This window comes from Halichoerus grypus, chromosome 5, assembly GCF_964656455.1.
Source record: "Halichoerus grypus chromosome 5, mHalGry1.hap1.1, whole genome shotgun sequence".
Classification (NCBI taxonomy): Eukaryota; Metazoa; Chordata; class Mammalia; order Carnivora; family Phocidae; genus Halichoerus; species Halichoerus grypus.
The window spans coordinates 154515581-154637476 of NC_135716.1; the positions used below are offsets into that span (position 1 = coordinate 154515581).

Here is a 121896-nt window from a genome sequence, read left to right on the forward strand (position 1 = left end):
AGTGAGGAGGGCCCTGCTGAGGCTTGGCAGGGATGCTGGAGAGAGAGGTGGACTCAGGCCCTATTTGGGCGGGGGGGGGGGGGAAGTAAGTGAGGAGAGGTGGAGATGCTTCCACATGCACCATAGCCTCTCACTGAGGTCACATCACTGGAAGGGTCAGGTGAGAGAAATGTTAAGGAATAACCAGGACTGTGACCACTTCGACGTGTGCAGTGAGGAAGAGACTGAGGATGACTTCTAGGCTTCTAACTTGGGAGAGAAAAAAATTGCAGTACCTTCTGCTCAAACAAGATACTCTGAAATAGCAGCAGGTGGGGGAGAGGTGCAAGATGCCCCCAGTTTTCCAACTGGTGAGTTTAAGGTATCCATGTGTTGTCCAGGGGAAGAGAGCTGGGCGGTGGTTGGGGTGTGGGTCTGGGGCCGGTGATTTGAGACCCGGTGGCCTTCAGGGGCAGCTCATGCTACAGGACCAGATGCAACTGCCCAAGGAATGTGCCAGGTGAGGAGTGGGGGCAGGGCCGTTTTATCAGGGGGGCACTATGAGCCCTGAGTCCACCACCCCTGAACTTCCCAAACATCTAAGACAATATGAGAAGCCTGGAAAAACAAACAACTAGCTTATTAACAAACACAACTAGCTTATTAACAACAAACCAAAACACAAACAGCAAAACGAAACACAAAACCCTACAAAATATAATTTTTTCGAAAGCAGAATTTTAAAAAGCCTTTCAAACTTTTGACAAAAATACTATTTAATCGCGGTATGTGTGCATTTTAATATATTAAAGTATTTGATGGGATGCGGCGCGAGACCTTCCGCACCGCCCGCCGAGTCAGAGTCCCGAAATCTAGGGAGGGGGGCGAGGTCAGAGAAGGCGTCTCCTACTGTGCTCCATCCCGCATCCCCGCCCTGCACCCCCACGGCCCACCCTTCCCGGGGGGCGCCCACCCTGTCCCCTACCTCCGCCCCGGGGCGCCCCTCACCCTTGCGGAGGGGATTCACGTGATACTGTGTGTAGAGTTTCTGGGTTCGAAGCTCTTTGAGGTATAATTCCCGCAGGATCTGGTTCTGATGGACCTCATCTGGGATCACCTTCTCCTTTTGGCGTCCGGCCATGGCTTTGGCGGTGCCCGGTGCGGTCCTGCTCCTTCTCACTGCCCTCCGGACGCTGGCCCGGCTGGGGGGAGGGCGGACAGGGCGGAGCGCCGTCTCCAGGCAACGGCGTCCCACGCTGTCTCCCAGCAACAGCGTCCCGGATTACAGCCTCCCTTCGACCCCCTCCGGGCCGCCCATCCCACCCCCACTTCCAGAACCTTAGTTCTTACCCCGCTTCCTTCCGAAGCCCGAAGCTCAAAGCCGGAAGCCCGAAGCCCGAAGCCCGACGACTCACCTTCCCCAGCCTCAAGATCCTCGTTACTAGGATGGCCGCTGCATACGGCCAGGAGAGGGCACACGTCCAGCAGCAGACCCAGGAGGTAATGGACTGGATTGGACCTCACCTTGGACAGTCATTTCCTGAGAAAGATTTGGGAAGGAGTCAGAAACCTCTCCCATTTTATTTTATTTTATTTTTTATCTCTCCCTCTGATTTCATCTTTTTTAAATTATTTTTTTTAATTTTATTTTATTATGTTATGTTAATCACCATACATTACATCATTAGTTTTTGATGTAGTGTTCCATGATTCATTGTTTGTGTATAACACCCAGTGCTCCATGCAGAACGTGCCCTCTTTAATACCCATCACCAGGCTAACCCATCCCCCCACCCCCTCCCCTCTAGAACCCTCAGTTTGTTTCTCAGAGTCCGTAGTCTCTCATGGTTCGTCTCCCCCTCCAATTTCCACCCCTCCTTCATTTTTTCCCTTCTTACTTTTTTTTTTTTTTAACATATAATGTATTATTTGTTTCAGCGGTACAGGTCTGTGATTCATCGGTCTTACACAATTCACAGCATTCACCATAGCACATACCCTCCCCAATGTCTATCACCCAGCCACCCCATCCCTCCCACCCGCCCCCACTCCAGCAACCCTCAGTTTCTTTCCTGAGATTAAGAATTCCTCATATCAGTGAGATCATATGATACATGTCTTTCTCTGATTGACTTATTTCGCTTAGCATAATACCCTCTAGTTCTGTCCGCTTTGTTGCAAATGGCAAGATTTTGGGTTTTTTTGATGGCTGCATAATATTCCATTGTATATATATACCGCATCTTCTTTATCCATTCATCTGTTGATGGACATCTTAGCTCTTTCCATAGTTTGGCTATTGTGGACATTGCTGCTATAAACATTGGGGTGCACCTACCCCTTCGGATCACTACATTTGTATCTTTGGGGTAAATACCCATTAGTGCAATTGCTGGGTCATAGAGTAGCTCTATTTTCAACTTTTTGAGGAACCTCCATACTGTTTTCCAGAGTGGCTGCACCAGCTTGCATTCCCACCAACAGTGTAGGAGGGATCCCCTTTATCTGCATCCTCGCCAACATCTGTCGTTTCCTGACTTGTTAATTTTAGCCATTCTGACTGGTATGAGGTGGTATCTCATTAAGGTTTTGATTTGGATTTCCCTGATGCAGAGGGATGTTGAACACTTTTTCATGTGTCTGTTGGCCATTTGGAGGTCTTCTTTGGAAAAATATCTGTTCATGTCTTCTGCCCATTTCTTGATTGGATTATTTGTTCTTTGGATGTTGAGTTTGATAAGTTCTTTATACATTTTGGATACTAGCTCTTTATCTGATATGTCATTTGCAAATATCTTCTCCCATTCTGTCCGTTGTCTTTTGGTTTTGTTGACTGTTTCCTTTGCTGTGCAAAAGCTTTTTATCTTGATGAAGTCCCAATAGTTCATTTTTGCCCTTGCTTCCCTTGCCTTTGGCGATGTTTCTAGGAAGAAGTTGCTGCGGCTGAGGTCGAAGAGGTTGCTGCCTGTGTTCTCCTCTAGGATTTTGATGAAACTCCTGCCTCACATTTAGGTTTTTCATCCATTTTGAGTCTCTTTTTGTGGGTGGTGTAAGGAAATGGTCCAGTTTCATTCTTCTGCATGTGACTGTCCAATTTTCCCAACACCGTTTGTTGAAGAGACTGTCTTTTTTCCATTGGACATTCTTTCCTGCTTTGTCGAAGATTCGTTGACCATAGAGTTGAGGGTCCATTTCTGGGCTCTCTATTCTGTTCCATTGATCTATGTGTCTGTTTTTGTGCCAGTACCATACTGTCTTGATGATTATAGCTTTGTAATAGAGCTGGAAGTCTGGAATTGTGATGCCACCAGCTTTGCTTTTCTTTTTCAACATTTCTCTGGCTATTCAGGGTCTTTTCTGGTTCCATACAAATTTTAGGATGATTTGTTCCATTTCTTTGAAAAAAGTTGGTGGTATTTTAATAGGGATTGCATTAAATGTGTAGATTGCTCTAGGTAGCATTGACATCTTCCCAGTATTTTTTCTTCCAATCCATGAGTATGGGATGTTTTTCCATTTCTTTGTGTCTTCCTCAATTTCTTTCATGAGTATTCTATAGTTTTCTGAGTACAGATTCTTTGCCTCTTTGGTTAGATTTATTCCTAGGTATCTTATGGTTTTGGGTGCAATTGTAAATGGGATCAACTCCTTAATTTCTCTTTCTTCTGTCTCACTGTTGGTGTATAGAAATGCCACTGATTTCTGTGCATTGATTTTATATCCTGCCACTTGACTGAATTCCTGTATGAGTTCTAGCAGTTTAGGGGTGGAGTCTTTTGGGTTTCCCACATAAAGTATCATATCATCTGCAAAGAGTGAGAGTTTCACTTCTTCCTTGCCGATTTGGATGCCTTTCATTTCTTTTTGTTGTCTGATTGCTGTGGCTGGGACTTCTAGTACTATGTTGAATAGCATTGGTGATAGTGAAACCTCTCCTATTTTAAAGCAGATGACTAGAATCGAAACTCTCAATGTTCCTCTCATAAAACAGAGGAGGTTTCAAATCTGACAAGTTATTCTGGCCCTTATCACCTGTGGGATAATATAGACAGAAGAACCTCTTTCCTAATATAAGTAACTTGGGGACTTTGGTAAAATACACATAGCATAAAATTTACCATGAGAAGTATTTTTAAGGATACAATTCAGTAGTGTTAAGTATATTCACATTGTGTGAAACCAATTTCCAGAATTTTTTGATATTCATTAAACAACTTCCCATGGCCCCCCTCCCCCATAGCCTCTGGCAACTACCGGTTTACCTTCTCTATGAATTTGACCACTCTAGATACCTCATATAATACAGTTTGACTCCAAAGTCCGTGCTCTTTTCCACTACGTACTTCATTGATTCATCTATCTGTTCATTCATTCAGGACACAGCATAGTCGAGGATGTGTGTAGGTCTGGGACAGGCCTGAACCCAGCTAGCCACTTAATGCTTCCTTGTTTTAGCTCCTACTGCTCCTTCTCCTTGGCCTGGAAGGCTCTTTTCCCTGTGTCTGTCTGGGGAACACCCATTTATAAGGAGCTCACATACACGTGAGCTTCTTTCAAAAAGCTGCTGGACTCTATAGCCTCTAGTTCGACTTTTCTCTGCAGCGTGCTCTACTCCAAATCTATAGTTACTGGAATACTTTACTAAAATTCTTTGTTTATATGTAAATTACTTGAGAACAAGAAATATATCGGGTCCATCTCTGCATGACCAGTACCTGGCAGAGTATGGACAGATATGGGTGTTTGGTAAATGTTTGCTGGCTGATTGGATGTCCGCTCAGTTAGTACTGTGATTTTCTCCTGCTTACATCATTACATAAACCCTTACATGACTCAGAAACGCAAACAGATTTTATCACGCCAGGACTGAGCTAGAGAAGCACCTTTGTTACTTATTGTGAGCCATACCTGGGTCCCTTTTTCTAGCACGGCTCAAACAGCCTCTGAAGTCTTCACTATCTTCCTAAACCTAAATAGAAATGAACCATCATTCTGCTTAGGAGCCACCTTGTTAGCTCTGGGACAACTAGCAAAGGCTGTGTTGGTCCCCTAACTGACCTTTCTTCAGCCTGGGCCCAGTGGTCCAGCAACCGTCCCTCCATACAGGTCTAGGGTTAGGAGGAGGCTCAGAAGGAAGGGAGGTGGGTGTCACTGCAGCCTCATCTTCTCTCCACTCCAGCCCCACATTATTATGTTTCCCAGGTGCCCTCACATGGGTTTTGAACATCACAGCCCAGCCCAGGAGAGGCCAACCCAGTGACTCTCTGGGGCTAGCTTCTGCTTACCTGGGGGACATTCCAGGTCATCAGTGTGCTTCTAAACTCTGAGACTCTGTATTGAAAAAACCGTAGAGTTGAAAAACATGATGGCCTGGTCCTCCAGCTTCTCAGCCAGTGTCTGGGGTTGCAGATTTTTCTTGAAATCTGCGTTACCTCTCAATTGGAGCAGTTGCTGAGACTCAGCTAACAGGGAAATCAACTAGAAAAATGTAATAGAAAATACCATTCACATTAACAACAAACACCTATCTAGGAATTAACAAAGGATGCATGAAAATTTTATGGAGAAAAAAATTAAAACTATCCATATCATACAAAAGGTCTTAACTAATAAGGAGATCAGCATTGTATGCTGGTGAGCCCCTGTGCAGAACTTAGAGCCACAAACTAGATGCGCGACAGCAGTGAGGGTGGGTCTTAAAACAGCGGTGATTGAAAAAACTATAAAAGCCTAAGGTTTATAATATAATACTCTTCCCTAAAACTACAAACAGACCAACTCTATATGGTTCAAGATCGATTCTGCATGGTACAGAGTGAGTGTCTATTTGGGTAAGGAGATCGGAGAGGCAAAACACAAAGTAAAAAAATAAAACAAGATTTTTCCTTCTGGGCTTGCCCTCCTGCTGCAGACATTTCAGTGCAGGGCCTGGGTATCGAGCACTGCTGGACTGTTATTCCTTGAGAGAAGGGAGACGAAGGAGATGAGCCCTACAGTTGTTCCGGATTTCTGCCTGGAGACACTTTTTGAAATATGCATGGACGGGGAACCCGAGCTAAGCAGCTGATACCTCCTGGTTGAGGCGGCTGAAAATTTGTGGAGCCCCAAGAATTGGAGGGAGGGGTGGGAGAGAGAGCGAGAGAGCACCAGAAATGTGCATGGAAACCCCTCGAGTCTTGCCTGATACTATGAAGGGAAAAACTCGGTGAAGGAATGACTTGGGAAGCTGTGAGCTGAGCAACACCCAGAATTCATACAGGGCTGAGAGAAAGGTGAGTTCTGACCAGACAAGATAGAGAGTCCTCGTTGAAGGAGTTCGGTTGAGGCCCCCAAATTTTACACCTTAGTAATAGGACTAAGCGAACCTTAGAGAAAAGGTTGCTCCAGCCTTTCCTTAATGAAGCTTCAAAACAAGGCTCGGAAGGTATCAGATGGATCCACAAGTGGCCAATTGGCCTCCCGGAAAAATTTCCAACACCTTTTAAAGAAAGACAACAAAATCCAGCACTCAACAATGTAACATTCACAAAGGACAGCCTCAACTGAAAACTATTAGAAAAGCAGACAGTTGGAGAAGTAGGGAAATGTGACCCATTGCCAGGATAAAAAGCAATGTAGAAGTTTGAAAACTTAGGGGCGCCTGGGTGGCTCAATCGGTTAAGCGTCTGCCTTCGGCTCAAGTCATGATCCCAGAGTCCTGGGATCGAGCCCCAAGTCAGGCTCCCTGCTCGGCCAGGAGCCTGCTTCTCCCTCTCCTTCTGCCCCCCTCCCCCCCCCTTATGATCTCTCTCTCTCTGTGTCAAATAAATAAATAAAATCTTTAAAAAAAAAAAAGAAGTTTGAAAACTTAGATGAAATGGGTAACTTCTGTGAAGGCATAGATTTCCAGAACTGACAAAAAAAAGAAAAAAAAAAAGAAGAAATAGAAAATCTGCATATCTTTATATCTATTTTTTAAAATTCAATTTGTAATTGAAAAACTTCCCACAATATACCCTCAGAGGCCCAGATGGCTTCTCTGGTCAATCTGTCAAACATATAATGAAGAAGATACCACTCCTACCCAAACTCTTTCGGAAAACAGGAGTGGAAGAAACATTTCCCAACTCATTTTTTTTTTTGGTTATTTTTATTTTTTAATTTAAAAAAAAAGTTTTTTAGAAGTAAGCTCTAGACCCACCAATATGGGGGCTCAAACTCATGACCCTGAGATCAAGAGTCACATGCTCTGCTGACTGAGCCAGCCAGGTGCCCCATTTCCTAACTCATTCTGAGGTCAACATTACATCAACTCTAAAACCAGACAAATGATTACAAAAAAGAAAACTAAAGATAAATAACCCTCATGAACATATATGTAAAAATCCTTAACTAAGTATTAGAAAATTATATCCGGCAATATATAAAAAGATTAGTATACCGTAGCCAAATGGGGTTTGTCCAAGAGATGTAAGGTTGGGTTGGCATTTGGAAATATCAATTCACCATATTAACAAATAAAGAGAAAGACCATATGATCTTCTCTACGTTTGGCAGATGGGGAGGGAAGGTAGAAGGGGAGAGCTGCTGGGTCCTTTGTGGGAGCCCCCTGCACCCTCTGCCTGACACTACAACCAGTGAGACCTCACAGTTACAAGTTAGGGATTCTTGATAAGCACTCATGTTTAAAAATCGTAACAGAGGGCGCCTGGGTGGCTCAGTTCGTTAAGCGACTGCCTTCGGCTCAGGTCATGATCCTGGAGTCCCAGGATCGAGTCCCACATCGGGCTCCCTGCTCAGCAGGGAGTCTGCTTCTCCCTCTGACCCTCCTCCCTCTCATGCTCTCTGTCTCTCATTCTCTCCCTCGCAAATAAATAAAATCTTAAAAAAAAAAAAAAATCGTAACAGAAACTTTTTATCGCAAAACATCACACATACACAAAAAAGGGCTTTCCTACAGAATGGGTAGCTCATACTGATTTACCACAAGAACATACGTGTAACCATCACAGAGGCAGACACTAGAACACTAACAGCACCCCAAGAGGTCTCTCTCATACCCCCACCCAAACCCTGCCTTTCCCTTTCTCCTCAAAGGTAACCCCTATCCTGACTCTTAACACCATAGATCACTTTGCCCATTTTTTTCACTTTATGTAAATGGAATCAGACAATACGCATGCTTTTGTGTTTGACTTCTTTTACTCAACATTATGTTTGTGAAATTCATCTATGCTGTTGTGTGTGGTTGTAGTTTCATTCCTGTGTACTGTTCACTTTTGTGACTATAACACTTTGTTTATTCATTTTACTACTAATGGACACTGGTCTGTTTCAATATGGACTATTACAAATCATGCTGTATGCACATTTTTTGTAGATGTCTCTTGGTGCCCATGTACAAACATTTTGTTGGCTATATGCTTGAGAGTGCATCTCATTATGGTTTTGATCTGTATTTTTCTATTGACTAATGAAGTTGGCCAACTTTTTTTGTATGCTTATTGGTCATTTGGATATCCTCTTTTGTGAAGTTCCTGTTACAAATCTTTTTCTATTTTTCTTTTGTATTGTTTGTCTTCTCTTTATCAATTTGTTGGAGCTCTTTATATATTATTGATATAATAAGCCCTTTGGGAGCTGTATGTCCTGCAAATTTATTTTCCCACTGTATGGTTTGCCCCTTAATGGTATTGTTTTGATAACTTAAAAGAGACTTTATAGTATCTTCTTCAAATTTAAATGTGGTCAAATATATCAGTTTTTCCCTTTATGATTAGTGCTTTCTAAATGACACTGAAGACATTTTTTCTAATTGATGTCATGACGATATTTTCTTGTATTACCTTCAAATCAGTACTGCCCAATAAAAATATGAAGCAAGCCACACAAACAATTTAAAATTTTCTAGTATCTAATCAAAAGAGCAAAAAGAAACAGATTCAGTTAATTTAAAAGATGTTTTATTTAATCCCATATGTCTAAATTATCATTTCAACATTTCAGTATAAATGCTGTTGAGATATTTCGTTGTTTTTTCATACTGTGTTTAAAATCCAGTGCAAATTTTATACTGAAGAGCACATCTCAAGTGCTCAGTAGCCATGCGTGACCGGAGCAATTCTACACGATTTGTTTTTACTCTTTACAGTTAGATGTATGTTTTACTTGAAGCTGAGTGTAGTTATGAGTTTTGAATTGCTATGTAGTTTTGAGTGTAGTTATGTGCTAGGAATCTAGCTTAATTTTTTTCCGTCAGAGTATCCAATGGACCAAGAACCAATTTATTGAAAAGACAGCCCATCCCCATGGTTCTGCTATAATACTTTTGTCTTAAGTCAAGTATCCACCTATGTGGGGACCTGTGTCTGGACCCTTCTATGCCACTTGTCTATTTGTCTATGCTGGCACTACTGCTATACTATCTTAATTACTATAATTTTTGTGACAAGTCCTGCTATCTGGTAGGAAAATTGTTCCCACCAGTTCTTAAGAGAGTCTTGGCTATTCTTGGCCCTTTTGCCTGTCCACCCAAATTATAATGAGCTTGTCAAGTTTCCTAAAAATATCTGTTAGGATTTTGATTGCGATTCCACTGAATCTATGTATCGGTTTGAGGAGAGCACTTTTTAAAAAAAAGTATATCATCTGTTCATCTGATGCTATCATCTGAGTAGGACCTGGATGTGTCCTTGCCTCCTAGGCTCAGCTACCTGCCATTTTCTGGGGTACAGAAGTTCAACCTTCAGAGCTTTGATGAGAACATAATGGAAAGCCCCCTATCTTCTTGCAAGAGGCATTTCTCAAAGGCAGAAAGTCCCTGGTAAGTTTCTACAATTCTAGGATGCAGAAAAATAGAGTCTTGGAGGAACCAGACCAAAAACCTTGAATCCCCATATGTCTATAATAGGGGCCTTCTGCTCTGTGTGTGAGCTCTTAGGGGTCACCCATTCTTGCACTCACTTTAATCCAGGGAAGATCAATAGGACTTACTTGCCTAGAGATCAGATTAGATGTTTTCCACTCACTCTTCTCTACTTTGTGTCACTGGTCTTGCTGTTTGCTCTGTGGTCACAGACCAAGTTCCATGGAGAAGCCAGTTATAACTGTAGAAGCTCATTCAGGCTGGCTAATTGGGAAAGAGAGGAAAGAAACAGATTCTCTAGAAAAAGGATCTTGTTAAAGGTGTCTCTGGTATCTGAAGGGGATTTACAAGGATGAAGACAAAATATAGATAATAGATAACCAGGTTACGGCTGAAAACACCATCATGGATAAGGGGTCCTGTAAGTAACAGAGCTTACCTTCCAACCTGAATGTTGGTTGGCATTCTCTTGAATTCCCAATGCTCACCAGGTCAGGCTCCTGGAGATCCACAGTTCTGGCAATTCTGGATGGCATCAGAACTGTCCCACTCACAGGGAAATAATGTCTCCAGGATAAGATTTGTGAATCACAGAGGTCTGGTTGGGGTTGGCTGGAATGTTGGTGAGGACCAGACTCCACAGATCTAGAAAGAAGGGCTGGAAGGGGGAGTAGGAGCAAAGACAAAGGAGCAATAGGAAAGAGAAGCGAGATGAACAGAGTGGCAAATGGATGGTCTGGAAGGAACAGAGGAAGATTTAGACAGGGAAACCCGTAAGGTAGGGTGGCAAGAAGGGATAGCTCTAGTCAGAGGAGGGAAAGAGGTAGGGCAGTAAGCTGAGAGAGGTAGACGGCGCTGGGGAGCAGTCTGAGAGCCACAAGTGTTAGACAGGAGAGGAAGGTGGGTTGGAAAGTGAGAGCATGAGGGGACAGAGTGGGCAGGTGGAGTCTGGGGCTGAGATGAGGAAGTCTGGGGCAGCTTTCTTATCATTTTTCCAAATGGCATTTCTCTAGTTACTCATCTTGGCAAAAAGGAGTAACTGGACATAAGCTCAGACCTACCCCAGCATTTATCTCCCACACCAGCCCTCGCATCATCCCATGGCTGAATGCCCATTATGAAATATGTGTGCCCTTCCATTCTGGGCAGTCAGCCGGCCTGCCAGCCAGGGAAATGGCGCCAGGTGCTAGGTTGGAGAGTGATCACAGGAAATAGCAAAGAGAAGAAATGGGGCTGTAATATTAGTCCTTATTCCTTGGGATAACATGTAGTTTTGCCCCTCACTAGGCAAAGATTGATCAAAGGGCTGTGATACAGTTAGAGGCTTGGGACCAAGAGAATGGATCTGAAGCAGGTGTGGGCAAAGTGGGGAGAGCTCCGTGCCTCCAGCTATTTAACTTACTACATTTTCCAAAGCCTTTTACATCATTTATGTAACTCCATGAATATAAGGTGATCAGAGATATTATGTCCATTTTACCAATAAGGATACTGTAGGCCAGACAGGGAACTAGATAGGCAGGCAGTGGGTGACATAAGGGCTTAGGGGGCATGCAGGAGGGTGCACAAGATGGCACAGAGCACTGTCAGCATGACCCTCTCCCATGTTTCTGGACAGGATCTGGTAGGAACAGGACTTTACAGTGTAGCTTTCTTCTTTGGTCCCTGGGGTCCCTTGGTTTGTTGCCTGACCCTTACCTGGAGGCAGAAATAGGACAAAAACCAGTAAGTCCTGAGTACCAAGTAACTAGATTTGGACTTCCTTGCTCACTATCTGAGATGCCCATCTGCATGTCAGGTGATTTAGGAGACTACTGTACCCTTCCCCTTGTCTGATGTAGCAGTTATCTCTGCTTATCATTCTTGGTTTCTTTGACCATCACCCAAATCTCTCCTGTGCTCTTAACACCATAATATTCTGACTTTTCTTCCTTAGCCCAACACCCATATCCTTGTGTACTTCACAAAACTGTTGTATTCTTTGGAAGTCCAGCTACATGACCGGAAAACTTCCTGTTTCCTTAGACTGTTCCTCTATTTCCTGTCCCTTTTATCTCCTGGCTTTAACTGTAACCTGGATTCTCCTTGAAGACATTGCTCCTCTTGCGTATGTCTCAGATAGGGTCTGTTCCTCCCAAACTCTACAGTTCTTCAGGGTGTGGATGTGCCATTAGCATCACCTCAAGTACTTACCTCTCTTTATTTTTTACATCTGGACATTACATTTTTTACAACTGACTCCTCCAAACCATTATTCCTCTCTTCTAATTAGAAAATCTCAATAAATAAATAAATAAGTAAATAAAATCTCTTGCTCCTTAGAAGTTTTGCTACTCACCATTTCCCTGGCACTGTCAACTTCAAGGCACTGTCACCTTCAGATCTCCTGGATACTCTTTTTTTTTCTATGAAAACTTTGCACTTGTCTCAAAGTCTTAGTCTTGAGTCCATCGTCTTTTTTTTTTTTTTTTTTTTTTTAAGATTTTACTTATTTGAGAGAGAGAGAGTGAGCAAGGGAGAACACAAGCGGGGGGAGGGGCAGAGGGAGAGGGAAAAGCAGACTCCCTGCTCAGCGTGGAGTCTGACGTGGTGCTCGATCCCAGAACCCTGGGATCATGACCTGAGCAGAAGGCAGATGTTCAACCAACTAAGCCACCCAGGTGCCCCTTGAGTCCATCATCTTGAGTGACTTCAGTGTCCAACTAGATGATCCCATTCAATGTTCTGGCTCCTCCTTTCTTTGATTTCTTTACCAATAATGTCCACCACCTACATCCTACTTCAGTTGCTTATGGCCTTACCTGGTCTTTTCCATTACCCAAGAATTATCCTACTTCTGAAATCATGTATTCAGACATTCCATTTTCTGACCACTACTTCCTGAACTTACAGTGTAATCATTCATTTGTTTCCACTTCACTGGGGCCTATAACCACTGACTCTTACTTGCTTCTTATAAATTCTGATTCCCCTGTTATCTTTATTTCTCTCCTTACACACTTCAGAATCTATGATTCATAATTTCAATGATTTTCTTACCATAGTTCTAAACTCTCTTGCCATATCTTTTTATTGTGCTTTCCTGGGGGGAAAAAGCCCAATCTGGGTAATTCCAACAGTTTGGCTTCCTTGTGTTGTTGAATGCTGCTGGAAAAAAATTTTCATACAACCTGGAAGATTGATACTAAATAATACCCATAATATTCAATACCTATGAGAATGTTCATGGTGATATTGTTTATTAGAGTAAAAGAAAAATGGAAACAACTTCAATGCTTATAAATAAGGACTTAGGTAAATTATGGTGCAGCCACACCATAGAATATGAAAAGGAAATGTCCAGATGTAAAAAATAAAGAGAGGTAAGTACTTGAGGTGATGCTAATGGCAGTCCAGGATGGTGTGGGGTGTGGATTATTGAATTTGTTAACTGCGAGGGGCTTGGGTTTTGCTGCTTATCTAGATGGAACTAAAACAACTATCTATCATCACAAAGAAATGGCAAGGTCTCTGATTGGGATCCGAATTAAAAAAAAAAAGTTTCTCTTGAGATATTGAAATCCTGTTCCTACCTCTTGCCCTGGTTTTGAGTCCAAAATGTGAACTATGTAGAAACCCAAAGCCACAAATTAAACTGGTTTCAGGTCAATCTTACCTCTGAGGTGTTAGATACAAAATTTATCACTTTGTAGGAACACTGCCATAGCCCAAGCCACAAGGAAAGCCCCACTGAAGATGAGTTCACAATCCAAAATTACAAAACACATGAGCAAACAGTTCACATGAGGAATGGTCAGCAGAAATAACAAAGGGCATAGTTACACAAACACTTCACCAATAATTTCATGTAATTAAAGGCATAAAATAAGGACTTGATCTTCTAAAATAAAATGCAAGATACTAAAGAACAGATGGCAAAACAAACAAACAAATAATAGAACCAACCCCAGAATGAAAAAATATAGTCATTGAGTGAAACTGTGAACATTAAAGATAAAGAGATCTTAAAAGCAGTAAGAGAGAATAGACAGGTTATCCATAAAGGAATTAAACTCAAAGCAGAAATCTTAAACAATGAAAAACAGAAGACAGTGCAATGTTATTTTCTAAGTGCCAAGAGGAAATAACTATTAATCTAGACTTTTATACCCAGCCAAATTATCATTCAAGACTGAGTGCTAAATAAAGACATGTCCATCATTTAAGACCAAGTGCTGAATAAAGAGAATTTACCACAAATAAACTCTTATTTAAGAAAAAACAAAACAAAACAAAACAAAGGATAAGAAATTTTGATCCCAGGAAGTAGGAGATGCAAGAAGTAAGGCCAGCGCAGGGGACCACGAACTAGGATTGGTAAGTAGGAAGCCTTCCACTAGTGACTGCAAAACTTGTTGCAGCGTGCTTGCAGATTGCTGGCCGTCCCCCTGGATGTAGGAGTTAGAAGAGCAGAAGCACACTAGAAACAGAAAGGAAAGCCCCTTCCTCCTGGGTGAACCTCTTGGTGTCATCTACTGACACTGTTTAACATTACAACCTGTCAGCCGGTAAAGGAGAAATGTCTCAGGGTCCAGGTCCAGGAGCACACAATGCGGAGTGAGTTTGAGCCAACAGGCAATACACTGGTAACTGGCATGGCAATGAAGGAACAAAGAAACTGGTAAACATAGGCAAATCTAAACAAGCACCATGTGACTAAAATAAGAATAGCAGAAACAAATTTGGGAGATGCAGAGGAATTGTGGCAGGCTGGTCTAGGGGTGCTCCTAACTGTACACGCTGAGGGTCTGCTGCACCCCGGCTCTCCCTCAAAGCTGTTGATTTTAGTGGTGAGGATGTTCTGGGAGGGGCCCAAGAAAGCCATCCTGGTAACAGGACCTTCACCACAAGTGAAGCAAAACCAGAGAGATCTCCAAGGAGAAATGGACAAATCCGCAATCATTTTTTGAAATCTCAATACTCTTTTCTCAATCATCAGAAAGACAAATAGATGCAAAATCCAGATATATAGCAGACTTCAACAACATTAGCAAACAACTTGAGCTAATTGACATTTATAAAACACTCCATCCGACAACAGCAGAATAAATATTTCTTTCAAGCACATAGGGGATATTTGACCAATACAGTGTATATTCTGGGCTAGTAAACAAGTCTCAGTAAACTGAAAAGTATTCAAGTCATAGAGAGTGTGTCCTCTGGCCACAGTGAAATTAAATTAGGAATCAGTAACAAAGATTTCTAGAGAATCTACAAATATCTGGAAACTAAATAACAGACTTCTAAATGACCCATGGACCGGAGAAGAAATAAACAAGGAAAATTAGAAGTATTTTGAACTGGCTGAAAATGAAAACACAACATACCAACATTTTCTCTTTTATGGAGAAAATTTTCAGGGCACTATCAGTAGAAGCAATGAGAACAGATACTGGCCAGAAAAATCAGACGACCAGCATACTCAGTGACACCAATTTTAGCAATCACTCCTAAGGAATCAGTCCAAGAATGAAGAATTCTGCATGTGTAAAGATGTTCATTTCAGTATTGTTTATAAAAGAAAGTTTTGTCAAACTGTGTATGTTATCATGCATTCACCTGAGATATATTGGATGTGGCACAACTCAGAGCAATGCATGGGATATAACATGAAGTGGGAAAAAAAGCAATTTACAAAAGGACCAGCATACAATGAATACAGATTTATTAAAAAACCCTGTACTTGGTAAGATAATGGAAAAAAGAAAACCACGAAAAAGAAGATGCCATTGATTTTAGAGAAGTGGGATTATGGCTGATTCCTATTCTTTATCTTCCCAACTTTCAGCAATGCAGTCATAACATGATGTTGACTGGGGCTTTTCCTGTTACATCAAAAGTTTGGCTAAAGTTCCACTTTCTCAAAGAGCCTCAATGAGTTGCTAGACATAAAGCAGTCCTGTGACCATCACCCATCATCATGCACCGGTAGACTATATGGAAAGACTTGAAACATGAAAGGGAGATTCATTACATAGGAGAGTACATGTAGGCTTTGTGCTAGGGGAGAGTAATGTACGAGGGGAGTGGGTACTCCCTGGCCCCTCACGGATCATGTGGGGAAAGCTCTAAGAGAATGGTCAGAGGGGCCACAGAGAGAGATCTATGCTGAGCTGTAGCAACTCTAGGCCTCCTCCCTACCCTGGCCCCAGACTGCAGTCGGACAGGTGCACCATGAGCGACTGGGAGATTGACATGGGTCCCTGGAGTTTGGAGGATGAGTGAGACTGGTGCCACCTTCCCACCTGGGGAGTACTTAAGGCAAGAGGCAGACCAGAGAGGCCCCTAAAGGCAGGAAGAGGAGCTGGCAGCAGTAATGCCTGCACTGCCATTTGCAAGGATATGTGTGTTTACCACGGGCCAGTTGGATGCTGCATGTACATCCTGCCAGTTAAGGTAATGCTATAAAACTTGACCTTGCTCCTTGGTCTCTGCCTTTGTGGATGTTATACTCTGAGGGACAAGCAGATAGTAATCAAAGAATCATACACATAAATATAAATCTAGTTGTTAGAAGTACTAACGTGGAAGGTACATGGCGTTACAAGAACACTTAACAGGGACATTAGTCTAGTTAGAGAGGTCTGGGAAAGTTTCCTCAAGGAATTGATGTATGAGATCCCAAAGTAGGAGTTAACTAGAGGAACTTTAGGGGGAGGGTTGAGGGCATTTCCAGGGGGAGAGAACAACATACACCAACTTCCTAACACCAGCAGGAGCATGGCGCATGCAAGCAACAGAAGGAAGGCCAGTTAGGCAGAAAGTGAGGGGGAGCATGTGGAGAGGTGCAGAACCAAACCGTGGGCCTTGGAATTCGTTCTTTAGCTTAAGAGCCCTGGAAAGTTATTAAACTATTTACAGCTGGGGACGATCTTCCAAGACTCATATTTTGAATAGATCGTTCTGGCTACAGTGTGGAGAACAAAACATCAGGTGAATATGTGCAGGTGTAGACCTCTTTCATTAATTTTCCCTGGAATATAGTGGGGCATTTTGATCTTCAGAGTATTTCTTTTGAGATTCAGAAAGGTTTCTGATATTATACTTTCGGATATTGCCTCTGATCCATTTAGTGTTTTCTTCTTTAGAAATTCTTTAATGCAGTGGATCTTTGCAACTCACCTTCATTCTGTAATCATCGTAATTTTGTTTCTTTCCCCCTGTATTCTGTGAATATTTACATTTTTGTGCAAGGTCCATCGTTCCATTTACTGTTTCCAGTTCAGGCTATATTTGACTACTGTGTTCAATTCATTTTATTGGACTTAATGCCTTCTTATCTCAGTCTGTTATCTTCACGTGGCCTGCTTCGTCCTCTTGTACTTGACTGAAATCACAGAACAGCTATTTTACAATATTTCTCTTTTCTTCTTTTTTCAAATAAAGGCGTATTCTCTGAAGTTCCAGGATGCTGCTCTCTTCTCACGAGCTGCAGATACCCTAACACAGCGCTGGCCTCCTGGGAAGCATAAAGCGTCAAGAACTCATGGAACTCATGGAACTCATGGCGTTGACGGACTGATGGACTGGTGGAGCTAGTGAGGGTGGAGCGTGATAACGGGATGATGATGATACCGATGTTGGTGGTGGAGAGATGCTGAGTTGGGTGATAATACTGAGGGCAGTAATGCACTAGGGAAAGGGTGATAATTTGGGAGCGATGGCAAATAAATGCAAGGTGAACGCTAGCAGGGTGATGTGGTTGTGGTGATGTAAAGTCTGATGGACGTGACAGGTGATGGTGGTGGTGAAGGTGAAGGTGCAAGCACATGCTGGTGTACATACTTGGGGTAAAGTCGGGTAAAAGAAAGCAAGTTTCTTCAGAGGCCCCTGAGGGACACTGGGTCACTTGTGATCTTCCTGAGTAGCTGCTGCCGTTCGCCCAGCTGTCTAACAAGCTGAAGTTCTTAATGATGCTCCTTCCATATTCTTAGACACAGAATTTAACAAGCCCCCCCAGGACTTCTCACTTCAGAGCAACTCCGCTGTGGCTTAGTTGGGCCATAGCCAGCCAGGACCTCTTGGGGTAAAGGGACCCAGGAGTGGCTCCCAGTAACTGGGGAACAAACTTGGAGACTCACAGCAGGGGTGGGGGGAGGAAGAAGAGTGATCAAGACGTTTACTTCTGGCTTAATTGAGCTGAGAAAAGTGTAGCTCTGTATAACCGACAGTTCTTGTATCCTCCTGGGAAGCGTCAAGCTAATGCAGAGCTGGCAGGGAATTCTCAGTAGCTCAAAGCCTGGGGCCGGGGATGACGCTTGGGAAGCCACATGCACGGTCCCAAGGCGGGATCCAGATTCAGCTGGTGGATGCTGCCTGAGAAGTTTTTCTCCGCCTTGAGCTAGCTTTGACGCGTAAGTCAGTCACCGAGTATCAGCGCTATTAGGAGCCTCGAAGCTGACAGTGATGGCCCAATTACACCAGAAACCCCAAAGGTGCTTTTACTGCCATTCGTAACTTCCCTTTATTTTTCTCTAGTTATACAAATGACCATTAATACAGTTATTATAAACATTGAACCAATACAGATAAGAAAAAGTCCCCTTTGATTCTCTCTTCAAGGCTAGTCCCCTTAAATCTGCAAAAATCAAAACACACAGTAAAGATATAGTCTTAATAATTTTATTATAATAATTTTGACAATTTTGGTGAACTGGATAAGTGAACTAAAAGATGCATTAAAGGAATAAAGAATATATGACCACATGCATAGTTGCAGAAAAAAAAACATTTACTAAAAACTCTAATACTTCTTCTCTCTCAGCTTTATGGAAGTGTGACTGACAAACATTGTATAGGTTTAAAGGGTACCATGTGATGTTCTGATAATATGCATACATTGTAAAATGATTACCACAGTCGAGCTGGTTCAATCAAGTGCTTCTAGTTTCTTAAGGTGAATGAGATGATTTGAGATCTTTCTTATTTTTATTTTTATTTATTTATTTATTTATTTTAAAAGATTTTATTTATTTATTTGACAGAGAGAGACACGAGAGAGGGAACACAAGCAGGGGGAGTGGGAGAGGGAGAAGCAGGCTTCCCGCTGAGCAGGGAGCCCGATGCGGGGCTCGATCCCAGGACCCTGGGATCATGACCTGAATCGAAGGCAGCCGCTTAACGACTAAGCCACCCAGGGCCCCAGATTTTTCTTATTTTTAAATAAGCACTGGGTTTTTTTTGTCTTTTTTTTTTTTTTTTGCATTCTATGAATTTTGGCATGTTGTGTTTTTGTGTTCATTCATGTCAAATATCTTCTCCTTTCCCCTGTGATTTCCCCTGTGACTTCTCCATGACCTATTGGTTATTTAAGAGCATGTTATTGAATTTCCACATATTGAAACTGAATCCCAGTAGTATACAAAAACTTCACACCTCTGTGCCTTCGTTCCCTCCTCAGAGCCCTCACAGGGCATGCAGGACTCCCAAGAACAACAATGGGGAGTGAATGTAACAAGAGGGCAGACAGGGTCAAGTAGTCATGGCTGCATTCCTGAGGGAGGTGGACCTGAAATTTAGGGCAGACTTGAAGACCTAAGGGGAGAAGATCTTCATAAGGTGCAAATGAAGGAGAATAATAAATGTACAGATGACTTAATTGTATACCAGGCACAGTCTTAAAAGCTTTATACTTGTTAACTCATTTTGTCTTCCCTACCATCTTCCCTATGAAGCACGTTCTAGTTTACTGATAAAAGGCCTGGAGGCCTGGAAAGGTTTTTGAAACTTGCCCAAAGTCACAGCTGGTAACTGTGAAACCAGGGATCCAACCCATGCATTCTGGCGCTAACCCAGAGGAAATATAGAGCCCGGGAGGGTGTGGACCTCTGGGGAACAGTCAGGGCTTGGTCAGGGGGTTCACTGTACCTGGCCTTGAGTCCCAGGTGTTGGAGTTTAGACTTGATGCTCAGTTCCTGGGGATTTCAAAGGCACAGGGAGTTCATTGGAAGTCATCGGATTTGTCCCCCTGGGAACCAGGGCCCCCAGGAGCACAGTTTCAAAGGAGAGCTCCTCAGACCCGGGACCCATCCCTCATACAGAACCCAACAACAGGTAAAGAGTGGTGGGAGTGGGGACAGTGGCCCGTGGCTTGGGTGTCTTCTCCTCTGAGTCATCCCTTCTTTGCCTGCTCTGGTTCACTCTACCGTCTACAAATCTGCACATCTGCAAGTTCCTTCACGCCTGGGCTGCTTGCTCTGTCCTTTCCTTTGTCTGCTTCTTCTTCCCCAACTCTCTGACTTGCTCTCCATCCAACTACCTTTCTTTTCCCTCTTTGTCTCTATCTGACTTAGTGTGCACATCTCCCTTAAGACATCTGGCCTTCAGTTGCCAATGAAGAGAAGGGACTGCTGCTGGGGAGGCTGAGGCAGCCGGGCTCTCCCATGTCCCTGTCCTAATCAGGGGGACCCTTGGAAGTGGGTAAGACAAGGGATGCAGATGGAAGGTGGGGAAGGTTGATAGGACAGCACTAGGATATGGGAGAGAAGGAGGGGGTTGCTGCAAGGAGATCTCAGGGAGGCAGGGATTTGGACCACCTTGGGACCTGCTCTAAAAATCTCTTATTGAGGAGGAGGGAGCAAGGCAGATGCCTCCCGCCAAGATACCTATAGTTCAGAGGATGCTCTCTGTCATAGTTGCCAGGAAGTATGGGGCTGAGTGTGTCTCTGGAGCTTATCCCCCATTCGCATTCCCTCTGTTTCTCTTCTATGCATCCAGTGCTCTTTCCCACATACATTCTGCATCAGTAGAATGAGCAGACAAAGGCCATGGTTCTTCCTGTTGTGCCTGAAGAGAAGAAAGGACTTAAGGAAAGAGCCGTGGAACATGGAGACCCAGTGGGAGAGGGTCAGAGGGACAGAACAAGGCAAGACACGGAAGGGGAATGAGGCGGGAGCCGGAGGAGAAGACAGGCCCAGGTCTGTCTGCGGTGCTGGGAAGGGGGGGTGGGGGGTGGGGGTGGAGGTGGGGGGTGGGTGTTGGGGGGGAGCCACAGGAGGGCTGCCCCGGGCCTCTGCACCCGCCAGAGCCAGCGGAGGCCAGGCAGGCAAGGAAAGGGATGGAGGCCATAGGGCAGGGGCGTGAAGAGAGGAGCCTCACCACAGGCTCCTGCAGAGGCCCAGAGAGCAATCCCCGGAGGAGTCAAGAGGGCACGAGGCCGAGCGAGCCGCAGACCCAGTCAGAACAGAAGAGCCAGAGCTGCCGGCAGCAGGGGGAGGAGAGACACAGAAACTTGGAGGCAGAGAAGCAGGGCAGTAGCTGAAACAGAGCCAGAAGAGACCGATGGACAGGGAGGGAAAGCAAGAAAGAGAAAGGCAGAGACAGGCAGCTGTGCGCCCACTCACACGGACAAGAGGAGAGAGACGCGCGGCCGGTGAGCAGGACTGCAGCCCACACTGGGCTCCGCCTCGACCTCCCTGCAAGGCTCGCTTGTCCCCAGCATGGTCGGGGCCGTTGCTGTCCTGAGCTAATAACACTGCAGGGAAGGGGGTTGTGGGCAGGGCTCCCTCAGGCTCTGGGGGCCACTCCGAGTGGCATGTGGCCCCAGGGCCCTAGTCAGGACAGTCCCTGTAGCCCCTGGCCCAGGCTCCTGCTGAGGAGCCTCACTCCCCAAGGACCTCAGGTCGTGCCCTCCTGGAGGCCTACGTCCAGCGTGGGGAGATGAAGCTCCGCTGGGGGTGGCATTGCCGACAATGGGGAGGGGGTGTGCGGGGCTCCGACAGGGCGCTGAGGGCAGGTCTTTTCTCAGCTCTTCCTCCTTCCCCAGGGGAAAAAAAAAATGAGGCAACATGGGAGGTCTAGGATGAAGGTCAAGAAATTGTCCTCTCCCCTGCCAAGTGGTGTCCCCAGGGCTGTTTCACCCATTAGGTACTGCAGGCAAAGTGTCTAGGGTCCTTGGGCTTTCATAATCTACAGACACGTAGGAGACCCTAAAGAAAAGCTGGAAAATAGGGATCTCACAAAATAAAAATTAGTAAATATTAATATTTAAATGACTTTTAAAATAACATTTTATCAGCGTGAATCCATTCAACTTTTTCATGGTTATATAGTGATATATTAATTATGCCTAATGTGGGACATGGGTACACTTCCCTGTGTCTTATACAGGACCATACCCATGGAGGTCTTAAACTGCCCAGTGGCTCTCAGGTCTCAGCCCTTTGAGTGTATGTTCTGGCATTTCAGATCACTTGCAAGAAGCTTTCCTCTTGGTGGAGAGAAGAGCAAGAGAGAAAGGGTCAGAACTGTAGCAAAAAAGACTAAAGACAGGTAACAGGAAGAACTTACACCCTGCAGTTTTGAAGTAGCAGCAAAGACCTTGGAGCCCCCTCTTTTGGTGTTTCTAGCCAAAGGGTGGGCAGGAGATCAGTTCTGCCTGGAGGGCAAAAGAAAGGCCAGGCTCCATCCTTTCTGGGCATGAGAAGGCAGTTGCTCACAAATGGCCCAAGGGGCTGGCATAGCATTTGGAACTTGGCCCAATATGGCCCCCAGGAGCCAGACTGGGGTTTGGCTTCGTTACATACGTATGATTTAGTTGGGAGCTCCATGAGGGAGAAGCCACTGTGAGCTGAGCCCCAGAATCTGGTTTCTGGGACAGGAGGCCTCCTCAGGCTGGGCCACTTGGTTCATACCAGCCTGCCTCATGGATGCCAGAGGGTGTGTGAAGCCAGGGCTGGGAGCCCTGGAGCCACACTGTACCCTGTATTCCCCAATGAAGTCCCCTCCCTCTCCAACTGTTGCCACATTGAGGGCTGCGTCCTTCCTCCCCAGTGACAGGGTCTCTCTCCTGTTTCCTGCTCTCCTGAGTCCGACTCCCACTGGGAATCCCCTGCAGCACTGACCAGGCCTCAGAGGCCTCTTGCTCTTGTTGAGGCGAGCTCAGGATTTGGTGGTGTCTATGGCCAGGTAAGCTGACTTCAGCTTCCTCTGCGACCCTCGGGGCTGAAGGCCTTTGCCTGCCCCACAGGGAAGCTCCCACCCTGAGATCTCCTCACACTTCTTGAGGGCAGTTTCTTTTCTGGCATTTCCTTGGCCCCGCCTGGAACACCCTCTCCCTGGCTGCCCACCCCAAGCACTCAGGACTGTAGGTGTGTGACCCACTTCCTTCCTCATGTGGCCGGGTGACGATGCCAACACCAAATCCCAATGTAGGTTTGCCTCCCATACCACCAAGCAGATCTCCCATACCAGTCGGTGTCCTACAATTCACCTGAATTCTAACACAATCCGCCTGGAGATAGGGTCGGATCCCACAGGTAAAGGGCTCAGTCCTACAAGACTGTCCCCCACTCTCCCACTTCACATGCCAACCGGAAGTCCAAGCTGTCATCTGTGCATCTGACCATTCCTTGGGTTCAGTTAATTTGCTAAATGGCTTATGGAACTCAGAGAAATATTTACTTACTAGAAGTCCGGTTTGTTGTAAAAGGATGTAACTCAGGCGTAGCCAGATGGCAGAGACCCACAGGGCGAGGTATGTGGGAGGGGGCATGGGGCGTCCCAGCACATCCAGGTGGTCACCAACTCAGAGGCTCTCTGAATCCATCCTTTTAGGGTTTTATGGAGGCTTTATTACATAGGTATGATTGATTAAATCACTGGCCATTGGTGACTGAACTCCATCTCCAGCCCCTCTCATCTTCCCAGAGGTTGAGGGTGGGACTGAAACTTCTCTAATCCATGGTTGGCTCCACTGGCGATCCAAAAGTCACCTCACTGACACAACAGAAGACAACAAAAGAGCCTTTATGGCTCTCATTACTTAGGAAATTCCAAGGTTCTTAGGAGCTCTGTGCCAGGAACCAGAAGACTAAATATATATCCCTTATTATAAATCACAATATCACCCAGGCTCCGTAGGCAATACACACAGCTGCTAAAGTCATTTTTCTTCAGCTCTGACTTGGTTCCTCCCGGGCTCAAGAACCTTCAAAGGTTCTCATCTGTGGAAAAAGTTATGCAAGACGACCAACTGTTCTTTCCTGTCTGATCTCCATACATGTGCCTTCCAGGTAGGCAGCTCTCTAAGAGAGCCCCCAGTGATTGCTACCTCCTGGTAATCACATGTCTGTGCAATCCCCAGCACTTGAGGATGGGTGGGACTTGGCATTTTCCTTTGAATGAACAAAACAGGGCAAAAGCGATGAGATATTACTTCTGAGATTTGGTAATAAAAGACTGACTTCTATGTTGCTTGAATTCTCTCTCACGGACTCTTCTCAATTTCTTGCTCTGATGAAGTAAGTTGGCTTGTCGTGAGCTGCCCTATGGAGAAGTCCATGTGGCAAGGAGCAGAGGGTGGTCGCTGGCCAACAGACAACAGGGAGCTGAGGCCATTAGAGCAACAGCCAATGAGGAACAGTCATGAGACTCCGTGATGGTAGCTGCTGGCCCAAGATTCAGCAGAGCAAGAGGACTCCCATAGAGCTGACTAAGACAATGAAGTGTTTGTTTGGATCATTGTTGCTATTGCTTTTAATGTTCTGGGTTTTTTGGATATATGAGAAAACCCTTTCTCTTCCCCCTCGAGCTGTCTCTAACACTCAATTTAGTAGATGTAGGTTTTTTGAACTGCAGTGAAACATTTTTAACTGATACCTGATTTTTACTAGCTCACCAGAATTCAGACACTTAAATTAGTCTCTTTACTTATTAGCCTACATTCAATAATTATGTCTTCTATTTAATCAGGATATACTTGGTCAAATTGATTGTTTAACAAAGATTATATTTAAGAGTTATTACCTTTTAATCGGGCATGCTGAGATGATACTATTTAGTAGCAAGGGTTGAGTTGACTTTACTTGTGAATTCAATCTCTATAAAGCTCTCTCAGAAAAACTGACCTGGGATCTGGCTTATAAGGTCCCAACCTTATAGATGGTAAGAAATATCACCCACTGGCCAGGAGGAAACTTAAATAAATGTTGGAGCCTTGATAGGAGGGGAATGCACTGAAATTTATAGATACTATGGGTAAAATATGAAAGACAGACTGTCTTGGGATTGGTTTTCCAACTTCAGCATAATGAATAATGAAGCATTTAGAAAGTCCAATTTGAGATTCCATATGGAAACTTCCAGGCAGAAGTTAATTCTGTGGCTTTAGAAGTGGCTCAATACTGCGTGTCTCTAGATTTGCAAAGCAAACTAGAGACAGTCCATATGACTAACATTCCTACAACACTGATACAGTGAGGCCAGACATAATGAGACCAGTTTTTTTTAAATCAAGAATAATTTTTGAAGATTATTTAAGATCACAAGGGTGGGTGTTGTAAGAAAAAAAAATCGTCTAAGACTCGCAGGAGGCCAACAGGGATTTCTTGGTGCCCTCTTGGTACAGTGTTAGATGTTATCTAGCAGACCTTCTGAGGATTATCTGACTTTATAAGGCTGTATTATTTTAATTGACTTTCTATGGCCTTGGGTATTTTATAACTCTGCAGGTGTAACTGTTAAGTTCTAGAAAACTGGTAGCAAGACAAAAGATTTCTGCCTGAATGTCTTCTCTCAGTTCATTGCTTGTTTTCTTTATTGCAAACGTAGTACATGTTTATTCTTAAATTCTAGAACACCGATGCAAACAAAAAGAAAATGAAAATTATCCATTACCTTAGACTTGGAGATAATTACTGTTAACATTTCAGCATCTATATTTTAGGGTTTAAAAGATTTTTAAGTGTTTTTATTAATACTTTAAAAGAACTATGATACAATTATTAAACTACTATGGGTTTTCATGATTTCGTAAGTGTTTTAAGCACTCTATTTGTTGGTCAGATTCTCACTTGAGTTTATTTATTATTATTTAAGGAAGAAACCTGGAGGAATGGATGTATTCCTGGAAACTTATAAACTACCAAGACTGAAACAGGAAGAGGTGGAACATCTGAACAGACCAATAACCAGTAAGGAAATTGAAGCAGTAATCAAAAACCTCCCAAAAAACAAAGGCCAGGGCCACATGGCTTCCCAGGGGAATTCTACCAAACACTCTCTTTTCACCTGACACTTGGCCATGGTGTATTCACCTTTCAAAATATATTTTTGGGTTGCATTTGTTAAAATTTTGTGAACAGGGGTGTCTGGGGGGCTCAGTCAGTTGAGTGTCTGCCTTCAGCTCAGGTCATGATCCCAGAGTTCCTGGGATCAAGCCCCAAGTCAGGCTCCCTGCTTAGTGGGGAGTCTGCCTCTCCCTCCCCCTCTGCTCCTCCCTCCCCCTTGTGCTCTCTCTCTCTCAAATAAAGCAAATCTTGAAAAAAAAGTTTTGTGAAGAATTTTTGCATCTGTGCTCATGAGGGATGTGGGTCTATAGTTTTCTTGTAATATTTGTGTTTGGCTTTCATATCAGGTTGATGCTCGCCTTACCTTGAGTTGCCAACTATTCCCTCCTCTTGTATTTTCTAGAAGAGTTAGTGCAGACTTGGAATTATTCCTTCCTTAAAGCACTGGTAGACTTCACAAGTGAATCCATCTAGGTCTGGAGTTTTCTTTGTGAAAAGGTTTTAATGCCACAATCAGTGTTTAAAATAGGTCTGTGGTTATCAGCTCTCCTATTTCTTTTCAAATGAGCTTTGGTTCGTTAATGTCTTTCAGTGAATTTGTCCATTTTATGTAAGTTATCTAATTTATTGGAATAAAGTTGTTCATAATATCTATGAAATCCCTTTAGTATCTATGGAATCTATACTGATGTTACTTTTCTTATTCCTGGCATTGGAAATCTGTGTTGTATCTTCTTTTTCCTGACCAGTCTGGCTAGACTATTATAAATATTATTCATCTTCTCAAAAGAAAAAAAAAACACCTCAATCACTATGAGATTTCTTAGCTTTTATCATCATACTAGCAAGTTTACTAGTCTTTGTAATTCCACCTAGTGCTTTTTTCATCTAACATAATTTTCATATCTAAAAGTTACATTTCTATCTTTCACATTTCTCCTTAATATGCTCAGTTTTTCCTGTAGCTTCTTAAACATATGGAATATAGATATAATTTTTTAATGTCTGTGCCTACTTATTCCATCATCTGTGTTGTTTCTCAGTTGGTTTTAACTGGGTGAAGTTTCTCATGATGGGTCGTATCTTCTCAGTTCATTGCATTCCTGGTAACTTTTCACTGGATGCCAGGCATTTTGAATCTTACTTTACTGAGTGTCAGATATTTTTGAATTCCTGATAAATATTCTTAGGCTGTTTTTCTAGAATGTAGTTAAGTTACTTGTAAACAGTTTGACTCTCTTGAATTTGGCTTTTAAGTTTTGTTGGGCAAGACGAGAACAGCATTTAGTCCAGCTAGTGAGAACAGGAAACATCTCCGGCCCTGAGCGAGCTCCGAGAATTGTTCCATCTAACCCTTCCTCTTGTCTTCCCTCTTCCCCATCCTGGTGCTTTCTTCACACACATCCACTCATCAGTGCTCATCTGAGACTTGCATGACCTCCAGAGCTCTCTTTTCCCCAGTACTCTGCTCTGTGAACTCCAGCAACCTTGGCCTGTGTCTTACTCAGTTTGGGCAGCTATAACTGAGTACCGTAGACTGGGTGGCTTAAACAACAAACATTTACTCTTCATAGTTCTGGAGGCTGAAATTCCAAGATCAGGGTGCCAGCATGGTCAGGTTCTTGGTGAGAGCCCTCTTGCTGGTGTATAGATGACTGTCTTCTCGTTGCATCCTCACGTGGTGGAGAGAAAATATCTCTTGTCTCTTCCTCTTTTATAAGGGCATTAATCTCATCATGAGAGCTCCACCCTCATCACCTAGTTACTTCCCAAAGGCTCCACCTCCAAATACTATCCCATTAGGGGTTAGGATTTCAACATATGATCCTTGAGGGGACCCAAACATTCAGTTCATGGCAGTCACCTAGATTCTCAACTCTGTCTCTTCCGCCCCGGGAAACCACTAGCCTCCTCTGTGTCCTCACTTCCTGTGGCAGCCTGGTCACTTTGTGAGCAGTAAGCTGGGACAACCACAAGGCTCAATTCATTGGTTTCTCATCTCTCACAAATCACTGTCTTTTGTTGCCTGATGTCCAGTATCTTGGAAAACATTATTCCATGCAATTTGTCTAGGTTTTTAGTTATTACAGATGGGATAATAATTCTGGTCTCTGTTACTTCATCCTGATTGGGAACAAAAGTCTGAAACTGGTGTCTTTCTATTTTGTAACTGTAATTCAACCCGATAAATTTCTTGTGCCAGGAAATCAATACATTGTGGTGATATCCAATATGGCATCATTTGTAATAGAAGAAAAATGGGATTAAAACTACACATCCAACAATAGGTGAACAAATGCTTGACAATAATGGTTATAAAGAATATGTGAGTAGATGGTGACAAGGCTATCAAATAATATTAAGTGTTTTAAAAGGCAGGTACTTAATCCATTAGGATTTGCATACAAAACTCAGAAAACCCAGCGAACAGTGGTTTAGATATACAAGAATCAATTTTATTTTCTTCACCTAACAAGAAGTCTTGAGGTAGGGAGCTACTTGTATTTTGCAGCTGGATAATGTTAGTGAGAGAACCCCTGTGATTCTCTGAGCTTTTTCCTTATGGTCTCAAGATGACTTGCCCAACTGCAGACATGATATTTGTATTCATGGGATTTTGGGAGAAAGGGCTGTATGACTGTCATTCTATCCCTTTTGTTAGGAAAAGAAGTTTTTTCACAAAAGCTCCTCAGCTGAGTTTCCCTGGGTCTCACCAGACAGAACCAAATTTTGTGACTGCCCTCGCTGAAAAGGATTCTGGGAAAGGAAGAAATGGCACTATAATTTGGGCTTGGACCATTCATGAGGTATTGACTGACTCAAACAAATGTTGTCAGCAAGAATATAGTTCTATCAGCAAAGAAGGGGGAAATGGACAGTCAACCAAGTAGTATCTGTCACAATGAAATTGTATGTAAAGTGTGATTTGAGATGAGAGAGAAACATCTGGAAGCCATAAGTGAAATTTTCTCTGTAGTATGGAAGGAACTTTTTCTTCTCTCTTCTATTTTCTTCTTTCTACCTTTCTCTGTTTATGAATTTTCTCTGATGAACATGGGTTACTTTCGTAACTCAGAAAACAGGGATGATTCCATTAGGGATTGTCCTGGATATAAAGGAATCCACAGTGGAATGTCCTCTTGACTGAGAACAGGATTCTTTATTTCTCACTCAGCTTCTACCATCTTGTAGCTCACATGGAGACCTCAGAAACAACTTTGGACTGTGAGAAAGGCTGGGGTCCAAATTGGGGAATCAGAAAAGCTGAGGGCAGACCCCATCCCCAGACTAGAGACTTGGGTGGTCCTGGCTTGTCATCCTCCCCCACCCTCAAGCAGAGTGTGCTAGAGGCACCTAAATTGGGATCTCAGCTGCCTCCAACAGCTGCTTGATTTTGAATAAGTCATTTTGCCTCTCTGAACTTTAGTATCTTCATTGATAGAGTGGAAAGAACTTGCTTCTTGGAGGATTACATGAAATGATACCTGTGAAATGCTGGGCACATAGAAGGTACTTAATAAATGCTGGCCCCTTTCCCCTTTTCCTTCCCTATCCCCCGGAGACTGTGTATCTGGCAGAAGCCCCTGAAGAGCCTGCTATCCCCAAAAGTGCTGCTCTAGGGTCTAGAGTGAATTAGCCAACCACCTTCCATTCCACATGTGACTCTGTCCTTCCCCCCACCCCAAGATGACTCATGGCTCCCTGCCTCTGGTCTGCCTTGTGTCTGATCACGACACTGGGTTCAGCATTGGTTAGGAGCACAGCCTGTGGTCAGACAAAACTACGTGCAGAATCCCAGCTCCACACAGACTCCTGAATGCTCTGAGTTTCCATTTCTATATTTCTAAAGTGGTGATAATAATGCTGCAAAGATATAAAGCGTCTGGCCCATAATGACTACACACATACATAAAAACCCAAACAAAACCCAATAGCAAGTATTATTATGATCTAGGGAGCACAGCTGCATTTTACAGAGAGGCAGCTGAGGCTCTGGGAAGCTATGTGGCTTGGCTAGGTCACAGTGACCACATCTGTCTGACTACAAATCCCTGGGTCTTCACCAGTGCACCAGTTTCTTCCCCAGAGGCTGTTCACTGGAGCCCTTAGGTGCTGAGCAGAAGGGCGGGGTGCTCCCTGTGCTGTCATTGTGAAGGCTCTGCTGGGGGTGCTGCCTGGCATTAGAGATGCTGGGTAGGGCAGGGTTCCAGCTTGGGGAAAATGGGCTGCTCAGAGCATCAGGGCTTATCAAGAGCAAGGAAGGCAGCCCAGACAACCCCACAGACCCTCATAAGGAAAGGTAGGGCAGGTAAAGGCTAATGCATTGTAATGCAGACTGGGGATTCTGGCGGGGGGTGGGGTGGTGGTAAGAAGCAGGAGGGTGGAGGGGCAAAGAGGTATTTTAGAGAACACAACCTTGATGTCAGAAGTACTTGCTTTTAGTTCAGTACAAGAAAAGATTATGTGAAGGGCAGTCAAGGCTACCTAAGCTGCCTTGCGAGATAGTGAGCCTCCTGTCCTTGGGAGTATGTGAACAGGAGTTGGAGTATCCTTTGCCAGGGAGGCTGCAGAGAAAATGCATGTCCTGGCAGGGATTAGAGTCTCCAAGATTGCTTCCAGTTCCAAAGTTTGGTGAATCACCCACCACCTAAACACAGGATCTCAGCTGGACTGGGATTTCCCTTCTTGGCTGGGAGGGGAGGACCAGGGTTGGGAGTGCTATGGGCAACGTCTTACTCTGAAGGCAGCATCTGCCTGCGGTGCTTGGGGAGGATATATGTTTCTGGCATCCATTCTCCGTGTGCTCTGGCAAGAGGGGGTGAATGAAGATGGAAGCCTCCCCAGCCCAGCTGCCAGGGGCCCCTGAGGCCAGGCTCCAGGTTCCTCTCTGACCTGCAGATTCTGTCTTCACTTTCCATCCCTTTCCAGTCTAGTCATACTCTTTCCTGTCTTCGTGGTCCTCTGTCTCCTTGTCTGTCCATCTGTGTACACAGATCCTTCCTGGTCTGCTTCTGGGGCTCTGGTCTATGCCCTAGTCCATCTTTGCTGCCCTCAGATGGGGAACAGACCCCTCCTTACACCTGCTCTGTCTTTGGTCTCCCAGCATTCTCTGGATCCCACCAGGCTCCCGAGGCTCATTCCACCCCAGGCCCTCAGAGAACACCCTGGTTACGCTTGTGCCCCACAAGCAGTGCTCTCCTGGAGGCTTCCAGGGGTTGCTGGATGCAGCAGCAGGAGGATGTGTGGGGAAGGGCCAGCCGGCATTGCCTGCCTGGCCTCTGACCTCCCATCAGGGGGCGCATTCCCCTCGTGCACCTTGCTGGGAGGACAGAGACCATGGAGAGGACAGCAGAGGGGATACATGGGCTCAGACAGGGCCACCATATGGCTGTGTCACTGTGTGCAGAGCAGGCAGCAGCAGCCTTAGGAGCATGGCTGGCCTCATTGCCTCCCTGCATCTGCTTGGCCTGGAGGGCTGCCTGCCCCAGCTTCACTCCCCCTGCTTTTTGACCATGATTCCTGCTCTTCCTGTTCCCTTTCATTTCAGCTTCTACCCTGGAGGAGGCAGAAAACGAGAGAGCAAGTGAGAGAGTACGTGATGGGGAGATAACAGGCGGACCTGTTTCCAGGTGGGTCAGTCCAACTCCATTCTTGTCCGAGATGCTCAGAGAGGCAGCATCACCTGGTGGTTATGAGCCCAGGCTCTGGAGTCAGCTACAGCTGTGACCCTGGGCAAGTTGTGTCTCCGCTCTCCCCACCAGTAGCAGGGGAACGGCAATAACGCCCACTTGCAGGGTGGGTACACGCAGGGCTCTTGCTCAGCTTGCGCACATTCTGGTACAGCTTTTCCTGTTTCCTATGGCAGGTATGTGTTCTGATCAGAGGGTGCCCATATGTATTATTAAATCCTTCAACTATCACCCCAATTACAATGCACGTAAAGCATGTGTTACAGTGTCTGGCCCATAGCGAGTTGCTAAAACAACAACAATAATATTTTATTATATTAAATTATTAAGTAGTAATAATTATTACTTTAATTATTAAATTATTATAGTATTTAAAAGTGTTTTTGTTTTATTATTATTATTTATTGGCTAGAGAAATGACGGAGATTTGTAACCCTTGGTGCCAGCTCTCTCAATCTTTTTCCCTCAACCTACTTGTGCCCTGATTTTTCCCAAGGGACTCATGATTTCCAGACACAGATACTTTTCTCCAGATCTCTGATAAACTGAAAAGGAAAGTGTAGGGACAGAGACAATGTCTGTAATCTCTTCTTTCTCTCTTTTTTTTTTTCTGGTTCCCAGGGTCTCTCAGTCTGTAGATCATTCAGCAAGCAGTTACTGGGGCTCATTATGTGCCAGGCTCAGTATTAAGTAATGAGGGTACAGTGGGAAACCGTAACATTGTGCATGGTGAAGCTGAGCTGCTAGTAGGCTGTGTCTGACCTGCAGAATCCCAGTTTGGTTGGGCTCACCTTGAGCTAACACAGAGGCCAAGTTGCTGAGCAGCTGGTAGCCAGGAGTTCTGGGTCCTAGTCTGAACTCTGGGACAAGCTCCCACTGTGACCTGGGATCTGTCTCCTTCCTATGTCTCCTCTCTGCACATGGCATATTGGGTCACTGGGATGCTTTCTGTTTCAGCCCTTGCAGTGGTCAAAGATCCCTCCAAAGTGTCAGCCCACCAACCTGCCTTGGAGCCTGGTGACCAAAACTGAGTCTGACTTTAAGGAGTGAAGCCAGGGTATTGGTCTAACTCTCTTAGGCTTTTTTCCTGTAGACGAGGGAGCTGCTGAAGATGGAAAGAGTGGCCCAGTAGGAGTTTTGTTTTAGAAAGAGCACTCTGGAAGCTAGTGCAGAGAATAGGCTGGGTAAGGACCCAGCTGGAGCACGGAGATGAAACCAGGTGAGAGAGAGAGGCCAAGTGTCTGACCCAGACAGTGGCAGTGAGATTAGAGAGGGACAGGTGGGTGTGAAAGGCATTTTGAAGGTGGCAGCAATAAAACTTGGAGTCAGATAGGATGTGGGGGGATGGGAAAGGAGCTGAGGAGATTTTCCCAAGTTTATGATTGGTATGACTTTGTTCACCTTAGAGATACCATCAATTAATCTGTGTGTGTGTCTGTGTGCACGTGTGCACGCATGGGCACATCTATACCCATATATCATATAGTTAAATTAAGCTCAACACAAAATTCTTTGCCCTCATATTTGCCTTTCCCCCTAAGAATCAAAAACAGAAAACATTTCAGTAAATTGAGGACTCATATTAGTTGAGTTCTGGTTAGCTATGGTTTTGCTACACATGGAAAACCTTATTGTTGCTACAGAATGAAAGATATTCTATTTCTCCTATATACTCCATCTCTGAGCCTCAGTTTCTCATCTGTGAGGTGGGGACAATGATCCCTATCCTACACATCTCAGAGTCATCATGAGGCTCAACGAGAGAATGAATGTCAAGGTATATTGTAAGCTACATCTCAAAAGCCAAGCTCATCATAGTAGATAATAATGTCTCCCTTTGTTTTCCCTCACGTGGGGCTTCTGGTTATAATCCCTGAGAGTCAGGCAATTTTTTTCCCAGGGAAAAAAAAATGCTTTACCCTCAAGAGAGTTAGGGGAAGGATGATGGGGAACCAGGGGTTCAGCGAGCCTGAGTTTCTGACCCAAGATCCTGGTTATGGAACAGAATCCTTGGGCACACTTTGCTGGTTTATAGACCGCTTGTTCCAGTTGCCCTCAGCCTCCCTGAATGGATCAACCACGTTAAACACTCATTTAACATAAGACTATTCAAGAGTCAGTCCATCCATCGGCTGTGTGTAAAAAATTAAAAGTAGAAATGGCAGCACATTTTCCCACTCTTGGAGTATTCCCACTTTGGGTCCTTGGGAAACTTCCTCTCAGGAAGAATGTGGCTTGCAAGGTAGATATTTTTATTTCTATCTTATAGGTGAGGAAACTGAGGCTTAGGAAGTAAGCTAGCAGCCCAAGGTCACATAGCAAGTAAAGCCAGAGTTAGGATTGAAGCAGAACACACTGTCGTCTCTAAACCCCATGCTCTTCCCCCCGCTGGGGAGAGAAGGTGACTTAAAAAGACCCTTCAGTGAAAGGTAGGGATTTAATTAAAAATAGTTATTTTCCAGCTATCTGACTATTGGATAGCTATTGGATAATGTCTCTGAAGGTTCTGGAACAGTTCCTAGCATATGGGAGGTTCAGAGTGTATGCAGTCCTTTGGCCAAAGTCAAGAAATCATCTGATGTGTTCAATGTAGACACAGGTTCTTGTGCAGATTCATTCATGATGCTCCAAAGGAGAACAAGCAGATTGGAGAACAAGTAGGTTGGGTCAGATAAATTGGTACCAGGAGAAGGAAAATACTGACAGCATCAAGATTGCTCCCATTCCCTAAGTACCAATGATGCACATGACATCTCTTCGGTGAAACTGTCCTTTCCCTGTTCTCCATGAAGAAGCTGAGGTTCAGGGAGGTTAAGTTGAGAAAGAACTGAGAGTCAGTAAGAAGCTAAAAGAAAGAATGAAATACTGGCCGTTATGGGGAAAAGCAACAGAGAGTGGGCATCTGGGAGAGTGAAAATTGATTACAGGTGGGGTACTTCTCAGGAAGTTTGCTTGCATAGCTCAGACCTGAATCTCAGTCCTCTGTGTGGAAAACCACCCAGAAATACAGTTAACATTCACTATGCACCTATCCCATGGTTGGCCTTCTGTGTGATGCTCTTCATGCCAAAACATCATTCCTTGATATCATATATCATAGATATAGTATTCTTACAGCAAACTTGTAGCTCAAAGACAATTATTCTTATTTTGTACTCAAGGGAGTAGTCTCAAAGGGGTACATGGGTGGGGTAAAGGGCTTGCTCAAGGTCATTCACTCAGTAAATTATAGAGCCAGCACTTAGAACTCAGTGTTCCTTCTAATACACCATGGCCTGAGAGGGGACCCGCGGGTAGCAGAGAGATGGCCCGGCCTGAGTGGAAAATAAATTAAGGTCTTCAAAAGGACAAAGTAAGTTCTCTCACCGTAATTTGCCAAATTGCACAGAGGCTGTATGCCAATATTTATCTCTAAATGCCTGGCTGCCTTACTAAGAAGAAGGGGATGCTAAGGGGAAGTAAAGATCAGATAGCCCAATGCTTTCATTTTATACCTGAGGAATCTGAGGCTGAAATGGGTAGTTACCGGTGGGTCAGAGACAGAGCCTGGACCAGATGTGGAAGCCCTTTCCTCTTCACAGATTTCTTGAGAGTAGTGGCAGTGGCCAAGAGCAGGTAAAATGGGCTGTCATGTTGAGGGGGATCATGGTGTCTCATCATAACTGGACAATGACCGCTGCTACTCCAACCACATCAGAAACCCTCACCCTGGTGCATAGCTTGGCTAGTCTTCTGTCTGAATCGGTTCTTTTCTTTTTCTTTTAGAAGTAGAACAGGATGCAAGAGCCTAACCAGTCCTCTGTGACTGAATTCATCCTTCTGGGCTTTTCCTTTAACTCCAGGACAACTCCTCTGCTCTTCTCAGCCTTCCTGATGACCTACCTGTTGATTATTCTGGGCAACAGCTTAATCACCATCCTCATCTGCCTGAACTCACACCTCCACACACCCATGTACTTCTTTATTGGCATCCTTTCCATGTTGGATCTGGGCTATACCACAACAACTGTGCCCCAGATGTTGGTACATCTAGCCAGCCAGAAGAAGACCATCTCTTTTGCCAGCTGTGTGGCCCAAATGTACATTTTCTTGGTGCTAGGCATCACCGAGTCATGGCTCTTCGCCATGATGTCTATAGACAGGTATGTGGCCATCTGCCACCCACTCAGGTACAAGGTCATCATGAGCCCATGGCTATGTGGGGTAATGGTCACTTTCTGTGGACTCTGGGGTGTCATCTCTGCTCTTACCTACACTGTCTTTGCCATGCGTCTGCCATACTGTGGCCCCAACAAGATCAACCACTTCTTCTGTGAAGTCCCTGCAGTCTTAAAGCTGGCTTGTGCAGACACCTCAGTCAATGACTGGGTAGACTTCATTCTTGGCTTTAGTGTCATCCTGGTCCCACTCTCCCTTATCCTTGTCATTTATGTCAACATCTTCATTGCCATCTCGAGGATCCGTTCAGCCCAGGGGCGACTGAAGGCCTTCTCCACCTGTGCCTCCCATATCACTGTGGTCACCGTGTTCTGTGTGCCAGCCATGGTCATGTATATGAAGCCTAGCTCTGAAGCCTCCCCAGAGGATGACAAAAAGTTGGCCCTGTTCTATAATGTCATCTCTGCTTTCCTCAACCCCATCATCTACAGCCTGCGGAACAAGGACGTGAAGAGGGCTTTCCTCAAGGCGGCAGGCTGGGGCAAGGCCCCAGAATGAGACCCTGGAAGGATAGCTGGGGGACAGAGAAACAAGACTCATGATGCACAATCAATGCTCCAAACACTCATTCCCATGACCCATCAGCACCAGGACACTCACAGCCCCCCAGCCCCAAATGTCAACTCTACACAGCCCTTGGGGGACAGCCCATGATTTAATTGACAGACTGGTCATCATGAAATATCTTGTAGACACGTCAGTCTTTCAGCTTTCTTTTGTTTTAGAGTCTCAGGAGGTAACCAAAGAAGAGGTGTGTGAGCCATTAAAGTCTTTTATTGAGACAAAAGGAATGGGCTTTGGGGTATGACTTGTGGCTGAATCTTGAGAAAGGTTCATTCTTCTCTGGAAACCACACACATGGTGTTAGGTTAGCTGGAGGGAAGGGCGAGGGCACTGACATTGGAGGATTCCTGGCCCTGGGAGGAGAAATGAGTGAACATCAATGCAGTGACTTAGGGGTGTGGTGTGCTTGCTTTGGACACACAGATTGGAGACAAGCTGGGATGGCTGGAGGCCAGCTGTGATCAGCCACACTGACCTCCCCATAAGATCCGTCTCAGGTCACTCTGTTCCACCTTCTCTCCTTCCAAGTAAATTGGCCTCTCTGCCTCAAATGTGCCACACTCTTTTCCATTTCAGGGCTTCCACATATGGTCTTTGTTCTCTCCTCACCCTTAATCCCACCCCACCCCACCTCCATCCTACCCCGTTATGACATTGACTTCTGTTCATCGCCCAGGTCTTGGCTTAAACTGCAGCTCCTCAAAGAAGCCTTTTCTTGAGCTCCCAGAGTGAGCCTTCCAAAGCACCCTGTGCCTCTCTCTCATAATAAAGGCATGTGGTTCAACATCTGAGTTCTCTGCTGGATAGCAACTTCCATGAAGCGGGACCCTGATTGTTCAGTTGACCCCTAGGATCCAGCCCCATGCTGCCCACATTCCGGCTTTCAACAGATATTTTGAGTGAAGGGATAGACACTTCACAGGAAAGGCCAGAGAGGGCAGATGAAGCCAGTAAATGGGAGAGTTGATGAATTAGGACCAGCAAGATGTAGGAAATCATGGCAGGTACAAAAAGGGGAGGAGATAAAAAGGATTAAATGTTGTTCAGTTATAATCATATGGAAAAAAGTTTGCTTTTTATTATTAATAAACATGAATTGAATAAGTGGGATAACATTTTTCACCTATCAAACTAGCAAAATTTAGAAAAATGGTGATAATGCTAGGAAGGATGCAATGAGACTGACACCCACACGTATTGCTGGAAAGAATACCCTTGGTCTTACCTTTCTAGAGCAGTGCCCTCCGCATAGTAGGCACTCAATAAATCTGTTATATGAAGAGTATAATACTAATAATTATGGCTCTATTTATTAAACACTTACGTACCAACACAGTTGCTAAAATTTTACATATATTAATTCATTTAATAAAAACACCAATAATTAGAAAGCATGTAACAATATGTATCATGAACCTTTACAATATTTATATGGGTCCAGAAATTTCACTTCTAGGACTTTGTCTTAAGAACGAAATCAGAAATGCAGACCAAGTTTTATGTACAAATATGTTCATCAGAGAGTTATTAGAAGCAGCTATAAATATGATATATCAACTTTATTAAATGCTATACAATCAATACTGTGTATCATGTTTTGAAGCAACATTTAATTACATTGAAAAGTATGATATAGGGGCGCCTGGGTGGCTCAGTCGTTAAGCATCTGCCTTCGGCTCAGGTCACGATCCCAGAGTCCTGGGATCGAGTCCCACATCGGGCTCCCTGCTCCGCGGGAAGCTTGCTTCTCCCTCTGCCGCTCCCTGCCACTCTGCCTGCTTGTGATTCCTCTCTCTCTCTCTGTGTCAAATAAATAAATAAAATCCTTAAAAAAAAAAAAAAAGAAAAAAAGAAAAGTATGATATAATGTTAGGTAGGAAAAAAATCAAGATATAAAGTTATGTATATAAAATTAATCCAAGTTTTATAAAATATTCATACATTCATTTTTATTTTATTTTTTAAAAGATTTTATTTATTTATTTGACACAGAGAGAGAGAGCACAAGTAGGGGGAGTGGGAGAGGGAGAAGCAGGCTCCCGCTGAGCAGGGAGCCTGATAGGGGCTCGATCCCAGGACCCTGGGATCATGACCTGAGCTGAAGGCAGTCGCTTAACCAACTGAGCCACCCAGGCGCCCCATACATTCATTTTTAAAAGCCTGAATGGATACATGTTAACATGTTAACATGGAATATCTCCAGGTAGTAAGATAATGTGATTTTTATTTTATTTCTTATTTTCTCTACTTTCTAAAATTTCTAAAATTCAGTATATATTGTCTTTATAGGAGAAAGAAATTAAGATTACTTGAGAAATACTTGTCCTGTCAGAGAAAAGAAAGTTAGTCATGATGATGGCGTCAAATGTTCATTGATGCTTACTGTCTGGTGCCCAAATGCTAGGTCCTATGGGTGCAGGCATGATAAGCTAAGCCCCAGTCTAGTGGTGAGAGACAAGTACAAGACAAGGATGCTATAAGGTACTAACTGTGCTGCTGGAAACATGTTCAAAACTCTGAGGGAGTGATGAAGAGGTGCTAGGCTTCACAGATGAGGCCATATTTCTGCTGGGGGCTGGCAGCATGAGTAGAAGCTTGATACATGAAGAAGAGAGCAGGGAGCAGGGGTGGAGGGATCCCAGACAGAGGAGACAGGTTGTTGAAAGCCTAGAGACATGGCGCCTATGGAGAATGGGAAGGATGGCTGGGACACAGGCCCAGTCAGGGCAGAGCAGATATGACAGATAGGGCCTGCCATGCAGTGGTAAAGAACTTCAGGTTTTCCCCTGCTCTAGATGACTATATTTACCAAGGACTGTTACCTGGAACTCTGGTCCTGTGAAACAGTCTGCGATGAAAAGATTTCTTGCCCATATAGCCTCAGAAACACTGATGTCTTCATGCTTCACAGGGCACAGGTTAGGAGGTTAAAGACTCTGAGAAGACTAATAGTAATAAACCAATAGATAAATGAACAATTAATAACAAAGAAAACACTGGGGTGCCTGGTTGGCTCAGTCGGTTAAGTGCCCAACTCTTGATTTTGGCTGGGGTCATGATCTCAGCCCTGCCTCGGGTTCCACACTTAACACGGAGTCTGCTTGTCCCTCTCCCTCTGTTCCTCCCCCCCATCACCCCCTCTCACGCTGTCTCTCCCTAATAAATGAATGAATGAATACATAAATAAATAAATAAATAAGTAGAGTGTTAAGAAAAAAAAAAACAAGGAAAACACCTATGCTAATTCTTTTAACACAATATTTACCAAACTTTTTGAATCACAGAACTTTTTCTTCCTAAAGAAACTAGAATTTTCTAAAAATGTACTTTGAGAAGTGCTATTGTATGAATGGGTGGATTTGAGGAGGGAAATACAGAAAAATGTAAAGTAATTAAAATATGCCTCAAATGTCACCCCTCAGAGTTAACTATTCTTAATATCTTTGTGTATTGCTTTATGTATCTATGTGCCATTTGTCACAATTGAGATCATATACAAACATTGTTCTATAGCTTTTCATCATGACCTATATGTCTCTTACACAGATATTTTCCATAATTTTATCTTATTGTGCTTCAGTTTCTGTATTTTCTTTTGACCTAATTTCCAGTTTACTAATTTTTCTATCCAGCTGGGTCTAGACTGCTGTGAAACCCAGGAATGAATTTTTAATTACAATCATATTTTTAATTCTAAAATTTTCATTTTATTCTTTTTTAGTTTCCAAGTCTCTGCTGAAATTCTCCATCTTATTTAATCACAGTTATTTTTAAGTCTGTGTCTGATATACTCCAAGATCTAGATATCCTATAGGTCCATTTCTTATTGCCTCTGTTTTTCTCTTAATTTTGAATGAGTTCTTACCTTTTTGTTTGGTAATTTTTTATTGCATTCCAGACACTAAGTATAAAAAACCTTGTAGAGATAATTTGAGGCTCTGGATGATTCTGTATCCCTTCAGAGTGGATTTACTTTTTGCTCTGGAAGGCAGTCTGGGCAATGGAAAATCACCTTAAGTTATTCAGGGGTTGAGCTGACTCAAAGCTGAGCTTCAGTATTTGTATTTATTGGTATATTTCTGGCTGACTTTTACTCACAGTCCCCTGGGAGTCCCAAACTGAAAGTCTGTGATGTTTGCCAGGGCCCTCCTCCTTAGACTACCTTAAGTCCAATTTTTGTCCTTCCATTCCCTGAGCTCATCTTCTCGATCTCAGTGTGGCCTATTTTTTTCACAGAATATCATGAGCATTCCCCTATGACATGACTAGCACTGAAAATGGTTGCATTAGAGTGGATGACCAACCATCCTCCTATTTTTGCTCTATTTTTCTAAGGTGGGGTATAATGATCATCCCTGTATGTACATCCTTTTATTTTCTTTTCAGTGAATATCTTAGTCAGTTTGGGCTGGAATAAGTTTCTTTTTTTTTTTTTTTTAAGATTTTATTTATTTATTTGAGAGAGAGAGAATGAGAGAGAACACATGAGAGGGGATAGGGTCAGAGGGCAAAGCAGACTCCCTGCCGAGCAGGGAGCCCGATGCGGGACTCGATCCAGGGACTCCAGGATCATGACCTGAGCCGAAGGCAGTCGCTTAACCAACTGAGCCACCCAGGCGCCCTGGAATAAGTTTCCACTTGTCTTTTCTTCTAGGAATTTTATGGTTTCAGGTCTTATGTTCAAAACTTTGACCCATTTTGAGCCTTTTCATTTTTTAATTTTTTTTTTAATTTAAATTCCAGTTAGTTGGCATACAGTGTAATATTAGTTTCAGATGTACAATATAGTGATTCAATACTTAGTACAACATCCAGTGCTCATCTGGTGCACTCCTTAACCCCCAATCACCTATTTCACCCATCCCCTCACCCACTTCCTTCCCCTCTGGTGACCATCAGTTTGCTCTCTGAAGTTGAGTCTGTTTCTTGGTTTGCCTCTCTCTCTTTTTTCTCATCTTTAACGGTATTTTTGATAAATGAAAGTTTTTAATTTTGCTGAAATCCAGTTTATTAATTTTATTTTGTGACACAGTTTTTTGTCCATAATTTAATTTATTTAATGCATATAGAAATATTCAGACTTTCTGTTTCTTCTCATGCCCATTTTGGTAAGCTGTATTTTTCAAGGAATTTGTCCATTTTATCTAGTTGTTGAATTTATTGGCATAAAGTTGGTCAGAACATATCCTTATTACTCTTCGTATCTGCGAGACCTGTTTGATATCTCCTCTTTGCTCCTGATAGTGATAATTTGTGTTTTCTTTTTTTTCTTCATCAACTAACTAGAGATCTATCAATTTTATTGAACGTTTCTTTTTTTTTAAGATTTTATTTATTTATTTGACAAAGAGAGACACAGCGAGAGAGGGAACACAAGCAGGGGGAGTAGGAGAGGGAGAGGCAGGCTTCCCGCAGAGCAGGGAGCCTGATGCGGGGCTCGATCCCAGGACCCTGGGATCATGACCTGAGCCGAAGGCAGACGCTTAACGACTGAGCCACCCAGGCGCCCCTTTATTGAACATTTCAAAGAATTATCTTTTGGTTTCATTGATTTTCTTAATAGTTTGTCCACTTCTATCTCATTTTTTTTTTTCAATTTATTTAGGTGGAACCTGCAATTTTTTTAAAAAAGACTTTTCATTTTTTTTTTCTAACATAAGTACTTAAAGCTATAAATTTTCTAAGAATTGCTTTAGCTGCAGCCACAGATTTTACTATGTTGTTTTTTCATTATCAGTCAGTTCAAAATATTTTCTTATTTCCTTTGTGATTTCTTCCTTGATACATGAGTTATTTAGAGATGTGTTTTTTAACTTCCAATATTCGGGGGTTTTCTAGGTATATTCTTTTTTTGATTTCTAGTTTAATTCCATTGTGTTCAAATAGCATACTCTGTAAGATTTCAATATTTTGAAATTTTATGGCCCAATATAAGGTCTATATTGGTGAACATTCCATATGCCTTTTAAATGAATGCTGTTTGGGGCTATAATGATTAATAAATGACAATTAGATTAAGAGGGTTGACACTGTTGTTCAGATCTACATCCTTATGATTTTTTGTCTAATTGTTCCATCAAATACTATGACAAGAGTATTACAATTGCCACAGTATTACAATTGTAATTGCGATTACAATTATGAAGTAGCCTGATTTTCACTTTAATTCTGTCATTTTTTGCTTCATGTATTAGGCACATGCACATTTATGATTGTGCATTTAAGATGCATGTGTATTACACTGTGTGGAAGTTTTATCTCACTAATATTTAAAATAATCTTAATAGGACTCAGGGCCAAAAAGAGTGACACATAAAAGAGAGCCTATGAAAAAAATTATTTGGAAAAAGACTGAAATAGAAATGAACTGATCTATAGCTTGCTTCAATTTGGTTTTTCAAGATTTTCCCCAGCCCATTATGAGAACTAATACCAAGATCTAAGAATGATTGCATTGATGTGAGTTTGGATATAGCCAGAGTTATAACATCAAAGCCTTCAACTGACGTGAAGCAGTCTTTTCTGGTGTGGCACAGTATGCTTCAGCTTAGAAGACTTGACTCTAGATGATCTTCTCTGTGGTATTCAGCTCCATTTGATGCTTCTTGCTTAAAATTTTATCATCTCCTTGGCTCCCAGGCAAATGTTACGGAACTGAATGAGTAGTTCCTTAGAGGCCAACCTAACCCTGGGCAGGCAAGCTGAGGTCCCCTCATGGAGCGGACAGAGGTGTAAATGGCTCTGAAAATGAACTGTCTGTGATGTTGAACATTTTTCATGTGTCTGTTGGCCATTTGTATGTCTTCTTTGGAGAAATGTCTGTTCATGTCTTCTGCCCATTTCTTGACTGGATTTTTTGGTTTTTGGGTGTTGAGTTTGATAAGTTCTTTATAGATTTTGGATACTAGTCCTTTATCTGCTAAGACACTTTCAAATACCTTCTCCCATTCCGTAGGTTCCCTTTTAGTTTTGTTGACTATTTCCTTTGCTGTGCAAAAGCTTTTTATTTTGATGAAGTCCCAGTAGTTCATTTTTGCTTTTGTTTCTCTTGCCTTTTGGAGACATATCTAGCAAGAAGTTGCTGTGGCTGAGGTCAAAGAGGTTGATGCCTCTGTTCTTCTCTAGGATTTTGATGGTTTCCTGTCTCACTTTTAGATATTTCATCCATTTTGAGTTTATTTTTGTGTATGGTATAAGAAAGTGGTCCAGTTTCATTCTTCTGCATCTCCAGTTTTCCCAACACCATTTGTTGAAGAGACTGTCTTTTTTCCATTGGATATTCTTTTCTGCTTTTTCAAAGATTAATTGACCATAGAGTTGAGGGTCCATTTCTGGGTTCTTTATTCTGTTGCATTGATCCATGTGTCTATTTTTGTGCTAGTACCATACTGTCTTGATGATGACAGCTTTGTAATAGATCTTGAAGTCCAGAATTGTGATGCCTCCAGCTTTGGTTTTCTTTTTCAACGTTACTTTGGCTGTTCAGGGTCTTTTTTGGTTCCATACAAACTTTAGGATTGTTTGTTCCAGCTCTATGAAAAATGCTGATGGTATTTTGAGAGGGATTGCATTGAATGTGTGATTGTTTTAGATAGCATAGACATTTTAACAATATTTGTTCTTCCAGTCCATGAGCATGGAATGTTTCTCCATTTCTTTGCGTCTTCCTCAACTTTTTTTCATAAGTGTTCTATAGTTTTCAGAGTACAGATCCTTTACCTCTTTGGTTAGATTTATTCCTAGGTAGCTTATGGTTTTTGGTGCAACTCTAAATGGGATTGATTCCTTCATTTTTCTTTCTTCTGCATTGTTAGTGTATAGAAATGCAACTGACTTCTGTGCATTGATTTTATATCCTGTGACTTTGCTGAATTCCTGTATCAGTTCTAGTAATTTTTGGGTGGAGTCTTTTGGGTTTTCTACATAGAGTATCATGTTGTCTGCGAAGAATGAAAGTTTGATATCTTCTTTGCCAATTTGAATGCCTTTTATTTGTTTTTGTTGTCTGATTGCTGAGGCTAGGATTTCCAGTACTATGTTGGACAACAGTAATGAGAGTGGACATCCCTGTCATGTTCCTGACCTTAGGGGGAAAGCTCTGTTTTTCCCTGTTGAGGATGATATTCACTGTGGGTTTTTCATATATGACTTTTATGATATTGAAGTATGTTCCTTCTATTCCTACACTGTGTAGAGTTTTTATCAAGAAAGGATGCTGTATTTTGTCAAATGCTTTTTCAATAAATGGCGTCATCATCCACGCAACAGCCCAAAGCAACTGATGTTCCACATCCAGTTAGTCGCTGCTAAATCCCTTTGGTTCTCTTCAATCTGTCTCCTTCTTTTCATCCTTACTATTCCTGGCCAATAAAGTCTAATAATCTCTCAGGTGGACTCTTTTAATGGACTCCAACTAGTCTTCCTCCTTCCAGTCTTATTAGCCAAACTGGCTATTAACCTTTCAAAAACACTAATCTGACTACTTAATGGTATGCTGGTAAATATTTAACAACCAGTTCTCTGGAGAAAGTAAAAAGCTCTGATTTGTTGTGTTTGCCAATTTCTTTGGTGTAAATATTTCCACCATGACCAATTTCATGCTACCAGTGTGATATCACTGAACACAGAGTTGGAAAGAAGTGAGCACAATTGGCTTTCATGAGCCACTGAGTCAGCTCCAGAATGCCACTAAACCATGTCACTTTCTTTATTAATAAATTTCAATGGATCTTTGATGCCCTCAGGTTATACTATAAACTCTTCAGGCTGGTCTACAAGACTCCATGATCTGGTCCTGATCATTTCTCGACTCATCTCCCTCATCTCTCCATTCCTACCCAGCCCACCTTGCTCAAATACCCACTTTGTGCTTTAATCAGTGGAGACAAAGATGGGAAGAGATTTTCCTGCACCCAGAAAGGAGAGCTAAAAGTGAGTGGATAAGGCATAGAAATACGAAGAGGCAAGTTCAAGTGTGCAATCAGCTCAGCCTTCAGTGGGACACACCAATCACTGGACAGGTGAGACAACATTACCTAATGAGATCAAAATACCTGACTCCTAGTCCTAGTTGTCTATGTGACTTTCCACAGTTAGTTCTGGACACTGTGTCTCAGTTTCCCCACATCTAAAATGTGGATTTGGGAAGGCAATACTTAAGAGCTTTCCAGTTTAGGGCACCTGGGTGGCTCAGTCAATTAAGCGTCTGCCTTTGGCTCAGGTCATGATCTCAGGGTCCTGGGATCAAGCCCCGCATCGGGCTCCCTGCTCAGCAGGGAGTCTACTTCTCCCTCTACCCCTCCCCCCTACTCGTGATCTCTCTCTCTCTCTCTCAAATAAATAAATAAAATCTTTTTAGGAAAAAAGAGCTTTCCAGTTTAGACATTCTTTTTCTATCGAAGACCTAAATAAAGTTCAAATAAGACCAGCAGAGCAGCTAGAACTTGAGTCCTGATGTGGGCTTCCTAGCTGCACTCACGTAGGGGCCCCAATTATGGAGGCCTGAGTTAAAGTACCAATTTCCACACCCCTCCTGTAATTCTAGTTCCCCCAAATCTTAGGTGTCCTTTGGAACACATATAGCCCTTCTCTGTATCCTGATTGCTCACTCCGTGCTGACCCTTCCTGTGAGTAATGGGATCCCCCAGGATTGGAAGACTCCTGAGGTGACACTGGGATCTATTTGGCTACACCTTTGGGACTCCTTGATCCCTGATACCCATGGGCCTCCTTAAAACACCAACCAGGTATTTCCCAGGGAGTTCCTGAGATGCCGCAGCTTCTGGAGAGTGGCTAAAATAGGACCCTCTTATAGACTAGTATATGATACTGGAGCTGTCCAAGGCAGTGGTGGGACATGAGTGTGAAGGAGTGTGTACTAAATTTGGGATCAGAGTGGGAGGATAGTTAAAGGGTGAGAAGGACAAGACTAGGAGCCTGGGAAGGCTACTCCCACCAGATCCCTGCCAGCCAGAGCTCTGGGACAGGACAGTCATCTGCAGGTAGTACAGAAGCAGCAGAGCCCAGTGACACGAGGTCCTTGGCGAAAGACCCATCTGGGTTGTGTCCTTTAATACTGTGCAACATCGGGACAGTTACTCTCTCTGAGTCTCAATTTCCTTTTTTCCTAATAATTCAGAATTTTTGAAAAAGCCTTATTGTGAGAGTGAACTAATATAGCAGTAATAGCTACACTTTTTTCGAGCGCTAACTACTCTGCAGGCACAGTGTTAAGCAACTTTACATGTAATATTTCAATTAATCACTAGAACAATTCTTTGAGACGAATGTATTATTATTACCGGTTTCTAGAAGAGGACATAGACACACAAAGTTTAGATAACTTTCCCAAGGTCATTCTTCTAATTACCCATGGAGTCAGGATTAGAACTTGAGTCTGATTCTAGTGCCATGCTCTTAACAAGTATCCTATCTTGGATGTAAAGTAACTGGTCTGTGGTAAGTGTTCGGTGAAAATAGGATCCATCCCTGCCTCATCCCCCGCTTTAATGCCATTTCAAGTGGCATAGACTAAGACTGTCAAAGAAGCACATTTGAGGAGGATAATACCAAGGAGTGTTCATGCGTTATTGATTTCATTTCTCCTATTTTCCATTTAACTTTGTGCATTTCAGCTAACAAATTGCCAAGAAGAGGATTTTGGTTGTATTGGGAGTGGGTATCCTGGGTGGAAGTCCTTAGAGAAGAAGACCTGGATAGTAGTTTTGAAAGAGAAAGTGATGGAGAAACCATTGGGCTGAGAGTCCATCCTTGCAACAAACTCTTAAACCATTGGCATAACTTCACAAAGTCATTAATCCAATGTTTATTAACCCCTACTCATTCCCTGTGCTAAGAACTGGAGATAGAAAGGTAAGACATGGTTCTCCAATTAAGGAATTCCACAAACCAGTGTGTGTACCAGCCCATGTCTGGGGAGTAACAGAAGCACATTAAAGGTGTTATCATAGCCCAGAAGTATGGTGAGAATCACAGGAGAAGCTTGGTGGGAATCACAGAACAATTCCCTGATTAGGATTTTACCAAGAGGAGAAAACAGAGAAGAGCATTTCAACTGGGCAGTCATTTGATGATAGTAGCAGCAATAATAACAGATGTTTACTGCTGTAGTGTTACATATACCTAAGATAACACTTAATCTTCACAAAAACCTTCAAGGTAGATGTTATTCTCCCAATTTTACAAATGATGAAATGCTAACATTTTTTAAAAAGATTTTATTTTAAGTAATCTCTACATGGGGCTTGAACTCACAACCCTGAGATTAAGAGTCGCATGTTCTACCAACTGAGCCAGCCAGGCGCCCCTTACAAATGATGAAATGAAGGTTTAGTGAGGTAAATGACTCTCATGGTTGTGCTGTTGTGGCACAGTTGGATTCAAATCTAATTTTCTTTGACCCCAGAGCCTCTCCTGCCTCCTTGGTACACACCGCCTCATGGAAAACAGCTTTGTGAAAGGACCTGGAATATTTGGAGGATGGTGAACTAGTTGGTTTGTCTTCAGCTGGAGTCAGCAAACCCTGCCTGTAAAGGGCCAGTAAATATTTTAGGCTTTGTGGGACACATATGGTCTTTATCACAGCTTCTCCACTCTTGTCATAGGCAAAAGCAGCCACAGACATCAATGAATAATTTTCTTCAACCATGCTAAAATGCAAAACCCATTCCTAGCTGGAGGGCCATATAAAAGCATGAAGATTGAGCAGAAGCACAGGAAGTAAAGGTAGGATGCCAGTAGGTAAGGATCAGATTCTAAAGGGAATTGAGCACCGTGCTAAGGACTTTGGGCATTAGTTCCTAGATAACAGGAGTCCTCAAAGGACTTTCAAGCAGGGCAATAGCATGGTCAGCTCTGCCTTTTTGAACAGTCTCTCTGGCAGTGTGTAAGATGGGATGGATGGAAGAAAGACTAGAACAGGAAAGATCTGGGAAGACGTTTTTGTTCTTCTTTAGTGGAAATACTCTTCCGGGACATTTCTTGTCCACACTCTGTCTTGGATCTTGTGTAGTCCTCTTGTGATTTACATACAGCTGCTACTTAACAATTTTTTAAGTACTCCCTATTTCCCTCATTTGATTCTTAGAACATTCTCTCAAAGGAGACAAGAATAAAGTATTTTCAACAGGAAAACATAAAGATTTAAAGCAGGCTTTATAATAATGTTCTTCCTTTAGCTTCTAGCCTGCTCTTTTTCTTAGGCTCTCCCTTTTCCTTCCTGAATAGAGCCTATGTGGGGCTTGCTCAGAAGGCGGGAGAGTAACCCCTCCTGGGTACCAAGCATAGTATACCATGCATATTTCTGCAAAAATAAGCCATAAAACCTTTAAATTATCCTTTAAATGTTCACACTCCAATTGACTAATACTGCATTCCCACGTTCTTTCAGGCTTCCTTGGTTTTCATCAGTACCATATTACTTTGTTTTGACTCTAGATTGTGTTATGAGGTTGGATGCATAGTGAAAAGTCACCCCTAAAATCATAGATTCTCTGAATCTTGGTGTCACTGAGCTTTAGAACCTTAGGATATTTGTGGTAAAAGGGACTTTTAAAGTTGTACATTCTGACTTCACTTCCAAAGCAGTGATAGTGTCCCTGAATGATACAGACTTATAACTTATGCTTGAACACTTCTGAAAATGGTGAGCTTGTCATTTCACTCTCCCACTACCAGCAGAATATTTCATTATCAGGCAGATTAATCACTAGAGGTTTTGGATTTTTTTTTTTTTTTTTGTAAATTGCGCTTAAAGCTTGTCCCCTCACACCCCGCCCCACAACTTTCACTAATCATTTCTAATTTTTTGCTCTGAGAACACACAGCACACATTTCCACCTTTTTCTGTAGACAACTTTTGAAGTCTTTGGTGAGGTCTCTCTGGTTCCTCATAAGTCCCCAAGCTAAGCATTCTCAGTATCTCCCACTCTTCCCTAAATAGCATGGTTTCACAGGTCCTTTACTGAAAAACTCTTTTCTAGTGCTTTCATGGGTCCTTTACTGAAAAGCTCTTTTCTCTGTGTAGACAAGCTCTAGTTTGTCATTTTCCCTTTTAAATTGCAGGTCCGAAAATTAAAAACTGCTCTGCACAGCCCTTGGACTCTACCTAATTAATAGCAGGTATTGACTTTGTGGCCTTGTGGGATGACTGTAGATGATATCTGTAGATGGTCTGGTCCAGTTCTTATTTAGAAAAATGTCGAGAGCTATATAAGTCCAAAGAAATACCCAAAATGAGCTCAGAACAATGGCTAGCTTTATAGGACGCAAAGGTCAGCACTAAATATAGTTCCACCATAAGTAGCACCAGTGGCTTGCCTCAAGGCCCTGCTCAGATCCAGTCTATCCATTTATCCAACATTTATAATGCCTACTACATGCCAGGCACTGTTCTAAAATCTGATGGTACACAATAAATCAGGAAGATAAAAATCCCTGCATTCTTGTGAGAGAAACTGTTAAAATTATATTGTACATTAGAAGATGCTAACTACTATGAAGAAAGATAAAACAGGAGATGGGAATAGGGAGTGTGGGACATTTTAGTTTTAAGCAGGATCGTCAGAAAAACTCAAGTCTTCCCTGAGAAGATTGAGAAAATACTTGAAGGAGATGAGGGGGAAAGAGAATTTCTAGCAGTGAGAACAGTAAGTGCAAAGGCTCTGAGGTAGGAATATGCCTTGAATGAGGAGCAACAAAAGGCTGGATGGCTGGACAGACAGAGTGAGAGGTGGGAGGTAGGAGATGGAGCCAAGGAGGTGATGGGGGCCTTGGTTTTTCTTCTGGGCATTACCTGAAGCCACTGGAAAGTTTGAGAGGAGGATTTACATAATGTTTAAATGATCTGACTTTCACTTTAATAAGATCACTCTAGTTACTGTGCTGAGAATAGACTGTAGGGGAAGAGAGTGGATTCCCTGGAACTGGTTACAGGATATTGCAATATTCCCGGCAAGAGAAGATGATGATCTGGATCAGAGTAGTAATGGTGTAGATGAGGAGAAGTGATCTTTTTGGGGGATACATATTTTAAAGAGAACTGGCAATATTGCTGATGTATTACATGGGAGAAAGAGAAAAGTTAGAAAGTCTTTGAGTTGCTTTTTAAAAAACTCTTAGCCACATTAAAGGATGGAATTGCTGTGATTGAGCTTGAGCCGTGAGAGGAGCAAGCTTATAGGGGATCTGAAGTTTGACTTTAGAAAATGTTTATTTTAACATTTCTATTAGATATCCAAATGAAGATGGATGGCAAGTAGGCAATTGGATAGATAAATTAAGAGAAGACATCTAGGATGGAGATATAGTTCAGATTTTTCAGCATACACCAGTATTTAAAGCCTTAGGTTGTATCTGCAATCAGAGTGAGGATTTATATTCAAATCCCGCTAGCCCCCATTCTATTGCATCGTCTCTCTAACATGAGTATCAATGTTATTATTCTCACCCCTCTGAGCCTGAGTCCTGTCTATGACTTTATATGGCATTATTTTAAACCAAATTGACACTCTCAGCCTTTTCACTACCAGTACAATGACCCAGATATTGAAATCCTGATCCAAGGTTTTAGGGTTCTCTGTGAAAAGACCTGACCATCTGCAATGCTATGCAATATGCACTTTCTGCCCTCTACAAGTGTGATTACACAGGTCGGTTTTCTCTCACAATGTCACCTAAAGTGGGCTTATTTTGTGCTTGGTAACTGCTAAACCCTGCATGAAAGCTAATGGTGTGAGAAACACATTTCAGCTTAATATGGTGGGAAGAGCATAGGACTTGAAAGTTTGAGTCCTACTCTCTGTCTGACCTTGGATGGCTGATTTTTTGAAATGAGAATAGTGATACTGACCTCTGTGGGTTGTGTTGATAATCTAGTGAAATCACATTTATTAGAACATTTTTATAGAGTGCCATTTTATAAATGACCCTTTCCTTCTTTTGAGTCTGGAAAATGTGTACACCCCGCTGTCCATGTTCTGTTGCAGCCATTTAGGGGCTAGCACAAGGATTAAGAGAGTAGGACTGGTCAGTGACATGTTCTGTCACCCAGGTTTGCCCAGGTGGGATCAAAGATTGAGCCCGGGTCCAACTGGAATCTCACCTGCCACCTGACTCTCTCCTGGGAGCAATGTGGCTGTGAAGGAGTCCTTACTAGTTTTTAAGAAAAGCTTCCAGACACACAGACACCTAATTCCCAAGTAAATATGCTTCATTTTCTTGAGAAATGCCAGGGGCACAGACGTTTTCTCTAGGTTTCAGTTGCTGAGTCTCTGCCCATATTTACCTGCCAACTTGTTCTTTATAATTGTAATCACTGCAGGTAGGCCTGGAAGGTGGGGATATAAAAGGAGATAAAAGTTTTAGGGGAAAGATTCCTCTTCCCCAAAAAGGTTATTTGAAACTTTCCTTTTTCCTGAAAACTTATGGTATGTGGGTTTTCAAAGGTATAGCACCAGAGAGGAAGAAGGCAAAGAGAAGCAGCTAAGGGTTTTATTTGTTTCACATGTACACTGTCCTTTGCAACACCTATTAGCCTTGATATTTGAAAGAATGACTTTGAGAACTATAGAAACCTCTACAACTTTTTGGTTTACTGTAAAACTTTTTTTTTTTCTAGCCTCCATACTTTGGTTTAGTGTGTGTGTGTGTGTGTGTGTGTGTGTGTGTGTGTGTGTGTGTGTTCTTCAAAATAAGACTTCTGCTGGTATAATTCCTTCCACAGCACCCTTGGAATTTTATCACAGCTAGTTAGTTAGACAAACCAATACATATTTATAGAATCCCTACTAAGTGCCTGCAGCAACAGTTGGCCAATTGGAACAGAATGTTCCCTAGGCATGGAAGTGCATACTTGGTTTGATTGTTTAGCTCTGAGATGCCTTTGGTCCCTGCATCTGTGGATCTCATGTGGTGTCCTCTCATTGAGACTGCAAGGGATTCAGGAATATGTTCTCTTCTTTCCTCAGAAGGAAGGCCATGTGTAGCTGAGGCTGGAGAAACGACAGCTCTGTAACTGAGTTTATCCTCCTGGGCTTCTCCAGAAATCCCAGGACCAACTGGATTCTTTTCTTCCTCTTCCTCTTTCTTTACTTATTTACAGTCCTGGGCAATGGGCTCATTGTTACCCTGATCAGAGTAGATGTCCACCTACACACCCCATGTACTTCTTCCTCAGCATCCTCTCTGTACTGGATCTCAGCTATGCCACTACCACAGTGCCCCAGATGTTGGTCCATCTAATAAGCAAGAAAAAGACCATATCTTATATTGGGTGTGTGGTCCAGAATACATGTTCCTGACCTTAGGCATCACTGAGACTTGGATTTTTGCAGCCATGGCCTATGATATGTTGCCATATGCTATCCACTCCATTATGGGGTCAAGATGGGCCACTCTGTGTGTAGTCCTGGCAGTCAGCTCTGCCCTTTGTGGTCTCACCCGTGCCCTTGTCTACACAGTCTTTGCAGTGAATCTGCCCTACTGTGGCCCCAATGAAATCAATCACTTCTTTTGTGAAATTCCTGCTGTCTTAAAGTTGGCCTGTGCAGATACATCCCTCAATGACCAAGTGGACTTTATCTTGGGTTTCATCTTGCTCCTGATCCCATTATCTCTCATCCTGACCTCATATGTTCACATCTTCATGGCTGTTCTAAAGATTCGCTCCACACAGGGATGAATCAAAGCCTTCTCCACCTGTGCCTCACACATCACTGTGGTCACTATGTTCTGTATTCCATGCATGGTCATGTATATGAAGCCTGGCTCTGAAGCCTCCCCAGAGGATGACAAGAAGTTGGCCCTGTTCTACAATGTCATTTCTGCCTTTCTGAATCCCATCATTTATAGCCTCCGGAACAAAGATGTGAAGAGGGCTTTCCTCAAGTTAATTGGAATGAGTGAGGACGGTCAATAGGCCATGGACTAGGACTGCCTACAGTGCCCTGATCTCTGATCTCTGTCTGTCCCACCCTGATCTCTGTCTGCTCCATCCACACTTCCACTGAAGTCATTGGACTGGATGAGGAGCCCAGGGTGAGGAAAATATCTAGAAAAAAACCACTTTTGCATTAACTTGGACACTGGAAATATTAGGAAAGGACTCAGGGAGAACTGTGTTCAAAGCTTAAATACATCATTGGCCTTCTGCAGCTTTGGAAGAGTCACCTTACTTCTCTGAGATGTAATTTCCACATGTAAAATGTTTTTCATGATACTCATTGTGCTTAAGTAATAATAACTGACTTTATTGATCACTTTGCATATAATGTCACTGTCTGAGTGCTTTATATGCACTTATTATTTTAATTCTTATAACAACTCCAGAGATAGGTATTATTATCTTCATCATACAGATAAAGAAACTGAAGCGCAAGAAGATTAGGAAAGTTGCTAAATGCCACCCAGCTAAAAAGTAACACAACTGAGATTTGAACCCAGGTAGTATGGTTCCAGAGCCCAGACTCTTATCTATTATATTATGCTATTTCTTGAATTGTTAATAGAGATTTTTGAGGCTCAGCTGAGATAATGGATGGGATGGTATTGAGGAAAATGTACACTTATGATTATCATTCTATGTCATAACTACAGGGTAAGACCCATGAAGTCTAGAGCTCTACTGGATACTTTAGATCTTCCTCACCAGCATTCCATAGCCTAAGTAAATAGCATTGTGCTGTCGAGCATTAACTTCTCAATACATATTTGTTGAATGATTTTTCCCAGCCCCACCTCTGTCCTTGGTCTGTAATCTCTCCAATTTTTCTTTTTTTTTTTTTATTTTTTTAATTTTTTATTGTTATGTTAATCCCCATACATTACATCATTAGTTTTAGATATAGTGTTCCATGATTCATTGTTTGTGCATAACACCCAGTGCTCCATGCAGAACGTGCCCTCCTCAATACCCATCACCAGGCTAACCCATCCTCCCACCCCCCTCCCCTCTAGAACCCTCAGTTTGTTTTTCAGAGTCCATCGTCTCTCATGGTTCTTCTCCCCCTCCGATTTCCCCCCCTTCCTTCTTCCCCTCCTGCTACATTCTTCTTCTTCTTTTTTTCTTTCTTAACATATATTGCATTATTTGTTTCAGAGGTACAGATCTGAGATTCAACAGTCTTGCACAATTCACAGCGCTTACCAGAGCACATACCCTCCCCAGTGTCCATCACCCAGTCATCCCATCCCTCCCACCCCACCCCCCACTCCAGCAACCCTCAGTTTGTTTCCTGAGATTAAGAATTCCTCATATCAGTGAGGTCATATGATACATGTCTTTCTCTGTTTGACTTATTTCGCTCAGCATAATACCCTCCAGTTCCATCCACGTCGTTGCAAATGGCAAGATCTCATTCCTTTTGATGGCTGCATAATATTCCATTGTATATATATACCACATCTTCTTTATCCATTCATCTGTTGATGGACATCTTGGCTCTTTCCACATTTTGGCTATTGTGGACATTGCTGCTATAAACATTGGGGTGCACGTACCCTTTCGGGTCCCTACTTTTGTATCTTTGGGGTAAATACCCAGGAGTGCAATTGCTGGATCATATGGTAGCTCTATTTTCAACTTTTTGAGGAACCTCCATACTGTTTTCCAGAGTGGCTGCACCAGCTTGCATTCCCACCAACAGTGTAGGAGGGTTCCCCTTTCTCCGCATCCCCGCCAACATCTGTCATTTCCTGACTTGTTAATTTTAGCCATTCTGACTGGTGTGAGGTGGTATCTCATTGAGGTTTTGATTTGGATTTCCCTGATGCCGAGCGATATTGAACACTTTTTCATGTGTCTGTTGGCTGTTTGGATGTCTTCTTTGGAAAAATGTCTGTTCATGTCTTCTGCCCATTTCTTGATTGGATTCTTTGTTCTTTTGGTGTTGAGTTTGATGAGTTCTTTATAGATTTTGGATACTAGCCCTTTATCTGATATGTCATTTGCAAATATCTTCTCCCATTCTGTCCGTTGTCTTTTGGTTTTGTTGACTGTTTCCTTTGCTGTGCAAAAGCTTTTTATCTTGATGAAGTCCCAATAGTTCATTTTTGCCCTTGCTTCCCTTGCCTTTGGCGATGTTTCTAGGAAGAAGTTGCTGCGGCTGAGGTCGAAGAGGTTGCTGCCTGTGTTCTCCTTTAGGATTTTGATGGACTCCTGTCTCACATTGAGGTCTTTCAACCATTTGGAGTCTATTTTTGTGTGTGGTGTAAGGAAATGGTCCAGTTTCATTCTTCTGCATGTGGCTGTCCAGTTTTCCCAACACCATTTGTTGAAGAGACTGTCTTTTTTCCATTGGACATTCTTTCCTGCTTTGTCAAAGATTAGTTGACCATATAGTTGAGGGTCCATTTCTGGGCTCTCTGTTCTGTTCCATTGATCTATGTGTCTGTTTTTGTGCCAGTACCATACTGTCTTGATGATGACAGCTTTGTAGTAGAGCTGCAAGTCCGGAATTGTGATGCCGCCAGCTTTGCTTTTCTTTTTCAACATTCCTCTGGCTATGCGGGGTCTTTTCTGGTTCCATACAAATTTTAGGATTATTTGTTCCATTTCTTTGAAAAAAGTGAATGGTATTTTGATGGGGATTGCATTGAATGTGTAGATTGCTCTTGGTAGGATTGACATCTTCACAATATTTGTTCTTCCAATCCATGAGCACGGAACGTTTTTCCATTTCTTTGTGTCTTCCTCAATTTCTTTCATGAGTATTTTATAGTTTTCTGAGTACAGATCCTTTGCCTCTTTGGTTAGATTTATTCCTAGGTATCTTATGGTTTTGGGTGCAATTGTAAATGGGATCGACTCCTTAATTTCTCTTTCTTCTGACTTGTTGTTGGTGTATAGGAATGCCACTGACTTCTGTGCATTGATTTTATATCCTGCCACTTTACTGAATTCCTGTATGAGTTCTAGCAGTTTTGGGGTGGAGTCTTTGGGATTTTCCACATAAAGTATCATATCATCTGCAAGGAGTGAGAGTTTGACTTCTTCTTTGCCAATTTGGATGCCTTTGATTTCTTTTTGTTGTCTGATTGCTGTGGCTAGGACTTCCAATACTATGTTGAATAGCAGTGGTGATAGTGGACATCCCTGCCGCGTTCCTGACCTTAGGGGGAAAGCTCTCAGTTTTTCCCCATTGAGAATGATATTCGCTGTAGGTTTTTCATAGATGGCTTTTATGATATTGAGGTATGTACCCTCTATCCCTATACTCTGAAGAGTTTTGATCAAGAAAGGATGCTGTACTTTGTCAAATGCTTTTTCTGCATCTATTGAGAGGATCATATGATTTTTGTTCTTTCTTTTGTTAATGTATTGTATCACGTTGATTGATTTGCGGATGTTGAACCAACCTTGCAGCCCAGGGATAAATCCGACTTGGTGGTGGTGAATAATCCTTTTAATGTACTGTTGGATCCTATTGGCTAGTATTTTGGTGAGAATTTTTGCATCCATGTTCATCAGGGATATTGGTCTGTAATTCTCCTTTTTAATCCCTCCATTTTTCTCTATTACAGTAACTACTTGTTTCCTGAGACAACTGTAACTTCATTTCTCAGTAACTGAGCTTAATTTCCATTTTGAGCTATCATTCCAGTGGTGGGAGAAATAATATTCATCTTCTTGGGGTTTCTATCTCCCTCTCCCTGACTCCAAGTTCTGGAGAGCTTACAAAGTGCTGGGGTATGCAGTGGTGGATGGAAGTAGGGTGAGAAGCAGTCTGGTCCTCTATGTCTGACACCCATAGAGAGAACCTCATTCCTATGAGGTCATCAGCCCTTCAGGGTCACTGTGGCATTGGGTTTGGCATTGTAATTTTATGACTGTAAATCTCTCCACATATCTGTTTCAGTTTCCCCAAGGCTGGCCATAATGGATGTTCAAGAAATACTGGAACAGCATCGACTCATCCTTGAGGCCTTTGGGCCACCAATGAGGTCTGAAAGGAAGCTGGATGTTCATGCTAACTCTGAGGCCCCATGCCAGGATTCTTAGCTTCATATGTCATTTTGATCCCTTGAAAGAATGAGAGTCACTGCTATGTGTGCTGCCTACTGTGGTTTACAAAGGACAACACACATGCAGCGACTTTTACTCCTCTATGCTCTCCTTACTCGTTTTATGGTTCAGAGAGGATTCTCAAGTTTATTGCACTTGAGTTTCAATTATTCCACCTACTGTGGCATAGAATTTTAGAAATACAGAGGTCTTGGATACCATTACATTTAAGATGATCATTTTATAGATGAATAAATTAAGATTCAGAGAAAGAAAATGAATTGCCCAAAGTCATAAAACAAGTTACAACGTTGGGATTAGAACCCAGGTCACTTAATGTCAGGTTCTGTGTCCTTCTGTAACACAATGCACATTGGTTCTATGCACCAAGTCAGGTCTGTGAGCCACTTGGTTCCAGTGGCTTAATTTTTAATGTTGGCTACATATATTCACTGTTTACATGTACCACTTTGATTGCCTAAATCATCTTGGCCCTCTACTGTGTCCATGTACCATGTCACTTACAATTACCATGTTTCATGTTCGTTACATGTATCCTATTCATTCCAGTGCCATTATGGTAGATTATATTATCACCTCCATTATTGCTGCTTTCACTATAGAAGAATTATATATCCATACCCACTGCCATGTGACATGTGTTACTTTTCTGTGGGAAGAAAATACTTCCTGCCCTTTTGCTATGGGGCTTGACCATGTGACTTGCTTTGGCCAGTAGGATATCAGCAAAGAGATGTGTGTCACTTCTGAGCAGAAGCTTTAAGAGTCATCATGTGTCTTTCTCTTTGTCATAAGAATGGGATATTCCAGATAGAGCCTCCTTTTTCAGATTGGATCCAAGAATCCAATGGCAGAAGGCCATAGTCCACTTACAACTTTCATGGAAAATGAGCAATAAATGAGCTTCTGCTGTTGTAAGCCAGGAAGATTATGGAATTGTTTGTCACTGCACCACAATGTAGCAAGTTCAGCAAGACAGCCATGTTGGTTTCATGTACCACATTTGTTCCCCTGACCAGGGGCTATATTGGTTCCAATGCACCATATTGTTTGCATACATTATAAATGCTGTCCTTTTCCTTAGCATTGGACACTCTACCTCAGGCTTCTCCTGTCTTCCAATTCACCAGGCCACCCTACCCCACCCCATCACTTTGAGAAAAGCCCCCTTGATGTCCTTGTTCCTCAGACTGTAGACCACAGGGTTGAAGAAGGCAGTGAAGACATTATAAAAGAGTGAGATCTGCTTGTCCCGCTCAGGAGAATAGCTGGAGTTGGGCCTCATGTAGATGTACGCGGCTGGAGCATAGAAGAGTGTGACCACAGTCAGGTGGGAAGCACCAGTGGAGAAAGCCTTGCAGCAGCCCTGAGTGGACTTGATCTTGAGAATGATCTGGCCAGTACGGATGTAGGAAGCCAGAATGAGGGATAACAACCATGAAGACACTGATGACCAGGTCCACCATCTCAATGAGGTTGATATCCATGCAAGCCAAGCTTTGTACTGAGAGGCCTTCACAGAAGTAGTGGTTGACCACATTGGGCCCACAGTATGGCAGCCTTATGGTGAGGAATGTATGGATCAGAGAGAAGAAGAAACCACAGGCCCAGGTCCCAGCTGTCAGCTGTGTGCAGAGGTCCCAGCTGAGGATGACAGTATAACGCAGTGGGTGGCAGATGGCCACATATTGGTCATAAGCCATAACTACGAAGAAAATACACTCAGTTAGGCCCAGGGCACCAAACACATATATCTGCAGCCAACAGCCAGCGAAGGAGATGGTCTGAGAGTGAGGGAGGAGATGCACTAACATCTGGGGCATGGTGGTGGTGACACAGTTCATATCTAGCAGGGAGAGGATGCAGAGGAAGAAGTACATGGGCGTGAGGAGCTGCATGTCCAGGCAGATCAGGGTGATGATGAGCGCATTGCCCAGGACTGAGCTCAGGTAAAGGAGAAGGAAGGCAATGGAGAGGACTCTGTTGGATGTGGGGTCACTGGGGAAGCCAAGCAGAATTAATTCAGAAACCCAGCTTTGGTTCTGCCCTGGAGCCATCCACATGGTGAGGCCTATAAGAGAACCACACTCATTTAAATCCGAAGTATGGTAGTCCAGCAAGAATGTCGGCCCTGGAGGCAGGGATTTTAATTCTGACCTCCATTACTCTACTCTCTTGAACAAGTTACTTAACATCTCTGAACCTCAGTCTCCTCATCTGTAAAATGTAGCTAGTAATACTCCTCTCAGGGTTTTTATGAGGAGTAGAGGCAATATATATGAAGCATCTGACATATGCCTTAAAAGAATAAATAATGGCAAAGTGCTCATATGCAATCACCTTCGGTGGACAGATTGGTTGCCCATGTCTAGTGACAATCAATGTACACCACATCAGCTCCAGCCCTCAAACCTTTAGAGGTGGAGTTCGCCTCTGCCTTAAAGATCCTTTGTCTAGAAGTGCTGCTCCAAGCCTCTCCTCACTCTGCAAACCTTTCTCCTTTGCCGGCTGTCAATGTGAGGTTTTGTCAATAGAGGGCGCTAGAGGGGCATTGTGATGTGCTAACCCCAGGAAGGCACTTAGGTTGGGGCAGCAGTCCTTCCTCAGTCACTCAGCTTGAGAGCCAGCGGGCTGGTGCTTGGAAGGGCCTGTAGCACTCACCTCAACTGACCTCAGTGGACCAACTATAGTCACACACTCAGGCCACACTTTCTCCACCCAGTGGCCACTTCTATGCAAACTCTGGCCTGTCCCGACCAGCAGCTGACAGGTATCCCTGTGGTAGGCACACCCTCTTTGAAAAAGTCTGAATTCAGTCTTTTTTTCTTTCTTTTTTTTTTTGGCAGAGGTGGGGGAGTGCCAGGAGCAGGGGAGGGAGAGAGATAGGTTCTAAATCCTCAGTCCCTTCAATATGTCCTCTCTTTCAGCCATGAGGTAGTAGCTGCTTTTTTTTTTTTTTCCTTGCTACTTCTGGATCTCTTTCAACCTTTTTGGTAGTTACCCACCTTTTACCTGTCAATGATTTTTTTTTTTTAAGATTTTTATTTATTTATTTGACAGAAAGAGATCCAGCGAGGGAGGGAACACAAGCAGGGGGAGTGCGAGAGGGAGAAGCAGGCCTCCGGCAGAGCAGGGAGCCCGATGTGGGGCTCAATCCCATAACCTGAGCCAAAGGCAGACGCTTAATGACTGAGCCACCCAGGTGCCCCTCAATGATTCTTTATATTAAATTTTCCCTGTTCACATCATCACTGGTGTGTTGTTTCCTGACAGCATCCTGACTGGTATGGATGCTAACTCTATGGCAAGTAATTTTGATAAATAGAATGTGACATAGTTACAAGCTATCTATCCATAAAGTATTATTAACTACAAAAGTAAGAAGTATTAGCTATCAGTGGAGAAACTGGACAATATCTTAAATGAGCGATTACAGTTAACATCACCAGTAAGGAGCAGATAGACACAGTGTGTCTCCATATCTGAAATCCTAACAATATAGTATCTATATATTATTTCAGCTCCAAATGCAAAACCTGAATCTAATCATGAGGAAACATCAAAGAAACCTAAATTGAGGGATACTCTATAAAAATACCTAGCTTTTAATCTTCAAAAATATCTTTATCATGAAAGACAAAGAGAGGCTGAGAATCGGGGTGCCTGGACGGTTCAGGCGGTTAAGCGCCCAACTCTTAGGCTCAGGTCATGATCGCAGGGTCATGGGATCAAGCCCCGAGTCCCACTCGGCGCTGAGCGGGGAGCCTGCTTAAGCTCTCTCTCTCCCTCTGCCTCTCCCCTCACTCATCCCCCTGACCCACGCAAGTGCTCTTTCTCTCTCTCTTTAAAAAAAAAAGAAAGAAAGAAAGGAGAGAGAGAAAGAAAGAAAGAAAAGAAAAGAAAGAAAGAAAAGCTGAGAATCAATAATAGATGGAAGAATACTGAAAAACAAAGCATAACAATTAATGCAATATGTAATTCTGGAAGGGAGGAATGGCAAAAAATCAGTGACAACTGATAAAATTGGAATATGAATTAGATTAGATAAATGTGTCAATGTTAAATTTCCTGAATTTAACAGCTACTATATAAGAGAATATTCCTCTATTCTCAGGAACTATTCACTGAAGTATTAAGGGGTAAAGGAATGTGATGTCTGCAAATTACTCTCAAAGCATTCTGGAAAACATAACATTAACATGACAAATTATTAAAAATTAATAAATCTGGGTATGGGGCATATGGGATTTTTTGTAGTATTCTTTCAGCCTTCCTATAAATTTGAAATTATTTCAAAAAAGTTTTTTAAAAATTAAAAAAAATTTAAATGTGAAATAACTTTTTCAGACGAACAAAAAGTAAGATTATGTGAAGGGCAGACGAACCATGAGAGACTGGACTCTGAGAAACAAACAGAGTTCTAGAGGGGAGAGGGGTGGGCGGATGAGTTAGCCTGGTGATGGGTATTAAAGAGGGCACATATTGAATGGAGCTGGGTGTTATACGCAAACAATGAATCATGGAACACTACATCAAAAACTAATGATGTAATGTATGATGATTAACATAAAATAATAAAAAAAAGATTATGTGAAGGGAGTTCTTCAGGCAGAAAGAAAGTGATAGAAACATGAAAATGCAAAAAAGAGGGACAAGTCCCTCAAGGAAAAGATAAATATGTGGGTAAATATAAATTTAAAATGAATGAAAAACAATAATAAAGTCTTGTGGAATTAAAAAAATGAAAGACAAAGATCATGACAATAACACAAGAAATGGAGGGGGTAAATAAAGTCAGAGTTTTCTAAATATTTAGTGTAATTGGAAAAGTGGTAAAACTAATTATTTGCATTAGACTTTGATAAGTCAAGATTTATGTTGTAATCTCTAAAATCATTAAAAGAATAAATAATGCATTACTAACAACCTAAAGTAGTAGAAAATGGACCAAAAAAATGTTTACTAATCCAAAATAATGCTCTTTTGAGAGAGGAAAAAATCAAACAGAAAACAGGTAGGCCAAATAGAAAATAAGTAGAAAGATGGTAAATGTGAACTTAAGCATTTAAGCAATTACTTTAAATGCAAAAGGACTAAATATTTTAATAAAAGGCGTATTTTCAAATTGAGTTTAAAAAAACCCTACATATTGCTTACAAGAAAAGCACCTTAATCACTTTCCAATATTTCAGTGTATTAAATCAATGCACACCTTAAACTTACACAACGTTATGTCAATTATATCTCAATAAAACTGGGGTGGAGGAGAGGAACACATCTTAAGGACACAGGCCCACTAGGAAAAAAGAACGGAAGAAAATATACCATGCAGATACTAACCAAAAAGACATGTAGCTTCATGAAACATTTATCAAAATTGAGCATCTGCTGCATCAGAAATGTAAGATCCAGGGGCGCCTGGGTGGCTCATTCAGTTAAGCATCTGCCTTCAGCTCAGGTCATGATCCCGGGATCCTAGGATCGAGTCCTGTATGGGGCTCCCTGCTCAGCAGGGAGCCTGTTTCTCCCTCTGCCTGCAACTCCCCCTGCTTGTGCTCACGCGCTCTCTCTCTCTGTCAAATAAATAAATAAAATCTTAAAATAAAAAAAAAAAAAAGAAATGTAAGATCCAAAAATCCAAAGGATGGAAGTCATTTAGAGTATATTCTCTGATTACCATGAAATTGGCTAAAAATCTATTTCAAAATAAATACAATAGGAAGCACTGTTTTTCCCCTCCTGAAAATCCTTTCAGGGTTCCCCATGCCCCATCGCTTTAGACAGATGCACAGAGCCCTTCCTGAAAGATCTGCCCCCTGCAGACTTCTTCAGCCTCAGGACCAACCCTCTCCCCACCTCATCTCCTTCCATACAAGCCTAGTCTCCATACAGGTATGCTCAATTTCCTGTATGTGTCTACCTCTGTCGCACCTTCACACCTTTGCTGAGGTCTTCAGCATGGAGGAGCACCATCTGCCCACCTGCTGCATCCTGCCACCCACACACTCTCTGTTGCACATCCAACTCTTATTCATTCCTACATTAGGTCTCAGCTTTAGTGTCATCCCACCAAGAAGCCTCCATTGACCTACACCACCATCTCCCACTCCCAAACCTCGAATAGATGCTGCCTTTATTTCTCCCAGGCCCCCTGTGCTTACCAGCAAGTTATAATCCTAGCAATCCTAGAGGGTTCTGATATGTGGTTTGAGATCTAGTATCTCAGGAAAACTTTCTCCCTCTCCTGTTAACTTAATTCCCACTAACTGAGTTGGAATACCTGTAATAAAGTATGGATATGTGGGTGAATTTATAACCTCCCTTTCAATAATAATAATAATAGATAATAGACAATATTTAACTAATTTCTTTGTGCCAGGCATTGTTACACTACCTCATCTTCACAACAGCTCACTGAGGTAAGTATAATGACCTCCATTTTACAGAGGGAAAAATAAAGGCACAGAGAGAGAAGTGATTCAATCCAAGTAGCTTGGTTTGTGTGGTGGACCTGGGGTTTGAATGGAGGCAATGTGGCTTCAGAGCCAACCCTTAATTATTAACTTCACTTGCTTCCAGCAAACAGGCTCTAAGTGGGAAGGGTAAAGAATGCATCCCCATCTACACACAAATTTGATCTTGAGATTTGGCAGGAGCTACTGTGGAATCATAGCCTATAAGTTTCAGCCAACCACCTGACAAGACCGGATCAGAATCCTACAAAGGCAAAGGGCTAAAGTGGCAGCCACAAGCTCTCTCTCGTGATAAATCTCCCTCCATCTGCTCCCATCGTATGGGGATGAGGAGCCATGGGATTGGTTAGAAGCAGAGGGAATCCATGGAAGAGGACTTGGGAAAGTATTGCCATTCTGTAACTTAGTAAATCTTTGTAAAAGCCTCTCGAGTCACACTTGATTTCCATGGGATGGGGGACATCGTTTAGTTTCAAAAAAAAAAAAAACAAATCTTCTAAGATTCTGTCAGCCCAGCAGTTTCTGTCTTAATAGACAATACCCAAGCCAGCCTCGCGAGAACATGGAGGTGGGTCCTAGTCATCATGGTGACCCCTGTCATCATTGAAGCCTTCTCCCCAAGACAACCATCATTATCCTTTCCTGGATATCTCTCAGCTAGACTTGAAGATCTTTGAGCTCAGGAAATTATGTTATTCATTTCTCTGTTTCTAGCCCTCAGAACATGGCTTGACACAGGGGAACTATGAATAAATATTTATTAAATTAATAAGTGAAAGAAAGAAGGGGGTCTAGGAAGAAGGAAGTAATGGGAGGGGATTGAGGTGTGAAGTGGTGAGGAAAGAACACTAGGAAATAAGGTAGCAGGGCCAGAGGGACGTTGGTGGGGAGGTCCAGAGAGGACTCAGGGCTTCTTCTGATCTCCAGCCCCTATACATGCCTGGATCCTGCCCACAGCCCCAAGCCCAGTGACCATCTCACCCCTCAGAGAGTCACAGAAACAAGTCACAGAGAGGCTGTCACTTGAACTTGAGGAAGAGAGATTGACTTAATGGGAACACACCTGGGCAGTTGAGTCCAGTGTCCCTAGTCTCCAGAAAGGCATGAGATTTCTGAGAGGTTGGAGTCTGAACCCCCTGCCATCTCTCCATTGTGCAGCTGTCTGCGCCTGGCCAGGCCAGCTCTGGCTCCTAAAGGCCTTTCCTGCCTGGTCCTGGGGCACAGACAGAGGGAGCTTTGGCTATCCCAGGCTCCCCTCAGTGATCCAAGCTGCTGAGGCTTTATGGACCTGCCTCCTCACCAGGCTGTCCTAGGAGAGCTGAAGAAGGGCCATCCCTCTGCCTCCTGCTGCCTCCATCCCTGTCCCTGGTGAGGGTGCCAAATGGTATTCTCTGATGTTGTTAACAAGAACGCTACAAGGAAGAGGCCTTTGTGGACAGAGTGCAGCAAACAACACCCACGTTGGGGCAGGGGGGAGGGTAGTGACCTGCCTATTTCCTATTCCAGCCTTCTGGGGGATATGATCAGCCCAGGGGAGAAGGGGTTGGACCTGGTCACCTTGAAGAAATGTTGAGAACTTCATGAAGGCCTCATTCTGATTCGCCTCTTACTTCCCCTGTTCCCCCAACTTGTCGATTAGACCATGTTTGAGTCATACCTCTATTGCTTACTGAACCACTTGGGACAAATCACAATCCTCCCCTCATTCCCCACCAGTCCAATACCTTGGACAAGTGACTCAGCCTCTCTGATGATAATTATAGAGTTGACCGTGAAGCACCTACCCTATACCAGGTCTTGAGCCAATCCTGGCAAACAGTAACTGGAAAGTAAATGGAGCAGCCCCATATTGCATATAAGGAAGTTGAGGTCCCTCGGAGTAAGGAATTTGCCCAAGGGCTCACATCTTCTAAGAATAGAACCGGAACTCAAAGCAGGATCTATCAGGTTCTAGGGCCTGTTCTCTTAAATTTGCTGTTAGCCTGCTTCAGCATTCTCCTCTGTAAAATGATAATAATTTCTTAATATCCCCAACCTTCTACAGTGGCTGGGAGAATTAATGAGATAATGTGTTGAAAGCCCGGGCACAAGTCCTGGCCATGCCTCCATGCCTTGGAGTTCTTGCACCTGCCTTCCGTCTGGGCCTCCATTCCCCAGCTATTCAGAATGAGGAAGTCAGGCTCTGACCTCGCTCCCCCCTCCGCCATCAGCCACAAGCCACAGAACCCATGTGAATTTTCAGAAATGTCATAAGATGGTTATTAAACAAAACCATTATTAAAGTTGATCTATGTAAACAGCGATTAAGTAAATTACACTAACACAAATGACAATGGACCTTGAGGCTATTATGCGAAGTGAAATAAATCAGACAAAGACAAATACCGTATGATCTCACTTATTTGTGGAACATAAAAACATCAAACTCAGAAACAAGGATGGTTGCCAGGGCCTGAGGGGTGGGGGAGATGGAGAGGTTGGTCAAGAGGTACAAACTTTCAGTTATGAGTAAGTTCATGTGGCTATGGTTAGCACTACCGTATTGCATGCTTGGAAGTTTCTATGAGAGTAGAGCTATAATGTTCTCATGGCAACAAGATGGTAATTACATGAGGTGAGGATGTGTTAACTAACTTTATTGCAGTAAACATTTTGCAATATGTACCGGTATCAAATAATCACGTCTGTATATCTTAGACTTACACAGTGTTACATGTCAATTATAGCCCAATAATTTGGGGCAAAAATCAGCTTACAAAATGAAAAAAAAAAAAAGGTCAAAAAACGCTCAAAACTCTTCATACCTTAATTATTCTACATTTTATTGTTCTCCATGTTCTAGAAGTTGTTTGCACCTACTGGATCTGTATGAAGGAAATACTCTATAATGAGGTAATTCTGTGCATCTCTTCCCACCTCTGGGTGCAGTGACACCATGTTTTTAGCTTGAAATTGGCCATGATGGGTTATTAACACCATAGAAGTCAGCAAACGATACAAATCAGAACCCCTCCCTCCCTTCCAGGAATGATTATTAAACATGTACCAACACACCACTGCTTCTAGTCCTGAGTCCTAAGAATCTAGATACCTCAGGATAATCTAATGCTGGAGGCATCCCACTCTGCTATTGGTGGGTCTCAGCAGAGCCCTCGACGAGCAGCCTCATCCAGGAGAGGCACAGCCCAGCAGCTCCAGTCCTTCTCAGCCCGATAGAGGCTCTCAGAAAACCTGGCAGAGCCCTTGGCCCTTCCTCCCCTCTGTCTGGACCTTTGTCAGCCTCCCCAGAAACTTCAGCAGGACCACCCATGGTCGAGGCTTCTGGTGCGGACCGTGTAGCAGCCAGCACTGTCATTTGGCTGTTCGGGAAGCAGAAACACCTGCTAGGCCCCACTGGAAGCAAAGGCCAAAATTACTCCAAGCCTAGTTTGCATGGGCACCACTTCAGCCTCCAGAGACAGGGATGTGACTGATAAGGAAACAGTAAGGAACTTGCCAAAGGTCACATGGCTGGGAAGCAGAGGAGCCCAGGGGCAGAGTCCGCTGCTGCCTCAGATGACTGTGGTCTGAGGCAAGCGCAGTTTCCACTTCTCTAGAACAGGGAAGACTTCCTTCTCACACCGTGTTACGATGCAAATCGAGAGATGGCGCGCGCGCGTGCGTGCGTGCGTGCGTGTGTGTGTGTGTGTGTGTGTTGGAGCCCAGGGCTTAGCATAGAAGAAGCACTTAGTAAAGGTCAATCTCATCCCTGTGTCTACTTCCTGATCTCCCCTCGAGTCACACATGGCAGGGAGGGGACACATTCCCTCCTGCGTGATCCCAAGCCTCTCTCCAAACCTCAGCTCTTCCTCAGCCTCAGCTACACTCTCAGGGGACTGCCCTGTGGGAGTCTTCCCCTGTACCCCAACCACATCCCCTCACTTCCTCCAGCCCAGCCCGATGAGCTCAGAGATTCAGGGGAGGAGGGAGTTTGGGCCCAGAACTCAGGATGATGAAAATGCGCCTCGTTCAATTCTCTTTCTCAGAACCATGATGCAAATGATAAGCACCCCTTGCTCTGAGCCAAGGCCCTAACTCTCCTCATACTTGTCTTGTACCCTCACTTCAGCTGTGAAGAGGTGTCCACGCAGGTGCCTATCTCCTCACTGGATGGATGAGAAAAACTGAGGCCCAGGCAGGTACAGTGACTTGCCCCAGGTCAGAAGCAATCTAGAATCATGAACAGGACAAAACTCAGGCCACCGTGAGTTTTCAAATGACAGAATTACTTAAAGACTGCCAAGCATGGTCCTACCCTCTGTTTCCCAGAAAATGAAATGTGGCCAGGAAGAGCCGAGGGATTTGGCCAAAACCACAGAGCTAAACAATGGAACAGCCAGCACCGGAACCCTGGTGCCTGCCTCCTGGCCTGGGGCTGTGTCCACAATATCACATGCTTCAGGGCTCCAGTCTAGACTGACGGCTGTACCCGACCTCCAACTGAAATCCTGCTTGCTGTCCCCAGAGCTGGTTGCAGTCGCCAGGGGGGTTGAGGCCAGCCAGGGGTTGGCATGAGAGAGAAGACTGCACTCCAGATGCTTGATTCTGGACCCAGGGGCCCACAGGCCTCAAGGAGCAGAGGGTGGGCTCTTGAGAAGGGGAGGGCCAGGGCGCACAGTGCTAACTACCGGGGCTGTCTAATTGGCCCCAGGCGGAGAATGCCGCTGGGAGGGACCCTGTGGGAATTGGCCCTCATTTGCTAAGACAGGCGCCCCAGAAAGTTTTCTGGGTTTGTGTCTGGGGAAGGAGCTGAAAGGATAGCAGGAGGTGGTGATGATTCTAATTACCAAGATTATCTTACTGGCGCTTTGGGACAGGCTCCCAGCACTTTACAGTTTACAGAGCACTTTTACATGTTTTTGTTTTTTTTTTTTCAGCAGGTCCTCTCAGTACTCCTGTGAGGAAGGTGTTATGGTCCCCATTTTACAGATGATGACAAAGATGGTGACAGACACTTGCTGAGCATTTGTCATAGGCCAGGTCCTCAGGGAGGCATTGATAGTGGTTTTAGTCACTTTGCTGCTGAGTCAAAAGGGGCATTCAAGGTCAGCAGGCCCAGCTCCCCACTCCTCTTCTATAGCCAGGAAAATTAAGCCCAGAGAAGGAAAGTCATTGGCCTGTACGACTTAGTGGAGGAGACTAGAACCCAGACATCCTGCCTCTCAGCCATGGGCCCATTCCATCGTCCCCAACCTTCCTCCCCTGCTCTGTTCTCTGAGAAATTGAAGAATGAGCTGTCCATCTGACCAGCAATAATAAGTCACTCGCAGGGACCCAACCAGGCATCCCCTCAGCATCTTGACTCCTGGGTGTTTACATCCCCCAAGGCTTTGAATCTCGTGTGAGCCAATGGAAGGCCATGCAGACAAGCTACAGGTATAGTAATGATAATAACAGCAAACACAGTGATACTGATGATGGTAATGATAGTAGTAATAGCCAAACCTTATGAGGTATTGCTTCCTGTGTGCCTGGTCCTCTTCTAAATGCTTTACTTACAATAACTCATTTAATATTCAAAATATCCCTATGAAATAGACGGCGTTATCTTCATCATTTTGCAGATGAGGAAACTGAGTCATGGAGATTTAGTAATATGAACTATGTCCTATAGCCACGACCTGACAGTCTAGGTATTAACAAGTGGTATGATGTTAAAAGTTTAACAACTGACTCTCTAGAAAGAAAGGAAGGAAGAAAATACATCAAGTCTGACTTGCAGCCAGGTCAGCCGTGGTGAGTCAAAGTCCAAGTCGCTAAGCCCGTGCCTATCCTCCGTCCTTGCTACCATGGCCACTTTGTTCATGAACCTATTGAGCAGTGATAGTGGTAGTTGGGGAAAGAGGCTGACCGGTATCCACAGAACAGATCATTCTATCCACTTGATTATTAAAATCCTTCTGCTGAGGGCACCCTTTGGTGAGCATTCACACGGGACACAAATATCATCACATTCTTTGTCAGCTGAAAAAGGACTATCCTCAGACCAGCTCTCACCAGTTTTCTTCCAAGTCCCTGGCCATCTAGCCAACTCACTGGCTACTGTCCATTAGTTAATATAGATTCTTACCTCTGGCCATTTTTCCTTCCAGATGAAATGAACCACCAACTACCCTGCTTGATGATCTGCCCCCTAGGAGGATTTCTTTCCACCACGGACTTCAGGGATGTCCCAGAAAGGAGCTCGAGCAGCATAGCTGTCCACATTCAGGTGGTGCCTGTGTATCATGCAGACCCATCTGTAAACTGGGCCTGAGTTTTCTCTTCCTCGTCAATTAATCACAGAGCTCCCCCCACCCCGCAATGAGACCACAGGCATTTGGGCCACTTCCTCGTGCAAATTACTTGTACCTTCAGGAATTGCTGGAGTCCAGTTTCACACATTTCACTTCTATTTGATGATGTAGTGTTACTGTACATGCCAATGTTTGACCTGGTAAGTCAGACAAGATCAAGTTCACAGTGGGAATTTAGGTCACATGGTCACTTGGTGGTTCACGGTCAAGTGTTCAGTCTCTACGAGAGCCCGATGGCAAGCCAAAAGCTGTTTCTCAAAAGGAGAGTAGTTATCCTCAGAGGATAGCAAAGCTTTACTCCAAAATCCTCAGGGTCTGTGTCGTGATTCACCTTTCGTGGCCTGTCAAAGGCTCCAAACAACATCTCTCTCTGCTGCTGACACTTCGAGCACCATCAGATCTGCCGACCCATACGGTTCAAATGGCAGAGCAGCTTGCATCACAGTCTGGACCTGCTTCAGAACCTTATCTTGTCCTGGGCTTCGCCCAAAACTAGAGGCTTTTTAATCCCAATCATCAGTTTAACCCATCCTCAGATTATCTTCTATGCCCTTAGTGCTGCTCCCCCAAGACAGTCATCAAGCAGGGCAGTTTGACCAAATCCCTAGCACTCTGTTTCAAAGAGTGGAGAGAGGGAGAGTTACCCAATTCATTTTATGAATCGAATTTACCCTTGACACCAAAACTAAACAAGGGCAACATAAGAAGAGAAACTCATTGACTAACCCCAAAAATGAATATAAGTGCAAAAATCACAAACAGAGAAGTCGTTTTTTAATAAATTTTTTATTATGTTATGTTAGTCACCATACAGTACATCATTAGTTTTTGATGTAGTGTTCCATGATTTATTGTTTGCGTATAACACCCAGTGCTCCATGCAATACATGCCCTCCCTAATACCCATCACCGGGCTAACCCATCCCCCCAACTCCTTCCCCTCTAAAACCCTCAGTTTGTTTCCCGTAGTCCATAGTCTCTCATGGTTCATCTCTCCCTCTGATTCCCCCCCTTCATTTTTCCCTTCCTTCTCCTAATGTCCTCCATGCTATTCCTTAAGTTCCACAAATAAGTGAAACCATATGATAATTGTCTTTCTCTGCTTGACTTATTTCACTTAGCATAATCTCCTCCAGTTCCATCCATGTCGATGCAAATGGTGGGTATTCATCCTTTCTGATGGCTGAGTGATATTCCATTGTATATATGGACCACATCTTCTTTATCCATTCATCTGTTGAAGGGCTTCTTGGCTCCTTCCACAGTTTGGCTATTGTGGACATTGCTGCTATGAACATTGGGGTGCATGTGGCCCTTCTTTTCACTACATCTGTATCTTTGGGGTAAATACCCAGTAGTGCAATTGCTGGGTCATAGGGTAGCTCTATTTTTAACTTTTTGAGGAACCTCCACACTGTTTTCCAAAGAGGCTGTACCAACTTGCATTCCCACCAACAGCGTAAGAGGGTTCCCCTTTCTCCACAACCTCTCCAACATTTGTTGTTTCTTGACAAATAGAGAAGTCTAAACTCCCTCCTCCTCAATTCTAAAAACAACAACAAAACTCTGAAAACCGGGGGCGCCTGGGTGGCTCAGTCGTTAAACGTCTGCCTTCGGCTCAGGTCATGATCCCAGGGTCCTGGGATCGAGCCCCACATCGGGCTTCCTGCTCAGCGGGAAGCCTGCTTCTCCCTCTCCCACTCCCCCTGCGTGTGTTCCCTCTTTCGCTGTGTCTCTCTCTGTCAAATAAATAAATAAAATCTTTAAAAAAAAAACAAAAACAAAAACTGTGAAAACCAGTTTCTTTCATAACTTATTTAGAGGCAAAACCTGGAAAAGACCGATCTGACCTAACCTGGTTTGAACATTTATACATTTTGGCGCCAAAATATTTAATTACAAGGTGCTGCCCCACCCCCAGCTGTGTTCTGTAAGTTATGATTTGGAGGAGCCTGAGGAGACAGGACAACTAAAAGTGTGTGGTATCCTGGATGATCTTGGAAAAGAGAAAGGACATTTGGTGGGGGTAGGGGGTTAAAGAATAAGGAAATCTAAATAAAGTATAGACTTCAGTTAATAGCTATATATTGGTATTGGTTCATTAATCGCAACAAACGCACCATAATAACATAAGATGCTGACAACAGGGGAAACACATTGTGGGGTGTATGAGAAATCTTTATACTATCTTTGCAATGAAGTTTATTCAAAACAAAACAAAAACAGGGCGCCTGGGTGGCTCAGTTGGTTAAGCGACTGCCTTTGGCTCAGGTCATGATCCTGGAGTCCCGGGATCGAGTCCCACATCGGGCTCCCTGCTCGGCAGGGGGTCTGCTTCTCCCTCTGCCCCTCCCCCCTCTCATGTGCTCTCTCTCTCTCTCATTCTCTCTGTCTCAAATAAATAAATAAAATCTTTAAAAAAAAAAAAAAAAAAAAACAAAAGCAAACCAAAAAAAAGCTCTTCTGACTCCACTTCATCCTGCAACTACCTATCTATTTTTCTGCTGTCCTTTACAGCAAATTTCCTCAAAAAAAAAAAAAAAAAAAAGGCGATATACTCACTGTCCCAAATTCCTCCTCTCTTCCTCTTTTGAATCCACTGTAATCAAGCTCCCGTTTTTAAACCAATTCTCAGTCGTCACTCTCATTGACAGCGTTTATACAACTGATCGCTCCTTCCTTGAAACACTTCCTTCATGTGGATTCCAGGACAGCCCACTTGCTGTATCCCTCCTACCTCTCCAGTGCCCCTTCTCAATCTCTTTTGCAGAGTCTACCTCTTAAAGGTGGTGTGCACCTAGGCTCAGTCATGGAACCTGTTCTCCCCTCTCTCTGCTGAACTCCTTTGCTGTCTTCAAACATGTGCTACCCTTCAGGAAAAGAAAGAACGACTCCAAGGGCAGAGGCAGAGGGGAAAGCAGAAGCGGGAGGGCAGAGCATCAAGCCATAGAGGTTCTTCTTCAGCCTTGAAACCTAATAGGATTTGCCCTCCTGGATCTCACACTTGCTTGGTACCTGTGACACATTTATTTCTTCCACATTCTACTTCTTTTAAGGGGATGCTTACTCTATGTCTGTCCATGATTTTATCTTGAAAGCATATAACTTGTTTTTCAGGTTCCAGTGTCCACGGATGGAAAGGAATTTTGTCCCAGGATGGATCATACCCAGAGTCTTCCCCATACCTGATCTGGATGATTTAGAAAATCATTTGAGCTGACAATATTTAGATGAGATCTTGGATTAAGATGATACTGTCATGTATCGAAACTGTGGGGGATTTGGGGCTAAATATGTTTGGCATGTGAGACAGACATGAATTTGGGGCTGCCAAAAGGTAGACTGTACTGGGCTGAAAAGTGGCTCCCCAAAAGATATGTTCAAGTCTTAACTTCTGGAACCTGTGAATGTGACCTTATTCGGGAAAACAGTCTGTTCAGGTGCAATTAAGTTAAAGATTTTGAGATGAGATCATCCTGGTTTAGGGTGGGACCTAAATCCAATGGTGTCCTTATAAGAGAAGGCAAAGGGAGATTTGAGACACTCAGACACAAAAGAGGAAGACCATGTGAAGGCAGAGATTGGAGGTAGGCAGCCCCAAATATAAGAACACCTGGAGTCACCAAAAGCTGGGGGAGGCAAGAAAGAATCCTTCCCTAGAGCACAAAGGGAAGAACCCAAAAAGCATGGCCCAGGCAACAATTGTGATTGAGGACTTCTAGCCTCTACAACTGTGAGAGAGTAAGTTTCTCTGGCACTAATCTGTTATGGCAGCCCTAGGGAACTGCTAGAAAAGCCAAAATAAGTGAAAATAAGTGCTCAAATACTTGTAAACAAATGTACATAACAGCACTATCCACAATAGTCAAATGGCAGAAACAACCTAAATGTCCATCAAACGATGAACGGATCAATGAAATATAGTATATATACACAACAGAATATTGTTCAGCTATAAAAAGGAATGAAGTAAAGATACATGCTACATGTGGATTAACCTCCAAAACATTATGTTAAGTAAAAGAAGACAAACACAACAAGTCACATATAGTATGATTCCATTTATATGAAATATCCAGAATCGATAAATCCTTAGACAAAGAAAGAAAATTGCTGGCGATCAGGAAATGCAGGGAGGGAGGAATGAGGAGTGGCTGCTTAATGGGTACAAGGTTGTCCTTTGGGGTGATGGAAATGTTTGGGACTGGATACAAGTGGCACTTGTACAATATTGTGAATGTGTGATGAATACATAGTGAATGTGCCACTGAAATGTACATGCTAAAATAATTTCATGTTCCATGAACTTCACCTCAATAAGAAGCTGTTCTTTAAAAACAAAAGTACAAAAATCATACTCTGAAAACTGCAAAACGTTGTTGAAGTAAGTAAAGACTATCTAAATAAATGGAAAAACACCCTGCATTTATGGATCAGAAGACAATATTGTTAAAATGGCAATACTTTTCAAATTGATCTACAGGTTCAGTGAAATCCCTACCAGAATCTCAGCTGACTTCTTTGTAGAAATTGACAAAATTCATATGGAAATTCAAGGGACTTGGAATAATGAAAACAATTTTGAAAAAGAAAAACAAGGTAGGAAGACACACTTCCCAGTTTAAAAACTTACTATAAAATGTTCATCAAGACAGTATGAAAGTCCAGAGGTAAAACCACGAGTCCATGCTCAACTGCTTTTTGACAACAATGTCAAAATCTCTCAGTGGGGGAAAGACTAGTCTTTGGTGCTGGGACAACTGGATACTCTCATGCAAAAGAATGAAGTTGGACCCAAACCTCACCCCATATACAAAAACTAACTCAAAATGGACCAATGACCAAAATATAAGAGTTTAAAATTAAAAGCCATTAAGAGGGGTGCCTAAGTGGCTCAGCTGGTTAAGCATCTGCCTTCAGCTCAGGTCATGATCCCAGTCCTGGGATCGAGCCCCGCATCGGGTTCCCTGCCCAGCAGGAATCTGCTTCTCCCTCTCCCTCTGCCCCCGCTCCTGTACTCTCTCAGAGTCCTGGGATCAAGGCCCATGTTGGGCTCTGCGCTCAGTGGGGAGTCTGCTTGTCCCTCTCCCCCCGCTCGTGCTTGCGTTCTCTCTCTCAAATAAATAAATACTTTTTTAAAAAAATGTAAAAATTAAAAAATAAAAACCCATTAGGAGAAAACATAGGGGTAAATATTCATAACCTTGGATTTGACAATAGGATTTTAGATATGATACTCAAAGCACAAGCAATAAAAGGAAAAATAGATAATGTGAGCCTCATCAAAATTTTAAAATTCCATGCTTCAAAAGCCATCATCAAGAAAGTGAAAACCTGGGCACCTGCGTGGCTCAGTTTGTTAAACAACTGCCTTCGGCTCAGGTCATGATCCTGGAGTCCCGGGATCGAGTCCCACATCAGGGTCCCTGCTCAGTAGGGAGTCTGCTTCTCCCTCTGACCCTCCCCCCTCTCATGCTCTCTCTCTCAAATAAATAAATAAATAATCTTTAAAAAAAAAAAAAAAAGAAAGAAAGTGAAAACCTGGGGCACCTGGGTGGCTCAGTTGGGTCAGCATCTGCCTTCCCCTCAGGTCACGATCCCAGAGTCCTGGGATTGAGGCCCATGTTGGGCTCTGTGCTCGGTGGGGAGTCTGCTTGTCCCTCTCCCCCCGCTCGTGCTTTCGCTCTCTCTCTCTCTCTCTCTCTCAAATAAATAAATAAAATCTTAAAAAAAAAAAAAAGCAAGTGAAAACCTATAGAATGGGAGAAAATATTTACTAATATATGTGCATATATCTGGCAAGAGATTTGTATCTGCAGTGTATAAAGAATTCTTACAACCCAATAATAAAGAGACAAATAACCAAATGTAAAAATAAGCAAAGGATCTGAATACACATTTCTCCAAAGAAGATATATGAATGTTCATTATGCACATGAAAAGATGTTTAACATCATTAGTCATAAGGGAAATACAAATAAAAAAACACAATGAGATACCACTTCACACCCACTGGGATGGCTATAATCAAAAACAGATAGTAACAAGTATTGTCAAAGATGGGGAGAACCTGGAGCTCTCATTTGTTGCTAGTGGGAAAATAAAATGGTGCAGCCTCTTTGTAAACCAGTCTGGCAATTCCTCAAAAGGTTAAACATAGAGTTAACACGCAACCCAGTAATTCCATTCCAAAATATATACTTAAGAGAAATGAAACTCTATGTCCACATAAAATCTTACAAAAGAATGTTTAGAGCAGCATTGTTTATAGTAGCCAAAAAGTGGGAAAAACCCAAGTGGCTATTAAGTGATAAATGGATCAACAAATATGGTATAAATGAAATATTATTCAGTCATAAATGGAATATTATTTGGTCATAAAAAGGAATGAAGTACTGATGCATGTTACAACATGGGTAAATCTTGAATACATTATACAAGCAAAAGGAGCCAGTCACAAAATACTATATATTGTATGATGCCATTCATAGGAAATGTCCAGAACAGGCAAATCCATAGAGACAGAAAGCAGAATAGTAGTTGCCTAGGGCTGGGAGGACAAGCAGAATGGGCAGTGATCGTTAACAGGTACCGTATTTCTTTTTGGGATAATGAAAATGTTTTAAAATTGGTCCTGGTGGGGGAACCGCTTCTCCTTCTCCCTCTGCCTGCCACTCTGCTTACTTGTGCTCTCTCTCTCTATCTCTCTGTCTAATAAATAAATAAAATCTTTTTAAAAAATTGATCATGGTGATAGTAGCACAACTCTGTAAAGACACTAAAAACCATTGAATTACTCACTTTCAATGGAAGAAATGTAAGGTCTGTGAATTATATCTCAATAAAGCTATTACAAAAAAATAAAGGGAAGTAGAGAGAAAGAGTCCTTGCTCTGTGCCTAAAACCCAGCTATTCACACTGTAACCCCCGTGTGTTATTTTCTTTGGTTCTTCCGGCCACCTTGTGGTGGAGAAATTACCTCCCTTTGAAAGATATTATGATTGTGTGTGATCTGGTATCAAATCAGACCTTATCTCCAAAGAGAAAAAGGAAGTCAGTTTAGATGCCTATAGAGTGCAAAGTGCTGTGCCAAGCTCGTCACATACATCATCTCATTTAATCCTGAGGCACCCTATAAAGAAAGTGTTATAGCATCATTTTACAGGTAAAGAAATCCAGGCTCAGAGAGGTATAAGCCTTATGCCCTAAGACACACAGCATTGACATAATAAAGCAAGATTTGAACCCAGTTCTGTCGGACTCCATTGCTGGTATCCTTTCCCCTACGCCACCCCTGGTAACCAGGATCTGAGTCCCGTGCCCCCGATGCCAAGTGCTCCTACCTGCCTTCCTCCCCAGCCCCATGCTGCTAGATTGGTGCGTGCTTCCTGTCCACTTCTCTCACCAGCCAGCCTGTCCCCACCCACACTGTATACAGAGAGAACAAAGAGCTAGCCTTGGTGTCACAGCCAGCTGGCTTGATTCCCCAGAAGAAGGAATTCCAGTGCCAGAGAAGCCAGCCTGTGTCTACGGAAGCCCCAGAGGACCCAGAGGAAGAGGGGCAAAAAAACACTCCCCCACTGCAAATGGGCCAGGCCAGAGATGTCTGCCCAGCCTGCTGAGGGAGCCCCTGAAAAGGGCAGGACCGGCACAGTCCTCCATGGGAGCTCCTGGCCAGAAGCCCCACCTCGGACAGACTAACAGTAGAACAGAAGGCTCACGGTGAGACAGCAGTAGAACTAGACGTTCTCTGCTGGGAGCAGTCGGGAACTTTGACCTGGGCCAGGATCCCGGACGCTGGCCTTCCAAAGCAGCCCAGACACTTAGCCTCAGTCCTCACCCATTTCCTGGGAGATGGTTCCAGCAGGTTTGGGATGGCCCACGGCTCCCACAACCCCGCCTCCCCACTGGTACCCAGGGGCTGGGGACTGAGCTGGGAGAAGGGGTTTTCCCTCAGAAGGGAGATGGGCCAGGAGGAAGATGAGGCCAGGGATCGTCTGAGTCACCATGGTCTTTTCACCAGGAGGGCAAGGCTTCTCTGCTTGGCCCAGCCCTGGGGGCAGGCTGGTGGGATGCGGCCAGCCACTGCTGGGGTGGAGCTGGCTCCTCATAAGGAGGGGGAGAGCTGCCCCAGACTCAGTAGGAGCTGCAGGGCCACGGCCAAGATGAGGGGTAAGTGGGGTGCCTCCTCTAAATCTGAGAGTGAGGCACCTGAGGGAGGAAACAGGGCAAGGAGCTAGATGGAGGGAGGGGGTTGAGATGGGCTGGAGGGAGAGTCTGGGCATAGGGCCATGCAAAAGGAAAAACAGAGGGACTGAGACAGGACAGGGCTAGATCGGGGGCTGCACATAGGTCCAGGTGTTGAAAGGGAGTCAAGAGAATGTGTCCAGGTCAGGATAATGAGTCTGGGGGTTGGGCCCATTCACGGGGAAGGACATGGGGCCTGAGACAGGAATGGTGGTAGCTCAGGGAGATGGGAGAGTTTGTCAGGGGCAAGAATGGATTTGGGAGGTTGAGGTAGGCCTGGAAGGTGGGGAGAGGGGGTGAGGGTTGGGGATCTCTGCCACGGTGCATGGTCACCCTCTCTTCTTTTCTGAGGAGTCACCCCTGCAGAAGGTTCTCCCAGCATTTGGAAGGGCCTGCACTGGGAGCCAGCTGGGTCTCCTGCCCCTCCTCAGTGGGTGGCCCCTGGAGATCCCTTTCCTTCAGTGCGCCTCGGGTGGCCGGCATGGACAAAGGCTGGACTAAGGGGGTTCTCACCCACCCCCAAATCCTATAGGGCTGGTGCAAGGGGGTACAGTGCGTCACAGCTCCTGGCTGTTCCCCGTCAGAGCAGGTGACACCCAGGAAGCCACACAGCCTCTTGTTGCAGACTCCCAGGTGAATCTCTTTGTGCATCAGAGCAGTTCATTGTGGAGACGAAAACCACGTCACTCTGGACTCATTGCGTGTTACGTATTAACTACGGTTTCCCGTCTTGGCTGCCCATGAGGAAAGCTGGAGGGATGTGAAAGAATACTGTGAGGCTGGAGAAGAGCAGTGGGCCTGCCAAGGTCCCATGGGGCACTGGCGACACCACTAAGAAACTGATCACAGCTCCCCCCGAAGAGAAGCGAGCCTCACAGACTCTTGCTTTCACACACCCATGCCCTCATTGGCATGGCATTGGCATTGAGAATGCACACATTCTCAAAGGACACAGACACCCTCTGGCTCTGCCACCCAACCTCACGCTCAAACACACTCACAGAATCACACACAAGAACACCGGCAACCACTTTCCTTCTCAAACTCCAGCAAATGCATGCATGTCACGCTCACTCTTCGGACCCAGGCCACACACACCCACCTCGCTGTCCCATACAGATTCATCCACACATTTGCTCAGGGGCCCACACCATGCCACAGACACACCCCCTCCCATGAAATCACAGATGATGCACAGTCTTACAGGGCAACAATCACAAACTCATGATCGCTGCAACTTACATCACAGACAGGCTCACACACACACACACACACACTCACCATCAGAAGCAGGCATATTCACAGTCAGAGCTGACCCTGGACACACTCATGAGTTTCCAATCACGTGCACACACATGAACACACGCATTCACGTTTACCATCGCACAACTAACACCAGCACAGTTCACACATACATCCGTACCCCACATAACACAATCGCCCCCACATAGACACAATCAGAAACGCACATGTTTACAACCCCACACTTGACAGATACTGTTTCACCGCACCACCCCTGCTCGTTCACACGGCCACGCTCCTCCTGGGTAGGGCAGCACATAGAGCCTGGGCTCCAGAAAGACAGCCCCCAATTCCCTTCTCCGCCACAGGAATCCTGATCCTGGGGCTCCTATTGGCTACTCCCAGCTGCCTTGGCTACTTGGAGGACCTGGCCAAGTGCCTTCAGGACCCCGAATATGAGTCCAGTCTTGTCACGGCGCAGGAGGGACTCCACACCTCCCCAGTGCCCAAGCGCGTGGTAGTAGTGGGAGCTGGTATGTCAGGCCTGGCGGCGGCCAAGGCCCTCCAGGATGCTGGCCACCAGGTGAGCAGATCTTGGAGGGGTTTCAATCCTTTGCCTCCAGTTTGCTTTCTTGGGCGGGAAAAGGAAAAGAGAGAAGATACAGCCAGCTCTTAGATGGCTGCTCATAACTGGCTGGGTCTCTTAGCCCTTAGTTATGGTTCCTCAAAACTCCAGGCTCCCCCAAGACTTGACCCTAGCTGCACTTGTGTTCTCATGGAAGCAAAGTGGACAAGAGTTGTGTTAACAAGAAAAGGCCAAGAGGCACTCGGTCCCCCATGGAGCATTCTGCCCCACTTACATTACTCAGGACCCTCCCCGCCTCCATCTGGTTATTCTGCACATTCAAGGAACCTACTGCTGGGAATTCTGGACTACAGCCTGTGGCGGGATGGAGATGGGTGTACGGGGTGGGAGAAGGGAAAGCATGATGCTGAGAACAACAGCAGGTCCTCTGGACCCCAGGTAACCATCCTGGAAGCCAGCCACCACATCGGGGGTCGAGTCAGCACATTCAGGAACGAGCAGGAGGGCTGGTACCATGAACTGGGGCCCATGCGACTCCCAAAGTCCCATAGGTAAGTCCCAGGGAAGGAATGGGCAAAGGGCAAGCAAGAGGAATTAGGTGGTGGGGAGGGGGAAGGACAGGGGCCCTTGCTGCTACAGTGTCAGAGTTTCTCAGATCCACTGTCTCATGTGGTTCAATCCTGCAAGTTGGGACCAACACTGGTCTCCCATTTGACAGGGAAGACCGAGGTTCAGAGCCCAGGGTCACACAGAAAGTGGTAGGTCCCAGACTAATAATAATAGTTACCATTAATTCATCAAATGGTGTACTTCAAATATGGACAGCTTCTTATATGTCAATTATACCCCATTAGGCTACAAAATAATAATAATAATCCTATCAGCTGACATTTGTTGAGCACCTCTATGTGCCAAGTGCCGTGCTGAATGCCACATGTGCATTATTTCATCTGATCCTCTTATTTTTCCCAGTTACAAATCAAAAAACTGGGCTCAGAGATATTAAGTGACTCATCCAAGGTTCTCCTAGGAGAAAGTGACAGAGCTCCTCTTCAAAATCAAGGAGGCAACTGGCCCAAAAACATACACTCAACCCCTACGCTCTAACTGGCTCCTGGAACAGAACCCAGCCGCTGGTTCTGAGGCTTCTAAGACAAAAGAGATCCTTCGCCCAGTGTCCCACAGACCTCCAAAAATATGATTACTTTTTTGCCTTAAGTGTAAACTGAACCCAAGTCTTCCCTCCAAACACCACCAAAAACAAAAACAAAAACAAAAGGAACCAGCCCAAACTAGGAGTCTTTAGATTTGGTCTCACCTTCCTTAGAAATGGAAGATGGGATTTCAAATACTGTCTGAAACTAAAGGCCTTGGTCTCTACTTAAGTCCTGTACTCAGGGATTTCTTACAGGGCTTTCCTTGGGTGATGGGTAAACTCTGTCCTCACGATCTTCCTTGGGGCAAAAACAGAAGGAAAAGAATTAATACCACAACATGAGGAAGCAGAGTTAGAGTTGAAAAACAGTCCGAGCTCCCTGGGCACATGAAGAAACTCGTTTCCCTAGAAATGGCCTCTATAGTCAAGCCAGCAGGAACGAGGTGTCACTGGGAGAGGTGCCATGTTACACCTGTATCTGCTCCAGGCTGGTTCATACCTACATCAAGAAGCTTGGCCTGAAGCTGAACAAGTTCATATCATATGATGGCAACACCTGGTACCTCATCAAAGGACAACGCTATCGCTCCAGGGAGGTCCAGGACAATCCAGAGGTCCTGGGCTATTCCGTGAGCCCAACGGAGAAGGGCAAAAGCCCTACAAATCTCTTCTACCAGTCCATTGCCAAGGTGCCTACTGCCTCACCCCTCCCAGGGTCGGGAAAGAACAAGTTCTGGCCCCAGGTCACCTGGCAAGTTAGTGGATAGACCCAAGTGGCCTGGTTCCCATTCCAGCACCCTTGTGATTGGTCTCTCCTCTAATGTCCCCTAAGAATGTTGCCACCCTGTCCCTAGTGCCCAGCCCCATCTCTTTCCCTGTCCCTGGTGGTCTAATGGCTTACTGCTTGATGGTGACAGTGGAAGGAAGGGGAATCACCAGATAACCCAGTCCTCGGTAGCGAATCAATCTTCCTGGATTGCAGTGAATGTCTTCCCCTTAAATTTCAGTCTCCAAAGGTCCTTCAATGAAAGGGAGACTTAGGAGGAAAAAGGAACATTTAGGAGCTCTTGGAAGCATCCTTCCCCTGGTCTTTCCATTCCCCACCGCCTTGTTCCTCCCCTCTTTAAAGGGACATCCAGAGAAGGCAGGAGTCCTGCCACTGGCTCTGTGGCTTTAATCTCAGCTCTTCCCCTTTCTCCCCTTTTGCAGCTCAAAGAAAATCTGAACAACTTCAACTGCAGCCACCTGTTGTCCTTTTATGATTCTTACTCCACCAAGGTATGTGAGGCACAGAAGTCCCAGGATAAGGGTGGAAGGGGTCTGTGCTCAGCCTAGCCCCCTGGGGTTGTCCCCTGATGACAAGGACCTTCTCTTCCCGCTACCAAAGTCTTCACTTTCCTGGAGTCCAGTCTTGCCCCTTGCCTGCCCTAGGCCCCTGCTGAAGCCCCTTCCTACATGCGGGGCCCTCCATCTGGAGCTTCTACCTCTCCACAGGCTTACTTGGTGAAGGAAGGGATGCTGAGCGAAGGAGCAGTAAAGATGATCGGGACTGTGATGAATGAGGATTCTGGATACTATAAGTCCTTCCTAGAGTCCCTGTGGGATAGCTTCATCTTCTCCCAAAGTAACAAGTAAGGCCAACTGGGACCAGGGATGGAATCTGCTCCTCCTCCACCTCTCAGAGCAGAGAAATGGAACTTTGATTACTGGGTAGTCACTATGTGCCAGGCACAGTGATAAGCACTTTCCAAAAAATTGTCCCATTGAATCACCTGGAAGGTTGGTACTATTATTCAGAGCCATTTTACAGGTGAGGATGCTGAGGCTCAGCGGAATTCTATAATTTACCCAAGGTCACATAATGGGTGAAAGCTGGAGCCAGAATCCAAACCCAGGTCTGTGGGACTCATCCTGGGACACAGGACTGTATGGTAGCTGAATCCATGGGCTGTGGGTCTAGACTGTGGGTGTCATCCTGGGACAGTCCCTCTCCACCAGGTAACAGTTTCCCAAAGTATAAAATTAAACAATGATCCCTCTCTCACAGAGACTAGCTAAGGAGATGTATATGAAGCATCCAGCACAGGCTGCAGGAAGCTAGTTTCCTTGCTTTTCAGACCAGGAAGGCTGTCAGCAACTCAGCAAAGGGGCCCAGTGCCCCCACACTCCCCCTCTGCCCTCCCCTCACCCCTGCAGCTTTTCCGAGATCACCGGTGGCTTCGACCAGCTCCCCAAAGCCCTCAGCGCTAGCCTGAAGCCTGGCACCATCCGCCTGGGCTCCAACGTGGAGACGGTAGTGAGGGATGGGCCTGAGGTCCGGGTCTCCTACCAGCTGGGCAAGTCCAGGTGGGCGCTGAACACCCTCACCGCGGACTTTGTCATCATCACGGCCTCAGCCAAGGCCACGCGCCTCATCACCTTTAAGCCACCGCTCTCCCCAGACAAGACGGAAGCACTCCGCTTGGTGCATTACACCAGTGCCACCAAGGTGATCCTGGCCTGTGAGGAGCCCTTCTGGGAGCGGGATGGCATCCGGGGTGGGGTCTCTGTCACCGACAGGCCCTCGCGCTACATCTACTACCCCAGCCACAGCTTCCCCAGTGGCAAGAGCATCCTGCTGGCCTCTTACACCGTGGACGATGACTCTCTCTTCTTCACATCCATGACGCACGAGCAGTTGGAGGATGTGGTCCTGGAGGACCTGGCGGCCGTGCACCAGATACCCAAGGAGGAGGTGCGGCGCATGTGCCCCTCCTCCGTGGCTAAGCGCTGGTCTCTAGACCCCCTCACCATGGGTGCCTTCACTGAGTTCACACCCTACCAGTTTATCGACTATTCACAGGAGCTCTTCAAGCCCGAGGGCCGCATCCACTTTGCAGGCGAGCACACCAGCCTGCCCCATGGCTGGATAGACACTGCTATCAATTCCGGCCTGCAAGCGGCCAGGAATATCCAGGCTGCTGTGGATGAGGAGGCCACAGGAGAGGAGAAGACATCCACTCACACCCAGAACCATTTCTAACCTAGAGAGAAACCCCTGAGGGAATCTGGCAGGAAAAGGGCTGGGAGGTGGGAGTTGGAGGCAGAGACCCAGGAGAGAGGTCACCGTTAGTCCCCCTGGCCCACAAGCAAGAATCTAAAAATGCGGAAGAATCAGCTGTCAAGTCCACAAAGAATCACTCCCTTTCCTGCTTCTCTCCCCTGCCAGGCCTTGAGGAGGGAAGCAACTGAGTCAACATAGATGGAGGGTAGGAACAAATCAAGGATGGTGAGCACTAGAATCAGCCTTTAGCTTGGATTGTCTCCTGCTGCGTAATCGTAACAAGCAAAAGAGAAAAGCTCCAACAGTGCCCTAATTTCTGTCATATACAACCAGAAGCTTCCAAAGGAACAGACAAACCCCAAACCATAGCAATGTTAAACCACAGATTAGCCACACACAAACCCACAGAGCATATAAACCCCATCATTGCGTGCCTGAGCTGGGAGCCTCACATCTTGGCCCAACATGAAATCTAGATGGATGGGAGAGATAAGGGTTCTTCTCTGTTCTTTTTGAGCTTGCAAGAGCAGGAACTTGGCTTCCTAGAGACACCTCCTGGCCCATAGACTTTTCCTTTTCACTCTTACCTCCCCATCACCAACCAGACCCCCCACACACACCTCTGCCTGTCCATCCCACACATCCCCCGGGGAGGACACAAAGCTCCATTCTCCACACTTCCACTCTGCTCTTCTTTAGCAGAAGAGCCCTGTCCTTCCAGACCCAACTAACTTATTCCTCCTCCCCGAATCCTCTCTTAACAGCCGCACCCAAACCCCAGGGATCTTTCTCTCTTTCTTAAACCTCCACCCTTCCTCCCTAGAGTCCCAAATGTTTGGACTGTGGATCTTCCCATGTTATTATGTAATTACTTTGTGAGGGCATATTATCTGCCCATCTACACTGAGAGCCCCAAGGGCTGGGATCATATCATGTATGCTTCGGTTAATTTTCCCCCATAAACAATATATGCTATTTCCCTCACCCTCTCAATAAATATTCATTTTGCATCTACCATGTGTCAGGCAATGTGCTGAGTGCCAAGTACAAAGAATAAGCTGCATTATTCAATTGAATCAAACCTCCAACCCTACCTGTGTCCCCATACCTCCAATGATCAGCTTCCAAATATGGCTCATTTTTTATCCCAATTTCTTGGGTATTTGGGTCCAATCATGCAAAAGAAAGAAGTAAATAAAAGGGTAAACTCTTTCCCTGGAGAACATTCCTACCAGGGTGACCCTGGAAGACTCTGAAGACCAGCATGATGCAGGGAGTGCTATGTCTTGAGACTGGCATATTGCATAGAAGGAAAGGAATAGAGAAAGGAAACTCACATTTTCTTACTGCATTTTGGTCTCTTGTTAAAATCCCAGCTGGCTTTATTCCAGTTTTTCACTCACCTCTATATTAGTCAGGACTTTTTCAGTTACAAGTGCTGGAAACCAAACTCAGACTAGCTTAAAGGAAATGAAATGTTTTAGCTCACATATCTGGAAAGTCCAGGGTGAAGCTCACTTCATCCAGGCTGATTGGGTTTAGGAATTAATGAATTGTCATTAAGGTTCTCTCTCTTTCCACCTCTTGACCCTTAGCTAACTTAGCTTCTGTATTGAGTTAAATAGTGTCCCCCAAAATTCATATCCACCCCCAAACCTATGAATGTGACCTTATTTGGAAATAGGGTCTTAGCAGATTTAATCAAGTTAAGATGAGGTCATACTGCAGTAGGGTGGACCCTAATCCAATGACTAGTATCCTGATAAGAAGAGCGAAATTTGGACAGAGACATACACAGAAGGAAGACGGCCACGTGAGGATGGAGGCAGGTGGGAGTGATGCATCTACAAACCAAGGAATGCAAACGACTGCCAGATACCTCCAAAAGCCAGGAGAGAGGCATGGAACAGATTCTTCCTCAGAACCCCCAGAAGGAACCAACCCTGATGACACCTTGATTTTGAACTTCTTTGAGTACTGCGAGAAAATAAATTTTTGCTGGTTTAAGCCATCTAATTGTGCAGTGATTTGTTATAGCAGCCCTAGGAAACTAATACAGCTTCCTTCCTTCTTCTGGCAAGGAACACAGTCAGAAGCAACTCCAAGGTTATATCTTCATAGGTTGTCATCCAAGGGGAAAGAAAGAACTCTTCTCTCCCAATGCATTTTTTTTAATATTGTCACACTCCCCGTCCACCTGATGGATCAGGCGCCCACCCCTTGGAATAGAAAGCAGGTCTTGTGACTGGCAGCCCCAGCCACCAGTGGAAGGGGAGAAAGGACCATCTCTTAAGAAGAGTATTTGGGGCAGATAAAAACAACAGATGTACACTGCTAACAGCAACACCTCCAGACCCCAGGGTTGGGCTAAAGGATGCTGCAGACAGCCATGCTAGATAAAGAACCAGACCACCTCCTTTGTTTTAGAGATCTTGGTTGAGTTTGATAACTGACCCTTTGGGCCACTTTTCTTTTATCTTCCTGAGCTTTAAATTCCTGCTCTTATGTTTTAAATTCACCAAAAAAAAGAGCATGTCTATAAAACCCTAGGTCCCCCACCCTCTACCCCAGTAAAAACAGAACCCCAGGCCCATGTGTTCCCTTTACCTGCAACTTTCCTGTGTAGCCTCAGGTGTGCGGTGTAACTTCCAGGTCTTGTAAATAATAAATCTTTATTTATTCAAAGTTTCCTGATGGTTGTTACTGAAAGGTGCCTTATAATCACAAGAACTACAAGGGTCAATCCAGTCACAACATTGGTTTGGAAAGGGAAGATGTCTGCGGGAAGCTCACCAGGGCCAGGTGAGTGCCCCCTGGCATTTCTAGCCAATACTGACAGACTGAGACTGGCACAAAGCAAAGGCAAATGACTCCCAGCGTTCGGATGGGAGTATTAGGCAGAAAATGAAAAGGTTCAGAAATACCAGAGGACTGTCGTTGGGGACACATAGCTGCTACGCAGAGTTCTTGATTACAAACAACAGAAACCGAGTCTGAGTGACTTAAGTTGAGGAGGAACTTGAGGAAGAGTATCAAGAATCTCACAAAGTTGACAAGAAGGAGAGTAGGCAGATGCCAAAGGAGCCCAGGTGGCCTGAGTCACAGCCAAGCTCCAAGCTCCTGCCATTGGAGCAACCTGATTGCTGGAACTGTGGCCATGGAGCACAGCATCCACCACCAAGACCAGCCACAGGATGCTCCTGCTGCTGTCAGAATGAGTTCTCAACTATCCACTGCTTCTTGGTGTCATTTTCCCCAAAGTCCCAGATGGGAGCATCCAATTGGCTGAGTCTAGTGTTCACTCCCCATGTGGGAGGTCAGGAAAAGCAAGCAACCAACAACACTGTGGCTTCCGAGGTGGGAGGTGAGGCACTGCCTTCCATCAGACCTTATGGTGTTGGCTTCCCCAGGCAGAGGAAAGAGGTGCTGATGCTGGCAGCCATAAGCAGAAGTCAAGGTAAGGCCCAAAGGGATGACAGGGCACAGACCACCGTTACGACATTAGCCACTGAACACTCTAAGCCTCAGCTGGACAACAAGGATAGCACCCACCACATCATGGGTGAAGGGATTAGAGATTATGTACGAAAGGCACCTGGAGAGCCTGTGTACAAAACATATGTGGTAAGTCCTTGTACTCTAATGCTCTGAGAGAGGAGTTATTCCCATTTAAAGATGAGGACACTGAGGTTTAGCAGGGCTGAGGGACTTGCTGAAGGTTTGACAGCGACTGCGGCGGAGAGGATTTGCACCCAGGGCTACCTGACTCAGAAGTCTAGCTCCTTCCACAACACAATGCTGCTGGTCTAGTTGGAGAGAGGAATGACTGGCCTGAAGGAGATGGGACAAAATCCAGACCAACAGATGCTGAGGAAGGCAAGGTGGCAGGAGCTCCATGAAGGCCAAGATGGGCAGAATGGACCTCCTCTCTGGGTGACACACTATCCCTAGAATGTGACACTCCCTTATTTCCTTTCCTACAAGCTTTCTTGAAACGGGAAAAAAGAGTGGTGTTACAGTTCATAAAACCAACAGCCTCTCTACAGATCTCTGCTACAAATTTCAGTAAGCAGCTTTTTTTATCTTATATATCAAAATCTGAGAATACTCATAGAAGTGTGAGCACATATAACAGTATATGTAAAATAAGCCTTAACAGAAACAGCAGTTAAGAATGACTCCAATAACTATTGAGAGGTGAAAGCATGCCCCATACCTTCCCAAAATGCACCACCCACACAATCCATTTGGAGGTCTAACTTCTGATCATTCCAAGCTGAAGTTCACTTGGGGCATGGAGCATCTTGAAGAAACCCTTACTTGGAGTCCCTGGGCATGACATTTTCCTGCCCCCAGGCATCTTCTTAGAATCTGTAAGGACATCAGGGATCAGATTCCAGAGCTCCAGATGAAGCAGGGCTGGAACTTGGAGCTGGGCCCCTTGGATACCAAGAACCCACTAATCAGCACCAGGAAAAAGGGTGAAGCAGGAGGGGTGGAGAAGGAAGAGGAAGTGGACCTTGCCAGGAGCAACAACTCAGCCCCTCTACACCTTCCTTTTCCAAGTCATTCTGTATTCATCACTGAATATTAGTCTTCCTGCTTGACAGACAAGGAATTCAGGCCCCAAGAGTGAGATGGACCCAGCATGCAAGTGGAAGAGTCCAGACCAGATGATAATAAGAATAGCCTTCATTACTCAGTCTCCATTTGCAGGTACTGAGCTAGAACCACATATTCATTTTCTAGCTGAATCCCCACAAAAACAAAAGCAAAAAACAACCCTCTATGAAATAGACACCATTATCATCTCCACTTTACAAACGAAGGAATTAAGAACTAGAAAAGTTGTTTTTCTAGAAATTCCTCAAATGACCAAACATAGTCTCCATATAACTTGAGATTCTATTCCTAGGTAAGAAATGAAAATATACATGTACATAAAAACTTGTATTTGAATGTTTATAGCAGCATCATTCATAGTAGCCAAAAGGTAGTGGGGCCTGGGTGGCTCAGTCGGTTGGGCATCTGACTCTTGATTTCGACTCAGGTCATGATCTCAGGGTTGTGAAATCAAGCCCAGTGTGGAGCCTCCTTAGGATTCTCTCTCTCCCCTGCCCTCCCCCCGACTCATGCTGGATCTCTCTCTCACTCAAAAAAAAAAAAAATTAAAAATTAAAAAAATAAATAGCCAAAAGGTAAAACCTCCCAAACGTCCATCAACTGACAAATGGATAAATGTGTAGCAGTTATATAATGGAATATTATTTGGCCATACAAAAAGAATAAAATACTGACATACTAGAACATGGACGAACCACTAAAACATTATGCTAAGTGAAAGAAGCCAGTAACAAAAGACCACATATTATGATTCCATGTATATGTAATGTCCAGAAGAGGGAAATTTATGAGATGGAAAGCAAATCAGTGGTTGCTTGATTGGGGGGGAGGGGAGGAGGGAATTGATAGCTGAAAGGTACAGGGTTTCTTGAGGTAATGAAAATGAAAACTGACTATGGTGAGGTTGAATAGATGACTATACTAAAAACCATTGAATTATATACTTTAAATGGGTGAAATGTATGGTATGTGGATTACATCTCAAAAAAACTGTTTAAAAAAAAAGAAAAGTTATTTTTTTGTAAGTTGCATAAACAGACATTTCTTTATGGTGCCCTGCATGTCCACATAAATTTAAAGTTTTAGTTTAACAGGTAAATTAAATCAAAAGATCTCCCAGATCCCCTGTAATAAAAAGTGAACCAGTACAAACCAGAGCCAGACCTAGTATTGTCTTTAAAACCATTTAACTCAAAAGAATCAGAATGCTGCTTCTTCCTTGAGCCTCTGGCTGTCTGAAGGGTTTCTATTCAATACAAGGGGCTGGCCCCTGCCCATCTCTCTAAGACTAGAGAAGAAGGAAACAAACTCTCTGGTGATACCGCAAGGAGGCCCAAATTGACTTTAGGAAGCACGTTCATCTGTGTACCTGGGAAGATTGGGAAATTGCTTTCATTAGAGATGGTCCCATCTTGGTACCCCAGGGACATGGAAGTGGGGATGTGAGAGTCAGCCATTGCCCCCAAGGCTGTTCTGCACATAGCAAGTAGCTGGGACTCAAGCTTTTCAGGCTTAGCCAGTGCAATGGAAATTCTGAGTCCCTAATGGGTGGTGGCACCAGAGTAGGACTTCTAGACCAAACTTGGCATCCTAAGCTATCCAAAAGAGAAGGGTAATTCAACAGAAGAGCTCTGACCTAATAGCACATCACCATCAGCATTCCACACTCCACCCCAAGAGGAAGACAGGGAGTGTTTATGGACTGAAAGTGTCCTTAAAGAACATGGAGCCCAGCCCCTATTTTTAAAATAAGAAAACTGAAAAGCCCAGAGTAATTAAAAACATAATCAAGGGAAAGAGAATATAAAAAATTTGTTGATCTTGGGTGCCTGGGTGGCTCAGATGGTTAAGCGTCTGCCTTCGGCTCAGGTCATGATCCCAGGGTCCTGGGATCGAGTCCCACATCGGGCTCCCTGCTCAACGGGGAGCCTGCTTCTCCCTCTGCCTCTCTCTCTCTCATGAATAAATAAATAAAATCTTTAAAAAAAAAAAATTTGTTGATCTGATTTTAAAAATAACTAAAGAGAACTTCAGAGGTGAAAACCATAAATGCAATTAGAAAGACAAGGAATAGATTTAATAGGAGGCTAGACTCATTTGGAAAGATAACCAGCAAACTGGAGGAAAAAGCTAAAAGATGAAAACCATGAAAAAGAATTTAACAGCCACATAGGACAGAGGGAGAATATCCAGTATAAAACTAATCTGGTATATAGCAGGAAAATACCAGAAGGGGAAAAAGGCAATAGTTGAAGAAATAATAACTGAAAAATTTCCAGAATTGATGAAACAGCTAAAACAAGAGACAAAGGAAGTCTTGCAAATTCCCAAGCTGGCTAAGTAAAAAGAAGTGCACTCCTGGACACATCATGGTCAAACTGCTGAACACAAAAACACAAAGATGTTAAAAGCATCCAGAAAAGAAAGATCACCCACAAGGGACTGTCAATTAAATTGATAGCTGAATTCTCAATAGCAACAATAAGACCACAATACACTGGAGTATTGCCTGCAAAGTGCTTAGAGAAAGTAACAGTCAGCCTAGAGTTCTAGACCCAGCAAAACTATCTTTCAATAGTAAGGATGAAATAAAGACATTTCTGGGGTACCTGGGTGGCTCAGTCGGTTGGGCATCTGACTCTTGATTTTGGCTCAGGACTCCACCTCAGTGTGGTGGGATCGAGCCTCGTGCCAGGCTCATGCTCTGTGCAGTCTGCTTGAGATTCTCTCTCTCCCTCTGCCCTTCCCCCATTCATGCTCTAGATAGATAGATAGATAAAATCTCATAAAAAATTTTAAAAAATAGACATTTCTACAAAACAAAAACCAGACAGGCTTTCCAATGAACAGAACCTCACTGAAGGATCTTCTGAAGGGTATACCTCAGGAAGAATAAAATGAATCCAAAGTGAACATCTGCATGGAGAAAAGGAATAGTGAGCAAATAATATTGTAAGCATGTGGTAAATTTAAAGAAACACCAACATTGTGAAGACAATAATGACTATGACCAATTTTTAGTGTTAAAAGGTTTTTTTTTTTATTTTTTTTGGCTGGGGGGTAGGGGGAGGCTAGAGGAAGAGGAAGAGAGAGAATCTTAATCAGGCTCCATGCTGGGCTCAGTCTCATGACTGTGAGATCATGACCTGAGCCAAATTCAAGAATTGGACGCTTAACTGACTGAGCCACTCAGGCGCCCCTCTTAGTGTTAAAAGTTCTAAGGTAGAACCAAATTCCTGGACAAAACTAACCCAGAAGTCAAGAGGAAAGTGATTTGAGAAAAAATATACTGTGTCTCTGTAAAAGAAGTAACACTGTACAGTCCATACCAAGATAAAGACTTAATAGAGTTAATTGAACTTCAAACATTTAAAACTCTGCGACAGATTACCTACCCATATCTATTATCCCCCTCTTCATTAGTAATAGACCCCTGCAACGTTTAAAGATTTTATTTTTAAGTAACTTCTACACCTAACGTAGGGCTCAAAACTACAACCCTTCTTTTTACTTAGCCAGCTTGGGAATTTACAAAAAAATTAAAAAAAAAACTTTTAACACTAAAAATTGGTCATAGTCATTATTGTCTTAACAGTGTTGGTGTTTCTTTAAATTTACCACATGCTTACAATATTATTTGCTCACTATTCCTTTTCTCCATGCAGATGTTCACTTTGGACTCATTTTATTCTTCCTGAGGTATACCCTTCAGAAGATCCTTCAGTGAGGTTCTGTTCATTGGAAAGCCTGTCTGGTTTTTGTTTTGTAGAAACAAAAAATGTGGGGTTTTACCACATTTCCCAGCCTCTTTTGAAGATAAGCATGGCCAATGAAATATAAACCAAGTTATGGGATAAAGCATCTAGAAAAGCTCCTTAAAGGGAGATGACTCTGAGGGAAAGGGCTCCCCTTTTGTCCCTTGCTCTTTCCCTTCTTCTTGTCTACAACTCAGATGAGATGGCTAGGGCTCCAGCATCCATTTTGTGACCATAAGATGGCATCCAACTTAAAACATTAGGAAAAACAACCAAGAGAATAAACATAAGGAAAACAGAAGGAAGGATTTAATAAAGATATTAATACGTATCTAATTAATAAATATATTAATTACAAAGATTTTTAAAATAACAAATATAAGTTATTAGCTAACCTATTCAAGAAAAATAGGAGGAAGCAGAAATGCATAACATAAAAAATGAAAATGGGGTATCACTAGTAGGGAGTAACTAAAAGAATCATACCTAGACTACTTTTCCCAGCAATACACAAGTAAATTTGATACTTGAATAGATTATTTTCTCAGAAAGTGAAAATTAACAAAACTGGCCTTAGGAGAGACAGGAAAGTGTAAACAGAACAACCACAATAATGAAAATAAAGATGCAAAAAGGCCAACCCTCCCTCAAAGAGCACCAAACCCTGATGTTTTCACATAATTTTAATAAACCTTCAGGAAACAGATAATTCCAGTGCTATGTAAACTGTATCACAGTGAAGAGGAAAAATAATAGAACTTTAAAAAGGGTAAAAACTATAGATACAATAGAAGTTTTTCTTAATCATAAGAGAATACTATGAATAATACCAATAAATTTTAAAATGGATAATTGATCAAAAGAACAAGTTTATTTAAAAATATAATTTGGATGAAATGGGCAATTTCATAAGAATATAATTTACTGGGGCACCCAAGTGGTTCAGTCAGTTAAGCACCTGCCTCCAGCTCAGGTCATGATCTTGGGGTCCTGGGATCAAGCCCTGTATCAGGCTCCCTGCTCAGCGGGGAGTCTACTTCTCCCTCTCCCTCTGCCTCTTGCTCTCTCTCTCTCAAATAAATAAATAAAATCTTTTAAAAAAGGAAGGAAGGAAGGAAGGAAGAGAGAGGGAGAAAGAAAGAAAGAAAAAAGAAAGAAAGAAAGAATGCATTTTACCAAGGGGCACCTGTCTGGCTCAGTTGGTAGAGTGTGCAACTCTTGATCTCAGGGTTGTGAGTTTGAGCCCTACATTGGATGCTGAGATTACTTAAAAATAAAATCTTAAGGGCGCCTGGGTGGCTCAGTTGGTTAAGCGACTGCCTTCGGCTCAGGTCATGATCCTGGAGTCCCGGGATCGAGTCCCACATCGGGCTCCCTGCTCAGCGGGGAGTCTGCTTCTCCCTCTGACCCTCCCCCCTCTCATGCTCTCTGTATCTCATTCTCTCTCTCAAATAAATAAATAAAATCTTTAAAAAAAAATAAAATAAAATAAAATAAAATAAAATCTTAAAAAAAAAGAGTATAATTTACCAAATCCAAATGAGGAGAATTTTTTTAAAGCTATATTTATCTATAACCTTTAAATACATAGAATGAATAGTTTATAGTAACTTATGTTTCTTTCAAAAAAAGGCCCTGAAAAATGTAAAGCTAACTTCTGCCAAGTGCTCAAGTGACATATGATCCTAACTTTATACAAAGTATTCAAAAAAAATTTTTAAAGGGAACGCTCTCAAATTCATTTCAGATGGACATTCTACTCTGCTACCAAAGCCAGAAAGAGAAAGTTGAAGAAAGAAAAGCTATGGATCAATCTCACTTATGAACAGAGATGTAAAGAACATTGATATATTAGCAATCCATTTCCCATGCATACAAAAAAAAAAAAAATCTCTTAGCAAATAAGGTTTAAAGGAAACTTCCTCAAGCCAAAGGGTATCCCCTAAAAAACTACAGCAAACATCAAACTTCATGGAGAAATATTAGATATAATCCCCCTAAAATCAGGGATAAGACAAAGATGCCCACAATTATCACTTCTCTTCACATTCTTCAAGTTGTCTTAGGTAGTGCAATAAGATAAGTTCAAAAAGTATAAGAATTGGTAAGTAGGAAACAAAACTGTTAGCATTCACAGATAATATTACTATGTTGATATTTTATCATTGTCTACAAAATCCAAGAGGAAATAAAAGTCTAAAAATTATTAGCATTAGCAAAGTCACTGAAAACAGGTCTATATACAAAAATGAATTATATTTCTATGCCAGCAAAAGTTTTAAGAAGGAATTTTTTAAAGATATAATTTACAATTGGATTTCAAATATCCATAGATATGGATAAATCTGACAAAAAATGTGTAATACCCTCACACAGAAAAGAGTTAAGACATTTTTGAGAGAAATTTTAAAAGACCTAAAGAAATGGAGGGATATGTAAATGTTCATAGATTGAAATACTTAGTTTTGTGAAGATAGCACTTCTCCCCAATTAATTTATAGTTAATGGACTCCAAATCCAAATTCCAAAAGTGTGTGCATGTGCATGTAAAGTAATTTGACAAGCTGATGCTAAAACGTATGTGGAATTACAAGGGGCCCGGAATAGCCAACAACACATCCTTGAAGAAAAGGAACAAGATGAACCAACTTGCTCATCTTGGGATATTATGACTCCATCTAAAGCTACAGTAATTAAGACTGTGTGGGATTGGCACCGAAACAGGCAAATAGACTAATGGAATAAAATAGAAAACCTGGGGGCGCCTGGGTGGCTCAGTCTTTAAGTGTCTGCCTTCAGCTCAGGTCATGATCCCAGGGTCCTGGGATTAAGCCCCGCATCGGGCTCCCTGCTCAGTGGGGAGTCTGCTTCTCCCTCTCGCACTCTCCCTGCTGGTGTTCCCTCTCGCTGTGTCTTTCTCTGTCAAATAAATAAATAAAATATTTTTTTAAAAAAACCTTAGCCATCTAGAAATATAAGTAAGCCAACCATTTACGAAAAAACTATAGCAAATGTCATTCTTGGAGGATATCTATTATCACTGCTTTTATCTAGTATTTTTCTGGATGTTCTAGCCAATGCACTAAGTCAAGAACAAGAAACAAGAGGTATAAATATTAGAAAATAAGAGGCAAAACTCTCTCTGACTTGCAGATTATTTGCAGATAATCTAAATAGCCAGAAAAATCTGAGGCAGGACAATCACTAGGAAAGCTATTAGAATTAATAGAAAAAAATTCAGGATGAGACTTGAAACTGAGGATTTAGTGAGATGGCCTGATATAAAAATAATATATAAAACCAAAGACTCAGGGGCGCCTGGGTGGCTCAGTTGGTTAAGCGACTGCCTTCAGCTCAGGTCATGATCCTGGAGTCCCAGGATCGAGTCCTGCATCAGGCTCCCTGCTCAGCGGGGAGTCTGCTTCTCCCTCTGATCCTCTTCCCTCTCACGCTCTCTGTCTCTCATTCTTTCTCTCTCAAATAAATAAATAAAATCTTAAAAAAAAAAAAAAAACAAACCAAAGACTCAGAATGCACATCAGTAAAATAGAGATTATAGTATTGTAATTATAAAATAAAACAATAAGTGTAAATACAGTATTTAGCAAAATGCTTGCCATATAGTCTTCCCTCAATACATAAATCACTATGAGTGCCCTCAATACATAAATCATTATCATTTATTTGAAAAGCTTGCTCCAAAAATAACATTTACATATAGTATAAGATAATTTTGTTTAGACTCAGCTGTTTCTGTAAATGAGTGGAATATTCTGTAAATGAATGGCAACAAACAATCAGACATGTTACATAGTTCAGATCTTATGCTCAAGGCATTTTGCTGCCATCTGGCGACAGCTTATCTAAAAATTACAGTCAGGTTTTGAAAGCTCTTTCAAAACACTAACACTCTGAATTATAGTAGGTCTCATGGCACTTTTTTGCCCAGAGACAGATGCTGATCTTACAATCTCAGGAAATCCAGTTGCTAACTATAGACAGAAATTTGAGAGCCAACCTTACCAAGGAACTTTAGAAAATACTTAAAGGAAAAATCAACTGTATTTTGTTTCCACTTACTTGCCACATTCTAAAACCTAGGCAGAAGCAGACATAGCTAAGAGTTCATCCAGCAAACGGCACCATTATTCTCGTGGGAAAAACGAAGTGAGGAATGGGGGAATCTGGCCAAAGTGGGTTTGGGATGTAAGCATGAAAAGTATGGGCTCTGGAGCTAGGAAGACCTAGATTTGATTCCTATCATCATCACCACTTACAACCATATGACCCAAAGCAAGTTTCTGATCCTAAACTCATTTCCTTATCTATAAAATATGAATAGCACCTACTTGGCAAGGTTACTAGGAGAAAATGTAAAGTTCAGTCTGTTCCACTCCAAACCATGTTCCTGTAACACAAACTAGCTCTCTTGTGATTTGCATAAAAGGGTGTTGTTATTATGTATATGTTGCACTAGTCCACACATAATTTTTCCCACATAAATTGTTATTTTCGGTGCCTGATTTTATACAGTGTGAGATTTGTCGGTATGTGGCTTTATAGCAGGCGTATCTGTACTTAGCTGACCCCCTCCAAAAATAGGAGCTCTCTTCCCTGCCCTCCAGAAACAGGAGAGGTGGGTAGGGGGATGGGATAAGTGGGTGATGGGCATTAAGGAGGGCACTTGATGTGATGAGCACTGGGTGTTATATGCAACTGATGAATCAGTAAATTCTACCCTGTAAGTAATAATACACTATATGGTAACTAACTTGAATTTAAATAAAACCAAAATAAAATAAAATGCAGTAACAATGATAGCTCATTTATGTAGTATTTACTATGCACCAATGTTTTTCTAAGTGCTCTATTTATATTGCTGCATTTCATCAAATCTAAGACATCTTCAATTTTAAGATGCATCATTATTTTATGCACCGCTAAGAGAGAAAAAACTTTGCCATTTAAACTATAATACAATGCTTTTTTATCACATTGAATTTTTATTGAATAAGTATTGAAAGAGCTTTCTTAGGTTTTTAGTATGTTACTGATGTGCCTACATCAAAAGGAAATAAGTTGGTGAAGTGAATAAGTGAAATAAATATGTAAAGGTAGTCCTAAAACTTCTTTATATTCAGTCGGACTCTTCCGAAATACATTTTGTCTCAGAGTTGTCAATTTACATATTTACAGACAATTTACAATGTATTGCCTTCTATACAATTATGAGCATTAGGATACAGCATGTCTTTTATGAAGTAAAAGCCATTTGGTGCTGGCTTGCTGAGGCTCCCCCTTCAGGAACACTGCTGAGTACATTTCATTTACTATCTTCCCCACCCCTCTTCTCAACCATTTCCTTCCTGGGAGTTAAAATGGCCCCCCACGATTACCTCCAAGACCGTCTTCCAACCCCCTGACTCCCATTCTGCAAGGTTTGATGTTTAAGTTTTTGATATTTGCAAACACACAGGTAATGATTTTATCCCTACTGCCACCTAGCCAACTAAGGTTGTAAGCTGTTTGCCATCAACTTTAAGAAATATTCCATTTTCGGGGTGCCTGGGTGGCTCAGTCATTTAAGCATCTGCCTTCGGCTCAGGTCATAATCTCCTGGTCCTGGAATCGAGCCCTGCATCGGGCTCCATGCTCAGTGGGGAGTCTGCTTCTCCCTCTCTCTCTCCCTCTGTCCTTCCCCACCGCTCATTCTCTCTCTCTCTCTCTCTCAAATAAATAAAATCTTAAAAAAATAAAATTAAAAAAAAGAAATATTCCATTTTCAAAGGTCTAAAACATGGAAAAATGTGCATCCAAAAAGAGTCTGTAAAATGAGTAACATATTTCATTCTTACAATAACCCTACAGCATAGGCACCACTGTTATCTTCATTCTTTAAATGAACTAAAGCACGGAGAATTTAAGTAACTTGCCTGGGATCACAGAGTTTATTGGTGGCGCTAAGGTTCAAAACCAGGAGTCTGGCCCCAGAGCCATGCTTTTAAGTAGCACTCTGCTTCAGAGCTCCCAGTTCATCAAAATTTTGCTCTAAAATATCCAAGAAGCAAATATTTACACCAGTCTCCTAAGTCATGTTACATGGTGCAAATCATAATTAGAAAACTCCAAGGCTTGTTGTGAGGTTTTAATTAATTTGAATATCCATACAGAAGACCACCGGCAAAACTGCCCTAACTTACTACATCTTACAAATCAGAAATGTTAGTTCATTCTCCCCGCTGCTTGTTCTCCAAATGCTTACCTGGGTGCATTTTCCTCAAGGAGGTCACTTCTCTTGAGACTCAGCGTTCTCCCTCTCATTGTTCCAGCCTGGAGAACAATGGAGCTTTTGAAAAAGGGATTCCCACATCTGCAGAAAGACAAGAGTTACCACTGATTGTATATAGCTTTCCCAGAGCTCTGGGGCGAGACCCAAGGATCAGGGATAAGCTGAGACAAAAAATCATGTGAAGCAATTCAAATGACCACTACTTAGTCTTGGATGGAATACTCTCCCTTAGATATTAGGACTTTTTTTCTGATGTAAATCTTCAATTAATGTCTATCTTCCCCCAGAAAACTCTAAGCTCTATGAAAGCAGGTGCCATGTTGCTTTTCTCACCATTATATGCCCAGCACCTACAACAGGATGTGATGCACTGCTATGTAAAAACCAAGCAAAAACTGAAATTATTATTAAACACATTTTCTCAGTCATATTTGCTCTCTAAATCAAGACCATAAGGAAGGGAAATTTTTAGATACGCAGACTGCCAAGAACTTAAAAAAAACAGATGGAATAACACAGATCCCTCCAAACTTTAGTCAACTGAATACACCAAAGGTTATCAAACTTGCTTACCCCTCTAAGCAGCCAAAAAAAAAAATCTGAAATCACACTGTCTACATAAACATTTTTTATTACTGCAACAAACACATCCAGTCTCACTCAACGAGTTTCCCTAACTGCCTCTTACAGAAACTTCAGAAGCCAGAGAAAGTCAACTTCTGGAGCTGACTGGGGGACAGGGGGCTAGAGATATCCCAAACACAGAGCAGATACTTCATACTATGGATTATCAGAAGTGAGGCCAAGGACTTGAAGTCAGGGCTGGGGTCCAATCTTCTTTGTCTGTAGCCAAGTTTCCTTATAAAGTTCGAAGGGGAAAAAAAAGCATTTTGCATATCATTCAAATAGAAAATCATTTGCTGAGGGGGGAAAGATGGCCCAGGAGTAGGGGACCTTATTTCAACTGGTCCCCGGAATTGAGCTGGATATCTACCAGACCACTCTGAGCACCCACGAAACCAGCCTGAGATGTAAGAAGATCTGGATCTCTACAAACAGAATATCGCAGGCGGTTGGTTTTGAGGTACGAAGCGGGGAGCCGTGATTCCGCGGGCAATTATCGGAGGATAAACGGCAGCAGGAGGGTACCTGGCCATGGGGATCCTGCACCACCGGTGAGCGACAACCTCGCACGCTGCAGACGGGCACAGACCCGCAGACCGGTAGCGGCAGGGAAAGGACTTTAGGGCAGTCCCTGGGACGGGAACCAGAGCGGCGGGGTCGCGCGGGCAAACTGGGAGTGGCTGGCGGTTTTAGAAGCACAAAGGGCAGAGACGTGCCCGGACCTGGAAGCAGGACTGGGGGCGCTGCGGAGGGGTGCACAACCCAGGCCGCTGCAGTTTATAGCAGCACGGACAGAAACGGAGACGGTGTGGCCTGGAGAGCTCACTGAAGAACAGACTGTGGTGTCCCTGCTCTGAGGCAGAGGGTTGGAAACGGTCTCTTCTGCTCTGACTCGTGAAAGAGACGCGGAAAGCCACCAGGGAACAAAAGCCCCAAAGACTGATTCCCACTGAGCCCATCCCCCGCCACAGGGGGCAGGGCAACTCCGCCCGAAGAGGGTTGCCTGAGTAACAGGGGGGCAGGCCCCTCCCGCAGAAGACAGGCTGGGAAAACAAGAGGCCAGCAACCCTAAGGTCCCAAGAAAACAGGTGCATCTTGCTTGGGTTCTGGTCAATAATTTGGACTCTATACATTCCCTCAAACACCCATCAACAGAATGACTAGGAGGAGGAACCCCCAAAATAAAAAAGACTCAGAGATTATGACTTATGCTGCAGATTTACAAATGGATGCAGATATAACCAAGATGTTGGAGATGGAATCCAGGCTAGCAATTGTGAAGACAATGGCTAGAATGGAGAAATCAATTAATGGCAACATAGAGTCTCTACGGGCAGAAATGAAAGGTGAATTGGCAGAACTTAAAAATGCTATCAATGAGATCCAAACCAATCTAGATAATCTAACAGCTAGGGTAAGTGAGGCAGAAGAACAAATAAGCGACCTGGAAGACGATATAATAGATAAAAAGGGAAAAGAGGAGGCCAGGGAAAAACAACTCAGAATCCATGAAAATAGAATCAGAGAAATAAGTGATACCATGAAGCGTTCCAATGTCAGAATAATTGGAATCCCAGAGGGAGTGGAGAGAGAGAGAGGGCTAGAAGATGTATTTGAGCAAATCATAGCTGAGAACTTCCATAATCTGGGGAATGAAACAAACATTCACGTCCTAGAGGCAGAGAGGACCCCTCCCAAGATCAAGGAAAACAGGCCAACACCCCGGCATGTAATAGTAAAACTTGCAAATCTTAGAACCAAGGAAACCATCTTAAGGGCAGTTAGGGGGAAGAGATTCCTTACGTACAGAGGGAGGAACATCAGAATAACGTCAGACCTATCCACAGAGACCTGGCAAGCCAGAAAGGCCTGGCAAGACATATTCAGGGTACTAAATGAGAAGAACATGCAGTCAAGAATACTTTATCCGGCAAGGCTGTCATTTAGAATGGATGTAGAAATGCAGAGCTTCCACGACCGGCAGAAACTGAAAGAATAAGTGACCACTAAGCCGGCCCTGCAAGAAATATTAAGGGGGGTTCTATAAAAGGAGAAAGACCCCAAGAGTGATATACAACAGAAATTTACAGGGACAATCTAAAAAAACAACGTCTTCACAGGCAACATGATGACAATTAATTCATATCTTTCAATAATCACTCTCAACGTGAATGGCCTAAATGCTCCCATAAAACGGCACAGGGTTGCAGATTGGATAAAAAGACAGGACCCATCCATATGCTGCCTACAAGAGACTCATTTTGAACCTAAAGGTACATCCAGACTGAAAGTGAAGGGATGGAGATCCATCTTCTATGCCAGCGGACCTCAAAAGAAAGCTGGGGTAGCAATTCTTATATCAGACAAATTAGATTTTAAACTAAAGTCTGTAATTAGAGACACAGAAGGACACTATATCATTCTTAAAGGGTCTATCCAACAAGAAGATCTAACAATTGTAAATATCTATGCCCCCAACATGGGAGCAGCCATCTACATAAGCCAACTGTTAACCAAAATAAAGAGTCATATTGATAACAATACATTAATTGTAGGAGAGCTCAATACTCCACTCTCAGCAATGGACAGATCATCTAAGCAGAAAATCAACAAGGAGAGAAGAGCTTTGAATGATACACTGGACCAGATGGACCTCATAGATATTTACAGAACATTCCACCCTAAAACAACAGAATACTCATTCTTCTCGAGCGCACATGGAACTTTCTCCAGAATAGACCACATACTGGGTCACAAATTAGGTCTCAACCGATACCAAAAGATTGAGATTATTCCCTGCATATTCTCAGACCACAATGCTCTAAAACTGGAACTCAATCACAAGAAAAAATTTGGCAGAAATTCAAACACTTGGAAGCTAAAGACCACTCTGCTCAAGAATGTTTGGGTCAACCAGGAAATCAAAGAAGAACTTAAACAATTCATGGAAATCAATGAGAATGAAAACACAGCGGTCCAAAACCTATGGGATACTGCAAAGGCGGTCCTAAGGGGGAAATACATAGCCATCCAAGCCTCACTCAAAAAAATAGAAAAATCCCGAATTCACCAACTAACTCTACACCTTAAAGAACTAGAGAAAAAGCAACAAAGGATGCCTAAGCGACGCATTAGAAGAGAAATAATTAAAATTAGAGCAGAAATCAATGAATTAGAAACCAGAAACACAGTAGATCAGATCAATGAAACTAGAAGTTGGTTCTTCGAAAGAATTAATAAGATCGATAAACCACTGGCCAGACTTATCCAAAAGAAAAGAGAAAGGACCCAAATTAATAAAATTATGAATGAAAGGGGAGAGATCACGACTAACACCAAGGAAATAGAAACAATTATTAGAAATTATTATCAACAACTATATGCCAATAAACTGAGCAATCTGGATGAAATGGAGGCCTTCCTGGAAACCTATAAGCTGCCAAGACTGAAACAGGAAGAAATTGGCAACCTGCATAGGCCAATAACCACTAACGAGATTGAAGCAGTGATCAAAAACCTCCCAAAAAACAAGAGTCCAGGGCCTGATGGATTCCCTGGGGAATTCTACCAAACATTCAAAGAAGAAATAGTACCTATTCTACTGAAGCTGTTTCAAAAAATAGAAACAGAAGGAAAGCTTCCAGACTCATTCTATGAGGCCAGCATTACCTTAATCCCCAAACCAGGCAAAGACCCATCAAAAAGGAGAATTTCAGACCGATATCCCTGATGAATATGGATTCCAAAATCCTCAACAAAATCCTAGCTAATAGGATCCAACAATACATTAAAAGGCTCATCCACCACGACCAAGTGGGATTTATCCCCGGGATGCAAGGGTGGTTCAACATTTGCAAATCAATCAATGTGATAGAACACATTAATAAGAGGAGGGAGAAGAACCATATGGTCCTCTCAATTGATGCAGAAAAAGCATTTGACAAAATACAACATCCTTTCCTGATTAAAACTCTTCAGAGTATAGGGATAGAGGGAACATTCCTCAAGCTCATAAAATCCATCTATGAAAAACCCACAGCGAATATCATCCTCAATGGGGAAAAGCTGAGAGCCTTTCCCTTAAGATCAGGAACACGTCAAGGATGCCCACTCTCGCCACTATTGTTCAACATAGTAGTAGAAGTCCTAGCAACAGCAATCAGACAACAAAAAGAAATAAAAGGTATTCAAATTGGCAAAGAAGAAGTCAAACTCTCTTTTCGCAGATGACATGATACTTTATGTGGAAAACCCAAAAGACTCCACTCCCAAATTACTAGAACTCATACAGCAATTCAGTAATGTGGCAGGATACAAAATCAATGCACAGAAATCAGTTGCTTTCTTATACACTAACAACGCAACTGTAGAAAGAGAAATTAGAGAAATGATTCCATTTACAATAGCACCAAAAACCATAAGATACCTCGGAATAAACCTAACCAAAGAGGTAAAGGATCTATACTCTAGGAACTACAGAACACTCATGAAAGAAATTGAAGAAGACACAAAAAGATTGAAAGATATTCCATGCTCATGGATCGGAAGAATAAACATTGTTAAAATGTCTATGCTACCCAGAGCAATCTATACCTTCAATGCCATCCCGATCAAAATTCCAATAACATTTTTCAAAGTGCTGGAACAAACAATCCTAAAATTTGTATGGAATCAGAAAAGACCCCGAATCGCCAAGGAAATGTTGAAAAAGAAAAACAAAGCTGGGGGCATCATGTTGCCCGATTTCAAGCTATATTACAAAGCTGTGATCACCAAGACAGCATGGTACTGGCACAAAAACAGACATATAGACCAATGGAACAGAATAGAGAACCCAGATATGGACCCTCAACTCTGTGGTCAAATAATTTTTGACAAAGCAGGAAAAAACATGCAATGGAAAAAAGACAGTCTCTTCAATAAATGGTGCTGGGAAAATTGGACAGCCACATGCAGAAGAATGAAATTCGACCATTCTCTAACACCATTCACAAAGATAAACTCAAAGTGGATGAAAGACCTCAATGTGAGACAGGAATCCATCAAAATCCTAGAGGGGAACATAGGCAGTAACCTCTTTGACATCGCCCACAGCAAATTCTTTCAAAACACAACTCCAAGAGCTAGTGAAACAAAAGCAAAAATGAACTTTTGGGACTTCATCAAGATAAAAAGCTTCTGCACAGCAAAGGAAACAGTCAACAAAACAAAGAGGCAACCCACAGAATGGGAGAAGATATTTGCAAATGACACTATAGATAAAGGGCTGGTATCCAAGATCTATAAAGGACTTCTCAAACTCAACACCCAAAAAACAAATAATTAAGTCAAAAAGTGGGCAGAAGATATGAAAAGACACTTCTCTGAAGAAGACATACAAATGGCTAACAGACATGAAAAAATGTTCATCATCATTAGCCATCAGGGAAATCCAAATCAAAACCACATTGAGATACCACCTTACACCAGTTACAATGGCAAAAATGGACAGGGAAAGAAACAACAAATGTTGGAGAGGTTGTGGAGAAAGGGGAACCCTCTTACACTGTTGGTGGGAATGTAAGTTGGTACAGCCACTTTGGAAAACAGTGTGGAGGTTCCTCAAAAATTTAAAAATAGAGCTACCCTATGACCCAGCAATTGCACTACTGGGTGTTTACCCCAAAGACACAGATGTAGTGAAAAGAAGGGCCATATGCACCCCAATGTTCATAGCAGCAATGTCCGCAATAGCCAAACTGTGGAAAGAGCCGAGATGCCCTTCAACTGATGAATGGATAAAGAAGATGTGGTCCGGTGGCGCCTGGGTGGCTCAGTCGTTAAGCGTCTGCCTTCGGCTCAGGTCATGATCCCAGAGTCCTGGGATCGAGCCCCGCATCGGGCTCCCTGCTCTGCGGGAAGCCTGCTTTCTCCCTCTCCCACTCCCCCCGCTTGTGTTCTCTCTCTCGCTGTGTATCTCTCTCTGTCAAATAAATAAACAAAATCTTTAAAAAAAAAAAAAAAAAAAAAAAAGAAGATGTGGTCCATATATACAATGGAATATTACTCAGCCATCAGAAAGGATGAATACCCAACTTTTACATCAACATGGATGGGACTGGAGGAGATTATGCTAAGTGAAATAAGTCAAGCAGAGAAAGTCAATTATCATATGGTTTCACTTATTTGTGAAACATAAGGAATAGCATGGAGGACATTAGGAGAAGGAAGGGAAAAATGAGGGGGGGGGAATTGGAGGGAGAGATGAACCATGAGAGACTATGGACTCTGAGAGACAAACAGGGTGTTAGAGGGGAGGGGGGAGGGGGGATTGGTTAGCCCGGTGATGGGTATTAAGGAGGGCACGTACTGCATGGAGCACTGGGTGTTATACGAAAACAATGGATCGTGGATCACCACATCAAAAACCAATGATGTATTGTATGGTGACTAACATAACATAATAAAATTTAAAAAAAAGAAAAGAAAATCATTTGCTTATCTTACAGTCCACTGGTATAAGGTAAGGACAGCACAGCAATCAAAAGATAAAAAAACAAGGGGCGCCTGGGTGGCTCAGTTGGTTGGGCAGCTGCCTTTGGCTCAGGTCATGATCCCAGGGTCCTGGGATGGAGCCCCACATCGGGCTCCCTGCTCAGTGGGGAGCCTGCTTCTCCCTCTCCCTCTGCTGCCCCCCCGCTTGTGCTCTCTCACTGTCAGATGGGTGGATAAAATTAAAAAAAAAAAAAAAGATACAAAAACAAAACAAAAACCTTAAAACTAAATTCATCACACTTTATAGAAGTAGCCTAAGATCCCTGGATCACAGAACTAGAAGTTATATAATTACTGTTAGTTTCCATTTGAATGTGTATAAGCTGAGTTAAAGTCTTGAGGCTTCGCTCCTTGACTGGAATTACCCTGACTGGCCCTCACCTGTGTGTCTTCTTTGGCATCTCCTCTTCCGGGGAACCTGGGAATCCAAGGGCCATGAACTTTTCCTCTTGTTCCAACCAAAGAGTAGCATTAGGTTTGAGGTTCTGAAGGCCTGTTAATGTGACGTTCAAAGGCGGTAAGAAGTTAGACAAGATTATCTGAAAAATCAACCCTCTCTCTCACTCTCTCACTTTCTTCCTCTCTGTCTCTCCCCCCGCACCTCCACAACCCCACCTCACTACTCAGTGCTTCTCAAAGTTTTCCACTGAAATGCCTGTAAAATGTCCATGTCCGTGTACTCCTGCAAAGAGATGGAGTCTGGAGAAAAAGATGAAGGCACCCCGCTATAAACAACAAAACACTCATAAAAATCTTTATTTTATCTCAGGATTTTGTGCAGTTTGAAATCTACCTTAATAAATCTGTTTTTCTTAACTAAATATTTTCTGCCCAGGAAGGTGCATCATGGCACATGGCTGCGTATCTTTGAAGTTTCAAATGCACCAAATTTGAGAAGTATGTTCCTGTAACATCTATAAAGAACTTAGCTGCAGTTCCGTTAGCACAGTAACCTGTAATCTGTTGAACAGTGGGTGTTCAATAAATGTTTGTTGGGTGAATGGAGAGATGGATGGATATCATTTGGAGAAGTATCCTTTAGATCTGTGAGAAAAAAACAAAACAAAACAAAACAAGTTGTTCTTGACCCAACCTAAGGAAGCCCCAGGGTCTCAACAGGATTAAATAGAAAAGCAAAATAAAACAAAGCAAAAACGAATAAACCAAACTGGAACTCATTTAAACCATGTTTTGGGGGGCACCTGGCTGGCTCAATCAGTAGAGCATGCAACTCTTGATCTTGGGGTCGTGAGTTCAAACCCCACATTGGGTGTAAAGATCACTTAAAGATAAAATCTTTCAAATAAATAAAAATTTTAAAATAAAAATAATAAAACCATGTTTTTGGAGCAATCCCAAATGCTTGCCTACCCAGATACAAGCAAAGTATATTCATTAGTACCTCTCAAGAATGCTCAAGTCAAGGGGAGCCTGTGTGGCTCAGTGGATTAAGCATCTGCCTTCAGCTCAGGTAATGATCCCAGGGTCCTGGGATCAAGCTCAGCAGGGAGCCTGCTTTTCTTTTTCCCTCTGCCCTCCACCCCCTGCCACCTCTCATGCTCTCCCTCTCGCTCGCTCTCTCTCTCAAATAAATAAATAATAAAATCTTAAAAAAAACAAAGCCAAATTGAATCAAACTAATTAAACTAAAAGAAAAGGTAATGTGAGGAAAAGAGTCTTAAAACAAACTTTCAAACTAAATTAATTTCCACCCTAAAATTGTCCCAATTAAAGAGAGGCAACGAGGCTACCCAAAGCAAGCCCTTCAAAGAAGTCACTTAAAGAAACTCCCAGACCTCTGAGTGAGATCTCTGCACTGGCCTTCCCAGCACCAAAAGATTTTATTTAGAAGCACATTTGGTGTGTCTTTGCATTTATTCTTTTTTTTTTTTAAAGATTTTATTTATTTATTTAATTGACAGAGAGAGAGAGAGAGACAGCGAGAGAGGGAACACAAGCAGGGGGAGTGGGAGAGGGAGAAGCAGGCTTCCGGCCGAGCAGGGAGCCCGATGCAGGCTCGATCCCAGGACCCTGGGATCATGACCTGAGCTGAAGGCAGTCGCTTAACCAACTGAGCCACCCAGGCGCCCCCTTTGCATTTATTCTTACACAGTTTAGCTGATGGATGTCTCAGGCAGGAAGGATCATTAGCCAATTCATCAATCAAGGTACTGTTTATAATTCTCTTATAAAAGGAAACCATTTGCCAATTTAAATAAGTGGCTGCAGCCAATTTTTAAAAGACCTCAGTCTAATTTAAGCAATATTCTAGCATTAGCCTATTCTTGCTATGAAAAGCAAGTATGATATAAATCATCTGCTCCTGGGCACAAATGACTTTAATAATGGCAGGGCAGCTCAAGAAAAATGATGGGTATTGATAACAGATGAGTGAAAAATAATTTGCCTATTAGATGATGGTTTTCTCTCTGCCTTTCTAGTAAGGCCTGCAGAGGAAAGGCGAATTACAAGTACTGTAAGATACCAAAACTCTCCTGGCAGACACAGGGTCACACTGTGTCTCTCATATCACTTTCCACGGCTCCAAAGGACCGATAAGCCCAGTCTCATGGAATTCTACTTATAAGAACTCTTACAGTTCCTGAGCGCCTGGGTGGCTCAGTCGGTTAAGCGTCTGCCTTCCCCTCAGGTCGGTCCTGGAATCCAGCTCCTCATGGGGCTCCCTGCTTCTCCCTCTGCTTCTCCCTCTGCCTCTCCCCCTGGCTTGTGCTCTCTCTTGCTCACTCTCTCTCTCTCTCTCTCTCAAATAAATAAATAAATAAATAAAATCTTAAAAAAAAAAAAAAAAACTCTTACAGTTCCTAATTAGAGAGGGAAATGAATTCTTACCAAGAGGCTATGTTCCCATAATTCTCAGGCACCATATCCCTACAAAGCTACCTCTAAGCAGGACGCATATTCTTCCATTCTTCCTAGAAAAGCGAAACACTCGTATCATTAAATACCAGTGATTTGTACAATGACTCAAAGGCCCAGTTGTCACCTCAGGACAGCAAAAGAAAGTCAAGTAATAACATCCTCAAAATAATAATCATAACAATATCATCTTACATTTATACAGAGTTTATTGCTTTAGAAAATATAGTCACCTACACCATCTCCCCAACTCCTTACCAAAAATATTCTTGGCACCCTCCGCACGCAGCTCCGCGATGCCCCCGCTGCACCCCGGGCGCGGGACCCCAAAAGCCAGCCACCTGCCGGCCTCACTCACTCCTCCTCCGGGATTGGCCAGCGAGCTCCCGCCCCGAGGAGCCGCTCGGCAAACTGGGAGTTGTAGTTCTTACCGCGGTGCCTGATGAGAGACTGCAGCCTTGCGAACTCCCCGAGGCCACGGCGCAGGAGATCGGAGCCTCCGAGGTGAAGCCAGGATGCTGAGAGGTGGACCTGCCAGCATCCTCCCCGGAATTTACGGGCGTCCCACCGTCAAGGCCCGCGGGCACCAGAGCCGGACCATTGGAACACGGTCTCCCCAAGGCCCAAGCAGGCGACCCCTCGCAGCAACTGGACTTAACATCCTGCCCGGCCCCAATCACTGGCATTCCAGTAACTTTATTATAATCACCTCGTGTTTCTATTGCGTTTTACGGAACACTAAGACCCTTCACATGCTCCTTTCTCAGCTAGAGTTCCGCGAAAGTTTTAAGCCTTTCAGAAAATGATTTCAGTGTCTCTTTTCACAATTCCCTCAAGGATGACACGTAGCGAATATGGTTCTAGATGCCTAGTAAAGACGTTAAATCCTTGCAGACACTAAGATGCCTTATAGCATTAGGGCACAAATCTCTAGTGGAGATTTTCCCAGCTGTACTTTAAGGCTCTTATCATCCCCATTTTGACCAAGGGTAACTGAAGGATGGAGAAGCAAAGGGGTGCTAGGATGGTTAGCATCAAAGCTAAAGCCAAAGGGAGAGCATGCAGCTGTTTCATTCTTTTGCACCCTTAGACCCCTCTTAAACTCCTTTATCTACCACAGAAGTCTGGTCTGAATGGAGACCAAATTCCTTTTTGTCTTACTGCTAGTATTACTAAATCTCTCACTTGTTAGAGCATTTTCTCATGCAAGGAGTTTTCACTGACGACCATTATTTTTTATTGGCTGAGGAAATAAGCCCAGATGGGTTTGCTGACTTGCCTAAAGTCACCCAGCCAGCCAATGATAAAACACAGAGGAGAAGCCCCTCTTGAGTCCAGGGCAAGCACAGTGCACTTTCCAGGGCATTGGTCACCTCTCTGAATTGGAGTCCTGCCCTCGCTAAACTCCCAAGTAGTAGAGAGAGGCTACATCAGGCTTCACTAGGTCCTTCAATTTGGAGCGTGGCAGAACCAGAAGAGAGCATCAATAATAAAGTAGAGGTTTAATAATTTAAAAGTGCAATCCTCCCAGGAGCTCAGTTCTAGTAAAGCAATACAACAAACATCTGTTTCGTAAATGAACAGCAATTTTAGATGATGATTCAGGACTGGAAAGTAGCAATTGAACCTCTGCCAATGGATCACTCTGGGAAGAGAGTCAAAGAAGAGTATCTGAAAGGCTGTGTTTGCATGTTTAGTGGAAAACCAGTTTGGCTTTAGAAATAAATGGCAACACAGCAAGGATGTCCTCAGTGGATTCATTTATTAAAGGAAAGAATGAAAAAACCAAAATCTAACATTTATTGATCACCTACTATGTGCCAGATTTGCTAGGTGTTTAAAAGATGAGCAAGATATAGTTCCTGCCTTCCAAGGGCTCACGGACCAGTAGGATTGACCAACAAGTAATTCATCAGTTATATCCCAGGGTGCATTAGGTTGGACCTTATGAAATGGCTGATCTTTGACTGTTTTCAAATACAAAATAGCAATTTTATGTGGATCAACTTAATAGATGCCAACCATTATATGTTCCACATTCTATTTATTAATATGCCTTTTTCCATCCCATGAGGTAAGTTTTGTGTCTCTGATGTTTGGATTTTTTTTTCATTGCTAATTAATGGAATTTCAACACTTAAGCCTTCAAACTGTGGGTCTTTCTAACTGCTGGTGAAAGAACTCTTAGCTAGGTAAGAAGAGAAAATGTTCCTTTCTTCTTCACAGCTGCAGATAAGCAGATACTATTCTGCATCATACAATTGTTACTGCAAATATTATTTCTACCAAGATAGCCCTTCGTTTTTTTAATATTTATTTATTTAAGTAATTTGTATACCCAACGTGGGGCTTGAACTCACAACCCCGTGATCAAGAGTCACATTCTCCTCCAACTGAGCCAGTCAGGTGTCCCTCTAACAAGACAGCCCTTTAAAACACTGGGGCTGGAACTCTGGAAAAAAGTATGGAGGTTCCTCAAAAAGTTGAAAATAGAGCTACCCTATGACCCAGCAATTGCACTAATGGGTATTTACCCCAAAGATACAAATGTAGTGATCTGAAGGGGTACGTGCACCCCAATGTTTATAGTAGCAATGTCCACAATAGCCAAACTATGGAAAGAGCCAAGATGTCCATCAACAGATGAATGGATAAAGAAGATGTGGTATATATACACAATGGAATATTATGCAGCCATCAAAAAACCAAAATCTTGCCATTTGCCACGACGTGGATGGAACTAGAGGGTATTATGCTAAGCGAAATAAGTCAATCAGAGAAAGACAAGTATCATATGATCTCACTGATATGAGGAATTCTTAATCTCAGGAAAGAAACTGAGGGTTGCTGGAGTGGTGGGGGGGTGGGAGGGATGGGGTGGCTGGGTGATGGACATTGGGGAGGGTATGTACTATGGTGAGTGCTGTGAATTGTGTAAGACTGATGAATCACAGACCTGTACCTCTGAAACAAATAATACATTATATGTTAAAAAAAAAAAAAAAAAAAGAAGATACTAGGAAGGGAAAAATGAAGGGGGGGAATTAGAGGGGAGACAAACCATGAGAGACTATGGACTCTGAGAAACAAACTGAGGGTTTTAGAGGGAAAGGGGTGGGGGAATGGGTTAGCCCAGTGATGGGTATTAAGGAGGGCACGTATTGAATGGAGTACTGGGTGTTATACGCAAACAATGAATCATGGAACACTACATCAAAAACTAATGATGTAATGTATGGTAACTAACATAACATAATAAAATAAAATTAAAAAAAATAAAAATAAATAAATAATTAAAACACTGGGGCTGGGGCATCTGGGTGGCTCAGTTGGTTAAGCGTCTGCCTTCAGCTCAGGTCATGATCCCGGGGTACTGGGATTGAGCCCTGAGTTGGGATCCCTGCTCAGCAGAGAGCCTGCTTCTCCCTCTCCCTCTGTGCCCGCGCCCCTGCTTGTGCTCTGTGGCTTGCTCTCTCTCTGTCACATAAATAAATAAAACCTTAAAAAAAATCGAGAATGCTTGCATATTCACATTTCCCTGGGGCTATACTGATTCTTCTGTTCTGCATTACAATCAAATCCAAAGGGTCCTGGATTGGGGTGCCTGGGTGGCTCAGTTGGTTAAGCTCAGCAGGGTGTCTTCTTCTCCCTCTGCCTCTCCCCCCGCTTGTGCTCTGTCTCTCTCTCAAATAAATAAATAAAAATCTTTGAAAACAAAAGACAAAAAGACAAAGGGTCCCAGACTGATTGACCATCCCATAGAGCATCACTTTGATGATATCATCTTAGTAGTACCTAATGAGCAAAAACTGACAAGAACTCTGAATGCGTTGGTAAGACACATGTATTTCAGAGAGGAGTGGATAAACCCTACAAAGTTCAATACCTTTTAATGAAAATATCTCTGAGAAAGTTAGAAATGGAAGGGACTTTTCTTAATTTGATGAAATATATAAATAAAAACCTATAGCAAATATTGTACTTAGCATAGGATATTAGATGCATTCCCAGTAAGATCAAGAATAAGGAAAGGATGCCGGCTATCCCAGTTACTGTTTAACCCAGTACTGGAGGTTCCCATCAATACAGTGAGAAAACTAAGTGTAGAAGTGTGAAGAGAAAAACTGTACTGTGGCTATCTGCAAGTGATACGAGCAAACACAGAAAATCCAAAATAATCAAGAGACTAAAACCAATATAAGTGTTCAGCAAGGTTTCCAGGTACAAGATTGACTCACTAAAATACATCTGGGGTATTTCTTCCAAAAGTGCCAAAGCTTAGTCTAATCATAGGGAAACATCAGACAAATCAAGGGGCATTCTCGAAAATAATTAAGGGGCATTCTTGGAAATAACTGGCCTGTTGTGGGAGGCAGATGATGTCCAACCCTAAGCCCCAGGACCTGTGGCTATGTTAGGATACATGGCAAAGGGAATTAAGGTTGCTTATCAGCTGACTTTGAGGTAGGGAGATTATCCTGGATTATCCAGGGGGGCTGAATGTATTCACAAGGATCCTTGTAAGTGGAAGAAGGCAGGAAGTGAGAACCAGATAGATGGTTCTGACAACATAAGAAGGTCTCAGTCAACACTGCTGGCTCTGAAAATGGAGGAATGAAGCCTTGGGTCAATGTATGCAGGCAACTTCTAGAAGCTAGAAAAGGCAAGGAAATTATCCTCTAGAGCCTCCAGACAGAATATAGTCCTGCTAACACCCTCATTTTTGTCCCATGAGGCCCACTTTGGACTTCTCACCTCCAGCTATAATAAATTTGTGTTGTTCTAAGCCACTCAGTTTGTGATAATTTGTTACAGCAGCAGATGTAACAGGTATTATATAGAAAGTATCTTCTCTGACCATGACAGGATGATGGACCTTCAAAAATGTCAATGTCATGAAAAAAAGACTGAGGAACTCTTCCTGTTAAAGGAAACTAAAGAGACAACTGGAACCAATGCCTAATCAAAGATTTTCTTTTGCTTTAAAGAACTCCACTGGAATGATTGGCAAAATCTGAATAAGGCCTATAAATTAGAAAATAGTATTATGTCAGTGTTAATTTACTGGTTTTGAACATTATAACAAGGTTATTAAGAGAATGCTCTTGTCTGGGGGATATATACATGGAAATATTTAAGAGTAAGGGGGCATTGTGTCTACAACTTACTCCTGAAAATTCAGAAAAATTATACATGTACATAGAGAAATGCCAAAGTGTTAACAATCGGTTCTTTGTATTATTGCTGCAACCCTGTTCCAACTTTTCTGAAATTGTAAGTCCAAAACTGAATCAAAACTAAAAGTTAAGAGAAAAATTTTTTAGTTCCGGTTGTAGCAAAAAACAAAACAAAATCGAAAAGAAAACCAGTCATATTTGCACGCACCTTGATTTTAGGTATCTTTCTAAGGCCTGGAGGCACGCCTCTTTTGGTAGAATTCCCAAGTTCGATTACATACATAAACATTTTATACTAAATATTGACACTGATAATCTAAGATCAGTTAGCTTGTCGGGATTAAATTGTTCATACAAACATTTCCAGATATCAGTGTTACGCTGCATTTTTTTCTCTCTCCCTTTTATAATCTTTTTTGTTTCTGTAGAATCAGGGGCAAAGTCCCCACTTTCACTTCTGATTTTAGTACTTTGAGTTTCTCTCCTTTCTTCTTAGTCCATCCAGTGAAAGGTTTGTCAGTTTTGTTGATCTTTTCAAAGAACCAACTTTTGGTTTCATTTCTTTTCCTCTGTCATTTTTCTGTTCTCTTTTTATCTCCACTCTAATCTTCATTATTCCTTGTGATAGCTATACAGGTTTAGTTTATTATTTTTTCTAGTCCCTTAAGTTGTAAAATTAAGATCTTCCTTGTTTGTTTGTTTTTTAAGATTTTTGTTTATTTATTTGAGAGAGAGAGAGAGCACAAGCAAGGGGGGAGGGCACAGAGGCATAGGGAGAAGCAGACTCCCCGCTGAGCAGGGAGCCCGATGCAGGGCTCGATCCCAGGACCCTGGGATCATGGCCTGAGCCGAAGGCAGACGCTTAGCCGACTGAGCCACCCAGGCGCCCTGAGATCTTTCTTGTTTTTAAAAGTAAGCATCTTTATGTTATAAAGTACTCCCTTAGCCCTGCTTTTGCTGCATCCCATAAGTTTTGTCATGTTATGTTTTCATTTGTCTCTATTTTCTAATTTCCCCTGTGATTTCTTTTGATCCATCGGTTCCTTAATTAAGTGTGTGTTGTTTAATTTCCACAAAGTTGTGAACTTCCCAAAGTTTTACTTTGGTTATCAATTTCTAACATCATCCTGTCATGGTCAGAGAAGATACTTTCTATAATATCTATCTTTTAAAATCCACTGAGACACGGGGCGCCTGGGTGGCTCAGTCGGTTAAGCGACTGCCTTCGGCTCAGGTCATGATCCTGGAGTCCCTGGATCGAGTCCCGCATCGGGCTCCCTGCTCGGCAGGGAGCCTGCTTCTCCCTCTGACCCTCCCCCCTCTCATGTGCTGTCTCTCTCATTCTCTCTCTCTCAAATAAATAAATAAAATCTTTAAAAAATAAAAAAATAAAAAAAAAAAAATAAAATCCACTGAGACTCAATCTGTGGCCCAACGGTCTGCCCTGGAAAATACTCCCATGTGTGCTTGAGAAGAATCTGTATACTCTTGTTGGGTAGAGTGTTGTATCTATGCTTATTTCATCCAGTTGAGTTATTATGAAGTCCTCTGTTGCTTTATCTTCTGTCTGGTTGTTCTATATTTGACTTTTATACAAAGACATTTGCCGCCTTTTTTTTTTTTAAGTTTATTTATTTATTTATTTTAGTAATCTCTACACCCTATGTGGGGTTCAAACTTATGTCCCCAAGATCAAGAGTCTCATGCTTTTCCAACTGAGCCAGCCAGGCGCCCTCCAAAGACAATCACTTTTTTTTTTTTTGCAGGACTTGCCATCTCACATTCATCCTCATATCTGGTTACATACATTTTATACCCATTCTTATCTAATCGTAAGCAGAATCACAAAGTAGCAAGATGATTTCTAAGAATACAGTCTATTAGGTTTTGCCTAATCATGTGTCTTTTCTACTCCAAGAATCCTTTGCAAGTAATATTATAGATTCCCAGGCATGTCATATCATCCATTTAATTTTAATTAATATGTTGTCAGATTCGTTGCTCACCCCTATCTTCTGCACTATCCAGCTTCTCTGCTCCTGAGAATCTCTATTCTAATTCAATTTTCAATTTGGTAAGATATTTTTCTCAGGTGGAGTCCATGTGTGGTAGTATCTCTGAATCTTCGTATGTTTTTCTTTTGAGCCGTCAGATGAATTGTGTCCTTTCTAGATTTAGGATTATTGAACTACACAACCTGTTTCCTTCTGTCGATATTGCTCAACTATCTTTTATCCTTTGTTGTTGTCAATGAAATAGCCAATATTAGTCAGATTCTTTTTTTCCCTCCACAGGTAACCTATTCCATTTATAAGAGAAGTTTATAAGATTTTTGTCTTTATTCTTGAAGTTTAGACATTTCCATGGAAGTGTGACTTTTTTGCCTTTAAAAAAAAAAACCATACCTGGGATTATTTTGAGCTCTTTCAATCTGAACGCTCACCTTTCTTTTGCTCTGGGAGGTTTTCATATATAATCCCTCTTTTTTTCCTTTTAATTCTATATACTCATGTGTGTTTGTCACATGTAGGCCAAGGAACTGGAATGAGTGTGGGTTTTTCAATGGCAAATTTAGCCCACATTCAACTAGACAAAGCTGCATTTTTCTATTCGTGCTTTAATTATTACTTCTCCATCTACTTTCTTTTTTTACCCTCTGTAATTCCTATTATTAGCGTGCTCAGCCTCCTAGATCTATCATTTGAGACAGCTACTTTTTTCTCCCACTCAAGATTTCTATTTCTTTTGTATTTTTACTCTGGATTAAAAGAATTTTTTTCAACAATCAGAATGGTAATTCACTTCTCAGCTCCAACCATACTTTTTAACCAATCTACCAAGTCTCTAAATTCAGAAATCATGTCCTGCAGTTTTGGAAAGTATTGCTTTGAGGTTTAGTTGCATCACCTTTGGAGGTCTTGTTGGTCTTTTGTTGTGGTTCTCTTTTTCATTGCCACTTAGCCTCGAGAACACCCATCTGTTGTAACTGTCCAGCTTTGTCCCTCTCCTCTAAGATACTCTCCTCTTAAATGGACTGCAATTTGTGTGTGAGCTGGGGACTCCTATGCAGTAGCAATCCAGCAGAAGGTGAAAATCATGCAGGTTTTTGTTCTGGAGGGCCAGTGGCAAATGCGCTGGTAAATAATGACCACTCCTTTGCTTTCTGGCCTTTCAGGTATAAGTTGAGGCTGGTATTCATCTTTCAGCTAAACTTACAGTCATTACCCACTCTCCAAGACTGCCAGCAAGGTCAGTCCCTCCAATTACAGCACATGGCAACGGGGCTGATGTGTTCTCTCTCTCTTTGAAGGTAAGCTGGAGTCAAGAAACCTTGGGTCTCCACACCGGAATTTGAAGAATGAGATGCCTTTTCCTCTGCCATTCATCATTTTTCCCCCCCTTTTCCACAAAGAACTCTTATACCTTATTGCCACTCCCCAGAGGACTCAAAAAACCTGTGGCCTTAAACACATACCCCAGGGTCCACTCTGTGCTCACTTTGGTTGTTGGGAAGCTCCAGAGTGGGGACTAGGATGTAGAGAGATTTGGGAACATGCATTTAAGTGGTAATCTTCCAAACCCTTCCACTTGTGTGTGGGTGTGCAGGGGAGGGGGTGCCCCATTAGACATTAAAACAAGATCTTATTAACCTGATTAACCCAACCTGGCTCAGTCGGTTAAGCATCTGCCTTAGGCTCAGGTCATGATCCCAGGGGCCTGGGATGGAGTTCCGCATGGGGCTCCCTGCTCAGCAAAGAGTCTGCTACTCCCTCTGACCTCCCCACCCCACCGTGCTCATGCTTGCACTCTGTCTCTCTCTCTCTCTCTTTCTGAAATAAAATCTTTAAAAATAATAATAAAAGTCTGGTTTTAAGACCCACATTTCATACCATACCATATGTTAAAATCATGGATTCAAATCAAATGAAAATAATAAAATAACCATTCACCAAAAGAATGTAGGTAGACAGTTATCTAACTTCTAGAATATGATAGACTTTCCAAGCATAAAAGAACAGAACAAATGAAAAGCGCAAGCGCGCGCACTTACACACACACACACACACACACACACACACACCTGGAAGGTACTGTCCCCAGGCTGGTGCTTTAGCTGAGCTTGCACTTAGTTGTCCATTGTTACATCAGGCAGGCTACTTCTAGGATTATATTAACCAGTGACTCATGCAGCGATCAGTTCACTTTCTAATGTCGTTTGCCATAAAATGGGTCCCTTGACTTGAGGCAATATGTGAGATATGCCATGACAATGGACAGGCATTCTGTAAGACTTCAGATAGTGGTGTTATTGAAGGTGATGCAGTCAGAGAATGAAAATCTATCAAATTATCAATCCTAGCAAGAAGAAAATGCTGCCTCCTCCAAGGTGTAAGGCATCCAATGTGGTCAACCTGTCAGTAAGTAGCTGGCAGGTCTCTCTGAAGAACAGTACCGTATCAAGGGCTCTGCATCATTCTCTGATGCTAGACGGTCAAGCTTTAAGTCATCCTTAGTGACAGGGAGCCAGTGTAGTTGAGCCCATGCAGAATTGTCATCCATGCCACTATGGCCATTATCTTTGGACTCACCGGGCAAGTTCTAGGATGGCCAAGGAGAGAGGCTAAGGTTGAGTGTGTGTTTTTTTAAGTGTCCTAAGTGAATGTTCTCTTCTAGACATTAATGTAGGAAACAGATCTGCATGCTTTATGCCCACTCCCATAAGTCCATTAAACATAACTCTTCCCCAAGACTCCCAGTCTTTGTTCCTTCCTGGCCATTGACCAATTGGCTGAACCATTCGTCATGACCCAGGAATCAATGTGTGTAGGTATATTGGGTCATTTCTCCCTCTATAGGAACTCCATGACCAAGTAGAATGCTTTGATCTCTACTCACTGGGGACCTTTCCCTTCACTCCTGTCTTTCAGGACCATCCCTGATAGGGTCTCTCATCAGGAGCAATCCTCTTCTAGCACCAGCAAACCACACTGAACCATCTGTAAACCCAGCCCAAATCTGCTCACTCTCCCTCAGTTGGTCATAGGGACCACTTTGTGATGTTCTAAAGTGAGTTGCAGTAGTAGATGACATGGGAGTCTGACACACTTGTTCTTATAACTTATTCATGGCTCTTGAATGACTACTTTCATCATACAATGCATTGCTGCTGTGCTCACCCAGTCTCATGACTCAGTGAATCTACCATGATCCAATAATACCAGCTCCTGATAGGCAGCTATGATCACACAGTCTCCTGGTATCACGTGGTTGGGCATCTGGTCTCTACCAAGGCTCAGAAGCAGGCCAGGAAATATTTTTCAAATAGTATTTCTCTGCCACAAAAGTCACGGCCCTGTTTTAAAACCTAGAAGTCTGCCCAAGACTTCTATTACTGTCTGTTGGAGCTTCCCAAAGACTCCAGTGTCCTCATTCTCCATAGACACTTTGAGCACCCCCATATTTGCTAGTCCAACAGCTGAAGTGGCAGGGCAGCTGGTACCACAGCCTGGATCACCTGCAGAGCCCTCTTTTCTCAGGGTCCTAGGCAAAACTGGAAGTGTGGTAAGTGCCACCACCAAAATACAACCAAGGGTTGTGCCTCTTTCTACAAAGCTTCTACCCAGGGCCGTCTGCGGCACAGCTTTGCATCTAGTGAACTGTTGGGTGAGATGTGCATTAACGCTCCCTGAACCCCTGAATTCTGAAAGGATGAGTGGGGGTTATTTGGAGCTCCTCCCACCTTCTCTTCTGAGATAAGACAGCTAATTCTACTCTGCCGGGACATGTCACATTTGGAACACCAGAGGGCGACCACTCCCCACAGATAGCAGTGCCTGGGCCAAGACCTGGCTAAACCAAAGGTGCAATGGGCGGGTCTTCCTCTTCAGTCAGGTCTGCACACCCCATGTCCTAACAGTGCAGTACAAAGATCCACGGCTTTGGTAACAGAGAGACCTGTGCTTGAATCTCAATTCTACCAGTTACTTCCTATGACCCTGAACAAGTAACCTCACCTCTCTAAGCCATGGGTTCCCCGTCTGAACAAAACAGGGTACAAAAATAGTACCTACTTCATTGGGTTGCTGGAATGATAGTGAAATAATGTGGGTAAACAGCAAAACATTGTCCAAGTATTAGTTATTCTTAGGCTTGTAATAGTTAATCTAATTTGATTCTCACCAGAGTCCTTACAGCCAGGGTGGGTAAACATAATTCCCATTTTTCAGATGAAGAAACTGAGGCTCAAAAGAGCTTAAGGCCCTGCAGAAGTATGATGGTAACAGCAGTTTAATTTTCTACATCTGTCCCTCAACCATTTCACAGTGATGGCAGCTGGCCTTAGAGACCCATTTATAACTCTTTGAGGTTCTGGGATTCTGAGGCCCAGAAAGGACAAATAGGCTACACAGTGAACCCATGACCAATACAAGACCCAGTGAGCCAGCCCACTGGGCTCCTTATCCAATATTGCAGCCATGGCCCACCACCCCACAGTGGTGAAAAGACACTGCCTTGTTAATCTGTTCTTGATTGCTTGCTGTAGGATCCCATCCGTGAGCCTTGTCTCCCTCAGTACACTGTGAACAGAGAAAAAATTCTCAAGGGATACATATTACTATGGAAAAGCATATTGCTAGATGAGACAGGGATCTGTAAAACTGCGGGTACATGATCCCAGGATGTATCTATGTATATCAGCAGAGAAAAAAGTGGAAGGGATTGAGCCCCGCAGGGGCTCCCTGCTCTCAGTGGGGAGTCTGCTTCTCCCTCTCCCTCTGCCCCCCCCCACCGGGCTGGTACTCTCACTCTCTCTCTCTCAAATAAATAAATAAAATATTTAAAAAGAAATGCTTATCTCTGGGTGGTGGAATTATAGCTGATTTTTAAGTTTTTCCCTTGCACTTGTGTGTGTGTATGTGTGTATCCAACAAGCATGTTTTACTTCTGTGATCAGAAAACAATGTGTGTGTGTGTGTATTTGTGTGTTATGCTATTTCAAGTGCCCATTTAACAAATTACCACATTAAGAGTCAGAGATCCCAGGCTGTCCCCTACATTAGTTTCTTGTTACTTTGCACAAGCACCGGGACCCTGCTAAGCCTGTTTCTCCACCTGAAAAGTAAGGAGGACAACTCCTGTCCCCCCTTCACCCGGAGGCTCAGAACCTTCCAGTCTGGCGGCCACCTGTTGTTCCCTCTTCTCCTCAGCCAAGTTTCCGGGCAGTTGTGGACCCCCACCCCTCCACCGGGCCACCTCTGTCTCCACTCCCCTGACTCCACTAATTAATCTTCTGCCTCCTCGCAGCTTGGGTTTTGCACCCTGTTCTCCAGCCTAGACTCTACAAAGATCACTGGTGGCCTCCTCATTGCCAGAGGCCATGGCCCCATACTTTCTCCCTAGCTCTATCTCTCTCTCCAAATCCCTACCAGTTTCCCCAGCAAGGGGCTCTCATGGTTGTGTCCTCCTCCCTGAAGCACACTCTTCCCTCACCGGCTCTGACCATGGCTGGCTGGGGTTTCCCCAGTCCTCTGGCTGCAGCTTCTCCAAGGCGCT

At 43.3% G+C, this 121896-nt stretch overlaps 4 protein-coding genes, 2 long non-coding RNA genes and 1 pseudogene across 12 annotated transcripts in view; 4 read left to right on the plus strand and 3 right to left on the minus strand.

Annotated features, from left to right (window-relative positions):
• The window catches only part of CFAP144 (cilia and flagella associated protein 144), an 8623-nt gene extending 7385 nt beyond the window's left edge, over nt 1–1238 (minus strand). The window contains exon 1 of one of the 3 annotated variants that reach the window (XM_036073449.2): nt 965–1238. In XM_036073449.2, the coding sequence (XP_035929342.1) occupies nt 965–1120 (156 nt within the window). In that variant the 5' untranslated portion in view covers nt 1121–1238. The remainder of the gene's footprint in view (nt 1–964) is intronic. The other 2 variants (XM_036073447.2, XM_036073448.2) reach the window with 2 other exon arrangements.
• A 19830-nt stretch (nt 1239–21068) lies between these two features.
• Nucleotides 21069–25899, plus strand: LOC118523702 (uncharacterized). The gene is made up of 3 exons (XR_013447590.1): nt 21069–21233; nt 23759–23874; nt 25679–25899. It is a non-coding gene; the product is annotated as an uncharacterized LOC118523702 (long non-coding RNA).
• Nucleotides 25900–35331: 9432 nt separating this feature from the next.
• LOC118523693 (olfactory receptor 2A12-like) lies at nt 35332–36393 on the plus strand. Its single transcript, XM_036073432.2, has one exon. It carries the CDS (start codon nt 35337–35339, stop codon nt 36273–36275), a length of 939 nt encoding a protein of 312 aa, XP_035929325.1. The 5' UTR covers nt 35332–35336; the 3' UTR covers nt 36276–36393.
• Nucleotides 36394–38316: 1923 nt separating this feature from the next.
• On the minus strand, nt 38317–109532 carry LOC118523705 (uncharacterized). 5 transcript variants are annotated; one of them, XR_013448214.1, is made up of 6 exons: nt 109424–109532; nt 109139–109221; nt 106670–106781; nt 99104–99211; nt 39164–39286; nt 38317–38501 (listed from the first exon to the last, which is right to left on the minus strand). It is a non-coding gene; the product is annotated as an uncharacterized LOC118523705 (long non-coding RNA). The 5 variants fall into 5 exon arrangements; XR_013448215.1 differs by having other exon boundaries at nt 38317–38666; XR_013448213.1 differs by having other exon boundaries at nt 38317–39023.
• LOC118523692 (olfactory receptor 2C3-like) lies at nt 50606–53317 on the plus strand (annotated as a pseudogene).
• Nucleotides 56693–59444, minus strand: LOC118523694 (olfactory receptor 2A12-like). The gene is given in 2 exon segments (XM_078071741.1): nt 56693–58805; nt 58807–59444. Coding segments are annotated over 2 exon segments (939 nt in total). The 3' UTR covers nt 56693–58504.
• Nucleotides 78219–85477, plus strand: LOC118523703 (L-amino-acid oxidase-like). Its single transcript, XM_036073451.2, has 7 exons — nt 78219–78361; nt 80047–80261; nt 80703–80815; nt 81908–82109; nt 82630–82698; nt 82915–83051; nt 83617–85477. The coding sequence occupies exons 1-7, from the start codon at nt 78262–78264 to the stop codon at nt 84440–84442; spliced, it is 1662 nt and encodes a 553-aa protein (XP_035929344.1). The 5' UTR covers nt 78219–78261; the 3' UTR covers nt 84443–85477.
• Nucleotides 109533–121896: the final 12364 nt, after the last annotated feature.

Coding starts and splice junctions, on each gene's coding strand:
- LOC118523703 (XM_036073451.2), top strand. CDS start 78,262: ATGCGGCCAGCCACTGCTGGGGTGGAGCTGGCTCCTCATAAGGAGGGG. Junction 80,262..80,702: donor TCCAGGATGCTGGCCACCAG/GTGAGCAGATCT, acceptor TCTGGACCCCAG/GTAACCATCCTGGAAGCCAG. Junction 82,699..82,914: donor ATGATTCTTACTCCACCAAG/GTATGTGAGGCA, acceptor ACCTCTCCACAG/GCTTACTTGGTGAAGGAAGG.
- LOC118523693 (XM_036073432.2), top strand. CDS start 35,337: ATGCAAGAGCCTAACCAGTCCTCTGTGACTGAATTCATCCTTCTGGGC.